Here is a 128,610-nt window from a genome sequence, read left to right as displayed (position 1 = left end):
TCAAATTCAAATCCTTAATGAAAATACGCAAAGCTTTAGAAGCTGCTGACTGTGTATTAGAAATACTGGCTGAGGATCTGTCCAATTGATTGTCAACACACACATTCATGTCTGCGCCCGCTATTAACTTATACTCTCCCAAAGATAGCAATTCATTTGTGAGTCAAGGAAAAAATGCAGGCTCATATACTGAAGGTGCGTAGTTTGATGCAAAACCAGTTTTTTTGCCATTCACTGTAGCATAGCAGTGCGCCAGTCTACCCATTTGATCAGAAATAATCCTATTGATAGACATATCCATGTTGCGTTCCATTAAGATTGAAGCTCCCGTTGTCTTTGATCCATCACTGGAAGCTATAACTATCTTAGAACGACCATTTTGAAATCAAAATGTGTCTATTGGCTTTAAATGCATTTCTTGAATCAAAGCTATGTCCGCCTTTTGCCTACATAAATAATCGAGTACCTTTGCACATTTTATTATTTGTTTATTTAGCAGACGCCTTTATCCAAGGCGACTTACACAGACTAGGGTGTGTGAACTATGCATCAGCTGCAGAGTCACTTACAATTACGTCTCACCCGAAAGACTGAGCACAAGGAGGTGAAGTGACTTGCTCAGGGTCACACAATGAGTCAGTGGCTGAGGTGGGATTTGAACCGGGGACCTCTTGGTTACAAGCCCTTTTCTTTAAACACTGGACCACACAGCCTCCTTAGATCTTGAATTCAAACCTCATACATTAAAAGATACAACAGAGAACTTAGCCATTGTCATAAAAACACATTATGATATAGATAAGAAAGCATTGAGAAATCCACCCAGGAGCACCGTGTCACACTACTTACTTAGGACACTCAGAACCCCCAAAATATATAGTCGCCGACTACGCCACCTGGTGGTAAGCGCCAGGACTAACTAAAAATAAGTTTAAACCTATAATTAACAAAATCAATAACCCACAATAAAAACACAAGTTCGTTAGTGATAGTTGGGATATGGACCAGTAGCAACACCACAGAGAGACAGACAAGGCTTAACTCAGTTAAAACAATATTTATTAAATATTTAGATAAATATTACATAAAAAAATTCAATTAAACAAGAAAAAGCAAACACCCACTGGATGGCTAGGGTGTAAAAGTAGCAACACAATAGGCACCCACTAATTAGCTAGGGTGTAAAGTATCAAAAAAAAAAAAAGAAGAAAAAAAAAAAGATTCCCCCACAATGTTGCCAGCACCAACAACCTCTTCAAGAGGAGGGAAGGAAGGGCGGAGGAGAAGCACACGATGGTCAGTAGCAGCACCCCAATCACTAAGCAGGTAGGTCAGGAATTCTAAATAAATATAAAAACAAAAAGAGAGACAGCAGCAAAACCCCAAACATAAAAACCTTGCCTTCTTCACGGTAACTAATATACAATAATTAAAACAGAGTAAAATACTGGGTTATTTGCTCTAGAATAACTTATGACACACCTACAGAAACACCAAAGAACAGCAACCACAATCCAGCAGCAATAATAAACAAACAGCTATATTGCTATAGTACAGTACCAAGCTAAAACATTTAGTGGTTCACTTTAAAGTAATATATTCCACACCCACAGAACGCCAGAGGACTCCAACCACAATCCAGCAGCAATAATAAAGTAAAACAAACAGCAGCTATATCACTACAGTACAGTATTTACTTTTCTCTTTCTTCCCCACCAGTCACTGTTTCACAAGTTTCAGGCAGGCTCCGATAATACCACAATGCGTTTATAGCACAGCCTACTAACAAAACAAGAAAAACTTCTTGCCAGTATACCCGAAACCAATTGCAGAGCAAGAACAATAGCGGCTGAAAGCGAAACCAACCCCAGTAAACACCGTCAGCTTTGCAACAAAATATCTCCGATCAAGGTAAAAACGTCCAACTCCGCGTCTACCAAACGTCCCTGCTTCAGCTATCCCAAGCAAAACTAAGCTGCGCTCCCGATCTCCGGATACGCTTGCCTTTTATAGTACGTGGTCCTTAACCCAATAAACCACCACTTAAAGAGGTTAATGGCCCTACGCTAAACTACAACACATTGAAATTATTAGTCGCAGGTTGACAACGTCACTGCACCTTCAGCATCACAGCTACAACAGCGATGTGAAAAAACTAAACAAATATTGAATTCTCAATAACAAAACAATCCATCGTGAAAACGTAAATAAAATAAATAAAATAAATCCTACAACGTGATTGTGTATACTACAACTCAAAAGTATAAAAGTGAACAAAAAGGATTCTATAACAACGTGCACATTTACTTTACGATCCCGTAGCCGACTCAGCTGTTGGCTCGCAGCACGTAAAGAAGATAAAACACAGGTATATCTATTTCTTTTGTTACCAAATTACGGTATAGTAGTGGGGTTAGTAGATAAAAAATATAAAACTACAAAAGACAGGGTTGAAACATTCTTTTCTTTAAAACTAATATATGGCAGCTGACAGGGGTACTTATTCCTTTGTGTTCCTACCTCGTGCAACAACCGTACCAAAACAAAGTGCAGGAAAGATTACAGTAAGTTTACAAAAATACAGAAGGTACTTAGAACTCCCAAAAAAACAAGAACAGAGAAAAGATCCCACGATATGTCCCTCTCACAAACCCCCCGCCCCCAGAGCCCGGGGGATCCCCCCTCCCTTAGTTAATACAGGGTTTACAGAGTAAAGAACCCACGATATATCTGAGCATCTTGTTGGCCTTTTTCATAGCTTCCCCACATTGTCTAGATGAAGTCATTTCCGAGTCAATATAAACTAGGTCTTTTTCATAGATTCCTTCTTCAATTTCAGTATCTCCGTGTGACAGGAATGGCTGGGCGTTGACATTGCGGCAGAAGCAGGAAGGGAAACTGACACCAGGGAGTACTGCAGTTAAAGGCGCTTGCACCGTTTTATTTTAAATAATACAAAAATAAATAAAAGGTTTTAACAAAAAAAGACTTGCTCACAGAGCAAAATAAAAGGTTTAAACAGAAACAAAATCACGAACACAAAATATACAGGTGAGGCTGGGCAGTCGCTGTCACTGTTCCTGTATTTTTAAGTTTTGTTTTTCTCTCTTTCTCCGCTCTCTCTATGCTCCTCTCGTACACCCACCACGAGCTGGAGAGCTGCAGGCTTTTTATACCGTGGCCGAGGGGTTGAACTAGCTAACAATTATTCTATTACCACTTGGCCACTATCTGCACAAGTTTTTAAATTACTGTGGATGGGGCTACCCATCCACGCTACTAAACAAATATAATAACAAAACAAACACGGCTACACTGTCACATCTATAAACAACAAAACAATAACAAAATACACAGCGCTTCACCGTCATATAAATACAATAACTAAATCATAATACAAAACAAATACAAAATAACAAAAAACAGGAAACCCTGTTCTAAAAATAAATAAACAAATCAATGTAGAGGGCACCTCGCCCTGTTACACTCCCCATCGGCCACTTCCCCCAAAGTCCTGGAAGAGGGGGAAGCACAGTGTTTTTGGGGGTGGCCATGGTAGAATGTCCTCCACCTCCCACTTCTTTGTGGCTAGCAGCTCCATCTTCCGGGGCTTCAGCCACACTATCTCCTGCCGCGAAAGTGCAGCTGGGGGAGCTGGTCTCCTGACCTCCACCCACCTTCTTCGTGGCCGGCAGTTCCCCTCCGTGGGGCTCCGACCACCCAATTTCCAGCAGCGAAACTGTAGCGGGGGGAGCTGGTCTGACCTATCCCCCCCTTCTTTGTGGCCGACAGCTCCCCTCCGTGGGGCTCTGGCCACAGTGTTTCCTGCCACAAAAATGCGGCTGGGGGAGCTGGTCTCCTGATCTCCCCCCCTTTCGTCATGGCCGGCAGCTCCCCTTCATGGGGCTCCAGCCACAGAGTAGCGACCCCAAAAGAAGCAGAGCCCCCGGCGACCCCAGGCGAAGCAGGACCGTCGACGACCACAGGCGTAGCAGGACCCTCGACAACCCCAGGCGACGGCAGCAGCAGCGGACCCTCGGGAGGCGACGGCAGCAGCAGCGAACCCTCGGGAGGCGACGGCAGCAGCAGCGGACCCTCGGGAGGTGAACTCGGGAGGGGAGCCCCTGGCCATGGAGGCAGCAGCGGGAGCTCCACTTCTCCAATAATAACAGAATCTAAATCATTAATGTAGATTAGGAATAGCAGAGGACATAATACTGATCCCTGTGGTACACCACTGGTTACCTCACTCCATTTTGAGGTTTCTCCTCTAATCAGTACTTTCTGTTTTCTACATGTTAACCACTCCCTAATCCATGTGCATGCATTTCCTTGAATCCCTACTGCGTTCAGTTTGAGAATTAATCTTTTATGCGGGACTTTGTCAAAAGCTTTCTGGAAATCTAAATAAACCATGTCATATGCTTTGCAGTTATCCATTGTCGATGTTGCATCCTCAAAAAAGTCAAGCAAGTTAGTTAGACACGATCTCCCTTTCCGAAAACCATGCTGACTGTCTCCCGGGATATTGTTACCATATAGGTAATTTTCCATTTTGGATCTTATTATAGTTTCCATAAGTTTACATATAATAAAAGTCAGGAAAGCATCCAGTCCTCTCTGGTGAAGCTTAGCTCTGGCCTGTGTTAAGGCCTTCCTCTTGTTAGCTGTAGTCAGGTAATAATCCACAATGAAGTTGCGATTTCCGAGATCCCTGCAGAATAGTTTGGTGATCCAAATAGCAAAGTAAATTAAATATTAGTGTACGTGGTTTGTTAGAGCCATGTGTTGAGCTATTAAACACGCAGTGTGCTCTGTCTGTCTCGATCGGGATCGCTGAAGAAGATGAGGGGAGAGCAAGGCTGGGGATCCACAGAGGTACTGGATGGGATTGCTCCCCTCTTGTCCCTCTGGTAGATTAACAACACGCATGTTGCAGCACCTTGATCGGTCTTCCATATCATTAAGTTTGTCTTGAAATGCCTCCACATGGTCGGCAATGGTTCGTATCCTAAGGGTGTCCATTTCTACACTGCTTTTTTGTGTGCATCGAGGTCTGCTCTCATGGAATGAAGGAGCACACCATTATCCTGCATTGCCTCCCTAACAGGCCTCAAAGCCTTGGCTAGCATGTCCTTCACCATGTCGAGGAAAGTGTCAGCCTGCGCTGCCATGGCTCGCTCGCTCGATCACCGCTGTTATTTCGTCTGGAGGTGAGGATTTTTTTAAGCGTTTCCTTTCAGGAGTTGCTTGGGGGTAAGCTGGGGAACTTTTACGAGACGCCATCAGACCAACGGGGAACGAACAAAACACAGGAACATTTTGTGAAATAACTATGATATAAACAGAATAGCGGGGTATTAGCTGGAGGGTTAATGATAACAGAATAGCGGGGTATTAGCAGGAGGGTTAATAATAACAGAATAGCGGGGTATTAGCTGGAGGGTTAATGATAACAGAATAGCAGGGTATTAGCAGGAGGGTTAATAATAACAGAATTGCAGGGTATTAGCAGGAGGGTTAATGATAACAGAATAGCAGGGTATTAGCAGGAGAGTTAATGATAACAGAATAGCGGGGTATTAGCAGGAGGGTTAATAATAACAGAATAGCGGGGTATTAGCAGGAGGGTTAATAATAACAGAATTGCAGGGTATTAGCAGGAGGGTTAATGATAACAGAATAGCAGGGTATTAGCAGGAGGGTTAATGATATAAACAGAATAGCGGGGTATTAGCAGGAGGGTTAATGATAACAGAATAGTGGGGTATTAGCAGGAGGATTAATGATATAAACAGAATAGCGGGGTATTAGCAGGAGGGTTAATGATAACAGAATAGCGGGGTATTAGCAGGAGGGTTAATGAAGTGCGGTCAACTCGCATGAGTGTCACCGGAAGACCACCTTCTGTTGTACAGTTTTGTATGTACATGATATACAGTATCTCTATTTACACACATTTATTTTTAACTATTTGCTTATTTCATTTTTTACTGTTTTTTGAGGTTGCTCTTTATGTAATATTTCTGTTCAAATGTCCATTTATTTACAATGTTTTGATTGTGTAGATGCTTTATATGACGTTCCTGAATAAACTATGACTGATCAATTGTTTGTCCTTTCATTATAATATTGATGTTGTTTTTAATACGCTGTAAAATTGTCTGGTCATGGTTGTTCTTGGTATGTGTATAAACGCGGTCGTTTTTGTGTTAAAATGCTGATAGCTAACGGAGTGAAAGATTAATAGACTGAAACAGGATATTATTCTCAGAAATTCCCAGCCGAGGACCTGAAGACATTTTAGAAAAATAGATTTTTATTTGTATTTAAAAATATTTCAGAAACATATTGACATATATTTTAACATAAATTGAGATATATTCATTTTTAATTATATTGCAAGATATTTTGAAATCTATTTTGATTGATGTGAAGTATTACCCTGTAATAGACAAGAGGAATAAGAACCTCTCTATATAAATGTAAAATAATGTGTAACATACAGACCATGGGCACTATGTACTAATATTACTTACGCGTTCGTAAATACTGCAAATTCGCAGCCTCCGTCCTTCGTAGAATTTTTGCGTGCAATGTACTAAACAGCTCTGTAACAGGGGGAGACCTGTGCTGACTCTGCTGGCGTATTCTTAGTGCTGCAGGAAGAGGGCAGCACTCATCCAATACCCGCCTGTCAGTCATGGCAGTGACACGGAGAGGTGGGAAAGAGGGTGTGTGGGCTTTTCTTCTCTCTGAGTGGCTGAAGGGCGTGTCTTGGGGGGATTGCTAGCCCTATAAAATAATACTCCACTGTTTCCTCAGATCTGCCCTTTTAAAAGACGTACCGGGAAGTACGGGAGCTCGGGTCGAGAGCTGGGAACAGCCGGGACCGAGAGAAAACCGGGAACAAAAAGAAAATGGAAAGTAAACTTAATATTAGTGGGGAACCCGTGGGCAGACCCCCTGTGTAGTTCTAGGGTAGACTGAGGAGACGGTCAGAGTAGGACGGAGACCCGGGCCGTGCGGCTAGTGACGGCTGGGGTAACGCTGCTGAAGTGCAGCACCTTTTATTTGTAGTTTTGTTACTGTGTTTTATTTTCCTTTTTACTTTCGCCTTTGGTTTTTGAATTATTGTTTGAGCACTTGTAAGTGCGCTCGCACTTGTTCTGTACCGCATCTGGTATTTCCGTGGTTCTGTTTTTATCATCGCTGGTAGGCAGACCATGGTGAACAGCGCCCTCTGCGGGCTAAAAGAAAAAAATACACCTGGCACAATAACACTGGGCACCTGTGCGGTGCTTCAAGTACACCTTCTGTCTCCTGTGTGTCAGTGAATCACCCACCACCCTTCCACAAGCTCATTATAGGAGAGATCTGAATTTACATCTCATTAGAAATAGATTTGCCGAAAGACAAGATTTAGAACTTCCTTCTGTCAAAGATAAATGAGTGGCATAGTGAAGAGACAGAAGCAGTAGCAAATATAATAGGATGGAGTTCTGGCTTCTGAGACTCTGACCTTGATGCAACTGTGGCACCGGCCAAGAAGAAAAGGAAACCACATTTCCACAAAGACAAAACTGACCTGATAGTGAAATAAAAAAATCAAGAAATATTATTTACACTTCACAGGGCCAAAAACATTAAGAAAAGAAACATGGAAAGAAATAACTAACAACATTAATTCACTGGGACACTAAGCGACAAACACTTGATATTACAAAATGGCATGAGGATTATAAAAAAGAAAGCAGCACAAAATTCAAATAAAACAAACAGGACAAACTGAATGTGATGCGTTAAACACACGCAGACCCCGGGCACAGTGAATACAAACAAACACGAAGATCGAAAAGAAAGGGTCCCAAAAACAGAAAGCATGAATAAAACTAAGCTTGTTTCTATGTATGGAAGTTTACCATGGGAAATCTGCACGGTAATTCAGCAGTTTACCATGTTTGTACTCGTCTGTACACTGATTATGCTTCCCTATGCTTTCAGTGCTTTATTTAAGAATATCGCAGACTCTTTTGTTTGAGACGATGTATATTTTAGTTGTGTAAAGGAATAAAGTACAGTAAGTAGGCTTGGCAAGTAAATACTTTTCATGGTAATTCAGTTTTCTATACACTACATAATTAATGAAAAGAAAAGATTTCAGTGTGTGTTTAAAGAACTCTGCAATGATTTGTTTCCGTGCTTCCCTTCTGTTATTAATGTACAGTTTAAAATAAAGCACTTTCAAATATAAAAGAAACCAAAACAACATGTATTTATTAAGTTTCTTTTATATTTGAAGGTGCTTTATTTTAAAGTAACTAAAAGCCCGGAAACGTTTAAACAGGAAGTTTCAGATACAAACAGCTAGTTGAATCTATGCCAGTGAGAGGCATGCATAAAATAACAAACCAAAGTCAGGAAAAAAACAGGAAAAAAATAATACTACATCAAGGATAAGCACAAAACTTCGATACTATCATGAGGTTCACACATTTACATATGAAAGTAGTTTGCAGCCATGAAACTGAGTTACGGGAATGAAAATGACTTTAATACATCGCGGATAAATCTACAAAGCCTCAAAAACCTCTGAAAAGTCAAGATACGAAAGAAAAATGAATGATACATAGAGCCCAGTGAGACTGCCCCAGTATACCCCAGGATTCTGAGAATAACTTTGGACAGACAGACAGCCTCCATATCCTGTACATCCCAGATTAAGGTCTGTTGAAAAGCTATAGAATAAATAAATAAAAACACCTTTAGGGAATAAAACCAGATTTTATTTTTACTTTAAAAAGTCCCTTTCTTCTCAATTGGACACGCGATTCTCTACACATTTGTAACAATGTAGGTGTGACAGACAGACAGACAGCCTTCATATACCTCCCACAGTACCGATCAGTAGCTTGTGCTGAGCTGAGCAGATATAACAGCAGCCAGGTCTGCTCTGTAGAAGTGGAGCAGTGCAGTAAACACACAGACACCCAGGAATCACATGTTAGTTTCACATTGAGCGTGATTGAGGGACACTGCAGCTTTAAGAACCACATTAACTTTTCTGAGAGGGAATGTGGAAAATATCAAAGCAAATATTGAGAAAAACAGAAATAAAGGAAACCCACCTGCAAGCAGAAGGATGAGGAACCCCCTCTCCCCCATCACAGCAGACTCTGCATTAGAAAGAGAAGACTTTCCATTAATCACCTTCATAGAGGGAAAGCTTCAAATAAAAAAAAAACAGCAAAACAATAAAAACAGAACACTCAATCACATTGGAACCTCAATAGAAATGCTGGTATTATTATTAGTTCTATTTGATGACCAATAGGAGGACTATATCAGCTTTCACTCAGCACATGGTGTTCCAGGTGGTCTCCCATCCAAGTACTAACCAAGCCCAACCTTGCTTAGCGTCTGAGCTCAGACAAGATGAGGCTTACTCAAGATGATATGGCTGATGTAACTGCTGATAAAAAAATACTAATTAACATCCCCTAAACAAAAGGGAGGTGCTAACAGAAACACGTCATTAACTAATTGTAACAAATAAACGTTTTTCAAACTGTAAATTAAATGTTAAACTGTAATAATGAACCAAAATAAATGAAACAGAGCACACCACTTAGAGCCCACTGGTCAACAAAAGCTGTCATGTCGCCAGCGGACTCCGCGTTGGTGTACTCTAAAGTAAGCCTTGATTGGACAAGGGCCCTGAACATGTCTCCACAGTCAAATAGACCCTCCCCGATGGTCTTGCACTTCCTGGTCTTGTAAATTGCCACCAATAGGGTTCCTGAAAATAAAAAGGTGGGGGAGAAGTGCAGCCAGAACTGCAGCAGGAGGTTCTTCAGAAAGAGAAAGAACGGCTGCAGCCTGGTGCACAAAAAATAAATATGGAACACAGACTGAGATTGACCGCAGAAAGAGCATGAAGCGTCTGAGTCGGTGAAGTGACGCAGGATCTCTCCTGACGTGAGTGTTCCGTGTAGCACCCTCAATCCTAGCTCCCCGGCTCCTCTAGGGACCACTGGGGAGTACAAGGCCTCCCACTGGGAACTCGCCCTCTGGGGGTTGGAGGGGCTCCTGCCAAGAGGTCTTTTGGCGGGAGACAAGGGGGAGGAAGTGGAGAGTGTGGAGCACCGTCACTTACAGGGGCCTCCTCGACATGAAGCGGAGGGGCGGTTGAGGAGAAATCAGAGATCCTGCTCAGGTTGTTCTCGAGGGGAGGCTGAGGAGGGTCCAGCACCTTTAGTTGGATCAGCAGGGCTGGCTCTCCGGTCCTAAAGACCCCCTCGAGATACCTAACAGAGCCTGTGTGCAATGCTGCGTTGCACTCCTGGATCGCTTGGCGGGCCGTTCTGCTGGTCGCCCGAGCCGCCCTGACAACCAGTGACTCAGGAGTCAGCCACTCCAAGCATTGGCGATCCAGGGGATCAAGAGCCTCAGCACCGAAGGGGACTCCCCCTTGGTCGGAACGGTGTGTCAGCCAACGGTGAACATGCGCCGGGTCTTGAGCAGGTCCTGATAAAAGACCGGCAGCTCGGGGAGATGGAGCCGGTCATAGCCCAGGTCATGCAAATGGCGCATGAGGAGGGAGGCCAGTGCACACCACTGCTGGGCTGGGTCTGCATACAAGTATCTCTGCAGGGTCTGTAGTCAGAAGGTGTGCACCTGGCTCTTGATGCACACCAACCTTTGCCCTACCTCGTCCAGAGGGAGACAAAGAACCCCGACAGGGACCCAATGCTTTCTGGCCCAGAAGAAGTTTGTCAGCTTCCTCTGGACCCTGGCAACAAACTCAGGGGGCGGGCTCAGGGTGGTGAGTCAATGCCACAGCATCGATGCCACCAGCTGCTTGATCACCAAGGAAGGCAATTTTAGAACACCCGACCACAACCTCAGTCTTGCAGCAACCTTGTCCTCCAACTTCACCCAGTTGGCAGCGATCGAGGTCGCTGGGCTCACCTGGACTCCCAGGGACTTGCAGCTGTCCGCGCTCCACTGGAAGTGCTGGAGGGTGATAGGAAGAGAGTCCATCTGCCAGGGACCTACTAAAAGCCCGGAGCATTTGTTTCAGTTGATCCTGGCAGAGGACGCAGCAGAGTAAATGCTCTGGCAGCTCCGCATCCTCTCCAGATCAACTGGATTGAAGGCCACTAGGAGCATGTCGTCGGCATAAGACGTCAAGACTACCCTTGTGTCCGGTTTGCCGAGCACCATCCGCGTGATCCTCCTGTGAAGGAGGCAGAGGAAGAGCTCGATGCACAGCGCATACAGTTGACCGGACAGAGGGCATCCTTGATGTTCTCCTCTCCTGAAAGCGAGGGGTGCAGTCAGGGACCAATTTAGAGAGAAAGAGAGAGGGTAGGGTTCTTGCCTCACCCTGCCCGCAGCCTTGAGGGTGCAGTTGAAGTCACCCCCGAGGACCACACACTCGTCTGCGCTGATGTTTCTCATGTAGGTCAACATCTGGTGAAAGAATTGGACTCTCGCCAGACCCGAGGACGGAGCGTACATGTTCAAGAGGTGAATGATATTGTCTCCGTCCTGGATCTGGTGGTGTAACAAATGGCCTGGCACAACGTCAACCACATTGAGTACCGTGGGAATGAAGGTCACGGAGAAGAGTGTCGCCACCCCACAATATGATTCAGTGAGGTGGCTGAAAGACATTCTCCCCTGACTCCAGAAGCCAGTTGGCTTCAGCCTCTGGAGTCGTGTGGGTTTGCTGCAGGAAGCACACAGAGTAACCTCCTTTTTTCAGGTAGATTACCTGGGCCCTGTGGAAATGGTCCTTGTACCCATTGACGTTCACAGTACCGATGCAATACATGATCTTCTGTCAGGATTTGTTGGTGACACTCACGGGAGATCCTGAGTTTTCCCGAAGTTCACCAACTGGTTGTGTAATTTTTGGGCCCGAATGTGTACGGCTGAGCTCGAAGTTTTGTTGGCGTGGCCAGCCCTGAGGAAGGATCTCACCGAGTTAAAAACCCTCTGAAAATCCCCCCATTTGTCCAGGGCCAACTGTACCTTGTCCCTGCGGTAGATAGTGGCCTCCAGGAACTCAACAAGCTCCACCGCAGGGATGGCCGGAGAAGGCGCGGACAGACTCTCCAAGTCCACACTGCATGTAGACCCAGCGTCCAACTCCCTCTCCCCCTGCTCTCCATCACCACCTCACGATGGTAAAGCACAACGCACTCATGTTATTGTGTGAGCACTTTGCACCTTATTTTGAGCCTCACCGGTCCTCCCTGCGCCCCACCTCCAGGTTTCCTAGTCCTTTTGTTCCAGGGAGTGGGGATGGCCCTACCTTATGTGCTCTCTGGTTTTTCCCCTCCTTCCAGTCCCTCAGTGGTGGGCTGAGGACCGGTTCCCTGGTCCATTTGTTCTACAGGGAGGGGCTTTAACTCGAGGTCATTATCTTCTTGTGCACTCTCCTGTTCTTCCCCTCCCTCTGTCCCCTAAGTAGGGGTCGCTTGCATAGGCTCCACATTGTCAGCTGAGCCCGCACCTGCCTCAGGACGTGTGTCTTTCACCTCCTCCTTGGCAACACAGTGTTCAGGACCCACGTTGTCGCTGGATGGGGGTGGAGCCTGAGGCAGTTGTTCTTTTGGGGGCCCCTCCTGTGCCCCTCCACTGCGGCCAGCCCCTCGGTGGTAGGTTCAGGGCCGGTTTCTGGGACCAATTGTGAATCGGGGAGGGGATACACCTGAAGGGCTGCCTCCCAGGGTCTTCCCCGGCAGCACAAGGGCCAAGGCCTTTGTCGCCAGTAGAGGGGGGAAGCCAAGGCTTTGGGGTATTTTGTTTACAGGGGCCTTTCTTTGACCCCTCAGAAACACCCCCTGCAGCTGGCCCCTTAAAAGGTGGAATCGGGGCTGGTTTTGCTGCACTTGCGTGCAATTGTGGGCAGGTTAGCCTGCACCTTCCTCTTCCCCCTTATGCCACCAGAGACGGTTTCCCCCCGTATCATGATGGGAGGGATTTTGCCTCCGGGGGCACATTGTGCCTGTCCCTTGAGGGGTGAGGTGTTTGGTCTTGCAGGCGGATTTGCTGCCCTGCCTCACAGGGGGTTCTGGCTTGGGAGTCTCCTTTTGAGGGGCTCCCTCTGACCCACCACCCAATGGTGTGTGGTGGGCTTTATCACCCTCTGCTTCCCCAACCCCTCCATGGGATCTATGAGGATGTACACCCCCCAACTGCAAGACCCCTCTCACTCACAGTGTGTGAGGCAGCCGCAAAGATCGACGGTCCGACCACCTTGGCCATGGCTTTCGCTATGGCCTCAATTGAGAGGGTGTCTCTCAGGAGGCACGGCACCCCGTGCCTCCTTGTAATATTTTAAAAGGGGGGTGCAGCTTCCCCTGCAGCCACTTGTGCCCACTGTTTCAGGGGCTATGGAGCCTGTCCGCTCATTTTTATTTATTTATTTATTTATTTATTTATTTATTTATGTATTTATTCACTTTTAATTAAACAAATAACACACAGACACCGATACAGACATACAGACACACCCCTGCCCTGCAAAAAAACACCAGCACAGGGGCACACAAAAACGCAGCACAAAACAAACAGTTTATTTCTTAAAGGAAAAAAATATTACAAAAAACAAAAACAAACCAAACAAAGTTTAAGGTAATTAAAATGAATTAAAAATAAGAAAACAGAGCAGAGCAATGTGCCTGCCCTTCCCCCACTCTGCACAAGGCAGAAGCAGGGGATTGAAACTAAAATATAAAAAAATGAAAAAAGTTGTTATTAAAACTACAAATAAAATTAAAAGAAACAAACAAGTCTTCATAATTAAATTAAAAAAAAATGAAAGTGCTTCAATGAAAATGGCTGCTCTCCTGCACTTGGAAACAGTGCATGTGCAGGCAGAACAAAAGAAAAAAGAAACAAAAAGATTTTTTTTAACAGAAAGATGCCCTACTACTAGAAAAAATAAAAAGTAAAAAGAATTAGAAAATAAAAAAAAAGTTTAAATAATTGTGTAACAGGGCAGGGTCTGTGCTGCTATCTGACACATACATGATCCTGCAGGGGGAGGTCTGTACTGCTATCTGATGCATGCATGATCCTGCAGGGGGAGGTTGAGAGCCCCGTAGGATCTGCCTGTCAATCATGGCAATGACACAGAGAGGTTGGGTGAGAGTTGAACTAAGAATTTGCTTAAATTACATTTTTTAATTGTTTAGTTTATAAATGGCTGGAGAATTCAAGTTCCTTATACAATTTTATATGTAACTTGAAATCTCCAACTGTCTAAAATAATTAAAAAGCTCTGATTAGGCTAATTGTTAGTTCAATTAAGGGTTCAATTAAGTAACAGAGCTCGGTTGGGACAAACCCCAGCAGACACAGGGGTACCTGAGGACCGGAACCACTGCTCTAGATGAATTATCACTTATTGATGTCACTACTGTGCTATTATGCCTTTTATTTTCAAATGGTTCAGGATGCAAATATAGCCTTGCATTTCTTAAATAATGTGCTATGATTTGTGTGTATAGGTCAGTAGTATTGAGGATGCTGTTTGTGAACTGCGGCTTTAATGAAGCTTTCAACACCGTTCTATCCTTGCACAGCTACAGACTGCGCGTGTTCCTGCCAGAAATCAAATCTCCCGTCGAGCGAGCGAGAGAAAGCGAGAGTTGAGACAAGCAGCTTGCAGCGAATGGAAGAATTATTCAGTTTTCTATTTAAAATACTTTAAATGAACTGTGGAAACACTTTCAAAGTCTCACTGTACTAACAATATAATCATCTTCAGAAGCGTAGAATTGTGATTGTCATTCCATCACTACAGAATAGGGAACATGTTTCAAAAATACTGAATAATTGCTCAAATAAAAAAAAATAAAAGATAAGATTAAATGACCTAACTAAATAAAATACTATTCGCTCTGTTATCTGCATAACAATATGATTCCACACTAAGCCAAGCTGTTTGAGACACGGGATCAAGCTTTGTAAAGATCCAGTCACATCATTACTGTGGTAATAATTGTAACATGCTTTTACAAATGACTTTCCTTGTTTTGTTTCTCCTATCATTTAGCGGACTGTCTCGTATGAATTGTTTGAATTGCACATTTATTAGGACATGTCAATACTTTACAATGCTTTAGTATTTCAAATGGCAAATATGATTTTAAAGAGTATGCAGCTCCAGAACACCGCTGCTAAGCTGCTATCATGGAATACACATCAATTATAATGATTTCGTTTCACTATGTTTGCATAAAGACCCAATATTGCACTTTGAAGTATTGAAAACATCTGATTTGAATGTATTCTTGGCAGGTTTGAGTAGGGTAAGCAAGGCTATGCAAAAGCACAGCACAGTCCATCGACCAAATGACTTTTTATGCTGCTACAGATTTAATTGAATATATTTCTACAGTTTATATATTTTTAGAAGAATTCCTGCTCAAATGACTCCCGCATTTAACCAATCAGAACAGACTTAAACAGAGTAGGGCTGTATTAGAAACACATAAGCATCTGCAGTAAAACAATACAGAATAAAAATATTAAAAAGCAATACATCTCAATATAATAATAATAATAATAATAATAATAATAATAATAATAATAATAATAATAATAATAATAATAATAATAATAATAATAATAATAATATTTTTTTTGAGTTTATTTCCTATAGCTATAAAGCTAAACTCCCTCCTTAAAATCTATATTTAAAACCTATTGGGACACTGGACTTTCACAAATACACATGCTGCTGTTTTTAATGGATATTTACTAATCTACATACAGACAAACACATCTAGATCATGTTTTTTGAAAGTCTTACCTTAGACGCAAAGCAGTGCCAAAGTGTTCTCCCTGGTCTGAAACGCGCTGACACTGTGACAGCTCAGTTTAGACATGCTGTGATATACTGAGCATGATGGGTGGAGACAACCAGCACAGCCAGTGACGTCATTCAGTAAGCAGTGATAGTCACGCCCAATTTAAAAAAGGTACACGTTTTATATATATTAAAATATACAGCAGCACCAAGCATGATTAAGACAATTACCCCCACGTTTTAATATATGTGCTTCAATACATATATTAAAACGTGAATTGAATTTAAATCAAGGGAAGTAATGTTAAAACTTTACAATGCATTAGTAAGACCTCATCTAGAATATTCTGTTCAGTTCTGGTCACCTCGTTACAAAAAGGATATTGCTGCTCTAGAAAGAGAGACATTCAAATCTCTCTGATTTGTATCTGCAGTAACAACAGGTGTGTGCTGTAGACAGTGTGAGCAGCTCAGTTAAAGAAATGAAAAAACTAAACCAGAGCAAAGTATATTTCTGGCTTGGTTATACAAACACAGCATGATCGCTGCACTTCATATATTTATACAAACACAGCATGATCTCTGCACTTCATATATTTATACAAACACAGCATGATCGCTGCACTTCATATATTTATACAAACACAGCATGATCGCTGCACTTCATATATTTATACAAACACAGCATGATCGCTGCACTTCATATATTTATACAAACACAGCATGATCGCTGCACTTCATATATTTATACAAACACAGCATGATCGCTGCACTTCATATATTTATACAAACACAGCATGATCGCTGCACTTCATATATTTATACAAACACAGCATGATCACTGCACTTCATATATTTATACAAACACAGCATGATCGCTGCACTTCATATATTTTCTTTACTTTGAAACTTTGCAAATCCATCCACCACCACGCTCCCCCATGCTGACCTGCAGGTGTGAGAGTCACTCGGGGCTTTCTTTCTTTCTTTCTTTCTTTCTTTCTTTCTTTCTTTCTTTCTGTAATCATCCTTTTAGACTTTTAAAAAGCACAAAACAACAATTTAATGGTAATTTAGGACAGTGCTGCCAGAATTAAAATGCGTCCTTCAGGGACTAGACTACTCCTCTAACAAGTACAGGGACAGAAGCATTATCTGTTAACATACTTCCATATTAATACATCCATAACTTCTTATACACCAAATCCTGAGCAACAAAGAATCAATATGAAGCTGGAGAGCTGTAATATTATTATTATTATTAATAATAATAATAATAATAATAATAATAATAATAATAACACATACACACACTTAGACACACACACACACACACACACACACACACACACACACACTCAGACACACACACACACACTGAGACATACACACACACACACTCAGACACACAGACACACTACAACACACACAGTCTGAGTGTGTCTCAGTGTGTGTGTCTCAGTCACTTCAAGTCATACAAAGAGCATTTCAACCTTTCCAATTGTGCCTATTTCCTTGATGCTTGACAAGTTTGGCATAATTGCTTCTCCTAACTTGGACTTTTGTGTTTGATATCACCCCTTTAAACGGCTGTTGCATTTTTCTAACTGGTTTTTTGACATTGACAATGTTTTTGTTATAGATTCTATATACAGTTAATATGTATTGCTAATTGATTTTATATTATTAAACATCATTCTGCTATAAACATCACAACTTTCTCACGTAGCTCGGAGTGACAGGTAAGAATGCGGTTGTTGTTGTTATTGTTTATTATAAGAGTGAGTAAATGTCAAAAAGGAGCTATTCTAACTGTATATTATATAAAACTAATATACTTTCTAAATACCGTTAATGTGGATTGCATGCGGTTATAACTGATTTGATATTATTATTTGTTTGCTTATCCAGGTTGAGTTACCGTTGCAAAGTATTACAATGAGTAATGTGCAAGTTAAGCATATCGTTAAGCATTACAGATAGTGTAGTTTAAGTGCAAGTTCAAAATGTAAATATAGTTACAAGTACGAGCAAATACAATATACTTACAATTAAAGCAAATGCAACCAGTGCAGATACAAAGGAGTGCCTAAGAGGCAAGCGCAAGAACAAAACAAATATATGATGGCTTGCTTTTGTATTTGTTTGATTTATAATCAGTTAATAACCAGAGTGAAGAGAGTTTCTTAATGTACAAGACATGTCATCTCACACAAGGACCACAAAGCAAAACTCAACAGTTCAGGCTAAGCAAACAGCACAATGATATCTTATTTATACAAGAGACAGATTAACAGATTAACTTACACTTTTCTGTTTTTTCCTCTACCAGAAGTCCATCTCCACCACCCCTTCCCCAGGTGTCTACTGGAAAGAAAATCCACACAACATCATTAAGACTGGTTGACCATGATTATTCCGCCATGGTGAACAGATCCTGCATAGATCCACACAGTGTGCTTCATCCAACAACCAAGCAGCACATATCTAGGTATGTGAAACACCTGACAAAGATGAAAAACACCAGCTCATCGCTACAACACCAGTCCTGAAAAGCTCCAGGAGACTCCACTGCTGTGGCATCATTTAACTGAAGGCAGTGCCACTGTACAGGTCCCAGTGGTAACCGTGTCACCTGCAGCTGTCAACCCACCTGCACTGCTGTTAACACCTACTGCTCCATCCACTGCCTTAACACCAGAGTCAATTGAAAAAACCATGCAAGAAATTATGAACAGATGACATCAGAAGCAACAGCAGTTCAAGAAAACCAAAGAAGGGACCATCAGGTGCTTTTACTGCTCTACCAAAGTGTTGAGATGTCACAAAGCAAAGATTAGAGCAGAAAAAGAGGAAGCAGACAGAACCTCAGCCGTCTGGCCAACTGCGTAGGTTCTGCAGATTGGCATTAAAACAGGGACCAAACAGAAAAATACATCTATTGTCCTGCCTGGGTGTTTAACCTTTACAAAGATCAGGGGATGACAGGAAATGACCTGGTCTGAACTCCAGGCATCGAAAAGCAGAGATGGCAAAGAGAAAAGGGAAAATAAAATTGTTTAGACAACATATACAAAATAGTTCTGTAAATACAGTTATTGTTTGGACAACATATACAAAATAGTTCTGTAAATATAGTTGTTGTTTGGACAGCATATGCAAAATAGGACTGTAAATATAGTTGTTGCTTAGACAACATAAAAATTGTACTGTGATGTAATTGTTGCTTGGAAATATCAAAACACTACTGTAGGCTGTTTTTTGGACAACATAAAAACACTACTGTAAATCTAGTTGTTGTTTGGACAACATATCAAAAATAGTACTGCAAGTGTTGCAGGTGTGCTTCAGCACCTTATTATTGATTTATTTGTATTGTTTTTGTTCATGTGTATTATTGCTTATTTTGCTTTAATCACGATATGATTTTGTATATTCACTCTGCACTGTTATTTATAGCACTGCTGTGTCCAGCTGACACCCCTTCCTCTAGAGCTGTTACAGCCTGCTTGAGTCCACACTGCTTCAGGACACTGAGAATCGGGATCCTGGATACTTGTTTTGTTTTAAACTCTTATTATTTTGTTCATTCTTGCTGCTGTTGATATAGCTGTATTACTTATATTGCTATAGCCATTGCTAACATTGCTGCTGTTGATACATCTATCATTTTGAATTCTATTGCTATAGTGACTGTTACCTTTACTGCTATTGAATTAGCTATTACTTTTATTGTTAATTGCATATGCAGGGATGGAAGTAAGACTCATAATGGATAGCAGTTTGGTCCATTTCAGGTTTTACTAACAGCAGGCCCTCGTAGAAACTGTACTGAAGAAGCTGGAAAATAAAAGTCTGCAGGTCACAAAACCCGAAATGGCTCCTACTGCTATACAATGGGAGTCTTATATCAAAATACTGTATTGTAAATATATATTCAGTTTACATTTAAATCTCTTAATGTTACACGTGATTTATTCTTTAACTTTTAATAATAAGCATAATAGTTTAACCAGCATGGTTGTTCCATTATAATTTATTCATTTAAAAGTAAAAGCATGTGCTCACTGACTCACAGATTTACAAAAAAAGTACAAATGGAGATTCTACAGAAGTGACGGGAAAGTTCTTGAATTTGCAGTTTGTTTATTTGAGGTCACACAGAGATAGTGATCAAGTGGGAACTCTTTCAAGTGTTTTCAGAACAAAGGATTCTGGTATTTTTTATTTTACACTTTACAAAAGCAGACTCTGAAAAGTTGTCTTTGCAGACTGATTGTCTACAAAGATTCCATAAACTCACAGGTTTCGTTGGCCAATCATGTAACTAGATACAGGGGCTCTCAAAAGTATTCACCCCCCTTGGACTTTTCCACATTTTATTGTGTTACAACATGAAATCAAAATGGATTTAATTAGGAGTTTTTGTCAATGTCAAAGTGAAAAATAAAATCTACAAATTAATTACAAATATAAAATAGAAAATAATTGATTGCATAAGAATTCACCCCCTATGCTATGACACACATAAATAAGCTCTGGTGCAACCAATTGTCTTTTAGAAGACACATAAGGAGGCTGTGTGGTCCAGTGGTTAAAGAAAAGGGCTTATAAACAGGAGGTCCCCGGTTCAAGTCCCACCTCAGCCACTGACTCATTGTGTGACCCTGAGCAAGTCACTTCACCTCCTTGTGCTCCGTCTTTCAGGTGAGACGTAGTTGTAAGTGACTCTGCAGCTGATGCATAGTTCACACACCCTAGTCTTTGTAAGTCGCCTTGGATAAAGGCGTCTGCTAAATAAACTAATAATAATAATAATAATAATAAGTAGTAGTTGAATGGAGTCCACCTGTGTGCAATTAAGGTGTTTCACATGATTTCAGGTTAAATACACCTGTCTCTGGGGGGTCCCACTGTTGGTTAGTACATTTCCTAACAAAAACTACATCATGAAGACAAAGGAACATTCAAAGCAAATCCGGAATAAGGTTCTTCAAAAGCACCAATCAGGGGTAGGATATAAGAACATTTCCAAGGCATTGAATATCCCCCGGAGCACAGTAAAGTCCATTATTTAGAAATGGAGAGAGTATGGCACAACTGTGAATCTGTCTAGAACAGGCCATCTTCAAAAACTGAGTATCCGGGCGAGAAGGGCACTAGTCAGGGAGGCCACCAAGAGGCCTATGGCAACTCTAAATGAGTTACAGTCTTCCGTGGCTGAGCTGGGAGACACTGTGCATACGGCAACAATAGCCCGGGTGCTTCACAAAACTGGCCTTTATGGGAGAGTGGCAAAAAGAAAGCCATTGTTGAAAAAAACTCACATCAAATCTCAGCTAGAGTTTGCCAGAAGGCATGTGGGAGACTCAGAGACCTAGTGGAAGAAATTCTATGGTCTGATGAGACCAAAATAGAGCTTTTTGGCCTTAACACTAAGCGCTATGTTTGGTGCAAGCCTAACACCGCACACCATCCCGAGAACACCATCCCTACCGTGAAGCATGGTGGTGGCAGCATCATGCTATGGGGATGCTTCTCTGCGTCAGGGCCTGGAAAGCTTGTCAAGATAGAGGGCAAAATGGATGCAGCAAAGTACATAGAAATCCTGGAGGAAAACCTGCTGAAGTCTGCAAGAGACCTGGGACTTGGGAGAAGATTCATCTTCCAGCAGGACAATGACCCCAAACATACAGCCAAAGCCACACTGGAGTGGCTTAAAAACAAAAAGGTCAATGTCCTGGAGTGGCCCAGTCAAAGCCCGGACCTCAATCCAATTGATACTATGTGGAAAGAGTTGAAAATTGCTGTTCACCAAAGGTCCCCATCCAACTTGACGGAGCTTGAGCAATTTTGCAAAGAAGAATGGGCAAAAATTGCAGTGTCCAGATGTGCAAAGCTGGTAGAGACTTATCCAAATAGACTCATGGCTGTAATTGCTGCCAAAGGTGCCTCTACCAAATATTGACTCAAGGGGGTGAATACTTATGCAATCAATTATTTTCTGTTTTGTATTTGTAATTAATTTAGAATTTAGATTTTATTTTTCACTTTGACATTATGGACTTTTTTTGGTGTTGATCAGTGGCAAAAACTCCTAATTAAATCCATTTTGATTCCATGTTGTAACACAATAATTATTATTATTATTATTATTATTATTTATTTCTTAGCAGACGCCCTTATCCAGGGCGACTTACAATCGCAAGCAAATACAAATACATTCAAGTGTTACAATATAAGTCATACAATAAAAACAAGAAATACAATAATTCTCAAGTGTGACAAACCACAATTCAATAATACAGCAGATAATAGTGAAAGTTACATCAGGATATGATTAAATAGTGATAGTTACATCAGGATATGATTAAGTACAAAATACTTCAGATTAAACACTTGGCAGATTAAAATATTCTGAGGTACAGGTTTAAATGCAGTAAAATAGGCGGCAGATAAGAGCAAAGTAAAGCATATTTAAATGAAGGGTGATAGTGTCCCAGGATACAACAGAGGAGTTCTACAGGTGCTGTTTGAAGAGGTGAGTCTTAAGGAGGCGCCGGAATGTGGTCAGGGACTGGGCAGTCCTGACATCTGTAGGAAGGTCGTTCCACCACTGCGGTGTGGAAAATGTGGAAAAGTCCAAGGGGGGTGAATACTTTTAAAAGACACTGTATATAAATAATATGCAATATATGTGTGTATATCTATATATAATGCATTATGTTGTAGCTTTTTATATATTTTGTTTAATACTGTAAATAGCCACCGCCCTGGGAGTGCCTGGCCACGGTCGGCTGTGGAACAGCCTGGACTCGAACAGGGGACGTCCAGGCTATAGAGCGCATTCTGCACTCCACGCAGAGCACCTTTACAGGATACGCCACTCGGGAGCCCTGAACCCTGCAGGTTTCTTTTTAGTGTTTTTTTTTCCGTGATATGTGCTGTTTTAAAACAAAAAAAATTCCGTAATATAACTGGTATGTATGTCAAAGTGCTTGATTTCTCTGGTTTACTTAGATGTTGACCAACATGTGAAATGCCATGACTGGTACATATCCCGTTCCTTAGTTATTGTTTTCCAAGATCACTACATATAAAAAGTAAGGAACGGAAGATGATGATGATGATGATGATGATGATGATGAAGGACACTTTCTACCTTGCTCTGGATATATATATATATATATATATATAGATATAGATATAGATATAGATATATATATATATATATAAATCAACCAAATCGATTAGTGACATGTATTTTCCTGGTTTGCCATTTATTAATTTATGTCCGTTTAAAAATTTAAATACATTTCAACAGCTACCTAGAGGCGCAGCGGGTTGCACGTTCGAACCTCGGGAATTTTTTTTTAAAATTTTTTTTGTACGATATGTGCTGTTTCAAAACATAATAAATAGCTTTGTGTAACTGGTATGGATATCAAAGTGCTTGCGTTCCCTGGTTTATTTGTATTTTTTATATATATTTTTTATAAAAATGTAGTCGTCGCTCCCCTCCCCAACTCGGGAAATGGCGTCTGGAACACACGTCCTCCGAAACGTGCTCCTGCCAAGCCGTCATTTTTCGCACTGCAGATCCACAGCAATGCCACCAGACCTATAGTGCCGGAGGACAACACAGATCTGGTGGCTCCACTACAGAGCCACAGGCGCACTATCGGCCACAGGGGTCGCTTGATGCGCGGTGAGCCGTGGATTCCTCTGCTGAAACCTGACAGCTCCATTTAAACTCGTGTATTTTAATCAATTGTTATCCCACTTTGAGAGAAAAACTGATGAGAGGGTCCGGCTTGAGAACGTACACAACACTTAATAAAGGAAGCTCTCATAAAAATCACACTTACAACACGTCTTTATTGTTACACAAACTATTTTACTGCTGTTGGGAAACTGATGCAGACCCAACCTGAGACCCTGTTTGCATTATGAAATACCCGGTCATTTATCAAACTGACTTTGCAGTTTACGGCTAGACAGCTACAGGGCCTGTGTTAAGAAACCATTTAAAACAATACAGGGCACAGAAAAGGAGCCGATACCATCATACTGGGACAGGTTTATGTGGAGAGAAAGGTACGGCAGGAATTGTCTAGATGCATTTATAAATACTGCATCAGATCACACAGCTGCACAGGGGGTGCAACCCACATCTTAAAAGAAAAAAAAATAAAAGCTGAAAGTTGAAGATATCTTTTAAAAACTATTTCTTTTCAGAATAAGATTTTCAAATTCTGTAGTTTAGGGAGAAGTTTCAGATTTGATTTAAATACTCGTTTTTGAATTGATTTGAATGCTCATTTTGAATTGATTTGAATGCTTATTTTTAATTGATTTGAATACTCATTTTGTAGTGAATGATACCTGATGTTCCAGGGACAGCCTCTTGTGTCTCCACTCCAACACCATCACTATCAATAGCATCTTCCAGTGCTGTCATCAGATCTGGTATCCTTGACTTTATTAGGCTGTAAATCTGGGGCAGAGGTTGTGCAGGCTCTCCAGATGAATGCTGCTGGCATTGCTTTGTAACAGCATTGCGTGGCTCTGCTTTCAGCCTCTTCCACAGATAGTGGTGTAGCGCACAGCACTTACGGAAATCTGTTAAAGAGAATGTAGTTCTGGGATTTAAAATGGCATCAGAACTACATTTCCCAGTGCCTAGTGCTCCTAATGAAGCCAGCAATGACAACCATCTGGGTCAATTGCAATGAACTTGTGGATTCAGTACAGAGCTGCATACTAAGCTGCGGAGCAGCTAATCATAATCTACTTCAACCAAAAGATGGAGGCATTGTTGCTAAAAGTCCCATTTCCAAGTATTGAAAATGCCTGCTCTGTCTTCCATGCCTGATTCTGCAGTTTATAAATCCTCCATCCCTGATTCTAACCTCCATGCAGGCGTGTGAGATTGCTGTTTAAAATCTCACAACCTTGCAATCTAAAACACTACAAATAATAACGACTTCAAACTACAGATCATAAAATATCTAACGAGAGTGCATTTCCCAAAATCATAAATAATAAAAAGTTATAACAAACTTGTAACAGCGGGGAACATTTTACAGGAAAGCGTAGAACTGAAATGGGCTTCAAGTTAAACATGTAAAAGCTATTTTTATAAACCACAGAGCTACAGAATACTCAATGACAAAATATATGCCTGATTGCACATGGATCGCTTGTATGAGCAGACAGCAGTTTAAAAAGCTGCTCCAGTCATGGTATATATAAGAAATGCAGAAACAAGGACATCTACAGTATTTATTACTGGATGTTTAAAATTAAATCCTTGATTGACAAGACACTGAACAACATTTAAAACAGCATTTAATACAGACAGCAAAACATTTTTAATATAGATTTTATTTGGTTTAGTAGTCTCGAAGTCAATCAACAAATTGATATTAAAAACACAGAACCTGCGTTTGTTAATAGATTACCCGAGAGAGAGAGAGAGGGCAGTATTAAAGAAATCATCTCGTTAAGAAGCAATGGTATGCAGACCATTACATTCCTAAAAGCTCTCTGGTGCCCCCTGCTGGAAACAGTACTGCTTACACTGCAAGCTGCCCGCATGATAACTGCAGTACACTGTGCTGTGTCTTGAGGTGCCGCAGATTCACCGTGGTATCGGAGAAGCTTCCACAGAACCCACTGCAAGAGGCTGAGCAACGCATGAGAAAGGAAAGAGAAACGTGCATTCATAATAACACATCTATTTAATATATTACTAATGTGAGGTAACACAATCCGAATGCTCAACAAGACGATGAATACAAGATGTACTCGTTCATATTTGAGTCTGTGAGCTTTTGATCTGAACAGATTGTGATTAGGGGGGACCCTGTTTATCAAGCAGGTTTATTGTTTTGTTTTCAGTAAATATTTCTGTATTTAGTCAAATGCACTCCTGTTGTTTAGGTGTCCCCAAGCGTCTGCAATTCTGAGAATGTTCTCGAGTCCTGTAAGAGCCTGCAACTGACTTCACTTCTCCACACTAAGTGCAGGGAGAGGATTACACACCTGTGTGAATTTTATGGTGTCTTTTAAGGTTTCCAAACAGGCTGAATCTCTTCCCACAAACAGCACAGTGATAAGGTTTCTCTCCTGTGTGAATCTGATGGTGTCTTTTAAGGTCTCTTAAATGGCTGAATCTCTTCCCACAAACATCAAAGTGATGAGGTTTCTCTCCTGTGATAATGCGCTGGTGTGAATGAAGATTTCCTAACTGTGTGAAACTCTTATCACTGGTCTGTATGTGGGAATGTTTCTCTCCTGTGTGAATGCGCTGGTGTCTTTTAAGCAGTGATATATGATTGAAACTCTTCCCACAATCAGCCCAGGAAAACGTAGTCCCTCCTGTGGGATTTCCCTTGTGAGTTTCAGGAACGTCTAATTGACAAGAACTGCTCCCACCTTTAATAGAATGAGGCAAGGTCTTCAAGTTGCCCTGGGTTTCTGAATTGTTAAAACATGCAGAATGTGGTGTCTCTGTACACTCCACAGTAAGTGGGTGTCTGTCTTGTAAAGAAGGGATTTTAACTGAGTGAGTTCTCAATGTCTTCACATACTCTTCTTGGGGTGTTGTTTCTCTGTGTTTCTTGCACTGAGGTTTGCCTCTAGAAGAGTTTTTGCACTGGGGTGATGGAGTGGAGTCGTGTTCTCCTTCATCTACTTTAAAAGCTAAAGAAAGAAAGAGAAGAGAGACAAAGGTTATTGTACAGCATTCTCCCACGTGCACTGTTCTGCAGGGCTTCATGTCATAAACATGACAATAACAACACAGCAATGCTTACTGTGAGACGCACAAGAGTGAAATGTGCTGCTGAGAGCAAACATTACAGTCCCTGGGATAGTTGTAGTGAGATGAGCTTTTAAACATGATATTGTATTTGAATAAAGTGTAAGAAATCAAATAAGACTGATGGGTCATACAATACGGGTTCACTCTCATTGTGGCGATGCTGCTGCATACTGTCCACAGAAATGCTCTACTGAAATGTTTCTTCTGGGGACACTAAGCAACCAGACTGGATGTGACATCACCCAGTGATGGGAAATGTGATCCCTGCAGCTCTGTAAAGCTGTGGGAGCAGCACAACTGCAAACAGTCTATCAGAAATGGGGAAAGGCACAGATCTAACACAGGGGTTTCCAAAGCTGGCCCTTCCACTCCTGCTCTTTGTTCCAACCCTGTTCTGAGTTGTTTAAATGAACCAATTAAAGCTCCATCCAGGCACAGGAGCAGCACTTTATAGAAGTGAACCTGTTCAATGAGGAGTGGAATGGCCTCCAGGAGCGTGATTGGACAGCTCTGATATCACAGCATTCTAAAGAGGCGTGGCAGTGGCTGCACATCTAGCGTGATTGGACAGCGCTGATCTCACAGCATTCTAAAGAGGCGTGGCAGTGGCTGCACATCTAGCGTGATTGGACAGCGCTGCTCTCACAGCATTCTAAAGAGGTGTGGCAGTGGCAGCACAGTTAGCAGGAGCCTCAGGAGCAAGCACAGTGATGTCCTTGTTGACATAGTGGTTGGGCAGCTCCCCTTGGTTAATATATTAATCTCAAGCACACTGCTGGTGTTCAGTACCAGGTTCTGCACGATGAATAGGCAGCTCAATGCTGCTTGTTTTGTAGGATTACCTCCAAATCCCAGATCACATCCAGATGGAGAATCATCACACAGGTTGGATCCCAGCTTATTGTTCTCCTCAAGTGTACAGACATTATTTTCAGTAGGAAGTTCCTCTGCGATGGGGACACATTCCTGTTCTATGAATTCCTCTTTAATAGGAACACATTCCTGTTCAGGGACGTCTTCATCTTTAACACATGGCAGCCCTGTAACCTGTATTAGACTTGCACACCACTCCGGCTCAAAGGACTCCTCTTGTGTGTAAACTGCTTCTATCTTTGGCCCCTCCTGTGCTTCAGATTCAGGGATAGCGTGGCTCTCTATGGGATCTGTGGGAAACAATTGTATAAAATTACAACTCTTACTTACTAGCTAGGTTCCTCTACAAAGCCAGCCCTTTGTCAGAATGACTGAATAGATTCAATTCTTTTAGCCTGTCTGCATACGCCTTTTAAACCCAGGATAATTCTGGTTGTTCTTCATTGCACTCTTTTTAGAGCAGCAGTATCCTTTTTGTAACGCGGTGACCAGAACTGAACAGAATATTCTAGATGTGGTCTTGCTAATGCATTGTAAAGTTTTAACATTACTTCCCTTGATTTAAATTCAACACTTTTCACAATATATCAGAGCATCTTGTTGGCCTTTTTTATAGCTTCCCCACATTGTCTAGATGAAGACATTTCCGAGTCAACATAATGCCAGCGGGTCTAAGAGGAGCTATTTCTCTTATTTTATTGATTTATTTTTAATTAATAGTGTTACTTTACCCTTTTTTAACTCCCAAATTAAAACACATTGTCCCTCGCAGCAGGAAACCGCACAACAGCTGAGGACAACAGAGGCAAGTCTCAGCAGAGTGTCTGAGGAATGTCTTTCTGTGAACTCATACTGTATTGTGATCATGGTTGGTATGGAAACTGTCAACACAGAATACAAGTTTCAATGTGTCAAATACAACGAGCAGACAAGGGGCTGCAGCAGGAGAGCTGCTTAATCTCAAAGCAGCTTCATGGAAACAAGTGATTTACACAATTCTGACTTTTCAAAGTGCAGCAACATTGGAAGCTTACTTGTGCAATGTCATGTGAACTGTAGATATGCATCCAATCACATCCCTTCTAGTATTACAATACATTTGTACTGGTGTGGCTCTCCCTATTGCATGCATCCTCTGCTCTTAAATAGTAACCTGTATTAGTAAGTGTCTGGATTTGAAACAATATGAGCGATCGTTTCCTAATTCTGTTATACTCTGTATTAGTAAGTGTCTGGATTTTAAACAATATGAGCGATCGTTTCCTAATTCTGTTATACTCTGTATTAGTAAGTGTCTGGATTTTAAACAATATGAGAGATCGCTTCCTAATTCTGTTATACCCTGTATTAGTAAGTGTCTGGATTTTAAACAATATGAGAGATCGTTTCCTAATTCTGTTATACCCTGTATTAGTAAGTGTCTGGATTTTAAACAATATGAGAGATCGCTTCCTAATTCTGTTATACTCTGTATTAGTAAGTGTCTGGATTTTAAACAATATGAGAGATCGTTTCCTAATTCTGTTATACTCTGTATTAGTAAGTGTCTGGATTTTAAACAATATGAGCGATCGTTTCCTAATTCTGTTATACTCTGTATTAGTAAGTGTCTGGATTTTAAACAATATGAGAGATCGTTTCCTAATTCTGTTATACTCTGTATTAGTAAGTGTCTGGATTTTAAACAATATGAGCGATCGTTTCCTAATTCTGTTATACTCTGTATTAGTAAGTGTCTGGATTTTAAACAATATGAGCGATCGCTTCCTAATTCTGTTATACTCTGTATTAGTAAGTGTCTGGATTTTAAACAATATGAGCGATCGTTTCCTAATTCTGTTATACTCTGTATTAGTAAGTGTCTGGATTTTAAACAATATGAGCGATCGCTTCCTAATTCTGTTATACTCTGTATTAGTAAGTGCCTGGGTTTTAAACAATATGAGCGATCGTTTCCTAATTCTGTTATACTCTGTATTAGTAAGTGCCTGGGTTTTAAACAATATGAGAGATCGTTTCCTAATTCTGTTATACTCTGTATTAGTAAGTGTCTGGATTTTAAACAATATGAGAGATCGTTTCCTAATTCTGTTATACCCTGTATTAGTAAGTGCCTGGGTTTTAAACAATATGAGCGATCGTTTCCTAATTCTGTTATACCCTGTATTAGTAAGTGTCTGGATTTTAAATAATATGAGAGATCGTTTCCTAATTCTGTTATACTCTGTATTAGTAAGTGTCTGGATTTTAAACAATATGAGCGATCGTTTCCTAATTCTGTTATACTCTGTATTAGTAAGTGTCTGGATTTTAAACAATATGAGAGATCGCTTCCTAATTCTGTTATACTCTGTATTAGTAAGTGTCTGGATTTTAAACAATATGAGAGATCGCTTCCTAATTCTGTTATACTCTGTATTAGTAAGTGTCTGGATTTTAAACAATATGAGAGATCGCTTCCTAATTCTGTTATACTCTGTATTAGTAAGTGTCTGGATTTTAAACAATATGAGAGATCGCTTCCTAATTCTGTTATACTCTGTATTAGTAAGTGTCTGGATTTTAAACAATATGAGAGATCGTTTCCTAATTCTGTTATACTCTGTATTAGTAAGTGTCTGGATTTTAAACAATATGAGCGATCGTTTCCTAATTCTGTTATACCCTGTATTAGTAAGTGTCTGGATTTTAAATAATATGAGAGATCGTTTCCTAATTCTGTTATACTCTGTATTAGTAAGTGTCTGGATTTTAAACAATATGAGCGATCGTTTCCTAATTCTGTTATACTCTGTATTAGTAAGTGTCTGGATTTTAAACAATATGAGAGATCGCTTCCTAATTCTGTTATACCCTGTATTAGTAAGTGTCTGGATTTTAAACAATATGAGAGATCGCTTCCTAATTCTGTTATACTCTGTATTAGTAAGTGTCTGGATTTTAAACAATATGAGAGATCGCTTCCTAATTCTGTTATACTCTGTATTAGTAAGTGTCTGGATTTTAAACAATATGAGAGATCGCTTCCTAATTCTGTTATACTCTGTATTAGTAAGTGTCTGGATTTTAAACAATATGAGAGATCGCTTCCTAATTCTGTTATACTCTGTATTAGTAAGTGTCTGGATTTTAAACAATATGAGAGATCGCTTCCTAATTCTGTTATACTCTGTATTAGTAAGTGTCTGGATTTTAAACAATATGAGCGATCGTTTCCTAATTCTGTTATACTCTGTATTAGTAAGTGTCTGGATTTTAAACAATATGAGAGATCGTTTCCTAATTCTGTTATACTCTGTATTAGTAAGTGTCTGGATTTTAAACAATATGAGAGATCGTTTCCTAATTCTGTTATACTCTGTATTAGTAAGTGTCTGGATTTTAAACAATATGAGCGATCGTTTCCTAATTCTGTTATACCCTGTATTAGTAAGTGTCTGGATTTTAAACAATATGAGAGATCGTTTCCTAATTCTGTTATACCCTGTATTAGTAAGTGTCTGGATTTTAAACAATATGAGAGATCGCTTCCTAATTCTGTTATACTCTGTATTAGTAAGTGTCTGGATTTTAAACAATATGAGAGATCGTTTCCTAATTCTGTTATACTCTGTATTAGTAAGTGTCTGGATTTTAAACAATATGAGCGATCGTTTCCTAATTCTGTTATACTCTGTATTAGTAAGTGTCTGGATTTTAAACAATATGAGAGATCGCTTCCTAATTCTGTTATACTCTGTATTAGTAAGTGTCTGGATTTTAAACAATATGAGAGATCGCTTCCTAATTCTGTTATACTCTGTATTAGTAAGTGTCTGGATTTTAAACAATATGAGCGATCGTTTCCTAATTCTGTTATACTCTGTATTAGTAAGTGTCTGGATTTTAAACAATATGAGAGATCGCTTCCTAATTCTGTTATACTCTGTATTAGTAAGTGTCTGGATTTTAAACAATATGAGAGATCGCTTCCTAATTCTGTTATACCCTGTATTAGTAAGTGTCTGGATTTTAAACAATATGAGAGATCGCTTCCTAATTCTGTTATACCCTGTATTAGTAAGTGTCTGGATTTTAAACAATATGAGAGATCGCTTCCTAATTCTGTTATACCCTGTATTAGTAAGTGTCTGGATTTTAAACAATATGAGAGATCGCTTCCTAATTCTGTTATACCCTGTATTAGTAAGTGTCTGGGTTTGAAACAATATGAGCGATCGTTTCCTAATTCTGTTATACCCTGTATTAGTAAGTGTCTGGATTTTAAACAATATGAGCGTTTGTTTCCTAATTCTGTTTACAATCAGCTGAACAATGTACTTTATTTATTTATTTTATGATTAGAATTTTTCTAACAAACAAACTGCAGCTTCACGCTGTTTTGAGCAAATGATAGATTTTAATAATAGAATAGACACTGTTATAGTATAATATATACTGCACCGCTATCCATTCTTAATAATACACACTGTTATAGTATAATATATACTGCACCACTATCCATTCTTAATAATACACACTGTTATAGTATAATATATACTGCACCACTATCCATTCTTAATAATACACACTGTTATAGTATAATATATACTGCATCACTATCCATTCTTAATAATACACACTGTTATAGTATAATATATACTGCACCGCTATCCATTCTTAATAATACACACTGTTATAGTATAATATATACTGCACCGCTATCCATTCTTAATAATACACACTGTTATAGTATAATATATACTGCACCACTATCCATTCTTAATAATACACACTGTTATAGTATAATATATACTGCATCACTATCCATTCTTAATAATACACACTGTTATAGTATAATATATACTGCACCGCTATCCATTCTTAATAATACACACTGTTATAGTATAATATATACTGCACCGCTATCCATTCTTAATAATACACACTGTTATAGTATAATATATACTGCACCACTATCCATTCTTAATAATACACGCTGTTATAGTATAATATATACTGCACCACTATCCATTCTTAATAATACACACTGTTATAGTATAATATATACTGTACCACTATCCATTCTTAATAATACACACTGTTATAGTATAATATATACTGCACCACTATCCATTCTTAATACACACTGTTATAGTATAATATATACTGCACCACTATCCATTCTTAATAATACACACTGTTATAGTATAATATATACTGCACCACTATCCATTCTTAATAATACACACTGTTATAGTATAATATATACTGCACCACTATCCATTCTTAATACACACTGTTATAGTATAATATATACTGCACCACTATCCATTCTTAATAATACACACTGTTATAGTATAATATATACTGCACCGCTATCCATTCTTAATAATACACACTGTTATAGTATAATATATACTGCACCACTATCCATTCTTAATAATACACACTGTTATAGTATAATATATACTGCACCGCTATCCATTCTTAATAATACACACTGTTATAGTATAATATATACTGCACCACTATCCATTCTTAATAATACACACTGTTATAGTATAATATATACTGTACCACTATCCATTCTTAATAATACACACTGTTATAGTATAATATATACTGCACCACTATCCATTCTTAATACACACTGTTATAGTATAATATATACTGCACCACTATCCATTCTTAATAATACACACTGTTATAGTATAATATATACTGCACCACTATCCATTCTTAATAATACACACTGTTATAGTATAATATATACTGCACCGCTATCCATTCTTAATAATACACACTGTTATAGTATAATATATACTGCACCACTATCCATTCTTAATACACACTGTTATAGTATAATATATACTGCACCACTATCCATTCTTAATAATACACACTGTTATAGTATAATATATACTGCACCACTATCCATTCTTAATAATACACACTGTTATAGTATAATATATACTGCACCACTATCCATTCTTAATAATACACGCTGTTATAGTATAATATATACTAGACCACTATCCATTCTTAATACACACTGTTATAGTATAATATATACTGCACCACTATCTATTCTTAATAATACACGCTGTTATAGTATAATATATACTGCACCACTATCCATTCTTAATAATACACACTGTTATAGTATAATATATACTGCACCACTATCCATTCTTAATAATACACACTGTTATAGTATAATATATACTGCACCACTATCCATTCTTAATACACACTGTTATAGTATAATATATACAGTTACATGAAATAAAAGCGAGTCTAAAACCACGCCGACATCACCTGCACATAACAGCACTACGACATCACCACGAGGGACATGACAGCGACTGCACATAACAGCACTACGACATCACCACGAGGGACATTACAGCGACTGCACATAACAGTACTATGACATCACCACGAGGGACATCACAGCGACTGCACATAACAGTACTATGACATCACCACGAGGGACATTACAGCGACTGCACATAACAGCACTATGACATCACCATGAGGGAATTTACAGCGACTGCACATAACAGTACTACGACATCACCACGAGGGACATTACAGCGACTACACATAACAGTACTATGACATCACCACGAGGGACATCACAGCGACTGCACATAACAGTACTATGACATCACCACGAGGGACATCACAGCGACTGCACATAACAGTACTATGACATCACCACGAGGGACATGACAGCGACTGCACATAACAGCACTATCACATCACGGCGACGAACTACAATTCCCAGAAGACTGTGAAGTTCACAAACGCGTCACTTACCAGGAGCTGGGACACACGACGCAGTCAGAGTGGCTTCACCAGTTTTCTGATTGCAGACGACTATAGTTTTTTTTTTCACTGTTCCCATACAGCTCCATCATAACTAGACTGGTAAATACGAGGAGTAAAACCTCCATTCAATAAAAGCGTGTTTCCACAAGCATTTTTTATGTAGTTGGGCTGCATATTTTTTTCACTTGTTGCAGAATGATATTCAGCACGTGTTTTGATTATATATATAATGTATATGATTACTCCTCCAATGGACATCTGGGATTGGGCTAGGACTATATAAAGAAGGACAGGACAGTCAATCCCATGATGCAGTTCGGTGCTCAATTACAGGTGCCATTTGTGGAGCCCACTCAGCACTGAATACATTGCGATGATGCTGTGGTGCAGCGCCAGGATATACCGGTATTATTTATAATAACAATACAAAATATCGTTAATATAAAGTGTCTGGCTCTTATTTATGCTTGATTATGTCAAGAAACCTTTTGCCAGGGCGAGCGTGAATAAGTTAAAAGCATTGTGAGCGCGCTATTATTTCTAGTACTGCTGTTAATCAGGGTCTGTACACTGTGTCTAATAAAAGGCTCTATTAAAAGACCCTCACAAATACATCACAGAGATATTTACATTCTCAAGCTCTGCAGCATGGTCTGTGACTGTCTCAGCGGGACTCTATACACTTTACCAGAAGGACACTGTGTAAGTCTCTCCAATTACAGACTGCTTAAGACTTACCAATATAGTAGTTTCTTAGTTTCTAGAATACATATTTAAATATGAATTAGACTAGGTTAGATGCACTACGTTCTTATAATCTATAAAATAACACAATGCCTCAAGTAGACTCCTTATAACCAATATTAGGACAGAGCTGTGCTATTAACCGCGCTTATAATAATCAAACACTTTAAAACGCGTCTGAAGAGAGATTCGACCCAAGATCTTTCCAGGATAAGGTGGTTTGAGGTGTTGGATTGACCGAGCAATACCACACAATAAAACCCATCTTACCTTGAAATATGAAAGGCTGTTTAATATCTGCATCTGCAGCGTTTATACACCCTCGCACGGCTTTCAGCTCGCTCTCTGATATTTCCAATCTCAGCTTCAGAGTTTCATTCTCTCTCTCCACTGCAGACATGTCCTCTTGTAATTCAGTGAATTTGCTGCTCACAGCTTCAGTAATCGCGCACACGACGCTGTCTGCAGCCGCTTTCACTGCGAGCTCGACGGTGGAGGCGAGCTCGTCTTGAAACAACCACACGGAGACACTGACGTCCATCTTCACTGGTTTAGTTTGAGACTGCTCTAGCGGAATCCTCTTTGCATTCAGAAACACCGCCTTCGGTTTGTATTTAGTAAGATATATCTGTTTTTATCGTAGCCTTCCCATTCAAATATATGCATCACACACAGACTTTGCAAGCAGTAGCAACCCTTTCTATTCCAGGTACTAAGTCTGAGCACATTCTGCGGAAAACGTGTCCAGATTCAGATCCAGGTCACGCATCCACGGGTTTAAAAGTCTGCAGAGCCGCGCAGCTTCTCAAGAGGTCCTGCGCAGGCGCAGCCGCGGCGCAAAACAAGAGACGAGCGCTGGATGACAAAGAAGTGTGTAGCAAACAGATCCAATCCTCACTCCATGTGCTACTGCCACCTGGTCAGGGGGTGTGAATCACCTTCGAGTCATGACATTAATGATCTTATAAATGATTTGTAATACAAATTAAAATGATTTGACTCTTTTTCCACACAGTTATTATACTTTTCAAATATTCAGATATTTATTCTAAAGGTTTAAACATGTAAAAAAAATAAAATAATGCTAAACTGATTTATGAGTTTCTCTGACATATTATCTGGGCAGCAGTGTGGAGTAGTGGTTAGGACTCTAGACTCTTGACCAGAGGATTATGGGTTCAATCCCAGGTGGGGGACACCGCTGCTGTACCCATGAACAATGTGCTTTACCTAGATTGCTCCAGTAAAAACCCAACTGTATAAATGAGTAATTGTATGTAAAAATAATGTGATATCTTGTAAATTGCCCTGGATAAGAGTGTCTATTAAGACATTAATATTATCTGATTTCATTATTCATTCAATAGATTTAGTTTAAGCCTGCTCTGTCACTCCACTGGGTAGTTATTCATATAATAAAAAGCATTTCATTCAAAGAGCTTTAGTTTTCTAACGCCTCTCAGGTTTTTCTTGTGGAATGGGACGCTTTTTAATCCCAATAAGACACCTCAGGACATCTTTTCAAAGCTTTTACGCCAGTCTTTAATTAACTCCTACTTATTTTAAAGAGGTAAACCACCTGTTCATTTTACAAAACTAGAACCACACAGCTGAGTAATACACTGTATTTCAAGCCCTCTTCAGCACTCTCCGTGTGTTTAGTTTTTCATGTTGTAACATTAACATGATGTCTTGTCCTTTTTTAAATCAATAGCAGTTAATTAAAGGCTGGAGGAAGCGCTTTGATAATGCGTCCCCTCGAGTCTCACAGAGCAGCGCACTCCTTGGCGTGTCTCATTGCTGGTGACTCTTCTGCTGCTGTGGACGCGGCTCTGTTGCCTGGTTTAGTTCGCAGCGCAGTCTGAGGAAGATTCTAAATCTGTGCCGCTGGACAGCAGGGAGGAATACTGTCCTGGATAAAGAATAGGAGACAAGAGTACAGTTTAAGAGAAACTAAATAAAAGCATGGGGTAGAAATAGCAGAGGTTACTGCCTGGAAGTTTACTCGTAAAGAATGACCTTTCTGCGACCCTGTGCTGTATTTACCAAAAACAAGTTCACACGCCCTGAACCTGCAAGACTAGCGAAGAGAAAGCTATGAAACTGCGAGCATGCCTGCGCCATTGTGGATCTGTTTGTGACAACGACGCTCAACTTGAATTAACCTGATATACTTCTAAAAAACATTATCAGGGGTATCGCGTTAGTGTTTGAACATCTCATTCGGAAGAAGAGGACGGGAAATATCAATATAATTACACGAAACACAGATTATATATCTGCGTGAAACTCGCAGCATCGACGCTGCTGCCGCCGGATAGAGAAAGGACTATACCAACTCCGGCATGGGGGAGGGGTTACCTGAATTCAAATTGTATTCACTGGGAAAAATATAGAGCTACAAACAGCTCGATTATGATGTTAAAATTGAAAGTCATATTCATTTTTTATTAAAAGATCCCCGGTATCACGATTCCCTTTGCGGTCCATATTAGATGAATTGTCAGACCGCGCTGATCAGTTTGTATTTTGTGATTGGTATATTCCTCGTCCTGTGGGAGACAGACCCGTTCAGACACTGAGGGAGAGCAGAGAGGAGGTGAGAGAGTCTGCATGGAGCTCTACAATGTGTTTATAAACTACAGAGCGCTGTTATATTGTATTATTTTGAAAGGTCCGGGTTGTAGTGTGGTAGGAGCGCGTTGTTTTATCCGTTCAGACACTGAGGGAGAGCAGAGAGGAGGTGAGAGAGTCTGCATGGAGCTCTACAATGTGTTTATAAACTACAGAGCGCTGTTATATTGTATTATTTTGAAAGGTCCGGGTTGTAGTGTGGTAGGAGCGCGTTGTTTTATCCGTTCAGACACTGAGGGAGAGCAGAGAGGAGGTGAGAGAGTCTGCATGGAGCTCTACAATGTGTTTATAAACTACAGAGCGCTGTTATATTGTATTATTTTGAAAGGTCCGGGTTGTAGTGTGGTAGGAGCGCGTTGTTTTATCCGTTCAGACACTGAGGGAGAGCAGAGAGGAGGTGAGAGAGTCTGCATGGAGCTCTACAATGTGTTTATAAACTACAGAGCGCTGTTATATAGTATTATTTTGAAAGGTCCGGGTTGTAGTGTGGTAGGAGCGCGTTGTTTTATCCGTTCAGACACTGAGGGAGAGCAGAGAGGAGGTGAGAGAGTCTGCATGGAGCTCTACAATGTGTTTATAAACTACAGAGCGCTGTTATATTGTATTATTTTGAAAGGTCCGGGTTGTAGTGTGGTAGGAGCGCGTTGTTTTATCCGTTCAGACACTGAGGGAGAGCAGAGAGGAGGTGAGAGAGTCTGCATGGAGCTCTACAATGTGTTTATAAACTACAGAGCGCTGTTATATTGTATTATTTTGAAAGGTCCGGGTTGTAGTGTGGTAGGAGCGCGTTGTTTTATCCGTTCAGACACTGAGGGAGAGCAGAGAGGAGGTGAGAGAGTCTGCATGGAGCTCTACAATGTGTTTATAAACTACAGAGCGCTGTTATATTGTATTATTTTGAAAGGTCCGGGTTGTAGTGTGGTAGGAGCGCGTTGTTTTACCCGTTCAGACACTGAGGGAGAGCAGAGAGGAGGTGAGAGAGTCTGCATGGAGCTCTACAATGTGTTTATAAACTACACAGCGCTGTTATATTGTATTATTTTGAAAGGTCCGGGTTGTAGTGTGGTAGGAGCGCGTTGTTTTATCCGTTCAGACACTGAGGGAGAGCAGAGAGGAGGTGAGAGAGTCTGCATGGAGCTCTACAATGTGTTTATAAACTACAGAGCGCTGTTATATTGTATTATTTTGAAAGGTCCGGGTTGTAGTGTGGTAGGAGCGCGTTGTTTTATCCGTTCAGACACTGAGGGAGAGCAGAGAGGAGGTGAGAGAGTCTGCATGGAGCTCTACAATGTGTTTATAAACTACAGAGCGCTGTTATATTGTATTATTTTGAAAGGTCCGGGTTGTAGTGTGGTAGGAGCGCGTTGTTTTATCCGTTCAGACACTGAGGGAGAGCAGAGAGGAGGTGAGAGAGTCTGCATGGAGCTCTACAATGTGTTTATAAACTACAGAGCGCTGTTATATTGTATTATTTTGAAAGGTCCGGGTTGTAGTGTGGTAGGAGCGCGTTGTTTTATCCGTTCAGACACTGAGGGGGAGCAGAGAGGAGGTGAGAGAGTCTGCATGGAGCTCTACAATGTGTTTATAAACTACAGAGCGCTGTTATATTGTATTATTTTGAAAGGTCCGGGTTGTAGTGTGGTAGGAGCGCGTTGTTTTATCCGTTCAGACACTGAGGGAGAGCAGAGAGGAGGTGAGAGAGTCTGCATGGAGCTCTACAATGTGTTTATAAACTACAGAGCGCTGTTATATTGTATTATTTTGAAAGGTCCGGGTTGTAGTGTGGTAGGAGCGCGTTGTTTTACCCGTTCAGACACTGAGGGAGAGCAGAGAGGAGGTGAGAGAGTCTGCATGGAGCTCTACAATGTGTTTATAAACTACACAGCGCTGTTATATTGTATTATTTTGAAAGGTCCGGGTTGTAGTGTGGTAGGAGCGCGTTGTTTTATCCGTTCAGACACTGAGGGAGAGCAGAGAGGAGGTGAGAGAGTCTGCATGGAGCTCTACAATGTGTTTATAAACTACAGAGCGCTGTTATATTGTATTATTTTGAAAGGTCCGGGTTGTAGTGTGGTAGGAGCGCGTTGTTTTATCCGTTCAGACACTGAGGGAGAGCAGAGAGGAGGTGAGAGAGTCTGCATGGAGCTCTACAATGTGTTTATAAACTACAGAGCGCTGTTATATTGTATTATTTTGAAAGGTCCGGGTTGTAGTGTGGTAGGAGCGCGTTGTTTTATCCGTTCAGACACTGAGGGAGAGCAGAGAGGAGGTGAGAGAGTCTGCATGGAGCTCTACAATGTGTTTATAAACTACAGAGCGCTGTTATATTGTATTATTTTGAAAGGTCCGGGTTGTAGTGTGGTAGGAGCGCGTTGTTTTATCCGTTCAGACACTGAGGGAGAGCAGAGAGGAGGTGAGAGAGTCTGCATGGAGCTCTACAATGTGTTTATAAACTACAGAGCGCTGTTATATTGTATTATTTTGAAAGGTCCGGGTTGTAGTGTGGTAGGAGCGCGTTGTTTTATCCGTTCAGACACTGAGGGAGAGCAGAGAGGAGGTGAGAGAGTCTGCATGGAGCTCTACAATGTGTTTATAAACTACAGAGCGCTGTTATATTGTATTATTTTGAAAGGTCCGGGTTGTAGTGTGGTAGGAGCGCGTTGTTTTATCCGTTCAGACACTGAGGGAGAGCAGAGAGGAGGTGAGAGAGTCTGCATGGAGCTCTACAATGTGTTTATAAACTACAGAGCGCTGTTATATTGTATTATTTTGAAAGGTCCGGGTTGTAGTGTGGTAGGAGCGCGTTGTTTTATCCGTTCAGACACTGAGGGAGAGCAGAGAGGAGGTGAGAGAGTCTGCATGGAGCTCTACAATGTGTTTATAAACTACAGAGCGCTGTTATATTGTATTATTTTGAAAGGTCCGGGTTGTAGTGTGGTAGGAGCGCGTTGTTTTATCCGTTCAGACACTGAGGGAGAGCAGAGAGGAGGTGAGAGAGTCTGCATGGAGCTCTACAATGTGTTTATAAACTACAGAGCGCTGTTATATTGTATTATTTTGAAAGGTCCGGGTTGTAGTGTGGTAGGAGCGCGTTGTTTTACCCGTTCAGACACTGAGGGAGAGCAGAGAGGAGGTGAGAGAGTCTGCATGGAGCTCTACAATGTGTTTATAAACTACAGAGCGCTGTTATATTGTATTATTTTGAAAGGTCCGGGTTGTAGTGTGGTAGGAGCGCGTTGTTTTATCCGTTCAGACACTGAGGGAGAGCAGAGAGGAGGTGAGAGAGTCTGCATGGAGCTCTACAATGTGTTTATAAACTACAGAGCGCTGTTATATTGTATTATTTTGAAAGGTCCGGGTTGTAGTGTGGTAGGAGCGCGTTGTTTTATCCGTTCAGACACTGAGGGAGAGCAGAGAGGAGGTGAGAGAGTCTGCATGGAGCTCTACAATGTGTTTATAAACTACAGAGCGCTGTTATATTGTATTATTTTGAAAGGTCCGGGTTGTAGTGTGGTAGGAGCGCGTTGTTTTTGTGTGTGTGTGTGTTGTATTTGTGAAGCGGCGTGTTTGTTTTTATTCATATCTCTCAGTTGCAGTCTCCGTGCCGCGGGCTCAGTGCTGCTCGAGTGGCGGGTTTGCAGACAGATTGATCTTGTGTTGAAAACATCTAGCGAGTAAATGCAATCGGGGAAGTTTTTATTTTATTTTTATAAACGAGATCAAATATATTTTCAGTATCAAACAATTATTATTTCACTGAGTGGAGTGCGTGCGTGTGTGTGTACCGTAATGATTGTAAAAGCAGCGCATTCAAAAACGTTAATACAGTGACTATCCCATTTTCACACTTACATGAACACGCATGGAAACCGGCTTTCTGTCCTTCTTAATGTGTTTGAAATCATGTTTAAACATTCTTTCAATGAAGTATATCTGTGTTTCCTTCACTAGTTTTATTCTGCTGGTATCATTTTAAACACTGAGGGAGACCTCAGTTCCAAACTCGTGCTGTGGAGCGTCACACAGGGTTTTTAATATTGCTACCTGAAAGAAACTCGTTTTTATTTTGATGCAGGATATCTGGTACTACACGAGGTTACAATACGGGTTTACAAGCCTTGGTTTCAGATAATGCTGCACTTCCTTGATCACCTGGGGGGTGAAATTGTCCCCTCCTCTTGAACGGCTTCTTTCACAGTATCTTAATCTGTATTCTTGTAATCTCATAGTACAGCATACATCTGTGAAAGTGAACTAAAGCAAATAATACATGTAAAAAAAAAATCTTTGTTCTCCTTGAACTAAACAAACACATTTTCAGATCTGAAGAGCAGAAAGGACACATTCACTGAGGAGACGGTCAGAGCGAGTGACTGGAGCACTAGAGCCGTGCTGCACATCCCACTGACAAGACCTGAAGTAAGCGTCTCTCTCTCTATTCATTCAACTTCAATCAGCTTCATACTGGGTTTATATTGTCTCATTGTAACTGAGTGTGTCAGAGCAGTCACTGTGTTACTGGGCAGGATTGTAATTGTGTGCAATGCTTTGTTTATTATTGTGACATTGTTGCTTAATATTACAGAAAGAAACGTATCTGAAAGGCTAAGAGTTTAGCACAAGAATGTGCTTTACAATACAATTAATCTCTGTTATTTTCACAGATTAAAAAGGGCTGATCACTTGCTTTTAAATTAATTTTTCAGTAGATCTCTTTTCCATGACTCATTTCTGACTGTTTAAGTGAACAGTACTATGCAAGTTATTGCTCTGCACACAGAGGTGCCTCAAATCAATACTATGCAAGTTATTGCTCTGCACACAGAGGTGCCTCAAATCAATACTATGCAAGTTATTGCTCTGCACACAGAGGTGTCCTCAAATCAGTACTATGCAAGTTACTGCTCTACACACAGAGGTGCCTCAAATCAATACTATGCAAGTTATTGCTGTACACAGAGGTGCCTCAAATCAATACTATGCAAGTTATTGCTCTGCACACAGAGGTGCCTCAAATCAATACTATGCAAGTTATTGCTCTGCACACAGAGGTGCCTCAAATCAATACTATGCAAGTTATTGCTCTGCACACAGAGGTGCCTCAAATCAATACTATGCAAGTTATTGCTGTACACAGAGGTGTCCTCAAATCAATACTATGCAAGTTATTGCTCTGCACACAGAGGTGCCTCAAATCAATACTATGCAAGTTATTGCTCTGCACACAGAGGTGCCTCAAATCAATACTATGCAAGTTATTGCTCTGCACACAGCGGTGTCCTCAGATCAATACTATGCAAGTTATTGCTCTGCACACAGAGGTGCCTCAAATCAATACTATGCAAGTTATTGCTCTGCACACAGAGGTGCCTCAAATCAATACTATGCAAGTTATTGCTCTGCACACAGAGGTGCCTCAAATCAATACTATGCAAGTTATTGCTGCACACAGAGGTGCCTCAAATCAATACTATGCAAGTTATTGCTCTGCACACAGAGGTGCCTCAAATCAATACTATGCAAGTTATTGCTGTACACAGAGGTGCCTCAAATCAATACTATGCAAGTTATTGCTCTGCACACAGAGGTGCCTCAAATCAATACTATGCAAGTTATTGCTCTGCACACAGAGGTGCCTCAAATCAATACTATGCAAGTTATTGCTCTGCACACAGAGGTGCCTCAAATCAATACTATGCAAGTTATTGCTGTACACAGAGGTGTCCTCAAATCAATACTATGCAAGTTATTGCTCTGCACACAGAGGTGCCTCAAATCAATACTATGCAAGTTATTGCTCTGCACACAGAGGTGCCTCAAATCAATACTATGGAAGTTATTGCTCTGCACACAGCGGTGTCCTCAGATCAATACTATGCAAGTTATTGCTCTGCACACAGAGGTGCCTCAAATCAATACTATGCAAGTTATTGCTGTACACAGAGGTGCCTCAAATCAATACTATGCAAGTTATTGCTGTACACAGCGGTGCCTCAAATCAATACTATGCAAGTTATTGCTCTGCACACAGCGGTGTCCTCAAATCAATACTATGCAAGTTATTGCTCTGCACACAGCGGTGTCCTCAAATCAATACTATGCAAGTTATTGCTCTGCACACAGAGGTGCCTCAGATCAATACTATGCAAGTTATTGCTCTGCACACAGAGGTGCCTCAAATCAATACTATGCAAGTTATTGCTCTGCACACAGAGGTGCCTCAGATCAATACTATGCAAGTTATTGCTCTGCACACAGAGGTGCCTCAGATCAATACTATGCAAGTTATTGCTCTGCACACAGAGGTGCCTCAAATCAATACTATGCAAGTTATTGCTCTGCACACAGAGGTGCCTCAGATCAATACTATGCAAGTTATTGCTCTGCACACAGAGGTGCCTCAAATCAATACTATGCAAGTTATTGCTCTGCACACAGAGGTGCCTCAAATCAATACTATGCAAGTTATTGCTCTGCACACAGAGGTGCCTCAGATCAATACTATGCAAGTTATTGCTGTACACACAGAGGTGCCTCAAATCAATACTATGCAAGTTATTGCTCTGCACACAGAGGTGTCCTCAAATCAATACTATGCAAGTTATTGCTCTGCACACAGAGGTGCCTCAAATCAGTAATTGCAGTAACATTCTAAACAATTCGCCTTGTTTTTAATAAGTAAAAGCATTATAAGGACAATTCCATGAAAGTGCCACGGCCATGAAAAAAAAAAAGTTGTATTTATCAAAAGCATCTCTCCCTGTATTTGTACTGAAGGGTGTGTGTCAATGCAGGCTGTATTATTATTGTTCTCTTTGTGCCTTTACTTTACAGGCATTTAAAATTACTGTTAAAAAAGCAACATTTTCAGAAGTCTGCCTTCCATACACTGTAGCTATCAATGGTAGATGCATGTTTTAGTCACACATTTGTAAATAAGTCACATTTTGACTCTGGGTATGTAATACCAAGTTGTTATTATTATTGTTATTTAATTCTTAGCAGATGCCCTTATCCAGGGCGACTTACAATTGTTACAAGATATCGCATTATTTTTTTACATACAGTTACCCATTTATACAGTTGGTTTTTACTGGGTTAGCAATCTAGGTAAAGTATCTTGCTCAAGGACACAGCAGCAGTGTCCCCCACCTGGGATTGAACCCATGACCCTCCGGTCAAGAGTCCAGAGCCCTGACCACTACTCCACACTGCTGCCCAGTTACTAATATTACATTTTCTTGGGATGAAGGAAAATATTTTAGTGATTCAAAATAATGGTGTTTAAATTAAACCAAATGTCACAGCCATAACATTTTCTTGGTAAAGTTTCTATAAAAGTTGGATACTACATTATATATTTTGTTCAGACTTTCTCTGCAAAGCTAATTTTTTAAAATGTATGTTCTGGAATAAACATGTTGACCCTTTCTAATAGTAAGTGCCCAGATTAGCGTCATGGACGTGACAGTTCTGGATGTGACTGGTAGTAAACTTGATGAGATTGCAGAGTAATCCCATGTCTTATCATGCACAAGCTAAATATTAATTGAAATCACTGAAGGGCATCAGAGCACATTGTCATGAGACCATATAAACAGATCTCAAGACCAAACAATCACGTCGCTCATCTTAATGGGGATTAAAGTGTTTTCTGTCATCTGCTGGTCTTACATTTTTGTGTTCATGTTAACGCCCCTCCATAGTAAAATGTTAAAATGACAGTTGGTGGCAATGTGCTGAAACACGCACATTTCATTGATTTACTGTAAGATCAACAAAATACACGTACCTTTAAAATGCAGTCTCATCGTGTTAGTTCAGTCACTTCATTCAAAGCACTTGCGTTTCACTTTGCATCGCGTTATTATAACCATTCAGGACGCACTTCAAGAAGCTTTTATTTCTTATTTCTGTTCCAGTTTACATGTTTTTATTTAATAATAGGGGTGCTCTGATAATCGGGAGCCTGTCTGCATGGCACCGATGAGAGGAAATAAACACACACACACTCGTCTATCTGCAGTGTGTGTTATTTTAGCCGGTAATGTACACCCATATACATGATTGAATTTCATCCAGCACAGAATTTAATGTTTGCTCAGGCATGCTTACTAATGATGCAAGAACACCGAGACACTCATTTTCCCAGTGCTGTGTAACGTGTGATCATCCTGCAGTAAATAAGTCTCTAAAGAGCCGTGTTTGGATTTTTAATATCTGAAGACAACAATAGGATAGCGAGTTGTGTGCAGAACAGACTTGATGCTGCATTAAATCCAACGATGGACTGCGAGTAGAATATTATTCTAATGCTTTAAAAAACAATAGATTGAATCCTAAATAACACTGATGGTTTAAAATAATAATAATAATTATAATTATTTGTAATTGTGTGTCTTGCTCAATCTCATTGGTTGCGGGTGTATTCTGTGGCTTTTCGAAGCTGTAATTGATCATTGTGCTGTCTTGTTTAGTAACTAATTCAAGTTTGACTGTATTTTGTAAGCGGTTATTTTCATGACATGTTTTTGATGAAGTGAACAGTTTAAGCTGTGCTGTATTTTGAAGCAGTGTATGCTTACAATAAGAATGTAACGGCCGCTGTTGTAGTTCACATTGCCTAGACTGATTCTTTTCTACTGTACAGTACAGGTAGAGGTTATGATATGCAATGCTAGACAGCAAGTGGCTATACAACTTCATGTCACATTATAATGTTTTTTTCTACAGAATTGTTTTCACTTGTACAAATGCAATGTGTTATTTTTGTGTGACTGTTAGAAAACAAATGTGTAAATTGCTGTCCAGCACACAGTATAATACAGTCAACCCTCTTCATAGCACCATTACAGAGCAATTTAAGCTCAACAGCATTCTTTTTTAAAGTTAAAAAACCCGTTGAATATGTGCAGGCAAACCATTTTTTTAAACAATGTAAAAAAAAAAAAAAAACTTCTGCTGTTTCCTAAACCGATGCTTTAGTTCAAGTCAGCCTTCATTTTTGCAGAACGTGCACGTAAACAAACAAACCCCTTCCAGGACTTTGTTTTTTAACATTTACTGTGGTTTATAAAAGTCACTTATTTTAGACTGCGTCCAGCCTTTATCAGGTTAAACAAATCGACCCGTTCCATCGAGGTAAGCCATTTGTTTTTATCCATTACAATGTCTCTAATTGTCCTTCGATTAACAGTGTGTGCCTCACTTAGGTGAGAAAACATTTGCGATGTCTTGCTGACTTGCTTTCTTATTTTCAGACGCAGACATGCAGATTTGTTTCTTTTGCTCTGGTGTTAAATGTAGGGTCGACTCGCCATGTTGTACTTTCTGTTTTGCTTTGGGAGCGGGAGTGTTGATGACATCGGTATGAACGTTCAGTTAACAACGAATTAGGAAAGCAAGTCAAATGATAACTGCATGACTTTGTTGTTTTAATTGGCCGTGATTATTTCGCTGGCGCTACAATGAGGGAAACTACAATGCTTATATTTGTGTTTGCTTGGCTTGGGAAGTTGGTGGGTGGTGATATAACGGGTACATATAGCAGTGTTTTATATTGTTGACATTTGTTCAAATAGAATAGCTGGAGGTATGCGAGGGGGACGGTATAAAAGGGGGCGGTATAACGTGGCACAGCTGTACTGCGTTAGTCTTTGTATTCATTTTCTGAAGTAAATGCAACATGTAAACAAAACCTCTTCATTTTTGTCATAAATACAACAAGTTAGGCCAAATAAAGTGTAGTTCGGGTTACGCTGGAAGAAAAAATCGGGTGGGTAGGTACATTTTTATTTTCTTTATTTCCAGACTAAGCAGTGAGCTGGTAAACGTGGCCAGTGCTGGTTTCCAGTACATTAATAACCCTGCTGTACTTTCATCAGTTACACTGTCATCTCGCTTCATTCTCCCATCAGTTAATAACCCTGCTGTACTTTCATTAGTTACACTGTCATCTCACTTCATTCTCCCATCAGTTAATAACCCTGCTGTACTTTCATTAGTTACACTGTCATTTCGCTTCATTCTCCCATCAGTTAATAACCCTGCTGTACTTTCATTAGTTACACGGTCATCTCACTTCATTCTCCCATCAGTTAATAACCCTGCTGTACTTTCATCAGTTACACTGTCATCTCCCTTCATTCTCCCATCAGTTAATAACCCTGCTGTACTTTCATCAGTTACACTGTCATCTCGCTTCATTCTCCCATCAGTTAATAACCCTGCTGTACTTTCATCAGTTACACTGTCATCTCGCTTCATTCTCCCATCAGTTAATAACCCTGCTGTACTTTCATCAGTTACACTGTCATCTCGCTTCATTCTCCCATCAGTTAATAACCCTGCTGTACTTTCATCAGTTACACTGTCATCTCACTTCATTCTCCCATCAGTTAATAACCCTGCTGTACTTTCATTAGTTACACTGTCATCTCACTTCATTCTTCCATCAGTTAATAACCCTGCTGTACTTTCATCAGTTACACTGTCATCTCGCTTCATTCTCCCATCAGTTAATAACCCTGCTGTACTTTCATCAGTTACACTGTCATCTCGCTTCATTCTCCCATCAGTTAATAACCCTGCTGTACTTTCATCAGTTACACGGTCATCTCACCTCATTCCCCCATCAGTTAATAACCCTGCTGTACTTTCATCAGTTACACTGTCATCTCGCTTCATTCTCCCATCAGTTAATAACCCTGCTGTACTTTAATTAGTTACACGGTCATCTCACTTCATTCTCCCATCAGTTAATAACCCTGCTGTACTTTCATTAGTTACACGGTCATCTCACTTCATTCTCCCATCAGTTAATAACCCTGCTGTACTTTCATTAGTTACACTGTCATTTCGCTTCATTCTCCCATCAGTTAATAACCCTGCTGTACTTTCATCAGTTACACTGTCATCTCGCTTCATTCTCCCATCAGTTAATAACCCTGCTGTACTTTCATTAGTTACACGGTCATCTCACTTCATTCTCCCATCAGTTAATAACCCTGCTGTACTTTCATTAGTTACACGGTCATCTCACCTCATTCCCCCATCAGTTAATAACCCTGCTGTACTTTCATCAGTTACACTGGCATCTCACTTCATTCTCCCATCAGTTAATAACCCTGCTGTACTTTCATCAGTTACACTGTCATCTCGCTTCATTCTCCCATCAGTTAATAACCCTGCTGTACTTTCATTAGTTACACGGTCATCTCACTTCATTCTCCCATCAGTTAATAACCCTGCTGTACTTTCATTAGTTACACGGTCATCTCACTTCATTCTCCCATCAGTTAATAACCCTGCTGTACTTTCATTAGTTACACTGTCATTTCGCTTCATTCTCCCATCAGTTAATAACCCTGCTGTACTTTCATCAGTTACACTGTCATCTCGCTTCATTCTCCCATCAGTTAATAACCCTGCTGTACTTTCATTAGTTACACGGTCATCTCACCTCATTCCCCCATCAGTTAATAACCCTGCTGTACTTTCATCAGTTACACTGGCATCTCACTTCATTCTCCCATCAGTTAATAACCCTGCTGTACTTTCATCAGTTACACTGTCATCTCGCTTCATTCTCCCATCAGTTAATAACCCTGCTGTACTTTCATTAGTTACACGGTCATCTCACTTCATTCTCCCATCAGTTAATAACCCTGCTGTACTTTCATTAGTTACACGGTCATCTCACTTCATTCTCCCATCAGTTAATAACCCTGCTGTACTTTCATTAGTTACACTGTCATTTCGCTTCATTCTCCCATCAGTTAATAACCCTGCTGTACTTTCATCAGTTACACTGTCATCTCGCTTCATTCTCCCATCAGTTAATAACCCTGCTGTACTTTCATTAGTTACACGGTCATCTCACCTCATTCCCCCATCAGTTAATAACCCTGCTGTACTTTCATCAGTTACACTGGCATCTCACTTCATTCTCCCATCAGTTAATAACCCTGCTGTACTTTCATCAGTTACACTGTCATCTCGCTTCATTCTCCCATCAGTTAATAACCCTGCTGTGCTTTCATCAGTTACACTGTCATCTCACTTCATTCTCCCATCAGTTAATAACCCTGCTGTACTTTCATCAGTTACACTGTCATCTCACTTCATTCTCCCATCAGTTAATAACCCTGCTGTACTTTCATCAGTTACACTGTCATCTCACTTCATTCTCCCATCAGTTAATAACCCTGCTGTACTTTCATTAGTTACACTGTCATCTCACTTCATTCTTCCATCAGTTAATAACCCTGCTGTACTTTCATCAGTTACACTGTCATCTCACTTCATTCTCCCATGAGTTAATAACCCTGCTGTACTTTCATCAGTTACACTGTCATCTCGCTTCATTCTCCCATCAGTTAATAACCCTGCTGTACTTTCATCAGTTACACTGTCATCTCCCTTCATTCTCCCATCAGTTAATAACCCTGCTGTACTTTCATCAGTTACACGGTCATCTCACTTCATTCTCCCATCAGTTAATAACCCTGCTGTACTTTCATCAGTTACACTGTCATCTCACTTCATTCTCCCATGAGTTAATAACCCTGCTGTACTTTCATCAGTTACACTGTCATCTCGCTTCATTCTCCCATCAGTTAATAACCCTGCTGTACTTTCATCAGTTACACTGTCATCTCCCTTCATTCTCCCATCAGTTAATAACCCTGCTGTACTTTCATCAGTTACACTGTCATCTCGCTTCATTCTCCCATCAGTTAATAACCCTGCTGTACTTTCATCAGTTACACTGTCATCTCCCTTCATTCTCCCATCAGTTAATAACCCTGCTGTACTTTCATCAGTTACACTGTCATCTCGCTTCATTCTCCCATCAGTTAATAACCCTGCTGTACTTTCATCAGTTACACTGTCATCTCGCTTCATTCTCCCATCAGTTAATAACCCTGCTGTACTTTCATCAGTTACACTGTCATCTCGCTTCATTCTCCCATCAGTTAATAACCCTGCTGTACTTTCATCAGTTACACTGTCATCTCACTTCATTCTCCCATCAGTTAATAACCCTGCTGTACTTTCATTAGTTACACTGTCATCTCACTTCATTCTTCCATCAGTTAATAACCCTGCTGTACTTTCATCAGTTACACTGTCATCTCGCTTCATTCTCCCATCAGTTAATAACCCTGCTGTACTTTCATCAGTTACACTGTCATCTCGCTTCATTCTCCCATCAGTTAATAACCCTGCTGTACTTTCATCAGTTACACGGTCATCTCACCTCATTCCCCCATCAGTTAATAACCCTGCTGTACTTTCATCAGTTACACTGTCATCTCGCTTCATTCTCCCATCAGTTAATAACCCTGCTGTACTTTCATTAGTTACACGGTCATCTCACTTCATTCTCCCATCAGTTAATAACCCTGCTGTACTTTCATTAGTTACACGGTCATCTCACTTCATTCTCCCATCAGTTAATAACCCTGCTGTACTTTCATTAGTTACACTGTCATTTCGCTTCATTCTCCCATCAGTTAATAACCCTGCTGTACTTTCATCAGTTACACTGTCATCTCGCTTCATTCTCCCATCAGTTAATAACCCTGCTGTACTTTCATTAGTTACACGGTCATCTCACCTCATTCCCCCATCAGTTAATAACCCTGCTGTACTTTCATCAGTTACACTGTCATCTCACTTCATTCTCCCATGAGTTAATAACCCTGCTGTACTTTCATCAGTTACACTGTCATCTCGCTTCATTCTCCCATCAGTTAATAACCCTGCTGTACTTTCATCAGTTACACTGTCATCTCCCTTCATTCTCCCATCAGTTAATAACCCTGCTGTACTTTCATCAGTTACACGGTCATCTCACTTCATTCTCCCATCAGTTAATAACCCTGCTGTACTTTCATCAGTTACACTGTCATCTCACTTCATTCTCCCATGAGTTAATAACCCTGCTGTACTTTCATCAGTTACACTGTCATCTCGCTTCATTCTCCCATCAGTTAATAACCCTGCTGTACTTTCATCAGTTACACTGTCATCTCCCTTCATTCTCCCATCAGTTAATAACCCTGCTGTACTTTCATCAGTTACACTGTCATCTCGCTTCATTCTCCCATCAGTTAATAACCCTGCTGTACTTTCATCAGTTACACTGTCATCTCCCTTCATTCTCCCATCAGTTAATAACCCTGCTGTACTTTCATCAGTTACACTGTCATCTCACTTCATTCTTCCATCAGTTAATAACCCTGCTGTGCTTTCATCAGTTACACTGTCATCTCGCTTCATTCTCCCATCAGTTAATAACCCTGCTGTACTTTCATCAGTTACACTGTCATCTCACTTCATTCTCCCATCAGTTAATAACCCTGCTGTACTTTCATCAGTTACACTGTCATCTCACTTCATTCTCCCATCAGTTAATAACCCTGCTGTACTTTCATTAGTTACACTGTCATCTCACTTCATTCTTCCATCAGTTAATAACCCTGCTGTACTTTCATCAGTTACACTGTCATCTCGCTTCATTCTCCCATCAGTTAATAACCCTGCTGTACTTTCATCAGTTACACTGTCATCTCCCTTCATTCTCCCATCAGTTAATAACCCTGCTGTACTTTCATCAGTTACACGGTCATCTCACTTCATTCTCCCATCAGTTAATAACCCTGCTGTACTTTCATCAGTTACACTGTCATCTCACTTCATTCTCCCATGAGTTAATAACCCTGCTGTACTTTCATCAGTTACACTGTCATCTCGCTTCATTCTCCCATCAGTTAATAACCCTGCTGTACTTTCATCAGTTACACTGTCATCTCCCTTCATTCTCCCATCAGTTAATAACCCTGCTGTACTTTCATCAGTTACACTGTCATCTCGCTTCATTCTCCCATCAGTTAATAACCCTGCTGTACTTTCATCAGTTACACTGTCATCTCCCTTCATTCTCCCATCAGTTAATAACCCTGCTGTACTTTCATCAGTTACACTGTCATCTCACTTCATTCTTCCATCAGTTAATAACCCTGCTGTGCTTTCATCAGTTACACTGTCATCTCGCTTCATTCTCCCATCAGTTAATAACCCTGCTGTACTTTCATCAGTTACACTGTCATCTCACTTCATTCTCCCATCAGTTAATAACCCTGCTGTACTTTCATCAGTTACACTGTCATCTCACTTCATTCTCCCATCAGTTAATAACCCTGCTGTACTTTCATTAGTTACACTGTCATCTCACTTCATTCTTCCATCAGTTAATAACCCTGCTGTACTTTCATCAGTTACACTGTCATCTCACTTCATTCTCCCATGAGTTAATAACCCTGCTGTACTTTCATCAGTTACACTGTCATCTCGCTTCATTCTCCCATCAGTTAATAACCCTGCTGTACTTTCATCAGTTACACTGTCATCTCCCTTCATTCTCCCATCAGTTAATAACCCTGCTGTACTTTCATCAGTTACACGGTCATCTCACTTCATTCTCCCATCAGTTAATAACCCTGCTGTACTTTCATCAGTTACACGGTCATCTCACTTCATTCTCCCATCAGTTAATAACCCTGCTGTACTTTCATCAGTTACACTGTCATCTCACTTCATTCTCCCATCAGTTAATAACCCTGCTGTACTTTCATCAGTTACACTGTCATCTCACTTCATTCTCCCATCAGTTAATAACCCTGCTGTACTTTCATCAGTTACACTGTCATCTCACTTCATTCTCCCATCAGTTAATAACCCTGCTGTACTTTCATCAGTTACACTGTCATCTCACTTCATTCTCCCATCATCTCCCCTTTCTCCACCTCACAGCTGGCTCAGTCTCATTTTGAGGGTGCATCTTCATTGATAAACTTTCCACCTGCCATGTTTTATGCTATAGGCAGGTAGCTGTAAGGAGTGAAACCACTGGGACTAAAATATAGCAGCACCATTATTGCTCGGGGTGCACCGATAATCGGTAGCCTATCAGCATGACACCAATAAAAAGAAAAAAACACAGTGGGCACAGTGTATGTATACCGATATTCATGATTGAATTTCTTCCAGCACAGAATTTAATGTTTGCTCAGACACAGTTACTAACGACGCAAGAACATTGAGACAGTAATGTTCCCAGTGCTGTGTAACATGTGATCATCCGAAATATGTTTCAAAAGAGCGATGTTTGGATTTTTTTCTTTAAGATCTGAAGACAACAATAGCGAGTTGTGTGCAGAACAGACCTGATGCTATAAAATCCAACGATGATCTGCGAGTAGAATATTATTCTGATGCTTTAAAAAAATAACATCCTAAATAACATTGAAGGTTAATAATAATAATAATAATAATAATAATAATAATAATAATAATAATAATAATAATAAAAATAATAATAATAAATATTGCACAATGTCTAGACTATGTTTCTTTTCTACTGTACAGTACAGGTAGAGGTTATGATACGCAATGCTAGACAGCAAGTGGCTATACAAGTTCATGTCACATTCTAGATGTTTTTTTTCTACAGAATTGTTTTCACTTGTACAAATGCAAAGTGTTATTTTTGTGTGACTGTTGTAAAACAAATGTATAAATTGCTGTCCAGCACACAGTATAATACTTCGTTATTCTTTGTGTTCATTTTCTGAAGTAAATGCAACACGTAAACAATACCTGTTCGTTTTAACATTCATAATTGTAAAACAGTTTCAATTTGGCCCTGGGTCTTGTTCTAGTAGTTTACAATAGCTTACATGCACTGTCTATTATTATCTGTATCGGCCGATATGGGCAGAGAACCATCGACTATCAGCATCAGACAAGAAAATCTTTATCGGTGCACCCCGAATTACTGCAGCACTTCATGACTGTCAGCACATTACTTTATACTCTGAATTACTGCAGCACTTCATGACTGTCAGCACATTACTTTATACTCTGAATTACTGCAGCACTTCATGACTGTCAGCACATTACTTTATACTCTGAATTACTGCAGCACTTCATGACTGTCAGCACATTACTTTATACTCTGAATTACTGCAGCACTTCATGACTGTCAGTACATTACTTTATACTCTGAATTGCTGCAGCACTTCATGACTGTCACTACATTACTTTATACTCTGAATTACTGCAGCACTTCATGACTGTCAGTACATTACTTTATACTCTGAATTACTGCAGCACTTCATCACTGTCACTACATTACTTTATACTCTGAATTACTGCAGCACTTCATGACTGTCAGTACATTACTTTATACTCTGAATTACTGCAGCACTTCATGACTGTCAGCACATTACTTTATACTCTGAATTACTGCAGCACTTCATGACTGTCACTACATTACTTTATACTCTGCTGACAGTGATGAAGTGCTGCAGTAATTCAGAGTATAAAGTAATGTGCTGACAGTGATGAAGTGCTGCAGTAATTCACATTACTTTATACTCTGAATTACTGCAGCACTTCATGACTGTCAGCACATTACTTTATACTCTGAATTACTGCAGCACTTCATGACTGTCAGCACATTACTTTATACTCTGAATTACTGCTGCACTTCATGACTGTCAGTACATTACTTTATACTCTGAATTACTGCAGCACTTCATGACTGTCACTACATTACTTTATACTCTGAATTACTGCAGCACTTCATGACTGTCAGTACATTACTTTATACTCTGAATTACTGCAGCACTTCATGACTGTCACTACATTACTTTATACTCTGAATTACTGCAGCACTTCATGACTGTCAGCACATTACTTTATACTCTGAATTACTGCAGCACTTCATGACTGTCACTACATTACTTTATACTCTGAATTACTACAGAACTTCATGACTGTCAGCACATTACTTTATACTCTGAATTACTGCAGCACTTCATGACTGTCACTACATTACTTTATACTCTGAATTACTGCAGCACTTCATGACTGTCACTACATTACTTTATACTCTGAATTACTGCAGCACTTCATCACTGTCACTACATTACTTTATACTCTGAATTACTGCAGCACTTCATGACAGCACATTACTTTATACTCTGAATTACTGCAGCACTTCATGACTGTCGGCACATTACTTTATACTCTGAATTACTGCAGCACTTCATGACTGTCAGCACATTACTTTATACTCTGAATTTTTTGTCATAAAACGTCTGCTGCAAATAAAGTTATTTTTGTTGTAGAGGGAAAAAAGAAAAGAGACGAGTGTTCCGGCCCTTTGTTTATATTATTATTTGTATTATTATTGTTTGCGGTGCGGACGAAAAGCAGCCGCCATTATTTGATTTTAAAACCTCGTAGGGATGCGTGACTGATCAGCTACTGATTATTTAACTAGCTGACAGTCCCGCATCCTTACTAAACTCGTGCAGACTGTGGCCGAGGGGTAATAAGATAATTAACAGCTAGTTAACCCCTCGGCCAGAATATAAAAGCCTCCAGCTTTCCTTGTTTGGAGTGGTGTAGAACGAGTGAGGAGTTAGGAGGTAAAAGAGAATTCAAAGTAAACAATTGCTATAAGTTCTGGCTCAAAACCAGCACGATACTTGTTTGTTTGGCCAACGTGCCCCTTTGTTTTGTTTAAGTCTTTTATTTCCTATTGTTTAATAAATGAACTGAACGCTGTAGCGTTTCAGTGTTGCCCCGCCAGTACCTGTTTGTTTTGGTTTTGTGTTTCTGGTCTGAAGTCATGCACTGCAAGCCATCTTGTTCACAGTCTCCTATTTAAAATAACACATCTGCAATCATTTCAGTTTTGAATGCAGAAAATATCTATAAACAGATGTGGCAATGAATTAACAAAGTGAAGTGAAACAAGTCAGAGTTTTAGCTTTAAAACTCCTACATAAGTTGAGTGTTTTTGTGCATTTTCAAATTAACACTAGAACCGCCGAGATTTCTGACTAGTTACAACATCGCAGCGGGTCATTAAAACAGCTTCGATATGAAAATGAAAAACAATCAGATACAACTTCATATTTTTATTTATGAACACCATATATAACATTTGCACAGCAAAAACACTGTATAGCACATATACATAAATATGAAAAACTATAATAAACATTACACAATAAACTACTGTGTAAACAGGTGTAGAAAGCTGTATGCACATACAAAATTATAAAAAATAAATAACTAGTTCTAAAAATAAAACAAAAATATAACATAACAAGCGACATGAATGTGCTTTGAGGGAAACAGAGTTCAAAGGCACATCTATTACAGCTGTCGAATTAGTACAATCCACACAGAAAACACACTTTTCATCTTTACCAGTGCATGTGCCACAGACTGCCTGTTCACAACGGGCGCAGGCTTCCAGTGTTTTGTTTCTGTTGCATTTAGCAGCCTGGCATTGTCTTTTCCTTCGTGTGCCAGTGGGCGCAACACTGGCTGAAGGTTGAGGGGCATTTGCAAGCCAGATTGCACTTCTCTGATCAAAATGTTTCTGCTGCAGCTCCAGGGCTAGCTGCAGAATGAAGTTCCTCCAGGAGATTGTGTTCCCGGTGCAGTCCTTGTACAAAACAAAAGCCAGGTCCAAAACATTATAAAAAAAACAGCCACAGGTCACCTGCGAGAACCACCTTTGATAGAATACTGCCGTGCCATTTGATCAAGTACATCCAGAGAGCTTAGAATAATAATAATAATATATGGTGTGTAGAATGACTTTCATCAGTGTTTCAAGCACTCAGCAGGATTATAATAGGCGGTTGTATTGCAATGTTTTACTGTTCTGTATTTAATATGCATCTTTTTGTAAATGGCCCCAACATTTAATCTCAACCTTGTGGAATAAGCCATTACAAAGAAACATTTCAAGAATAATGTCTACACATAAGATTGTTAGTGATATGAGCGAGTTTCTGAAAATTTGCTCAGTGATTTCATTTCCTGCAAAGGGTGAAAGTGCTATTTTAATGATATTTCTATACGTTTCAGTAGTTTGACATGTACAAAAGCAGCTGACAGCACTTGCATCATTATATAATAATTTGATTGTTAGGGAACTTGTAAATAAATGACCTTCCTGCTTGAAAAATCATACTGTTAGTTGGATAGGAAAATGTTTATTTGCATGTAAATCATTTTATTATGTGAAGATTGGAACTAAGTTTTAGGCTACCAATAATCAGGATAATAATTAGAATTATTGGAAAATGGAAAATGCTGCCAATCTGTCTGCTGAATAAAGAAAAGGAGACTCTCACTCTCTAAACTAGGAGAGTTATCCTTGCCTGTTATTGAGAAATATTATTTGTCTGCAAGGCTATATTCGGTGCAATACTGGATTTTCAAAAATTTTAATGCCGGATGTACCCACATGAAACCATTTGGAAAACTCTGACTATTCACATCTCCTACCTAGTCCCCAAAACAGCTGCTATAAATCATTCATATGTGAACGATGATGTCATGGTGACGGTAGATGCCCATTTTAAGGAGTTTTAAACAACCATTGGTTGCTTACCAAATGACTGACATCTCCAAAGGCTCCAACAACCAATCAGGGATAGTTTTATATACTTTCAAAACAAAAGCAGTTGGACAGAAAGCTAGATGAGTTTGTTTATTTATTTTTTCTCTGTCGGGAGATTCGGCGATCACAAGTACAAGCTTACCAGAAAACAAAATATTCATAGGATAAACATCACAGATGACCGTCCAATCAAAATGCATTTCACTGAAGCCCCAGCCCAAGAGAAATACATTTTATTATGAGGTGCAGCATTTCAGTGTCTTAGGTTTCGGTTTAGATGACTGGTATATACCATTATTTTAAAGTGCAGCATTACTGGAGAGCAGACTAAATTGCTTTACAGTACCAAGAATGCTTACCGACTGTGGCAAAGTGGTTTGCAGTGTACAGGTGCAGGAGTGATGTGGTGTGTAATTATCAGACAGAGATTTGTAATCCAGTTGGAAGTAATTTATTTTTAACAATCCAGGTCTGGTGACCAAATAATGATCCCTGGCAATACACAGCAATGTGTAGAGCATGGGGTAAATAATAACGGGTTTGCAGTCTCAAATAAAACACACAAGTATCCCTCCTACAATATAAATACACGGTCACCAGTCCTGGGTGCGTGCTGTAGTGCTCGTGGTGGGTTGTACAGGTTTATCAGTGACAATAGTGCAGTGCTGTTCCAGGTTTTGTGCTGGCCCTTGGCAACAGCTCTGGAATGTGTTAGCCATCTATTAATACAACAACCAACAATTATAGGCAAAACAAAACACTCACGATAAGTTATCACGATACTGCACAGGTCCTTCCAGGTTATTTTCTCGTAACCAAAGCGAAGGAACAGATTGCGATTCTCCGTCCCCATTTATGCCGTCACACATGACCCCTTGGTAAACGAGTGCAGCTGCCCCTCCAATCTGCGACTGCCACTTTTCCCTTCCAGGTCAATGAGTTAATTAACCGGGGTTCCACCCCCTTTCTAGCTGGCCGACTTCCGTTGAACCCTGGGAAAGAACTGTCGGGCCAGCCCGTCCAAGGTACAACTCTGTTCTCGCTACTTATCGCACTGACAGGTCAGGAGGGAGATTTACCACCAAGAATCACTGTGTTTCTGCAACACCGACCCAAAAGAAAACTTTAATTTTTATTACAGAAAGTGTTGATGAGTTGACAGATCTATCTGATGTTGACTTCTTCACATTACGCAGCCATCAAACAATTTGGTGTAAAATGATCCTGATACACAAGTTGAAAGTTACGTTCTGTCAGTCAGACCTCAAACAGGTAGAATGTTCACCGCAGCGGAAGGGTTAAAAGCAGCAAGAGATGGTGCCTCCCTTCCAAATCGAGGCAGATCATTCCACATCTTTGGGGCTCTGAAGCTGAACGCTCTGCCACCTGCCTGCTTTCTCTGTGTGCATGGAATACTTGTCATGGTTAAGAAAATACATGGGAGTTACTGTTTACATTTCCATGTGAGACGAGTTGTCAGACTGATGTGTAAATAAAGACAATAACACCTGTTTCTTGAAACGTCTGGTTTGCACATTTTCAATGCTCCGCTCCATTTCTGATGGCAAAATGAAATCTTAATTGGCACGGAACGATCACCTTGAAGTAGAAACACACAAGTGACACAAATGTGTCACTTGCTGTGTTTCTGTTGATTTGCTGTTGATTTAAACACTTCCGCCCTCTGTGTTCTGGGAGGGGAAATGTCTTCACACAAGGGGTCGATATGATGTCATCCGGCACGCACTGCAGTTCAGGGGCTATGTACGCACGCATGAGGCCAAAGCCAGCCTAGGTCTGTGCTCAAGTGTAAATGGGCTCAAATGATAGGACTTTTTGAATCTGATAGAGCCTAAGCCAGTCCAGGTCCGAGTTGTAAGTGTAAACACACTGATAGAGAACAGATCGTAATGCTTCATTTCATTTTCTGTTTTCAGGACTGCCTTATCTTGGTGAAAGCCAAGGAACAAAGATGGAGTCCGTTTACATTAAACAGGAGGAGGTTCAGGAATTGGTACCTGTCAGCATTAAACAGGAGATGCCTGAACTGGAGCCTGTCCACATGAAAGAAGAGACTGAACTGGAGCCTGTCCACATTAAACAAGAGACTGAACTGGAGCCTGTCCACATTAAAGAAGAAGAGACTGAACTGGAGCCTGTCCACATTAAAGAAGAGACTGTACTGGAGCCTGTCCACATTAAAGAAGAAGAGACTGAACTGAAGCCTGTCCACATTAAAGAAGAAGAGACTGAACTGGAGCCTGTCCACATTAAACAAGAGACTGAACTGGAGCCTGTCCACATTAAACAAGAGACTGTACTGGAGCCTGTCCACATTAAAGAAGAAGAGACTGAACTGAAGCCTGTCCACATTAAAGAAGAAGAGACTGTACTGGAGCCTGTCCACATTAAAGAAGAAGAGACTGAACTGAAGCCTGTCCACATTAAAGAAGAAGAGACTGAACTGGAGCCTGTCCACATTAAACAAGAGACTGAACTGGAGCCTGTCCACATTAAAGAAGAAGATACTGAACTGAAGCCTGTCCACATTAAAGAGGAAGAGACTGATCTGGAGCCTGTCCACATTGAAGAGTCTATTGACTTGTTGTTTAAGGATACAGAAAAAATGTCCCGGCCAAAGATATCACATCAGTGTAATGAATGTGTGAAGAGCTTCAGCCGGCCAAGAAGCCTAAAAACACACCAGCGAATTCACACTGGAGAGAAGCCATATCACTGTACTGAATGTGGGGAGAGCTTCAATGCGTCAGGAAGCCTAAAAAAACACCAGCGACTTCACACTGGAGAGAAGCCATATCAATGTACTGAATGTGGAAAGAGCTTCCGTAAGTTAGGAGCCCTAAAAAATCACCAGCTAATTCACACTGGAGAGAAGCCACACCACTGTACTGAATGTGGAAAGAGCTTCCGTGAGTTAGGAGCCCTAAAAAAACACAAGCTAATTCACACTGGAGAGAAGCCGCACCACTGTACTGAATGTGGAAAGAGCTTCCGTAAGTTAGGAGCCCTAAAAAATCACCAGCTAATTCACACTGGAGAGAAGCCACACCACTGTACTGAATGTGGAAAGAGCTTCCGTGAGTTAGGAAGCCTAAAAAGACACCAGCGAATTCACACTGGAGAGAAGCCATATCAATGTACTGAATGTGGGGAGAGCTTCAGTGAGTCAGGAAACCTGAATAGACACCAACACATTCACACTGGAGAGAAGCCGTATCACTGTGTTCAATGTGGGAAAAGCTTCACTGACAAAGGAACACTAAACAAACACCAGCGAATTCACACTGGAGAGAAGCCATATCACTGTACGGAATGTGGAAAGAGCTTCAATGCGTCAGGAGACCTAAAAAGACACCATCGATTTCACACTGGAGAGAAGCCATATCACTGTTCTGAATGTGAGAAAAGCTTCACTGACAAAGGAAAACTAAAAAAACACCAGCGAATTCACACTGGAGAGAAGCCGTATCACTGTGTTGAATGTGGGGAGAGCTTTAGGCAGTCAGGAACACTAAAAACACACCAGCAAATTCACACTGGAGCCAGCCTCCCTCCCTCCCAGTCCCTCACCTCTCCACCCTGCTTGTTTGAGTGTGTGGAGAGCTGACTGATTCCTTGTCTCTCTCTCACCCTGCAGTAAATGAAGGGGGTCCCCAGGAGTGAGAGCCAGCCTGAATCCAGAGACACTGAGAAAGGGAGCGTGTCAAACTGAAGGAGACAGACCCATTCTTTCAGAATGAACTGCATTGGAAATGAATCTCACTCATCATGCTGTGAGGATTCATGCCAAGCTTGTTTCTGTGAACACATTAAACAAAGATGCCAAAAACACATCCTATTTTTAAAATACCATTACTGTACCAAAAGTAGAAGAAACTAAAACTAAGAATATGTTCCTGGGTGTGGCAGCAGTGTGTGTTTCATCTCACTAGAATGGCCTCTAAGCTATTGCACCAGTGCAAGCACAAGCTGAAACAACCTTTTTTTTATTTGATGTGGTGCAAACTTTTCCCTGCTTTGCTGAGTGTTTAAAGCGCACATAAGGACCTTTTTATTTGATTGTGTTGCATGTTCCCATGTGTTGCTACAACTGTTTACGTAAGGTGTGTGTATTCTTTAATTTTTTTTTTACATTTTGACCACTTTTTTAAACTTTTAAATTGCATTCACTGTCTCAAGATGGCTTCCCATGTACCCGCATGGACCTCTCAGAACTTTCCCATCATCCTCCTGCTCACATGTAACACAATAAAATAAAAAGGTCCTTCTGTACCCTTTAAGTACCAAGAACCTCCCAGCTTGTTGTATACTGGAGCCCTATCATTTTAGTAGAGCTGTATAAATATACTGTAAAACATAAGTTTGCAAGCAAACAATTCACAAAATGTGCATTTACTCAAATCTGCAAAACCTACATGCTGCAACATTACCATTATTACTACATTCATCGTTTATATAGTTTGAGTAACTTATCTAAACAATCTGCAGAATGAAGCTGCCTCAGACTGTTTGACAGTAACAGAGCTGGTGCTTTTGTGGAATCAACATTAGCTGTTTATTCCTTTGGGCAAAATATGGCTTGTTTGCTTGTATTTGGTATCAGTATGCTATCATTAAATTGACAATACAGTACATCCAAAGGCAGGCTTAGTTATTTTTAAAGGATGTCATTGAAATTGAGTTTGATTTCCTGTACGTTTTCCAGTATCTGTGTATATAAAGGGCACATTATTATGTTTCCATTACCTCTGTATGTAAAAGGTTTGTCATTGTTTAAACTGTCAATGATTCCTGAGATACAGATCTGCAGTGGAACTGAACAAACACAAGGGAGACATTGAAAAAGGGGAAGATGCTGCTGCTTGTGGTGAATATTCCCTGAATATGATATTAATACATGAAAGTGTATTATAAATGTAACTGGACAGATTAATGAAATCTCTGTCTCTTGAAGAAAAAGGGCTCCTTTCCTGCAGACACACTGAACTGTGTGACCCCTGAACTAGGTGAGCAGGGCTGGGTGGCATCTGGACTGGATTAGGCTGAAAGGACAGTTGAATTCTGTACAGATAATTCACAGCGGCAACAACAAGCGGTTTGACATGAGGAAGACATAAAGCATCGCTGTCCTAGCGGAAAAGGACATTAAAACATCAAAGGACTGAGTGTTGAGAGGCAGTATCCACAAAGGACCTCATGTGGAGAGCTGCTTAGCAGAGAGAAAGACTATAAATATTCAAGCAAAACTAAACATGTTGTGCTCCACTTTGACTGCTAAACTAATTGCTGTCACTCTGCTATACCAAGCTGCAACTCCGGGACTCTGACTGAGAACACGACCCAAAAAGGGAAGGCAAGCTAGTAAACGACCAAATGCAAAGAGCCTGAGGCCTGGCTGGAGGACTGCCGTAAAACTTAGAGACTTTCATCAGACAAACAAGTCTGAGTCTGCTGTACCTAAGCCAGTATAGTTCCAGTTGCATTTTTCTCTCATGAAACTAAATTAATTAATTGTAACACATTCACATACAATTGAACTGTTAATTGTTTAGTTTGCACACCTTGCATGTGAAACTTGAAGTAATTAGAAGTAATCTACCTCATAGCTGTATGAAGAATTTATTTTAAAGTAAGCTTGCTATATGGTTAAACAATTTCCTATTAGTAAGCTTTAGTGTGATCTGTTGTAAGATTGTCTGAACCATTTCAGTTTAGGCTGTGTGTGTGTGTGTGTGTGAGAGTGTACAGTGTCATATTTCACTGGCCCTGCTAGCTGCTTTAACACAGGCTGAGAGCTTTGACTTTATGACTGTTATGCTTAGAAAACTAAGATTGACTTTCTGACTTTTGTGATTTCTGTTTAATATTTATGCTCTGAATACAATACTACTATTGATGAAACATTCCTTGTGTCTAGAGTGTGTATGTGGGTTCATAGTAAATCCTCAATCGTGTAAAACATCAATTAAATATTTTTTATAAGATAACTAATCAATCTAGATAAAACTCTAAACTCTCAATTATAAAATGGAGGACCACCAGATTAAGACCCTGTCATGGCCAGCCTAATCTCCAGACCTGAACCCCATTGAAAACCTCTGGAATGTGATCAAGAGGAAGATGGATGGTCACAAGCCATCAAACAAAGCCGAGCTGCTTGAATTTTTGCGCCAGGAGTGGCGTAAAGTCACCCAACATCAATGTGAAAGACGCATGAAAGCTGTGCTTGAAAATCAGGGTTATTCCACCAAATATTGATTTCTGAACTCTTCCTAAGTTAAAACATTAGTATTGTGTTGTTTAAAAATGAATATGAATTTATTTTCTTTGCATTATTCAAGGTCTGACAACACTGGATCTTTTTTGTTATTTTGACCAGTTGTCATTTTCTGCAAATAAATGCTCTAAATGACAATATTTTTATTTGGAATTTGGGAGAAATGTTGTCAGTAGTTTATAGAATAAAACAAAAATGTTCATTTTACCCAAACACATACCTATAAATAGTAAAACCAGAGAAACTGATAATTTTGCAGTGGTCTCTTAATTTTTTCCAGAGCTGTAATTATATATATATAATATATATATATATATATTTCCCTTGTCATGCACGGTCTGCACTGTGATGGTTAATATAAAACATGGCTGCCCTTGTGTTGCTGTTTTAACTGGTGTTGAGGTAAATCCCACTACAGGGTGCTTCATGTGGACAGCCTTTGGAAACACATTTAGAAGCACACTGCTGGAGTTTGATTACTATAATATGCATTTTTAAAGGAATGAGGGTGAAATGATGCAAACAGTAACATGAAACAATAATAATCCTTGTTTGTTAACTTTAGTTTGTAGTTGTATTGGAACCCAAGGGCTGAAGCTGAAATGTATAGAAGGGGTTCAGACTGATACAAATGAACAAGGAAATGTCACTTACACTAACAAGGACCATATTAGAAATGGAAACATAATTACACCACAGAAATCTAACAGCGGTATTATTAATGTACAATAATAAACTGGATTGCTGGACTGCACTGGATTAAAAAAATAATAGGATCCTTTCTGCCATCTACTGGTCACCTTTATTAACTGTGATCCAAATCTAAAATCCATCACAGACTAGCAGCTCTGCACACACTAGAATCAACCATCACAGACTAGCAGCTCTGCACACACTAGAATCAACCATCACAGACTAGCAGCTTGGCCTTTCTAACTTCCTTTTTGACTTGTGTTTGCAGTTCCAAATAGGAGGAGTGGCAGAGGAAAGTGTAAGGTACTGAACGCAGGCAATACATTTCTCCCCCCTTCCTTTCTATATTGTGTGGTGCCTGCCTTGGTTGGAGTGGATCTGTGTGTATTTAGAAAATACATCAGTCATGATTAAGACATTCTCTCTTCCATCACTGTAAAGTCTACAGCTGGAATGTCACCAGATGGCCCATAAAGCTGTACGGCTTTTGAAAGAGTCCACCGCTCACAGTTTTTACACCACTGCTCTACTGTCGGGGTCATACCCGGCCAATCGCATCGGCGATGCACCAAACTCCTGGTGCGTTCTGCCCCCTGGTGGCCATGGTCATCATGGAGACTTGTGAGTACTTCTTGATGGAGTGCTGCAGGCAAAAGAAGCTGATGAAGCGCCTTTCCTCCATCAGCAACGATAGAGTACGCCATCTTTTACCAAGATCCTATCCCACTGACGGAATAACTCCAGTACCTCCCCTGACAATTTTTCTCTCTCATCATGATCTGGGTGCTTCCTTTGCTTCCAGAAATTCAAGAAGGGTCCTATAACTGGATCGGAGGCCTGCAACAAAACAAGACTGCTCCTCGGACGCACTGGGAGTGCCACGATGGCCTCCTGCGCTGCTACCCCCTGCCCAGCATCCCTGGTCTGATCCCCTTGAATGTGCTGCTGCAGTTCCATAGGGACACCCGTCACAGGAACAACATCCTCCACAAAGCAAGGTGCATGTTCAACATATTGTCTTGAGAAAGCATTGGCGTTCCCAACAACCGCATTCTGCATGGTCCTAGTGTCCCACCTGCTACTATTGGTTAATTGTGGGCTCTAGTTTTTTATTTAACATCACTGAGTCCCTTGTCCCTGTGGATTGCAACCACAATGTAGAAACATATAGAGAATGGATGGGAATGGTCAATAAACATCACTGCTGTTTCTCTTAAAGCGTGTTTATTTATTTATTTATAATACTGGACCCTGTCTTAATACTGTATTACATTCTGAATACGAATATAGCTGAATTATTAATTGTAGATAATACTTAGAATACCAGATACATATTTAGCATTAAAAAGCAATCCATGTGATTTCTTTACCAGTCCTTCATTATTTTGTGTATCAGCCTCCACACAAAGCTGAGCGCAGTGCGGTATACTGTAATGATGCTCCAGTCAGTCTGCCCGGACTGCACCTGAACCATCTTAAAAACACGAAGCCTCCAATAAGCTCATTTGTAAAAGTTAGTAAAGAATGGCGCTATATAATCTAAGGAAGCTGAATGTGAACTCCTAGCTGGAGCAACGAGAGAGGGAGAGAGGGGGCGGGGCAGAGAAGGAGGGGGAGACGCTGCTAGGCAACCGGCTCCTGAACATTCCACTCCGCTGAGCAGAGACCGTTAGGATTTAAAAATGAGAAAGTTCCGAGCGGCGTCAGGCGCTTCGTTTAATTAACACACCGTTGCTGGCATACATTTTAATTTTGAAGATAACCATATTTTAAATACTCAAATAGCTCTGTATTAAAAATACTTCAGGTCAAGACCGTTTTCCAACAAATAAAAGAAGGTGCGTATTTATAAGAAGTATATTTGTTATGATATTAAAACTAAACGAATGTGCTACAGTTTGGTGTATCATTTATTTGTTTATAAAATGTTGCAGTGTTTCTTTTTTTAATATTAATATTTTATTGTTTTCACAAAATAACATCCATACATTATCAGTTCATCTGCTAGTGTAATCAAATCTCAATATTACTCGTCAGTAATTCATACATAGATAGACACGCTGTGGTAACTTCAAGAAGTTAAAATGGAAGGCTGGATTACAAATAAATAAATAAATAAATACATTAATAACGACATGAAACAAAAATACGTTTTGGTAGCTCATAGGTATTTAAATTACAAAATGCGACCCGTTTTAGAAATGGATTTATATACTAACTGCCGTATTAATGTAAAATGATATTTCAGAGTGTTTGAGGTGCAGACTCGCACAGTGATTTGTAAAATCCAGTAGTGTTGGAGCGGTCCGTGTGTTTGTGTTTCGTGTTGTGTATTCGCTCTTGTCTCCCCTGTCTGGGTGCTGTTATTACCGCTGTATTGTGTTCCTCCCCTCGTCTGTATTCCCTGTAGCTGCGGGTTCGCTCTGTCTCTGTGGCTGTGCGAGCTGTCCTGCACGCAGGGTGCGCCCTGCTCCCTGTCATTGGCTGTTAGTTGTGTGTGCCCATTGGTCCTGGTGTGCGGCTGGGGACCAATGGGATAGCTGTTCGCTCCGGCACTCGATTAGCATAAAGGGGCGGAGCTGAGTTATAAAAGGGGGCGTTGCAGTTTTATGGTTGTTGTTCCAGGGTAAGCAGCGAAGCGTGTGGGGCAGTGATCTGTAGCGTGTTGAGAGATGGCAGTTTAAATAAAGCTTTGAACCTGAAAGCAGCGTGTTGTCTCCTTCTCTTCCGCCTACTTCGTGAAACGCTACAATGTGTTAAGAAACTATAATGCCACATTACTTACCACTCGGGGGAAACAGAAATGATTCATTTGGAAATAATTCGTTGTGAGATTATTTGGATAAATACTCAGAATTATAGATGTGTGGACTTTTGATTAAAATATACCCACATGTATTTTTGTTTCATGTCGTAATTTTTTTTATTTATGTATTTATTTAAACGTTAACTGGCGCTTTCATTTGAACCTCTTGCTGGTGCCACGGCTTGTCTCTGTATCTATTCACTGATATTTGAGATTGTGTTTAGTACACACTAGCAGCTGAGCTGATAATCTTATTGGTTATTTTGTGTAAACAATAACACGTTATACTGTATTACAAAAAAAAAAAGACTGAGGAGGAGGCAGTGTGGTTCAGTGGTTAAAATCCCTTGTAACTAGAAGGTCACGGGTTCACATCCCACCACTGCCGCTGCCTGACTCGCTGTGTGACCCTGAGCAAGTCACTGAACCTGCTTGTGCTCCATCCTGTGGATGAGATGTTAAATCAATGTCCTATTGGAAGTGACAGTTCACAGACAACCTCTTAAAGCGCTTTGTGATGGTGGTCCACTATGAAAGGTGCTATATAAAGACATTATTATTATTATTTTTAAAGTATACTGAGCCGTGCAGGTGATTTCATAGGTTGTCATGGCAGCACCGTTCATCACGGGAGTGGTTATCCGGGACAAACGCTTCCTTCGCTGGGTCGGAGAAACGCTGGAGTTCCGCTGGCTTCTCAATAAGGATCCCGAGGTATCCAACCTGAATATCTAAATCAATACAGTGACAACAAAGGAGTGTGACATCTAACCCTAATGACTACATTAATTATTATTATTATTATTATTATTATTATTATTATTATTAAACCTATTGCTAATTAAGCAGTAATACACGACAGGGTGTGTGTGTGTGTTATCATGAGGTAATATAACATTGCCTTGGGTGCATTGTGAGGCACTAGATGAAGTGGAGTCCTTCAACCGCCCAGGAAGTGGTGATATATCTCATGATAACACACAGACCCTGGCGTGTATTATTCCTATTATTAAATTGGTCTGTGAGTGTGTTATTGTTGGTAAATGAAGAAGACTTTAAACTTTATTTTAATATTTGTTATGTGTCTCCCCTTCCACTGAGAGAAGTAGTTCCACAGTAACTAACATTGTTAGATTAACAATTAAACATTGATTTCAAACCGTTTTGTATAATATTTTCTTTTTCGGGGACTTCGATAATAGTTTCTTGTTTAGTCTTTGTAGATATTGAACTGGATCATTGTTTCAACGTGTATGTCTGGGTTTTGTCCAGTAGATGATGCCGCTGCTGCTGTTGTGACGTTTTGTTTAAATCAATGTCAATGTTCTTTTCAGTTAGCCAGTCACGGAAAACTTTCATAGCCCATTCTGTCTGGTGCTTGGTGTTTCCCTCAGTTGTATTCGTTTCTAGGTTGTCTAAATCTGCTTCATTTACCTCAGTATGGCGAGATGTTGACATTTTCTTTTGTAGTTAATCTCAGGGATTGCTGTCATGCTGACTGACTCGAGTGGTGTTGTAGTTAATCTCAGGGATTGCTGTCATGCTGACTCACTCGAGTGGTGTTGTAGTTAATCTCAGGGATTGCTGTCATGCTGACTGACTCGAGTGGTGTTGTAGTTAATCTCAGGGATTGCTGTCATGCTGACTGACTCGAGTGGTGTTGTAGTTAATCTCAGGGATTGCTATCATGCTGACTCGAGTGGTGTTGTAGTTAATCTCAGGGATTGCTGTCATGCTGACTCGAGTGGTGTTGTAGTTAATCTCAGGGATTGCTGTCATGCTAACTGACTCGAGTGGTGTTGTAGTTAATCTCAGGGATTGCTGTCATGCTGACTGACTCGAGTGGTGTTGTAGTTAATCTCAGGGATTGCTGTCATGCTGACTGACTCGAGTGGTGTTGTAGTTAATCTCAGGGATTGCTGTCATGCTGACTGACTCGAGTGGTGTTGTAGTTAATCTCAGGGATTGCTGTCATGCTGACTCGAGTGGTGTTGTAGTTAATCTCAGGGATTGCTGTCTTGCTGACTGACTCGAGTGGTGTTGTAGTTAATCTCAGGGATTGCTGTCCTGCTGACTGACTCGAGTGGTGTTGTAGTTAATCTCAGGGATTGCTATCATGCTGACTCGAGTGGTGTTGTAGTTAATCTCATGGATTGCTGTCATGCTGACTCGAGTGGTTTTGTAGTTAATCTCAGGGATTGCTGTCATGCTGACTCACTCGAGTGGTGTTGTAGTTAATCTCATGGATTGCTGTCATGCTGACTGACTCGAGTGGTGTTGTAGTTAATCTCATGGATTGCTGTCATGCTGACTCACTCGAGTGGTGTTGTAGTTAATCTCAGGGATTGCTGTCATGCTGGCTCGAGTGGTGTTGTAGTTAATCTCAGGGATTGCTGTCATGCTGACTCGAGTGGTGTTGTAGTTAATCTCAGGGATTGCTGTCATGCTGACTCGAGTGGTGTTGTGGTTAATCTCAGGGATTGCTGTCATGCTGACTGACTCGAGTGGTGTTGTAGTTAATCACAGGGATTGCTGTCATGCTGACTCGAGTGGTGTTGTAGTTAATCTCAGGGATTGCTGTCATGCTGACTCGAGTGGTTTTGTAGTTAATCTCAGGGATTACTGTCATGCTGACTCGAGTGGTGTTGTAGTTAATCTCAGGGATTGCTGTCATGCTGACTCGAGTGGTGTTGTAGTTAATCTCAGGGATTGCTGTCATGCTGACTCGAGTGGTTTTGTAGTTAATCTCAGGGATTGCTGTCATGCTGACTCGAGTGGTGTTCTAGTTAATATCAGGGATTGCTGTCATGCTGACTCGAGTGGTGTTGTAGTTAATCTCAGGGATTGCTGTCATGCTGACTGACTCGAGTGGTGTTGTAGTTAATCTCAGGGATTGCTGTCATGCTGACTCGAGTGGTGTTGTAGTTAATCTCAGGGATTGCTGTCTTGCTGACTCGAGTGGTGTTGTAGTTAATCTCAGGGATTGCTGTCATGCTGACTCGAGTGGTGTTGTAGTTAATCTCAGGGATTGCTGTCATGCTGACTGACTCGAGTGGTGTTGTAGTTAATCTCAGGGATTGCTGTCATGCTGACTCGAGTGGTGTTGTAGTTAATCTCAGGGATTGCTGTCTTGCTGACTCGAGTGGTGTTGTAGTTAATCTCAGGGATTGCTGTCATGCTGACTCGAGTGGTGTTGTAGTTAATCTCAGGGAATGCTGTCATGCTGACTGACTCGAGTGGTGTTGTAGTTAATCTCAGGGATTGCTGTCATGCTGACTCGAGTGGTGTTGTAGTTAATCTCAGGGATTGCTGTCATGCTGACTTGAGTGTTTTTGTAGTTAATCTCAGGGATTGCTGTCATGCTGACTCGAGTGGTGTTGTAGTTAATCTCAGGGATTGCTGTCATGCTGACTCGAGTGGTGTTGTAGTTAATCTCAGGGATTGCTGTCATGCTGACTCGAGTGGTGTTGTAGTTAATCTCAGGGATTGCTGTCATGCTGACTGACTAGAGTGGTGTTGTAGTTAATCACAGGGATTGCTGTCATGCTGACTCGAGTGGTGTTGTAGTTAATCTCAGGGATTGCTGTCATGCTGACTCGAGTGGTGTTGTAGTTAATCTCAGGGATTGCTGTCATGCTGACTCGAGTGGTGTTGTAGTTAATCTCAGGGATTGCTGTCATGATGACTCGAGTGGTGTTGTAGTTAATCTCAGGGATTGCTGTCATGCTAACTGACTCGAGTGGTGTTGTAGTTAATCTCAGGAATTGCTGTCATGCTGACTCGAGTGGTGTTGTAGTTAATCTCAGGGATTGCTGTCATGCTGACTCGAGTGGTGTTGTAGTTAATCTCAGGGATTGCTGTCATGCTGACTGACTCGAGTGGTGTTGTAGTTAATCTCAGGGATTGCTGTCATGCTGACTCGAGTGGTGTTGTAGTTAATCTCAGGGATTGCTGTCATGCTGAATCGAGTGGTGTTGTAGTTAATCTCAGGATTGCTGTCATGCTGATTTGAGTGGTTTTGTAGTTAATCTCAGGGATTGCTGTCATGCTGACTCGAGTGGTGTTGTAGTTAATCTCAGGGATTGCTGTCATGCTGACTCGAGTGGTGTTGTAGTTAATCTCAGGGATTGCTGTCATGGTGACTCGAGTGGTGTTGTAGTTAATCTCAGGGATTGCTGTCTTGCTGACTGACTCGAGTGGTGTTGTAGTTAATCTCAGGGATTGCTGTCATGCTGACTCGAGTGGTGTTGTAGTTAATCTCAGGGATTGCTATCATGCTGACTCGAGTGGTGTTGTAGTTAATCTCAGGGATTGCTGTCATGCTGACTGACTCGAGTGGTGTTGTAGTTAATCTCAGGGATTGCTGTCATGCTGACTGACTCGAGTGGTGTTGTAGTTAATCTCAGTTATTGCTGTCATGCTGACTCGAGTGGTGTTGTAGTTAATCTCAGGGATTGCTATCATGCTGACTCGAGTGGTGTTGTAGTTAATCTCAGGGATTGCTGTCATGCTGACTGACTCGAGTGGTGTTGTAGTTAATCTCAGGGATTGCTGTCATGCTGATTTGAGTGGTGTTGTAGTTAATCTCAGGGATTGCTATCATGCTGACTCGAGTGGTGTTGTAGTTAATCTCAGGGATTGCTGTCATGCTGACTGACTCGAGTGGTGTTGTAGTTAATCTCAGGGATTGCTGTCATGCTGGCTCGAGTTGTGTTGTAGTTAGTCTCAGGGATTGCTGTCATGCTGACTCGAGTGGTGTTGTAGTTAATCTCAGGGATTGCTGTCATGCTGACTCGAGTGGTGTTGTAGTTAATCTCAGGGATTGCTGTCATGCTGACTCGAGTGGTGTTGTAGTTAATCTCAGGGATTGCTGTCATGCTGACTCGAGTGGTGTTGTAGTTAATCTCAGGGATTGCTGTCATGCTGACTGACTCGAGTGGTGTTGTAGCTAATCTCATGGATTGCTGTCATGCTGACTGACTCCAGTGGTGTTGTAGTTAATCTCAGGGGTTGCTGTCATGCTGACTCGAGTGGTGTTGTAGTTAATCTCCGGGATTGCTGTCATGCTGACTCGAGTGGTGTTGTAGTTAATCTCCGGGATTGCTGTCATGCTGATTGACTCGAGTGGTGTTGTAGTTAATCTCCGGGATTGCTGTCATGCTGACTCGAGTGGTGTTGTAGTTAATCTCAGGGATTGCTGTCATGCTGACTGACTCGAGTGGTTTTGTTTACCCAGGCGTACAGTTGCAGTTGGTGTATTGATTTTATTTACTGTGATGAGGCCGCTTCACAGAAAGAAGTTCCGCACTGTTGTTTTATCCCCAGATATCTAATGGCTGGGGAGAATCGATTATTTTCGCCAGTTGTTTCTACCCATTTAATAATATATGTTAAAGAATGAACAGGGGTAGAGCCAGATAGAAGAGCCTGAAAAGAGCATCACTGCTGTGCTTGTGCTGACAGACACAAGTCATCTTGACATTGGAGAGGGGAAGTACGTGCAGGGACAGTTAAACAAAGGCCATCCCGACATTGAAACTTCCTCATTATGCAAAGGCCCTGATACTAAAATAAACGTTCAGTTTATATTTCTACACTTTTATTTTGGTGCTCATGAAGCTGCTGGGTTGGCAACACTGGAGGTTTTTAATCCAGAGCTGGGATAGCATGAACTCTACCACTGGAACCAAGTCTCTCTGCAGAGCAGACCCCCTCATCTAAAGATGATTGAGAGCATGTTTGGTATCAAGCAGCTCAGCTCCCCTTTTCAGAATTCTCTCTTGTCAGTTTAACAGGGGGTGCAGGGCTGCATTCCAGTATTCAGGCTCAATTTAAACCCTGCCTGCCTTCACTTCCTCTCACTAACCACAGACACGTATTTCCTTCTCAGAAATGAATGCAGAGCAGAGCTGACTGCTTCCCAGCAAAAAAGGAGAAGTGTGTCCTGTTTTTGAGTTGATAAAAAAAAAAGTTACATATGACACTAGTGTTTTGGACAGTATTGTAGTGTTTTTATATGAATTACACAATTACAATTGTAATTAATTCAGGTCTGTATGACACTATAGTGTTTCTGGACAGCACTGTAGTATTTTTCTATGGGTAGCAGGGTGAAACCTGGCCTCCACTGGTAAAAGGCATGAGAAGTTTGTGAATATCTGTCTGTCTGCACCACTGAGCCCCTAAGAGACATGCACTGAAAGGAGGAAGTATATTTGCCAGGCTTTTGCTTTTGCAGTTTCTATATTAGTCACAGGTTATATAAAAAGAAAACAAAACCTAATAACAAGGCTCTTCAAAACTGCAGTTTTTTTGTACTGATATCAGAAGTTGTGTGCCACCCAAAACCTTTTAAGGGTAAGTAAGTAGACATTGTTCTGTTTTATTGAGGGAATTCGTAGATATTAACTAAAGAAAATGTTTTACATAGGATTGCTTTTGAACCTCCCCCAATAGGGAACAACCACAGGCCGTATTGTAAGAACACAGAGAGCAGTCATGTGACTTCTCCTTAATGAGATTGTTCTGCTAGTTTTATTCTGTTAGAATTGCTTACCTCCTTTACTGTAAAGCAGCCCTTGGATAACTGAATGCACTGTATTATTGTCTTACTCTGTTACAAACAATGTGTGGGCCTGCCTGAGACCAGGACTGTTTACAGCTCTGCAGTGTGTTCAGTGTGTCTCTCTTTCCTATGCTGCATTCGATTATAATGAGGATTGCAGGTTTCTCTTATATATAAGCACAGTTGGCTGGACATTATTCCTGATATCACTGTCTTTGTGTGTCTAATCAGTTGTGTGGATGATCAGTACAGAAAATGGAAAATAAATCTGCAGACGTGGAAACAGGTAAGAATGAAAGAAAAGTATTTTGATATCCAATAATAAATGATACCAGTTGACTAAAAGTAATGACACTTCTTAGTACAGTAGACAAATGTTTTAATACAAGGGCCTTTTCAGTGTCTGTCTGACTAGACATCTATCTGCTAGACTTCAGTATACGTATAAGCCCTTTTTCGCTCGCTTTAAATCAACTCTCAAGACGCACCTGTTCTCTCTTGCTATCTATGCTCTTTAAGCCTGATATCTGCTATTAGTTGCTGTGTTGCTGCTACTATTTCATGTATTATGCACTTTCCACTGTATTTAAAGTATTATACATTACTTTTTTAACTGTATATCATGTATTATGCATTTCTCTGTATTTAAAGTATTATGGATTTTCATGTTGTTACTGCATCTTGTAAAGTGCTTTGTGATGGTGGTCCACTATGAAAGGCACTATAAAAAATAAAGATTGATTGATTGATATTGTAAATGTATAGGTCTCCCATATGAGAATGCACTAAACAGACAGTGAGGAATGCTATTATAGTGTAAAAATAAACACCATTGTGGAACACTGCAGTTATCCAAATCTTAAAAAAAAAAAAAAACAACACTGCTTGTGATTAGCAAAAGAACTTTCTTGCAAGTTCCCTTTTTTTGTAGGTTTTTTGGTTTGTGTTTGACTGTGATAGAAGCTAGTTTCTCCTGCCTTCACACTGTAGATTCACTCTCCCTGTGCAGCAGGTATCAGGACATCACCACCATATTAACCACTGGCTCTCACTTCACTACAGTAAAACCTCCACACTGTAGATTCACTCTCCCTGTGCAGCAGGTATCAGGACATCACCACCATATTAACCACTGGCTCTCACTTCACTACAGTAAAACATCCACACTGTAGATTCACTCTCCCTGTGCAGCAGGTATCAGGACATCACCAGCCATCACCACCATATTAACCTCTGGCTCTCACTTCACTACAGTAAAACCTTCACACTGTAGATTCACTCTCCCTGTGCAGCAGGTATCAGGACATCACCAGCCATCACCACCATATTAACCACTGGCTCTCACTTCACTACAGTGAAACCTCCACACTGTAGATTCACTCTCCCTGTGCAGCAGGTATCAGGACATCACCACCATATTAACCACTGGCTCTCACTTCACTACAGTAAAACCTTCACACTGTAGATTCACTCTCCCTGTGCAGCAGGTATCAGGACATCACCACCATATTAACCACTGGCTCTCACTTCACTACAGTAAAACCTTCACACTGTAGATTCACTCTCCTTGTGCAGAAGGTATCAGGACATCACCACCATATTAACCACTGGCTCTCACTTCACTACAGTAAAACCTCCACGCTGTAGATTCACGCTCCCTGTGCAGCAGGTATCAGGACATCACCAGCCATCACCACCATATTAACCACTGGCTCCTTTTCACAGTTCAGTATTCATTCACAGATACATGATGCAGTTTGGTCTCTGAGTTAAAGCTGATAGGAATGTTGATACAGTAATTCCACCCCCTAAACTATTCTGACAGGGCATGTGTGCTGAAACTATCTAGACAGATACATCGGCTTGGAGTGATTGTTCCACAGCGACTGATCTGGGGTCAGTTTACCTGAAACACATGACAGTAACACTGATATTTACAATTCTGAACTCCATAAACCTGCAATCTGAAACACACGACAGTAACACTGATATTTACAATTCTGAACTCCACAAACCTGCAATCTGAAACACACGACAGTAACACTGATATTTAAAATTCTGAACTCCACAAACCTGCAATCTGAAACGCACGACAGTAACACTGATATTTACAATTCTGAACTCCACAAACCTGCAATCTGAAACGCACGACAGTAACACTGATATTTACAATTCTGAACTCCACAAACCTGCAATCTGAAACACACGACAGTAACACTGATATTTACAATTCTGAACTCCACAAACCTGCAATCTGAAACACACGACAGTAACACTGATATTTACAATTCTGAACTCCACAAACCTGCAATCTGAAACACACGACAGTAACACTGATATTTACAATTCTGAACTCCACAAACCTGCAATCTGAAACACACGACAGTAACACTGATATTTACAATTCTGAACTCCACAAACCTGCAATCTGAAACACACGACAGTAACACTGATATTTACAATTCTGAACTCCACAAACCTGCAATCTGAAACGCACGACAGTAACACTGATATTTACAATTCTGAACTCCACAAACCTGCAATCTGAAACACACGACAGTAACACTGATATTTACAATTCTGAACTCCACAAACCTGCAATCTGAAACACACGACAGTAACACTGATATTTACAATTCTGAACTCCACAAACCTGCAATCTGAAACACACGACAGTAACACTGATATTTACAATTCTGAACTCCACAAACCTGCAATCTGAAACACACGACAGTAACACTGATATTTACAATTCTGAACTCCACAAACCTGCAATCTGAAATGCACGACAGTAACACTGATATTTACAATTCTGAACTCCACAAACCTGCAATCTGAAACGCATGACAGTAACACTGATATTTACAATTCTGAACTCCACAAACCTGCAATATGAACACACGACAGTAACACTGATATTTACAATTCTGAACTCCACAAACCTGCAATCTGAAGGGATTCAAATATAAATCAACTCAGTTTCTATGCATTATCTAAAGAAGTTCAATTCCAGTTTTATATACATATATACTTGTTTCTATTGAAATGTATTACTGTGCTTGTGATGCCATGTTCTAGATAGTTAATGATGCAACACTCTACTATTCCTTTCTATTTAAACCTATATTTGAAAGCGCGTATCAGACAGGGGATATGAACCTGCTGCTTCAGGGGAGCGGGCACACCGCTGGCTACGAGCACGTCCTCAGTGAACAATCAACCCGAGGGACCTCTGCCCTGTCAAATAGCAACATTGAATAACAAGAGTCACTATAATCCCCACTGTGTCCCCAGCCTGTGTCATATACAATGTGTGATTGATAGAGAATCGTCCATATTAATGTACTAAGTGGAATATTTAAAATATTTGGTCATGTTTTTTTTTTGTTTGTTTGTTGTTGAATTTAAGTCATTCTTAGACTTAAGTTTATGCTATTAAGTTTTAAAAGTTATTGATATAATATTACATTTGAAGTGCTTATTTAAACTATAATAAAGTTATCACTAAGTATTTGTTTGACCTCCTAAAGAGCTGAAGATGAAGACTCAAACAAGCCCTGCCCTTGTTTAACACATTCTATCTTGATTATCTGCATCTAAAATGAAGAGCAGATCTGGATGCATGTAGAGATCAACATGCTTCATGAATATGTGATGGAAAATAACCACTTGTTTTAAGCACAGCTCAATATTTCACAAGCACCTGAGAAATGAACATGCCTGATGAATACAGCCCTGTTTCTAATATGAATGTTACACTGTCTCTACCTACATCACTGCATCTCTCTTCTCTCTCTGACAATCCCTCACTCCCTCCCTTTCTCTTTTCTATCTCTGACAATCCCTCCCTCCCTTTCTCTGTTCTCTCTCTGACAGCCCCTCCCTTTCTCTCCTCTATCATACCCTCTCTGTCTCCACAGTTACAGGTGCATCAGGAATCCTCAGTCCCTCACTCCCTCTCTGTCTCCACAGTTACAGGTGCATCAGGAATCCTCAGTCCCTCACTCCCTCTCTGTCTCCACAGTTACAGGTGCATCTGGAATCCTCAGTCTCTCACTCCCTCACTGTCTCCACAGTTACAGGTGCATCAGGAATCCTCAGTCCCTCACTCCCTCTCTGTCTCCACAGTTACAGGTGCATCAGGAATCCTCACTCCTCGCTCCCTCTCTGTCTCCACAGTTACAGGTGCATCAGGAATCCTCAGTCTCTCACTCCCTCTCTGTCTCCACAGTTTCAGGTGCATCAGGAATCCTCACTCCCTCACTCCCTCTCTGTCTCCACAGTTACAGGTGCATCAGGAATCCTCAGTCCCTCACTACCTCTCTGTCTCCACAGTTACAGGTGCATCAGGAATCCTCAGTCCCTCACTCCCTCTCTGTCTCCACAGTTACAGGTGCATCAGGAATCCTCAGTCCCTCACTCCCTCTCTGTCTCCACAGTTACAGCTGCATCAGGAATCCTCAGTCCCTCACTCCCTCTCTGTCTCCACAGTTACAGGTGCATCAGGAATCCTCAGTGTTTCTCAGAGTTTTGGAAGTTTCGGCCGTGACTATAAGAGTATTATCCCTGCACGTGATGCCAAGTCCATGAGTTGGAATAGACCTAATCTCAGCAACCCTAAGGTATGGTGACACTGATCATTAGAAAAGATTCTAGTTTTCCATGGTAAAAAAGTCTATGATTTAAACATTTTAAAATCCACAATACACGCAAGAATCCACATATCATTTGTATTCAGACACGGGCAGACTGCTGTTTCAGAGAAAGCTTAGGGCTGTATTCATAAAGTGTTTACCAGGCATTTAAGTTTAGACAGTGAAATCATACGAACATAAGAAATTCAAGAACGAGAAAAGGCCATTTGGCACACCTATGCTCGGTCACTTTGGTGCCAGTGTGGTTCGTTAGCGCTCAGAAGAGGAAAAACAAAAAAAAAAAAAACGAACCACGTTAGCAGGGGAAATGAAACCTCTGGGAATCCGTGGCTAGACAGACTAAAGGTCTTATTGTGGTCACAAAGAGGGTTATACAGTATTGTTCATGACAGCATCCAGTCTGTTCTTGAAGGATCCGATAGTCTCTGCTTCAACAACTCTGTCCAGCAGCCTGTTCCAATGGTTCACCACCCTTTCTGTGAAAAAGCTCCTTCTCCCGTCGGTTCTGAATATGCTCTTCTTCAGCTTCCACCTGTGGTCCCTGGTTCTGTTCTCTGTGATCTGTGAAAAATATTCTCAGCAGTTACTTTGTTAAACCCCTTGACCATTTTAAATACCTCTATTAAGTCGCCTCTGGCTCTCCTTTCTAGGCTATATAGATTCAGCTCTTTCAGTCTATCTTCATATGACATACCCTTCAGTCCTGGAATTAATCGTGTTGCTCTCCTCTGTACTCTCTCCAATGCCTCAATGTCTTTTTTATGATAAGGGGACCAGAGCTGTCCACAGTATTCTAGGTGTGTATTCTGTGTGAGATGAGGAGCAGCTGTGTGAGGTCAGGGGCAGCTGTGTGAGGTCAGGAGCAGCTGTGTGAGGTCAGGAGCAGCTGTGTGAGATGAGGAGCAGCTGTGTGAGGTCAGGAGCAGCTGTGTGAAATGAGGAGCAGCTGTGTGAGGTGAGGAGCAGCTGTGTGAGGTGAGGAGCAGCTGTGTTAGATGAGGAGCAGCTGTGTGAGATGAGGAGCAGCTGTGTGAGGTGAGGAGCAGCTGTGTGAGATGAGGAGCAGCTGTGTGAGGTCAGGAGCAGCTGTTTGAGATCTCTGGAACAAAGTAAAACTAAACCAGAATGCTGTTCTGTGAATTTCTATCTAAATTGTATTTTTCTGCGTACAATAGAGTTAAATGCCCATTCGATGCTGAACCAGATTACAGCTCCCCATGAAACTCATTTTATGATTGATAATAGTCTGGTCCCAGGTGAATGTTAAAATCAGACTTTTAATGAACTGTATGCACTTGTTTTCATATTATAGTAACTCAATGAAAGAACTTTTCTTTTGCAGATTCCTGGTTTGCTGAGGAGAGTTTTCAAGGTAGAGAATGGGGGGGGGGGGGGGGGTATTGTTAAATGATGGATGAATAAGACAGGGGGAAAGAAAAGGGGAGATTGTGAGTGAAAGAGAATTGGGAAAGAGAGAGAGATGAGAAGGGTGGATGTAGTTAAGTGTCATGATGTATATCATCAATTAAGAGTTTCTTCTTTAAAGGATATTCATGCTGTTATTAACCTACTGTACCATAGGTCACCCTTTATGTGTAATTTCAGTACCAGAAGGAAAACACCAAAGACATATATAAGTAAAACCAATGATTTATTTAGAAAGACAAAGGTTTTTATAGTGTTTGAAATTATTCTTTTTATAGCATCATTCATCAAGTTATGCAACAAGTTGGATACAATTGTAACTGTTTCTTTTTGTATGTAGTGTGAATCTTTAAAAGTAAAGACCACTTCTAATAAAATCTAATCAAGACTCAGTGCAACATGTCAAATACAAAACAAGCAAAGTGAATATCAAATCAATTCAAACTAATTGACACACAAAATAAAATTGCTATCGTAAATTAAAACCATGACAAATCTAATAAAAAACTGAAAAACAAGGAACATAATGGATGTAAAGAACTGACCACCTTGTTCACATACATGCAGATTTATTGTACTGCTCTTTCTCCTTTCAAATATATAAAACCTTGTAGAAAACAAGCATTCTACAATGTAGCTAAAACTCAGCAGCTTAATGTTTAAAAAGTAATGAAACAGAATCAAGTATCCTCAGATAATACCGTAACCTAATCCAAGCACAAGGTAGCTACTCTGTGTGCACAACACTTCTCCACGTATAATACCGTATGATTAAAATGAGCACTAAGAGAAAATAAACAATGGTGAGTCTGTGATTTAATAAACAACACAAGAACAAGAATGAGCTAATCTACTCACCCCCACGAGCACAGCAATATATCCAGAAGTCCCGTGTGTTTCTGCTTCCCTGCACTTTAAACCAAAACATACTCATAAATATATAAACAAGTTCTCAAACCAAGCAATAAAATAGAACACACTCGCTACTCACCACCAGCAATGCTGCAGCCTTCTGGATAAACCTGAGTCCCATGTGTCTCTGCTTTCCCTGCACACCAGCAATGCTGCAGCCTTCTGTATCAATCTGAGTCCCATGTGTCTCTGCTTTCCCTGCACACCAGCAATGCTGCAGCCTTCTGGATCAATCTGAGTCCCATGTGTCTCTGCTTTCCCTGCACACCAGCAATGCTGCAGCCTTCTGGATCAATCCGAGTCCCATGTGTCTCTGCTTTCCCTGCACACCAGCAATGCTGCAGCCTTCTGTAATCACCTATGCCTTTATACAGGGGTTTTCACTAACCCATCTGTGTTAGCCCTTTCCTAGTTTGACTGAATGGACAACTTGTATTAGCCATGCCACACTACAGTAGTTTTATATATGAATCTATTTTAGTAATATGAATGTAACCGATATTAACATCTGTCACTGAAGGAATACACTTAAATTGTAGCCGCTACGCCACTCCCAAAATATTAATAGGGAGAAAAGGAAAATCCTAATTAAGTTTTTCTATTGGGCAAGGACTTAGTTTAGTTTAATAGCAGCATCACTTCCCAAACACAGAACCCAGAAGCCAAGTAAATGTATACAAAGTGTATTAACACAAAGGCAATTCCAGTTAAAAACAATTTAAAATGTAGCAGCAATTGTCTAGAGTTAGCAGCAATAAATGCAATGTAGAATATGGTTTTAATATAGCAGCAATGATATTAATGTATAAAAATGATTTCAAACAGCAGTAATCACAATGTCACAGCAATAGCTACATATCGCAACAATAGTCAAATTACAATTAAAAGGGCCAGCCCTTAGTAACAGTGTGATAACACGGCAAAACAAAAATCAATATCGAAAATAGTGCTTAACACAATCCATACATTCAAGTGAAAAAATAAAGAAAGAAACAGCAAAACGAGTCTCAAATACAACTCGTCCCAACAGGGAAATAACAACACAAAGCAAAATACATAAAGTGCACTTCTAGTAAAGTAATTAACTGCTATCAAGCTCTGGTACTTTAGACTGTAGACTATCATGACTACCTGTGGTCTGGTAATCAAATGCACAAACAACAATCGCCTTAAAATTACTAGTAAAACACACACATCATTGTGGTTGCAACAACCATAACAATAGTTAAAAGATAAACAAAAGCACAAACACAATACACCTTCCCCAATACGGAGCGTGGAGGCTAGAGTTGTTAGTAATAATTTGAATTTTGTACTAATCTCTACAGAATGCTTCAGCTGTAGATCTCAAGATCACCAATAACACAACCGGCAAAAACAGAGAGAACGTCTCAATGCAATCACATGGAAGCGAGTTTTCAAACACTCACGACAACACCACCCAATAATCCTAGCGTCTCCTGTTGCCTCTACACTCCGTTCACACAAAAAACTCTGTTCGAATAATGGTTGATTTGGTTTAAATATGTTTGGTACAAAGGGGAGACAATTAACAAGCTGCCGGTATGTTCTCAATTGGCACTTGTGTTCTTAAAGGCATAGCGTGCATTTACATTAAATAGGTTCTACATCTCTTCCCCGCTTAATTAGCCAAGTCCCATTGGCTACAAATTGAGACTTTCACGCCCCCTACTATCTATTCCATATATCGCCTGGGGGGTACTCCCCTAGTGGTCCGATCTGATCTTCGCGGCTCCAGTTGGGAATCTTCTACTCTTACTTCTGGAACAGCAACCACCTCCTCTATGCCTGGTCTGTCTTGTACCTCCTGTCTTACCAAGAGACCTGCAGAGGGAACAAATCCTATCCAAGACAGATTAAAACCTACAGGTTCAGGGTTAGATGGGCCCTGGGCCACTACTGGATTAGGCCTAAGAGGGAGAGGACATGAGCGGAGATGGTTTCGGTGTAAGACTTTTTCTGGACCTGTACCTTGTTCTGGCTTCAGTATATATATGGGATTGTTAGGGTTAGGTTGGCCCACAATTACATAAGAGATATCATCCCAAAAATCAGCCAACTTACCCCGGCGCTTCGTTCCCTGCCTTCGTGCTAGAACTCTCCAACCATCAATGGGGCTTCTTGGGCAGTCTTGTCATACCCCCTCTTCTGCTTCTGCACAGCTTCAGACATCTGCTTCCCCGCTTTTTCATGGGCATACCTCAACTTCTGTTGATGTTGTTGCACCCATCCCTCATAGGAACAGGGTGCCACTGGTTGCAAGATCCCCAACAGCAGGTCCATGGGTAAGCGGGCATGACGACCAAACATCAGATAGAATGGGGTATAGTTGGTGGAAGCATGAATAGTGTTATTTTACATATGTACCAATTCCAATATATTCTGGCCAACGTTGTTTCTTTTCCCCCTCTAAGGTGCCTAATAGATTTAACAATGTACATGTGAGATTAAGAGTGTCAAAGGGGTTAGAGACACAGAACGACCAGGAACTACAATTCCCAACAACGGGGCACACACACCTTGCATGACGGGTAACAGCGGTAGCTTTAAAAAGCTGCGGGAATCAGCTAGAGAGGAGAGTGAGAACAGGTGCACACACGAGCCGTGGGAAGGGAGAGTACCTAACCAAGACGAAAGTGGGCAGCTGCATTGGGAGCGAGATTGGGACATTAACCAGTGGTAACCCAGAGGAATACAATTTTAGCACTTGTTTCTAAAATGGTACAGCGTAGTGGGGCATTACATTGAAGCAACCTTTCGGACTACCATTGTCACCAGTCGGAGACAACCATTGTTTCTACAGCGGGACAGTGCACGGTGGTTTTACCTTGAAAACAACACGGCAGACTACAGGCTTCCCTGCATCGGAGCAACACAGAGAACACGGATTGCTGTAGAGTGAGTACGCTGTGTTTTACCATTGATATGCTGGGAGCTACTGAAGTACGGGACTGGTGTGTATTCAAACAGAGTGCTTAAAGACTGTATCAAAAGCCCACGAACTGGGCAAGTGATTAACCCAGGAGAACTGTGTCTGGCTGGAAGTGTTGAACGGTGTAAAAATACGCAGGGACACAGAAAGGGTGATTTAAACGAAACACAACTTTATTGTATGTCCGGGGAACAGTGGAACCTGCAACAAAAGAGAGGCAAGAGTTAGAGAACGCTCATTGCTCACTGTTTATCACCTGTATTAATTCTATTCTACACAGCAGTGTTATTACTTACCTTTACGAAAGGTTGGCCGGTGTTGGGGCCGCACTCTACCGCAAACAGACCTCCGGGGCCGTCGGGAGTACAAACCTGTGAGTAGGACGGGGACTATCACAATTCCACAGCGCCATCTGGTGGATGTCCGCGACAACCTGGAAAAGAGAAAGAAACCACAATACCAAGCCAACACCAAAGAAACTTGGATACAACAAGCCATTACTTACCTGAGGGTCTCGCTCCACAAAGAAAGTCCTGGACTGTGTTTATTTGAGTTTGGTTATTATTTGTCTTGATAACTGATAATTGGAACTTCTGTGTGTTCATTTGTGGAATATAAGAGGAAAAGAAAAATCATTAAAACAGAAATCTCCTTGGACCTGGGTCTCTGTCACGTTCTTCTGCACCAAAACAGGCACTACTTGCACATCTCATACTTACGTGGGCTATACCAGTTCACAGTACGATTAAAACGTTCACAACTGCCATTACCAGCAGGATGATAAGGAGTGGTATGGCTTTTCTTTATACTGTACAACTACTGCAGACTCAAAATTTGCTCCCTGGTCAGAATGAAAACGCTGGGGGGCTCCAAAAGGTTGAATTAAATATTTCCACAATGCTTGGGCGGTAACCACTGCAGTTTGATGCCTCGTAGGGATAGCCCAAGCGAATTTAGTAAAGTGATCAGTGATGACCAAGACATTCTGATATCCACCAATAGAACAGTCTAATTTTAGAAAGTCCATGGCTACCAATTCCAAAGGAGCAGAGGTCTTAATGCAAACCAAGGGGGCTTTTGTCGAATGTTCTGGAGCTTTTCTCAAAAAGCAGCAAGGGCATTGAGCACACCAGTTCTGCACATCTGTGGCCAGACGAACCCAATAAAAATGGCTGCGGATTAAGGAAAGCGTCTTATCAACGCCAAAATGCCCTGCACGGTCATAATACCATTCCCAGACCGCTTGCTTTTGGTGGGAGGGTAGCAACAATTGGTTTCTCAGCTCTTGGTCACCCAATTCTCTCACCTCTCTCCAAAGCACACCTTCCTTCACTTTCAACTGGCCCCACTGGCGCAACACCTCTAGGACAGGCCTTTCTTCTTGTTGGCGCTCTTGGGCATCATGCGGGCTCCCCCTTCGTACAAAATAAAGCACCCGACGTAAAACAGGATCCTCACCTTATTCAATACTCCACTGGTCCATCGTCCAGGCTGGGAGAGTAGAAGTTCCAACTTTATTCACATCGGCTTCCTCTATGGGTACTCTCTCCTCCCAACTTCTCAACGAGCCTCTCCCATGGGTACAACACGTCTGGACATCTGTAATAGAAACAGAATAAAATGCAGGAACTTCCACCTCTTCACGGTCCTTTAGATCTTCCAGACCCACTGGAATCCGTGACAAAGCATCTGCATTACTATTAATTCTTCCTGGCCTATACTTTGTCAAAGTTATAGCTAGCCAGACGAGCTGCCCAGCGTTGCTCCACTCCTCCCAGTTTGGCAGTCTGCAAATGAACAAGCGGGTTATTGTCAATGTACACCGTGAACTTTGACCCCATCAAATATTCACTAAATTTCTCTGTAATTTCCCATTTAAGTGCAAGAAGCTCTAACTTGAACGAACTATAGTTCACATCGTTCTTTTCAGCTGGGTGCAGGCTCCGACTTGCGTATGCAGTAACTCATTCTTGACCCTCTTGTTTCTTGGACAGAACTGCACCTAAGCCCCAGTTACTTGCATCTGTGTAGAGAAGAAAAGGAAGGTTAAAATCAGCAAAGGCCAACACAGGAGTAGTGGTTTGCACCTCTTTCAATCTTTGGAAAGCAGTCTCGCAATCCTCCGTCCATTCTTGCAACCGCTGTCCTTTTGGTTTTGTAGATGCACCCACTAGGAGCCCATGAAGTGGTGCTGCTACTTTAGCAAAACCTTGTACAAACCGTCTGTAATATCCAATAAAGCCCAGTAACAAAGTAAGAACGTAAATAGTGTTTTCACTCACCGTGTTTGTTCGTCTGTCTGTTTAAGTGTTTAGTACGTTTTGTTTGTCTATTTTATTTGGCGCAAGTGCCGTGTCCCGTGTTTTTGTCTGTTCCAACCTTTTATTTTCTGTTCTGTTATTAAATGCTGAGCGCGGTCACGCGCTCAGCTTAACCAAAACCCCAAATCTCTGTCTGTGTATTTCCTGCATCTGGTCTGACGCCACCCACTCCGGCCGTCTTTGTGACAATCACAGACAGCTCTGATCTTCTCTGGATCTGGAGCAACACCCTCGGTCGACACTATATGTCCCAAGTACTTAACCTGTGTTCTCAGCAAGGAGCATTTTTCAGGTTTTAGTTTTAGTCCAAATTGGGCCAGCCTAGAAAACACAAAGTCCAGATCTGTTAAATGGGTAATAAAATCTGCTGAATAAACAATAATGTCATCCAAATAAATCAACAAGCACTCGGTACGCCAATCACCCAGGCAACATTCCATTAAACGTTGAAAGGTTGCAGGAGCATTACATAATCCGAATGGCATCCGTTCAAATTCGTATAACCCCATTGGCATAGTAAAAGCAGTTTTCTCCCGGTCTTTAGGGTCCACTTTAGGGTCCACTTTTCTAACAAGAATAGGCGCTGCCCATGGACGATAACTTTTTCGAACCACTCCCTCGTCCAACATTCCCTCTAGCAATGCTGTTACTTCTAAATACATATTAGGTGGTATTTGCCTGTATCGCTCCCATACAGGTGCCGCATTATTAGTGTCAATTTGGTGTCTAACAGCTCTGGTACACCCATAGTCCCCCTCCTCTCTGGAGAAGACTGCCTGATGACGTTCCAACAGCTCTTCTAGTTGGGTATGCTGATCAGATGTCAGGTCTACTCCAGTCAAATCCACCTGCGTTGGCATGGCCGGGCCCGCATCGTGTTCCAGGGGGACCTGTTGTAAAGACACTTCGACCACCCTCTCCCCCGCAGAAACAACCTTCACATCATTCTCAGCAAAAACACTTCCAGGCTGTACAACAAATGCTTCCCCCAGCTTTTGATATTTCCTTAGATATACGGGGGCGTTTCCAGGATTACATATGCACACCGGTACTTTACCATGATTTACAATGGCGACAGTTCGGGCTACACACACTGTCTCTTGTTCTTGAAGAGGCTCTATGATACCTTCGTAATTCTGACCGCTCAGACCAGTTCTAGCCCTGCCATACACTACTACCTCACTTCTGCCTGGTATTTTCAGAGGATATTTATTGAAGGCGCGGACATACCCAACTCGGCCTTCAAGATTAGCAAAGCGAGCTTTTCGTTCACAGAGGGTCACTGCTTGGTTCCAGGCCTCACAATTATAAGTGTCAGTATCTGGAGAATTATTCTTGACCTGACTCCCCTGAAACAGTGCTTTCCAACAGTCACGGATAATGTTCATACCCAATAACCCGGGTGTCTTTGACAAGCAATGATCTTCCACCACAATTACTCCACACTGTGGCATCTGAACTCCCCCAACGGAGATCTGTAAGTGGACATAAGCAAGGTAAGGGATAATTAAACCATTGGCAGCACGGAGGGTCAACCATGAATTGGCATCTTGTAGCCGCGCTCAATGTTGGCCAAAGTGTTGCACAAATTCACTCTCTCTAATCATAGTTACTTGGGAACCAGTGTCTATCAAACAAGGTATTTTTACCCCTTCCATTTCTACTTCCACCATTGGTCGATCACCCAACATATTAAGGATCTTATCAGGCCCAAAACTAGTGTTACCCGCCATCTGGCCCACGATAGCAGGAGATTTTAGTTTAAAGCCGGCCTCTGGAACTCCGGTTGCTCCCATTCCTGCACCTTCGTTCCACATGACCAGGCTGCTGGCAGCGGTGGCAGACTGGACAGCCATCAATGAACTGGTCAGTATTCCTGGGACCTGGAGAGTACCGGCCCTCTCTCTGCACTGGCTGGGATCTCCTGGCTTCCAAAGCTGGGGAAGGCAAAGGTGGTAACTGCAACACTTGTGGCCCCAATGGATGTACAGCTGGGCCCCAGCGCTGCAACTCTGTGCGCAACTCTCCTAAAAGGTGGCAAGACAGTTGCTGCATCCATTTTTATTTTTGTGAAGGGATAGTGAATGCAAAATCTAAATTTAAAACAAAGTCCTTATTTATAACTGCCCAATCCTGCCGCACATACTCCAAAAGATGTAACCGATATTAACATCTATCACTGAAGGAATACATTTAAATTGTAGCCGCTACGCCACTCCCCAATATTAATAGGGAGAAAAGGAATCTTAATTAAGTTTCTTTTCTATTGGGCAAGGACTTAGTTTAGTTTAATAGCAGCATCACTTCCCAAACACAGAACCCAGAAGCCAAGTAAATTTATACAAAGTGTATTAACACAAAGGCAATTCCAGTTAAAAACAATTTAAAATGTAGCAGCAATTGTCTAGAGTTAGCAGCAATAAATGCAATGTAGAATATGGTTTTAATATAGCAGCAATGATATTAATGTATAAAAATGATTTCAAACAGCAGTAATCACAATGTCACAGCAATAGCTACATATCGCAACAATAGTCAAATTACAATTAAAAGGGCCAGCCCTTAGTAACAGTGTGATAACACGGCAAAACAAAAATCAATATCGAAAATAGTGCTTAACACAATCCATACATTCAAGTGAAAAAATAAAGAAAGAAACAGCAAAACGAGTCTCAAATACAACTCGTCCCAACAGGGAAATAACACAAAGCAAAATACATAAAGTGCACTTCTAGTAAAGTAATTAACTGCTATCAAGCTCTGGTACTTTAGACTGTAGACTATCATGACTACCTGTGGTCTGGTAATCAAATGCACAAACAACAATCGCCTTAAAATTACTAGTAAAACACACACATCATTGTGGTTGCAACAACCATAACAATAGTTAAAAGATAAACAAAAGCACAAACACAATACACCTTCCCCAATACAGAGCGTGGAGGCTAGAGTTGTTAGTAATAATTTGAATTTTGTACTAATCTCTACAGAATGCTTCAGCTGTAGATCTCAAGATCACCAATAACACAACCGGCAAAAACAGAGAGAACGTCTCAATGCAATCACACGGAAGCGAGTTTTCAAACACTCACGACAACACCACCCAATAATCCTAGCGTCTCCTGTTGCCTCTACACTCCGTTCACACAAAAAACTCTGTTTGAATAATGGTTGATTTGGTTTAAATATGTTTGGTACAAAGGGGAGACAATTAACAAGCTGCCGGTATGTTCTCAATTGGCACTTGTGCTCTTAAAAGCATAGCGTGCATTTACATTAAATAGGTTCTACATGAATGTGAGCATCTACCTTAGAATAGTGAAGATCTGAACCCATCCTGAAGGTTTGTAATTATTCACTCATTCCACAGGGGTCTGATAGAAAGTCCAGACATCAAGAGGTTGGTGAATGGAGCCTGGAAGTGTGTCGACACTCCATCATGGAGCTGGCAAAGGAGATGAACAGAGTCTTGAAGGTACAGAGAGGGAGGGGAGAGAGGGAAGGAGGGATAGAAGAGTGAGCAGTATTGGTTATTACAGAGAGGTGGAGAGGGTGTTGAAAAGGCAAGTCCTGAGGTTACAGGAGAGGAGAGAGGCAGAGGGGGAAGAAAGGGGCTAAAGTGGGGTGTCAGCATGTCATCGTGTCAGATAAAGCAAAAAGCTTAGGAATCTTGAAGGTACGGAGGGAGGGGTGTGTGTGTAGGGGGTGAGGGGATTGGTATTTAATGTAGCCAACAAAGACGTTCATGTATAGAATACGGAACAGAGTAGAAACATCATTGACAGCAACAATTAGGTGTAGTCCAAGTTTAATTGAATTCCCTTTTTAAATGGAATTAAGCAATAAAGAACACTGGCGTGTGATTTGAGGATTGTGAAAAGGATTGTGGGAAGAGACCGCAGGCTATTCATCATTTAAACCCCAGCAACACAAAAAACACACACGGCTCATCTTTGTACCTCTACTGAGAGCGTCTAGCAGTTCAATTCAAACCCACAGAGGCACCGATTCTAATAAACAAATGTAGTGTCCATCTGCATTCTATATGCCTAATATTCCTGACTACAGTACTACCAGTTTAACCTCGAGAGTCAGTGAGTATCTGTGTCTTAAATGAGTTACTGCTGTTTGAAATGCCAAAGAGTTCTATCTTAGCTTGAATTGTGGGATGCCGTTCCGTGCCATCTCTCCTGTAGGTGAAACCAGAAAACACATGAGATTATTATGCAGAGCTAACAAAGGAGTTAAACAGTGTCTTGAAGGTATAGAAAGAGGGAGGGTGAGGGGAGTGTGTGTGTGTGTTTGAAGGGGTGAGGGGAGTGTGTGTGTGTGTTTAAAGGGGTGAGGGGAGTGTGTGTGTGTGTTTGAAGGGGTGAGGGGAGTGTGTGTGTGTGTTTGAAGGGGTGAGGGGAGTGTGTGTGTGTGTTTGAAGGGGTGAGGGGAGTGTGTGTGTGTGTGTTTGAAGGGGTGAGGGGAGTGTGTGTTTGAAGGGGTGAGGGGAGTGTGTGTGTGTTTGAAGGGGTGAGGGGTGTGTGTGTGTGTTTGAAGGGGTGAGGGGAGTGTGTGTGTGTTTGAAGGGGTAAGGGGAGTGTGTGTGTGTTTGAAGGGGTAAGGGGTGTGTGTGTGTTTGAAGGGGTGAGGGGAGTGTGTGTGTGTGTTTGAAGGGGTAAGGGGAGCGTGTGTGTGTTTGAAGGGGTGAGGGGAGTGTGTGTGTGTGTGTTTGAAGGGGTGAGGGGAGTGTGTGTGTTTGAAGGGAAGAGGGGTGTGTGTGTCTTTGAAGGGGTGAGGGGTGTGTGTTTGAAGGGGTGAGGGGAGTGTGTGTGTTTGAAGGGGTGAGGGGAGTGTGTGTGTGTGTGTGTTTGAAGGGGTGAGGGGAGTGTGTGTGTTTGAAGGGGTGAGGGGAGTGTGTGTTTGAAGGGGTGAGGGGAGTGTGTGTGTGTTTGAAGGGGTGAGGGGAGTGTGTGTGTGTGTTTGAAGGGGTGAGGGGAGTGTGTGTGTTTGAAGGGGTGAGGGGTGTGTGTGTGTGTGTTTGAAGGGGTGAGGGGAGTGTGTGTGTGTTTGAAGGGGTGAGGGGAGTGTGTGTGTGTGTTTGAAGGGGTGAGGGGAGTGTGTGTGTTTGAAGGGGTGAGGGGTGTGTGTGTATGTGTGTGTGTGTTTGAAGGGGTGAGGGGAGTGTGTGTGAGTGTTTGAAGGAGAGAGGGGAGTGTGTTTGAAGGGGTGAGGGGAGTGTGTGTGTTTGAAGGGGTGAGGGGTGTGTGTGTGTTTGAAGGGGTGAGGGGAGTGTGTGTGTGTTTGAAGGGGTGAGGGGAGTGTGTGTGTGTGTTTGAAGGGGTGAGGGGAGTGTGTGTGTGTTTGAAGGGGTGAGGGGAGTGTGTGTGTGTGTGTGTGTTTGAAGGGGTGAGGGGAGTGTGTGTGTGTTTGAAGGGGTGAGGGGAGTGTGTGTGTGTGTTTGAAGGGGTGAGGGGAGTGTGTGTGTTTGAAGGGGTGAGGGGTGTGTGTGTGTGTTTGAAGGGGTGAGGGGAGTGTGTGTGTGTTTGAAGGGGTGAGGGGAGTGTGTGTGTGTTTGAAGGGGTGAGGGGAGTGTGTGTGTGTGTGTTTGAAGGGGTGAGGGGAGTGTGTGTGTTTGAAGGGGTGAGGGGTGTGTGTGTATGTGTGTGTGTGTTTGAAGGGGTGAGGGGAGTGTGTGTGTGTGTTTGAAGGAGAGAGGGGAGTGTGTTTGAAGGGGTGAGGGGAGTGTGTGTGTTTGAAGGGGTGAGGGGTGTGTGTGTGTGTGTTTGAAGGGGTGAGGGGAGTGTGTGTGTGTTTGAAGGGGTGAGGGGAGTGTGTGTGTGTGTTTGAAGGGGTGAGGGGAGTGTGTGTGTGTTTGAAGGGGTGAGGGGTGTGTGTGTGTGTGTGTGTTTGAAGGGGTGAGGGGAGTGTGTGTGTGTGTTTGAAGGGGTGAGGGGAGTGTGTGTGTGTTTGAAGGGGTGAGGGGAGTGTGTGTGTGTGTTTGAAGGGGTGAGGGGAGTGTGTGTGTTTGAAGGGGTGAGGGGTGTGTGTGTGTGTTTGAAGGGGTGAGGGGAGTGTGTGTGTGTGTTTGAAGGGGTGAGGGGAGTGTGTGTGTGTTTGAAGGGGTGAGGGGAGTGTGTGTGTGTGTTTGAAGGGGTGAGGGGAGTGTGTGTGTTTGAAGGGGTGAGGAGTGTGTGTGTGTGTGTGTGTGTGTGTTTGAAGGGGTGAGGGGAGTGTGTGTGTTTGGGGTTGACTTTCCTTCATTTACCTAACGAAGGAGTTAAACGTTGTCTTGAAGATACAGAGAGGCAGCTTTGACAGCAACAGTTAGGTGCAGTTTAGGAGTTTCTTTGTTGTTTCATTCCTGTTCAATTTCAATTAAAATCTGCGGTTTCTGCAGTGCTTGTGGTTAAATTCCCTATTTCAATGATTTTTTATTGATTGATTTCAGAACTCTGCCATACCTACCCCTGTGTCCAGTGAGGATACGTGCAGCCTGGAAGAGTGTCGCTGCTTCATCATGAAATGGACTGACGATTTGGACAAGCTGGTCCAGGTAAAGAGAGACACAGAGAATGAAGCTCGAAGTGGAGACAGAGTGCAGTGAGAGCTGAGAATCAGGTTCACAGACAGGGTGCAGTGAGAGCTGAGAATCAGGTTCACAGGCAGTGAGAGCTGAGAATCAGGTTCAAAGGCAGGGTGCAGTGAGAGCTGAGAATCAGGTTCACAGGCAGGGTGCAGTGAGAGCTGAGAATCAGGTTCACAGGTAGGGTGCAGTGAGAGCTGAGAATCAGGTTCAAAGACAGGGTGCAGTGAGAGCTGAGAATCAGGTTCAAAGACAGAGTGCAGTGAGAGCTGAGAATCAGGTTCACAGGCAGGGTGCAGTGAGAGCTGAGAATCAGGTTCACAGGCAGTGAGAGCTGAGAATCAGGTTCAAAGGCTGGGTGCAGTGAGAGCTGAGAATCAGGTTCACAGGCAGAGTGCAGTGAGAGCTGAGAATCAGGTTCACAGGCAGGGTGCAGTGAGAGCTGAGAATCAGGTTCACAGGCAGTGAGAGCTGAGAATCAGGTTCAAAGGCTGGGTGCAGTGAGAGCTGAGAATCAGGTTCACAGGCAGAGTGCAGTGAGAGCTGAGAATCAGGTTCACAGGCAGGGTGCAGTGAGAGCTGAGAATCAGGTTCACAGACAGGGTGCAGTGAGAGCTGAGAATCAGGTTCACAGGCAGTGAGAGCTGAGAATCAGGTTCACAGGCAGGGTGTAGTGAGAGCTGAGAATCAGGTTCACAGGGAGGGTGCAGTGAGAGCTGAGAATCAGGTTCACAGGCAGGGTGAGCTGAGAATCAGGTTCACAGGCAGGGTGCAGTGAGAGCTGAGAATCAGGTTCACAGGCAGGGTGCAGTGAGAGCTGAGAATCAGGTTCACAGGTAGGGTGCAGTGAGAGCTGAGAATCAGGTTCAAAGACAGAGTGCAGTGAGAGCTGAGAATCAGGTTCACAGGCAGGGTGCAGTGAGAGCTGAGAATCAGGTTCACAGGGAGGGTGCAGTGAGAGCTGAGAATCAGGTTCACAGGCAGGGTGCAGTGAGAGCCGAGAATCAGGTTCACAGACGGTGCAGTGAGAGCTGAGAATCAGGTTCACAGGCAGTGAGAGCTGAGAATCAGGTTCACAGGCAGGGTGCAGTGAGAGCTGAGAATCAGGTTCACAGGCAGGGTGCAGTGAGAGCTGAGAATCAGGTTCACAGTCAGGGTGTAGTGAGAGCTGAGAATCAGGTTCACAGGCAGGGTGCAGTGAGAGCTGAGAATCAGGTTCACAGGCAGGGTGCAGTGAGAGCTGAGAATCAGGTTCACAGGGAGGGTGCAGTGAGAGCTGAGAATCAGGTTCACAGGCAGGGTGCAGTGAGAGCTGAGAATCAGGTTCACAGGCACGGTGCAGAAGTAATACTCTTAAGGTCACACTTTGCAGAGTAATTTAGCAGTTTCCCATATTATTACATAGTGCTGCATGAAGGGATTTAATTATTCAGATGAAGCTCATCACTGGTGAGGCTCATTGGTTTTGATTGGGCTGATTGACCATTCCACGTGAAACAACTGAAGAAGATACTTTGAAGAAATTGTGAAGACACATTGTGAAGACACAACTTTGAAGACCCTTTGCACAGTAATTGTGTGGATTTCATGTTCTAAGAAAGCAGCACAAACCCAAGCAGCTGTTTCTTCACTCGTTTCACTGTGATGGTAAATCAGCTCAATCAACACCAGTGACCCTCACCTGATTGTAAGCAGCTTGATCCGAATAATACTTCTACCATGTGTTGTATTTGCTGTAATTTCCCATGCTTGCATGTGCCTTCACCATCTCATACAAAAGTAAACCTTTATAAGGGGCGTGATGAGGATGCAGACTGATGACCAAATGAATCAGTCAGTGAGCTACGTATTGCAAGTGTTATCCCCTCTGTTCTGCTGGCTGATTTCACAGAGAAGGGAAGCTGCTGCCCTGAGAACACTGATATACTGTTCTGTTCATAGACACCAAAGCAAAGCCAGAGTGCTGGGCAGGTTGAGCAAAGAAAAGGAGCAGAGCTGAGAAACAAAGAGGATCTACCAGGACCAGAGGGGGAGGAGCTGAGTGAGGGGGGGGGGCAGAACCAGGGGGAGGAGCTGGAACAAGAGGAGGAGCAAAGACTGAAGGACGGTCATGACATCATCATGGGGTGGGCAAGAGAGCTGAAGACAGTGCCAGAGGTAAGATTAACACATTTCAACAGCTAGGTCTGAACATACTGTCCATGAGTGCATCTCAAAAGAGGTTACTGTATCTCATTCCTACACACCCACACTGCTAGTGATCTATTCTGAACATACTGTCCATGAGTGCATCTCAAAAGAGGTTCCTGTATCTCATTCCTCCACACCCACACTGCTAGTGATCTGTTCTGAACATACTGTCCATGAGAGCATCTCAAAAGAGGTTCCTGTATCTCATTCCTACACACCCACACTGCTAGTGATCTGTTCTGAACAGGATATCTTTTTATTTTTCATTCATGAGTTAATCACTGCTATAATGAAAGTACATGCAGTCATTTGCTAATACAATGGGGATAGATTAATTTAGTAAATCTCGCCTCTAATATCAGGTTGTTTTTCACAGTGAGGCTCCATTTAGATTGGTATGCGATGTTGCCAGGGAGATAGCAGAGTGCTCTACTGTTTTGAATTCACAGCCATGGCAGGGATGTATGATACTGACATGCTTGTGTGATTCATTTCAAAACATTGCCCAAACCCTTCTCTAGAGTTCCTCACACACTGTGGTCTGGAGTGAACACCCCTTATCCTCTAATCTCTATTGTCTTTAACCAGAACTCTGTCTCAGCGGGGGAGGCTGTGGAACAGGGTCTTGCAGAGCTGGTGAAGGAGTGGAAACGAGGCAAGCTGAGGAACATCTTACCCATCATGGAGTTCATCATGTGGGCCCTGATCAAGAAGAAGACAGACAAGGTGAGAGCAGCGAGATAAACCCACAGCAGAACTCAGCTATATACTTGTACATGTGCTTTGTGTCACAGTGGAGCACACAGGGATAGGGAGATGCTCATTTCTATTCATTAGCAGACAAGCAATCATTTTATTAAACTGCACTTAATAATACTTTGCCCTGTGTTAATATCTGTGCTATTTGACAAATACGTCAACTACTACAAGTCTCTGTCAAATGGCACATATATATTAACACAGGGTAAAGTATAATGAAGTATAATTAATTGATAAAGAAGACACTCAGACAGTCACATATATTAACACAGGACAACGTATAATGAATTGACAGCTGGTACACATTTAGTTGTTTCTCTCTTGACTGTATTGTCGTTGTTTTTTAGGGAATGCTGAAATCTCAGAATATTGGTGAGTACGGCAAACCTGCAACATGTTATAATTCATCTCTGACCGTCCAAGCACAAATATTAAAATATTTAAACAAAAATAAACACTTGCTCGCAGAGCAGAAATAAAAAGGTTAAACAGAAACAAATCACGAACACAAAATAAATAACAAAACCCAGGTCAGGCTGAGCAAATGCCTTCACTGTTCCTGGAGTTTTAAGTTTCGTTTTGTTTCTCTCCTCTCGTTCTCTCCTCTCGCTCCAAACACCCACACCGAGCTAGAGAGCTGCAGGCTTTTTATAACAGGTGACCATCTCCCGATTAGCAACAAATTAAATCACTTAATTAATTCGGGAGATGGGCACCTTCTGCACGAGTTTTAATTATGTTGTGGATGGGGCTAAACAAAACAAACCGGCTACGCCGTCAAAATACAAACAATAACAAAACATACGGCGCTCGCCGTCATATAAATACAATAAAACAAATCATAAAACAAAACAAATACAAAATACACTGCATTCTAAAAATAAACAAAACAATGTACAGGGCTGCTCGCCCTGTTGCACGTTCATATAAGTTATAGCAATACCTGGAAGATGTTTGGACCTTGCTGTGCTGTTTCACTTGAAATAACTTTCAGGACTTTTTTTGGCAGTTTTACTGTCCAAAAGCTTGGTGGTGTTTTCATTTTTGGCTTCACTCTGTATTTCTATGAGTGTATCTATCATTATTACTCAAAGCTTGGTGTTATTGTTTCATTTTTGGCTGCAGTCCCTGAATTAGCGCCTTCATTCTTTCCAGTCAGGTAGCACCATGATAAACTTCAATAGATGCACCTATTATTCTCAATGAAGAGTTTCCCTGAGCTCACTTTTCCACACGTAGCTGCTCAGGCTGCTAGGAAACGGTCTGCCTGGTTCAAGTGCAGCCGTGTCACTTGGGATGAATGAACTCAATGGCCCGTCGGTTTAGACATGTTTTTTTGTATTTTATACACTATTAAATCGTTTTTTATTTCTGTAAATGCTACTGCAAGGGTAATTGTAAACAGAACATGAATTACCAAGACCAGTCAGAACCAGTGTGCAGTTGTCATCTCTTGCCCTTTTCTAAACCAGAAGCCTGGTCTCTCTGAACTATCATTCTGGCACTGTGTGCTGTTGTTTTATTAATTCATTCAGGTTTTTATGTTACTGTAATAATCGAAAAAAAAGACTTACAAACACAGCTGAATTATTAAAATAATAAAAAAGCGTCTCTAAAAGAAATAAAACAGCATTTCACCTTTCTTTTTTTAATAAAGGCGTATTGTTGTTGTTGTTGTTGTTGTTATTAGTTTTAATAACTGTTTGATTTGCTGTGTGTAGACTAGACATTATTTTTATATTTTATTTTGTCTGTATTTATCCTTTTATTCTCGACTGTGGTCAGGACCACCCATCTTGAGAAGGCATCTCTTGATAAATAATTAGCAATGTTTATAATAATCATGATTCTCAGTATTGATATCCTCACTAGTCATTTTAGAACAGCGCTAGCCTGAGTGTCGTTCTCCTCCAATGACAAGGAGGCAGTATTTGAGTGACAGGTCACTTCTTCTGAGGGGAGCAGGTTCATCTTGATTCCTGCTGTCTTTTGAACACAAGTCGATGTTATTTCAAGTTGCACTTTAACGGGTGGAATTGTATTAACGGGATGGAAATTGAAAATCCATGAAGGATTCACTCAGGGAACCCAACAAGGAGACGGGTCTCTCCGAAATGAGAATCACAAAACACAGCATGGGAACTTTCACAAGCAAAACACAGCATGGGAACTTTCACAAGCAAAACACAGCATGGGAACTTTCACAAGCAAAACACAGCATGGGAACTTTCACAAGCAAAACACAGCATGGGAACTTTCACAAACAAAACACAGCATGGGAACTTTCACAAGCAAAACACAGCATGGGAACTTTCACAAGCAAAACACAGCATGGGAACTTTCACAAGCAAAACACAGCATGGGAACTTTCACAAGCAAAACACAGCATGGGAACTTTCATAAGCAAAACACAGCATGGGAACTTTCACAAACAAAACACAGCATGGGAACTTTCACAAGCAAAACACAGCATGGGAACTTTCACAAGCAAAACACAGCATGGGAACTTTCACAAGCAAAACACAGCATGGGAACTTTCACAAGCAAAACACAGCATGGGAACTTTTACAGGGAAGGTAGCATTGTTAATAATTGAAAACGAATGCTTGAACAACAGTATGAAGTTTAGACTGTGATACTGGATCTTTTAAAGAGATTCATCTGTACTTCCAGCTGGAATATTGATTCAATTCTTTGCCGACTCTGTCTTTATCTCTTCACACAGGTGCTGGGAGATGCATCCCTGATTCAGGTATTTATCACTGTTGCAGTTTTGTTGATTTTCAGGTGTTGCATTCTACTGTTAAGAATATTTCATCGATTTTTCTTTCATTTTTTCTAGCCTGGCAGTGGATTCACAAGGCATCAGGTACTCTTTAAGTTTACTATGTGTTGCTGAAGTCTGATATTTCTGATTGATTTTTGGTATAACCGTTTTTTCTAGTACAGAGGGACAGCCCACTGTCAACAACTGATTTAATTTGGTCGTTGACAGTGGGCATCTCCTCTCTGCTCTACAGTTTTTTTAAAGCCATGTTTTCCCCTCTCTCTCTTTTCTTCCCATCCTCCCTCTCCCTCTCTTACACCCTTCCCCTTTTCACTACCGCCTCCTCCTCCTCCTCCTCTTCTCTCCTTTTCTCCCTCATCTCTTCCCCTTCCTTCTGTTTTACTGTCCTCCCTCTCTGCTCTCTTCCCCTGCCACGCCTCTCCCCCTCTCTATTCACCTCCTCTTTTCTCTCTTCTCCTCTCCCCCTCTCTCTTCACCTCTCCCCTCTTCCCCTGCCTCTCCTCTCCCCCTCTCTCTTCACCTCTCTCCTCTCTTCCCCTGCCTCTCCTCTCCCCCTCTCTTCACCTCTCTCCTCTCTTCCCCTGCCTCTCCTCTCCCCCTCTCTCTTCACCTCTCCCCTCTTACCCTGCCTCTCCTCTCCCCCTCTCTCTTCACCTCTCCCCTCTCTTCCCTTGCCTCTCCTCTCCCCCTCTCTCTTCACCTCTCCCCTCTCTTCCCTTGCCTCTCCTCTCCCCCTCTCTCTTCACCTCTCCCCCTCTCTTCTCTCTTCTCCTCTCCCCCACTCTCTTCACCTCTCCCCTCTCTTCCCCTGCCTCCTCTCCCCCTCTCTCTTCACCTCTCTCCTCTCTTCCCCTGACTCCTCTCCTCCTCTCTCTTCACCTCTCCCTGTCTCTTCCCCTGCCTCCTCTCCACCTCTCTGTTCACCTCTCCCATCTCTTCCCCTGCCTCTCCTCTCCCCCTCTCTCTTCACCTCTCTCCTCTCTTCCCCTGCCTCTCCTCTCCCCCTCTCTCTTAACCTCTCTCCTCTCTTCCCCTGCCTCTCCTCTCCCCCTCTCTCTTCACCTCTCCCCTCTCTTCCGCTGTCTCTCCTCTCCCCCTCTCTCTCTTCACCTCTCCTCTCTCTTAAAGATGCTCATGTAGTTCATTGGAAGTGGTTTGAGGTTCAAGCCCCAAGTCTTTTGTTTGTACTCCGGATGTTTCTCTAAACATCAGCTTTGTCATTTAAGAATAGGGGTTAGTCTGTGGCTTTGCTGAATAATGGTTCAGATTCAATTGAAATCTATTCTGGAAATCCCTCTTTCTCTCCTCCCTCTCTCTCTCTTTCCCCTCTATCCTCTCCTTTTCCTCACATGGGTGCTCGTCCCAGGTGGCAGGTATATATTAGATATAGAACCGATATCCAATTGTGATGAAACTTGGTACGGGCATTCTGTAGAAAAATTACTAAGAGTATCATAACTTGGAGCCTGTGCAATCTCTCCCTCATCCCCTAACCCCATCTCTCTTTAACCTCCCATCTCCCAGCCCCTCTCTTTCTCCCTTTCCCCTCCTCTACTAACCCCCTCTTTCTCTCTCCCTCTCTCCCAGGTGTCAGGTATATACTATGTGTTACACTTTTACATACATCTAGGTAACCACTTATCTGATTGGTGTTTCAGAATTTGGATCTGGTATCCCCTCTTTTTCTCCCTATCCCTTTCTGCCTAACTTTCTTACAGTATTCCCCCTTTACCTCTCCCTCTCTGCCTCCCCCTCCCTCTCCCTCCCTCTCTCCCCCTCTCTCTCTCTCTCTCTCTCTCTCTCTCTCTCTCTCTCTCTCTCTCTCTCTCTCTCTCTTTCTTTACACTCTGGGATCTGTCAGTGATCTCCGGGTAACTCAGCTTATTATCACTGATCATAATTAAATCCCAGTCTTCATATTTCACTTTAGGCCGGAGGGTTCCAATTCACTAAAAAGTCCCGCCCTGCCAGCGCTATCATTGGCTGCTTCAAGATTTATTAAAACAAAATGGAGAGTGATAGGTGGAATCACTCCAGTTCATAACATCAATCATTTCTTTAATGGACACTTGAAGCATCCAATGATAGCAGGGATCTCGGTTTAGCTGTCCACTCAGAGAAGAGGGGTGTAGTTGCGGGGAGTGGCATTGTGAAAGCTCACTGACGCTTCACTTCCCAGACTGAGCGCGGATGAGAGGAGGAGTCGATGCTTGAGAGCCGTTACATTTAAACATGAGTTTAAAAAATACATTTACTTCAGCATTCTACTGAAAATAACATGTTGTTCCCTCAGTTATATCCTTCTATAGATACTGTTGTGCTGTCAAGCTAACGTGTTTAACAGCACTGATACAGTGAAGAAGTGTTTTGTTTCTTGCTTTTGAATCCCCAGGGCTGGAATGTGGTGGTAGGATATTGAAATAAACAGACTGTGAGATGATTTGTTAAATTGTAATAACCAGCAATCCGGACTCCTAGTTAAACATTCAGATACTCTAGTTGTTGTCTCTGACACTGCCATTAACCCTTTAAGGACGTGATGGTGTAACACGATCATACTGAAGTGTCATTCTGGGCCCGTGATCGGGTAAACACGATTAAAACACACTTCGTTTCTTTCACTTGCTGGGACACCATACTGTGCAGTACAGCTTGTTAACGCATGTCGTTGGATAGGGGAGGGGTTGAACTTCACTGCCTGATTGGTTGTTTATTCGTGTGATGTCACTGAGACGGGCATTTCATTTGTAAAGGGCGGAGACATTTCATAGCAACACGCAGAGACAAAACATGACACAGGAACTTGTTTACAGCAAAGAAAATAACCGGGAAAAACTATAAATTCAATATATTTGACTTATACTTATATTAGAACATTTATTCTGTCTCGTGTTTTAATACAATGTGCCTATAGAAAGTCTACACCCCCTTGAACTTTTTTCACATTTTGTCGTGTCAGTGCCTCAGAGTTTCATGCATTTAAATGAGGATTTTTTCCCACTTATCTACACACCATACTCCACACTGTTAAGGGGAAAAAAGTTTTTATTGAGAAAAAAATTATATATTGAAAATACAAAACTGAAAGATCATAATTGGATAAGTCTCCACCCCCCTGAGTTAATACTTGGTGGAAGCAATTACAGCTGTGAGTCCGTTGGGATAAGTCTCTACCAACTTTGCACACCTAGATTTGGCAATATTTGACCATTCTTCTTTACAAAACTGTTCAAGCTCTGTCAAGTTCCTTGGGGAGCGTTGATGGACAGCAATCTTCAAGTCATGCCACAAATTTTCGATTGGATTTAGATCGGGCCTCTGACTGGGCCACTCAAGGACATTTACCTTTTTGTTCCTTAGCCACTCCAGTGTAGCTTTGGCTGTGTGCTTTGGGTCATTGTCATGCTGAAAGGTGAACTTCCGTCCCAGTTTCAGCTTTCTTGCAGAGAGCAGCAGGTTTTCCTCAAGGACTTCTCTGTACTTTGCTCCATTCATTTTCCCTTCTATCCTGACAAGTGCCCCAGACCCTGCCGATGAGAAACATCCTCATAACATGATGTTGCCACCACCATGCTTCACAGTAGGGATGGTGTTCTTTGGGTGATGCGCTGTGTTGGGTTTGCGCCAAACATAACGCTTTCCATTCAGGCCAAAAAGTTCCATTTTAGTTTCGTCAGACCACAAAACTTTTTGCCACATGGCTACAGAATCTCCTGAATGTTTTTTTGCATACTTCAAACGGGATTCAAGGTGGGCTTTCTTGAGCTTCCTTCTTGCCACCCTACCATACAGGCCAGATTTGTGGAGTGCTTGGGATATTGTTGTCACATGCACACTTTGACCAGTCTTGGCCATAAAAGCCTGTAGCTCTTGCAAAGTTGCCATTGGCCTCTTGGTAGCCTCTCTGATCAGTCTCCTTGCTCGGTCATCCAGTTTGGAGGGACGGCCTGATCTATGCAGGGTCTTGGTGGTGCCATACACCTTCCACTTCTTAATAACCATCTTGACCATGCTCCAAAGGATATTCAACGCCTTTGATATTTTTTTATAGCCATCCCCTGATCTGTGCCTTTCAACAACTTTGTCCCGGAGTTCTTTTGAAAGCTTCTTGGTGCTCATGGTTGAGTCTTTGCTTTAAAATGCACTACCCAGCACAGGGAACCTACAGGAACTGCTGAATTTATCCTGAAATCATGTGAATCACTGCAATTTAACACAGGTGGAGGCCACTTAACTTGGTGTGTGATTTTGAAGGTGATTGGTTACACCTGAGCTAATTTAGGATTGCTATTACAAGGGGGGTGGACACTTATCGAACCAAGCTATTTCAGTATTTATTTTTAATTCATTTTCTACAAATTTCCAGAACATTTTTTTCACTTGGAAGTTGTGGGGTAGGATGTGTAGATAAATAATAAAAAAAAATGTATGCATTGTAATTCCAGGCTATAAGGCAACAAAAGGTGAAAATTTTGAAAGTGTAGACTTTCTATAGGCACTGTATATGTTTTTACAACATTTCTAAATATCAAACGAGTGGATATAAGGGTTCATGTTTCAGGAATTACATTTATTTATTATTTTTTCCTTATTGCTGATAATAATGGAGTGAAGAACTATTATTTTATTTATACATATTTATTTTGAGTAAATAATCGAGAGTAGTGTCCATTATTATTATTTATTTCTTAGCAGACGCCCTTATCCAGGGGACTTATAATTGTTACAAGATATCACATTATTTGTACATACAATTACCCATTTATACAGTTGGGTTTTTACTGGAGCAATCTAGGTAAAGTACCTTGCTCAAGGGTACAGCAGCAGTGTCCCTTACCAGGGATTGAACCCACGACCCTCTGGTCAAGAGTCCAGAGCTCCCTAACCACTACTCCACACTGCTCTCATTATTGCTTCTAAAGACCCTGAGGATAAACGTGTATTCTGTCAATGCAATCACTCAAGTGAAACAGTGTCTTGTAATTTGCCCAAACATCAATATTTTTCAACAAAACTTTCAGGAAGTATTGTAAGGTCCCTCGGGTCATAGAATAAGACATTTTTATACATGTATCTCTAAGCAGAATACATGATAAAAATGATAGAAAAATACTTAACGTTAAAAAAAGAAAAGAAATGAAATATCGTTTTGAATAAAAAGTGAAAAGCTTGTCTGGTTTCTGAAGTGCTTTATAATGCTCCCCAGAGTGTGCAGAAAAAAAGAACAGTTCCAAGACGCTACCGTAAAAAATAGATGTTTAGTGAATTTTTATAAGAAGAGAGTCAAATACTGCTAAAAAAGGGTTAACCACATTATAAATGATTGGTCCTTAAAGGGTTAACCACATTATAAATGCTTGGTCCTTAAAGAGTTAAGCAGTGCTGCTTGTGAGCGTGGGCTTCCACAGTTTAAAAACCAAATATCGATCCCGCCTGTCAGCCTCAGTCTGCCCTGATCCACATTCATGTGTGTAAGATGACACTGAAACCTTTGATCCTGAACCCAGCATCCTTGACAAGGGTGCAAATCACTTAAAATTATCAAACCCGCCCTAATCGAGCCCCCTCACAACTTCACACACGACACGACCCTTCTCTCCTGTGTGTGTGGAGGAGTGGGGGGGGTGTGTGTCATGTGACTAGTCCTTCCTCTCCTCCCCTCTCCTCTCCCTCCCTCCATCATACCCTCCTCTCTCTCCTCTCCCCTGTCCTTTTTCTCCTCTTCCATCTCTCTCCTCTCCCATCCCCATACCCTCCTCTATCTCTCCCTCCCTCTCTCCTCTCCCTCCCACCATCATACCCTCCTTTCTATCTCCTCTCTCCCTTTCCCTCTCTCTCTCCCTGTACCTCCTTCACCTTTACTCTCCCTCCCTACCTACCGTCCCTCTTCACTGTCCCCCTCACCTCTCTGTCCTCTCCCTCTCTCCATCATACTCTCCTCTCCCTCTCTCCTCCCCTCCCTCTCTACTCTCTCATCTGCCCCTCTCTCCCCTCCCTCCCTCTCCCATCTCTCCCTCTCTCCCTCCCTCTCCTTTATTGGCATGACAGACATCGGCAGTATTGCCAAAGCAATTACATTACATATCATATGAACAATAGATTTACAACAACAATAACAACAAAACTAATACTACTACTACTACTAATAATAATACTACTAATAATAATAATAATAATGACCGCTGGTATATAGACTGTAACTCAGAGTAGTGTTATAGAAGTAACGCCCCTGTGCAGAGTGTTCACTGTGTGTCCCTCAGGCTGTGACAGGCGCACACATACTGGGCAGCCAGTGGGGCTGTGTGTCCCGTTCCCAGGAGGACTGACAGTTTATCTTGGTCAGTCAATTGTGGGAAGTGTGGGAGGGAAATAGTCATTTTTTTAAGGAATTTGTCCTTTGTTTGGGAGTATTTCTCACAGTGTAGGAGAAAGTGCATCTCTGTGTCAACCTCTCCTGTCTCACAGTGACCACAGAGCCTGTTCTCTCTGGATAGCCAGGTCTGCCTGTGTCAGCCTTTTTCAATGGCCAGGCTGTGGTCACTGAGCCTGTACTTGGTCAGGATCTGCCTCTGCTTTGTATCTCTGACAGTGAAGAGATCCCCTCCAGAGTAAAGTCTCTTTTTAGGGCTCGATAGCAATCCAGTTTATTTGGGGTTTTTGTTTCTTTGTCCCAATGTTCCAGATAGGAGTTTTTGATTTGTGTTACAGTTCGGTTGACTCTGATTGGCAGTGCTGTAGCAGAGCTGTCCTGAAGCTGGTTAGTGTTAGTGTGGGTTAGTGTAGTGAGCTTCAGGACCAGCTGGCTGAGGAGACTCTTTTCTGGGCTGAGCTCTTGGATTAGAAGGGCCTTGTACTGGAGGGAGTCTGGCTCACTTCTGTTTAGATGCATCCAGAATTGTAGTGCTCTTTTTTGCATGCTGGTGAGCAGTGGGTAGCAGCCTGATTCAGCCCTGCATGCATGGTTTGGTGTTTTCTGCTCTACCTGTAATATGTTTTTGCAGAATTCAGCATGCAGGGTTTCTACTGGATGTTTATCCCATTTTATATAATCTTGTTCACTGACTGGACTCCATACCTCACTTCCATATAGCACAATGGGATGGATAACTCTTGTCAGATTGTGACAGGTAGATTTATTTTATAAAGCCTCCTTTTGATGGTATAAAAAGCTCTGCAGGCTTTTTCTTTTAGTGCATTCACTGCCAGGTTAAAGCTCCCTGACGCACTGATGGTCAGGTCTAGGTATGTATATTGTGTGGTGTGTTCTAGGGTGGTGTTGTGTAGAGTGAAGTGGGACCTGCTTCTTTGAGATCTGGCCTTTTTAAGATCATAATTCTGGTCTTACTCATGTTTACTGTCAGGACCCAGGTCTGACAGTACTGCTCTAGCAGTGACAGGCTCTGCTGTAGACCCTGCTCTGTGGCGACAGCAGGACCAGGTCATCTGTGTAGAGCAGGAATTGAATTTGTTTGTCGTGTAGAGTGAGGCCAGGGGCTGCAGACTGCTCCAACACCGCTGCTAATTCACTGATGTAAATATTGAACAGTGTTGGACTCACACTGCAGCCCTGTCTCACTCCACGACCCTGTGTGAAGAATTCTGTTCTTTTGTTGCCAATTTTTATTCCACACTTGTTTTCTGAGTACATTGACTTCATTATGTTGTAAATTTTACCCCCTACACCACGTTGTAGAATTTTATAATTTAAACCTTCATGCCAAATGGAATCAGATGCTTTTTTAAAGTCTGTAAAACAAGAGAAAATGTTTCCTTTATTTTTTTGTTGTACATGTTTGTTGATTAGGGTGTGGAGGGTGTAAATATGGTCATTGGTAATTTGGTAGAAATCCAATCTGACTTTTACTCAAGACACTGTTTTCGGTAAGGAAGGCCAGTATTCTGGTATTGATGATACTGCAGAATACCTTCCCCAGGTTGCTGCTCACACACATGCCTCGGTAGTTGTTGGGGTCGAGTTTGTCTCCACTTTTGTAAACTGGGGATATAAGCCCTTGGTTCCAGATGTCAGGGAAGCAGCCTTCCTGTAGTACCAGGTTGAATAATTTAAGCAGGGCCTCCTGCAGCTCAGGGTTGCTGTGTTTGAGCATCTCGGTACTGATGCTGTCGGGGCCACAAGCTTTCCTGGGTTTGAGTCCCTGGAGCTTCTCTGCTAGCTCCTGCAGGGAGATTGGGAAGTCCAGTGGATTCTGGTTGTCTTTAATAGAGAGTTCTAATGATTTAAGTTTTTCCTGAATTAAATTTTGCTCTGTTGTAAAATCCTCTTGTAGGGTTTCTTTGTAAAGATCTTCATTTTGTATTGTCAGTTCTTGTTTCTGTGTGGAGTTCATATTGTTCCACGTTCCCAGAACTGATTTTGGTTAATAGATTCCTCAGTGTCTGTGAGGGTTGTGTTCATGTGTTTCTCTTTGTTCTGTTTCAGGGTGTGTTTGTGTTGCTTTAGGGTCTCGCAGTACCTGAGGTGTAAATCTGGGTTGTGTCGCTGATGATGTTTTTGATTTGATTCTTGTCTTAGTTTTTTCCTTATTGTTTCACATTCATCATCAAACCATTTTTCTTTGGGTTTGTGCTTCTGATTGTTTTTCACTTGTTCATTTTTTTTTAGATTTGCCTTGCTTGCTGTTTTTTTCTAATATTTCATTCATGTGTTTAACTGCCAGATTTACTCCTCTCACATTAGGCTGGCACGGTGTGATTTGGAAGGTGTCAGTAAGGTTAGTGATTTCAGGAGAGCCAGTTGCTTTATCGAATTCATCTGTGCTGTTTGGAGCCCATTTATAAGTATGGTTTGGATGGTACAGCTTGCATGGCTGATTTAGTGTGTTACTGGGCTGTCCTGTTCTTTGTAGGAACACAGTAATTTGACTGTGGTCTGACAGAGGTGTTTGTGGCCTGACAGTGAATGCATTAATAAAGGAGGGGTCCAGGTCAGTGATGGTGTAATCAACTACGCTAGTCCCAAGAGCTGAGCAGTATGTGAATCTACCTAAAGAGTCCCCTCTGATCCTGCCATTAATGATGTACAGACCCCAGGCTTGGCAAAAATGCACTAACTGCCTCCCATTTGTGTTCACAATACAATCAGGGTTGTTTCTGTGGATTGAGGTAGGTGTGAGGTACAGAGGGGTTTGTCCAAATACATGGCTGTTACCTTGTGTGCTTCTACAGTCAGGCTCTGCTCCTGTTCTGGTGTTGAAATCCCCACAGAGCAGCACATTTCCCTGGGCCTGGAAATGGCTGATCTCTGTGTGGAGGTTATGAAAATATTCCTCATTGTAGTTTGGGGATTCAGAGGGAGGGGTGTAGGCTGCACACAGGTAAACGTCAGTTTCACCTTGGACTGCGTTTTTGTTTATTTTGAGTCGTGTGTGTGTCTGTGTGACAGGGTGTTACTCGTGTCACGTGTGTGGGTAGCCGCTGTTCAAGCAATACAGAGAGACACTGGGGAGGTGTAGTTGAAACGCCGGCACAGGCGCGCAGGATTTATAAATAATAAACAGAAAGTAAATAAAGGTGGTCATGTGACGTTACCAGCTATGGTAACACACAGAGGACACATACAGCAAGCTGTACAAAAATACAAAATAAAACACAAAAATTACAAATAAAAGGTGCCCCAGAGGGCGAGCGCTAGCCTTATAAACGAGGCGTCCCGCTCCAGGAACCGGCTACACTACGTAACTCTCGCTATACATCACATGGGATCACTATCCCCTAACTAACCTACTCATGAGCCGGTATTCATACAACGACTCGTGCTGCTTCATACGGCCTTGGCTGGGCATTGCCTTCATAAGCTCCGCTTGCAGTCTCAGGGTTGCGTAGCGGTCGTTCCTGCAGAACGGACCCTCTCCTCCCGAGTATATGCCGCTCCCCTCTGGCATGGCGTTACAGTCGCCCCGAACCATCTCCCGCGGATGCTTTTGAACTGACGGACACTCGGTCAAGACCCGCCCACCTGCTGATTGAGGTCCAGCACAGCCAATCACTTGCTGCCCTTCCCCTCAACCAAGCCTAGCAGGCAGCAAGTCTCAATCGAGCGCCCGTCCGTAAACAATAATTCAATCATACTAATCAACTCCAAAACGACAAACAATAAACTCATTTCCCCATACAAATTATACCAACTCTAATTTAGACACGTGCAGGGCAATAACTCTGCTACAGTCTGACCTTGTTTAATTGAGCCGATGGATTGGGCGAGCTCCCCTCTGTGCCACACTAGTATTCCCCCCGAGTCCCTGCCGTGTGTGACTGTGCTGTGTTTCAGGGAGGGCACTATGATCTCCCTGTAGCCTGAGGGACAGTGAGTGGCACATCTGCACGGCACCACGTCTCTAATAGGATCATAATATCAATATTATTTACACTGAGAACAAACTCAGGGTCTGTGCTCTTCAGCCTGAAGACCGAGGAGTACAGACCCTGGATGTTCAGCAGCTGATTGAAAGAGATCTCATCTTCTCATTTTGTTTTTTAAATTTCTATTATTTATAATAAAAAAATGCAAATTACAACATTAAGTAAATATGTAGATGTGTCTGGGCAGTGATACTGTGTCTGATACACACACACACACACACACACACACACACACACACACACACACACATTGTTTTTCTTCATATTCATATCACATTCGTTTCTGGTATTTTCCCAGGTAAACTAGGGTTTCCTGTGTCCTACCCGAGTGCTGTGGGTCCCTCAGTCCAGCAGTCTTGAGCAGAGGATGTTGAGGAGCTGTTTTATCTCACCCAGCTCAGTGGTGGCAGGGGGTGCTGGCTGAGCGAGGGCTCCAGCGTAGCTGAGCTGGTGCTGCGGCTGGTTGGTGTGCGGAGGGGCTCTGGGTCTGGCTGGTCCTGGCTGGGCTGTGCTGCTCTGGGTTGCAATGGCTCAGGCAGTGTTGGGCCGTGCTGTGCGGGTGAGGGGTGTGTTGGCCCCTCACAGGTGTGTGTCCTGTGGCTCCAGGGGGTCTCCTCACTGGTGTGTGCTCTGTGGCTCCAGGGGGCTCCTCACTGGTGTGTGTCCTGTGGCTCCAGGGGGTCTCCTCACTGGTGTGTGTCCTGTGGCTCCAGGGGGTCTCCTCACTGGTTGTGTGCTGCGCTGTGCTGGGGGGGAGGGGGGCTGGCTGGGCTGCGGCCCATGGCTGTATCCTTGAGGGATTTATCAAAGACCCGGACGCCTTCCTGGTTGAGGTGCACTCTGTGATACAGCTGCCAGGGGCTCAATGTGGGGGGGGGGGGGGAGGGGGTGTGCCAGGTGGACGCTGGGCATCAGTGCACAGCCCCGGATGATCTCAGCGTTGATATTAATGGTGATGTGTGGGGGGGGGGGGTCTGCTCTGTGGAAATGACAACTCTGGAGTCTGAACTCCTGCGTGGAGAAAAATAAAAATAATAAAACAGGATTAAAAAAAATAAAAGATCATAACAATAAAAGCGTCAGACCGCAAAAAAAGTGAATCTGATGTCTTAATGGACGCAGTTCTTGGTCACAGACCTGCAGCGACCGGCGCCGATGTGTTGAATTCAGAGACTTGTCTTCTGGAAAGTATTTCTCCTTTAAATTGTTTAACGCTGACAGGGATCATTTCAAACAGAGACAAATCAAACCTTACAGTGTGTGAACTGCAAGGTCTGCTGCTGCTTCATGAATTGAGTTCCATGTATTTATCAGCAACGCTTTATATTGCGTGACATAAATTAATATTAAATAGATATGCGATAGATATTAAATGAATGTTAAATTAATATTTAATAAATGTGCACTAGCTGGTTTCTTGCTAAATGTTACCCAAATATCGATTGAAAATGTAATGGCACGTCACGTCCATTTATATTACGTTTTGTTACCGTTGAAAATATGTAATAATTTCCCCTTATTGAAAATACAGTTAATCTGACTTGAATGTCAATGGAAAGTAACAAGGAATAATTGAACGTAAATTTAATATGCAATTCAACATTCATTTAATATCAGTTTAATATTAATTTATGCCACGCAATATAAAGCATTATCATTTTTTCTAATGAATAAAGTGATCAGTAATCGCGCAGATTATTTTGTGGTTACTTTATAAACCAGCCCTTAACAGAAAAATAAAAATAAGCTCCATATAATGGAAATGTGAAAGTATCTGAAAATCACATTCAATTCGGTCATTTAAAAAAAAAAAAAATCCCATCTATTAACATTGCATGTATAAAAACAAGCTGTAAAGAAAAATCTCTTTAATGTTTCGTTTAGATTTTGTTTTTAATAGGTCTGCTTTAAATCTATTTCTCTGACGTGTTTACAGACATTTTTTAAATACTATCTGTAACTTTTTAAAGTTATTATTAGTCGTAGTTAATGTAACTTTAATAATATGAAATGAAATTATTCGGTTTGTATTTGCAGTCAGCAGCATGTGAAACACAAACCCATATTTGTGTATTCCTGTGAAATCTTTTGGTACTTTATCGTTTGGGACAGTCCGACCTCGGGATCCATTCTCAAAACAAATCCACAGCACTCCTCTGTGCGCGCGTGTCCGCGGAATCTGACGTCACGTTCCACAGTGCAGCTGATTCTTTGAAGAGCAGTGTGAACACACCCGCGCAGGGGGGGCTCGGCTTGGGTCCGGCTCGGCTCGGCTCGGCTCGGCTCGGGTGTGCTAGTCTGAAAGGCTATTAGATGGAGGAGAGTGACATTTGTTTGATTATGATTATGACACCCGCGCCGCGCCGTGCTCTTCAGGTCTCTCACGACTCATTACGTTCACTGCGGTTTCCATGACAACAGAACACTGCTACAGTTCAAAATTCGAAAAACTGCTACAATTCCAACTGCAATTCCAAACTGCAACTTGAGTTTAGCCTGTCCATTTAAGAGACTTTACTGTACGAGGCGATCTTGGGGTTTAGTTCATATTTATATCTAGTAAATATTATTTCAAGATTCATTTTAATTGAGGTAAGAGGCTCACCTTCTGCCTTTCTTTCTTTCTTTCTTTCTTTTTTTCTTTCTTTCTATCTTTCTTTCTTTCTTTCTTTCATTCCTCTTTTCTCTTTTATATTATTTTATAATAATAATAATAATAATAATAATAATAATAATAATAATAATAATAATGTCTCCTCTCTGCTCCACAGTTGATGTGTCTCTGGACCCTGATACAGCACACCCCCAGCTCATCCTGTCTGCGGAGGGGAAACGAGTGAGAGTGGGAGAGACACGGCAGCGTCTCCCTCACAATCCAGAGAGATTTGAAGTCTGGCCCTGTGTGCTGGGCAGGGAGAGCTTCACCTCGGAGAGACGCTACTGGCAGGTGCAGGTGGGGGGGAATACATGGTGGAGATTAGGAGTCAGCAGAGAATCTGCCCTGAGGAAGGGGGTGTTCAGCACGACCCCCCAGCAGGGTTACTGGACTGTGGAGTGGTGGAGGAGTGGAGATGGGTTCACTGCTCACACTGCCCCCCAGACTCCCCTCCCCCTGAGCCTGAAGCCCCAGAAGCTGGGGGTGTATCTGGATTATGAGGAAGGGCAGCTCTCCTTTTACAATGTGGAGACCAGATCTCACATCTACACTTTCACTGACATGGAGTTCAATCCCAATGAGAAACTCTATCCATTCTTCTGGACTGAGGACTGGGATACAGCCCTTGTGCTGGAGTCCCCTGACCCTGTCAGCGCTGCAGATTAAACACACATTGCTGTCTGAACCAGGAAACTATTCAAACAGCTCAGACAATCTCCTCTTCACTTTCACTGACACTCTCTCTGCACTTTTCTGGGCTGATGAGAAGAAATCCTCTCTCTTCCACCCTCTTACCCTGAGACCCTCCTCTTTATTTCTCTACACCCCCTTTCCTACTCTCCCTTCCTGTCTGCCTCTCTCTTTTCCCTCCACCTCTCCATCTCCAGATCCCTCTTTCTCTCCTCTTCTGCTCTCCTCTCTGCTTCCCCTATGGCTCTCCTCTCTCTTTATCTTTCCCGGCCCGCTGATGTTAATCCCATCTCTTTCCCACTCTCCCTCTCTCCACCCTGCCCTCTCTACTCTCCCTCTCTCCACTGTCCCTTTCCCACTCTCCCTCTCTCCACCCTGCCCTCTCTACTCTCCCTCTCTCCACTGTCCCTTTCCCACTCTCCCTCTCTCCACCCTGCCTTCTCTACTCTCCCTCTCTCCACTGTCCCTTTCCCACTCTCCCTCTCTCCACCCTGCCTTCTCTCCTCTCCTTCTCTCCTCCATCCTCTCTACTCCCTCTCACCCCCCTGCCTTCTCTACTCTCCCTCTCTCCTCCATCCTCTCTACTCTCCCTCTCTCCACCCTGCCCTCTCTACTCTCCCTCTCTCCACTGTCCCTTTCCCACTCTCCCTCTCTCCACCCTGCCCTCTCTACTCTCCCTCTCTCCACTGTCCCTTTCCCACTCTCCCTCTCCACCCTGCCTTCTCTACTCTCCCTCTCTCCACTGTCCCTTTCCCACTCTCCCTCTCTCCACCCTGCCTTCTCTCCTCTCCTTCTCTCCTCCATCCTCTCTACTCCCTCTCACCCCCCTGCCTTCTCTACTCTCCCTCTCTCCTCCATCCTCTCTACTCTTCCTCTCTCCACCCTGCCCTATCTACTCTCACTCTCTCCACCCTGCCTTCTCTCCTCTCCTTCTCTCCTCCATCCTCTCTACTCTCCCTCTCTCCAGCCTGCCTTCTCTACTCTCCCTCTCTCCTCCATCCTCTCTACTCTCACTCTCTCCACACTGCCTTCTCTACTCTCCCTCTCTCCTCCATCCTCTCTACCCTCCCTCTCTCCTCCCTGCCCTCTCTCCTCTCCCTCTCTCCTCCATGCCTTCTCTACTCTCCCTCTCTCCTCCATCCTCTCCTCTCCCTCTCTCCTCCCTGCCTTCTCTACTCTCCCTCTCTCCTCCATCCTCTCTACTCTCCCTCTCTCCACCCTGCCCTCTCTACTCTCCCTCTCCCTCTCTTCTCCCTCTCCCTCTCTCCTATCCCTCTCTCCTCCCTTTCCCCTCTCCCTCTCTCCTCCCTGCTCTGTCCTCTCCCTCTCTCCACCCTCTCCCTCTCTCCTCTCTCCTCCCTCTCCCTCTCTCCTTCCTCTCTCCTCCCTCTCTCCTCCATGCCCTCTAGTCTCCCCTCTCTACTCTCCCTCTCTCCTCCCTGCCCTCTACTCTCCCTCTCTCCTCCATGCCTTCTCTACTCTCCCTCTCTCCACCCTGCCTTCTCTACTCTCCCTCTCTCCTCCATCCTCTACTCTCCCTCTCTCCTCCATGCCTTCTCTACTCTCCCTCTCTCCACCCTGCCTTCTCTACTCTCCCTCTCTCCTCCATCCTCTCCTCTCCCTCTCCTCCCTGCCCTCTCCTCTCCCCTCTCTACTCTCCCTCTCTCCTCCATCCTCTCCTCTCCCTCTCTCCTCCCTGCCCTCTCCTCTCCCCTCTCTCCTCCATCCTCTCCTCTCCCTCTCTCCTCCCTGCCCTCTCCTCTCCCCACTCTACTCTTCCTCTCTCCTCCCTGTCCCACTCTCCCTCTCCTCCCTCTCTCCACCCTGCTCTTTCCTCTCTTCACCCTGCCCTCTCTACTCTCTCCCTCTCTCCCCCTGCCTTCTCTCCCTCACTCTTCCCTCTCCCTCTCTCCTCCTTCTCCCTGCCCTCCTCTCTCTCTCTCCTCCCTCTCCCTCTATTCTCTACTCTTTTTAATGTGATATTTTGTAACAGCTGTAAGTCTCCCTGGATAAGGGTGTCTGATAATAAATAAATAATGATAAAAGATGTTCTAGACAATAGATGAATGCATTATTTTCCATGTAATCAGTATTTACACTGAAGCTGAGATGTTCCCTGAATATTATTCATTGCTAAACTCAGTGAACTGATTTCTGCTATTTTGATATGAATCTTCTGTTCTGTTTTTGTAGCGCATCTATTTTCTATCTTTCTTGATAAAATGTATTAAAGATATAATGGTGTTGTGTGATTTACTGCTCAATTGTTTACCTCGGCAATCTTGAACCCGTAAAAAGAAAGACATTCATGACAGCAGAGTGCTGATTAAATGAGACCATTACACATATGAATGAATTGTATCCTTAAACTGGACATTTTAATTGTGATTCTTCACACATAACTCTCAACAATAACAAGCCTGTTGGGTCCATGAGCAGATTCTTCACAGAGACAGCTGGGGCTGTACTACAGATCCACACCGCTGAGGAGAGAGGGGAGGGGGAGAGGGAGGGAGGGGGAGACAGCTGGGGCTGCACTACAGATCCACACTGCTGGTGAGAGAGGGGAGGGGAGAGGGAGGGGGAGACAACTGGGGCTGTACTACAGATCCACACTGCTGGGGAGAGAGGGGAGGGGGAGAGGGAGGGAGGGGGAGACAGCTGGGGCTGTACTACAGATCCACACCGCTGAGGAGAGAGGGAAGGGGGAGAGGGAGGGAGGGGGAGACAGCTGGGGATGTACTACAGATCCACACCGCTGAGGAGAGAGGGGAGGGGGAGAGGGAGGGAGGGGGAGACAGCTGGGGCTGTACTACAGATCCACACCGCTGAGGAGGGAGGGAGGGGGAGAGGGAGGGAGGGGGAGACAGCTGGGGCTGTACTACAGATCCACACCGCTGAGGAGAGAGGGGAGGGAGGGGGAGACAGGGGGAGACAGCTGGGGATGTACTACAGATCCACACCGCTGAGGAGAGAGGGGAGGGGGAGAGGGAGGGAGGGGGAGACAGCTGGGGCTGCACTACAGATCCACACCGCTGGGGAGAGAGGGGAAGGGGAGACAGCTGGGGCTGTACTACAGATCCACACCGCTGGGGAGAGAGGGGAGGAAGAGAGGGAGGGAGGGGGAGACAGCTGGGGCTGCACTACAGATCCACACCGCTGAGGAGAGAGGGTAGGGGGAGTGGGAGGGAGGGGGAGACAGCTGGGGCTGCACTACAGATCCACACCGCTGGGAAGAGAGGGGAGGGGGAGACAGCTGGGGCTGTACTACAGATCCACACCGCTGGGGAGAGAGGGGAGGAAGAGAGGGAGGGAGGGGGAGACAGCTGGGGCTGTACTACAGATCCACACCGCTGGTGAGAGAGGGGAGGAAGAGAGGGAGGGAGGGGGAGACAGCTGGGGCTGTACTACAGATCCACACCGCTGGTGAGAGAGGGGAGGAAGAGAGGGAGGGAGGGGGAGACAGCTGGGGCTGTACTACAGATACACACCGCTGGTAAGAGGGGATTTTTTACTATGTCTAAGATTCCCTGTTTAATAGTAATGGATGATGCCTCTACTTTGTTTGAAACTCAGAGTGGGGATCTACGGAGAATTGCAAGCCCTGTACACACTCCAGTTAGTTTACATATTCCCACCCTCACCCCCCCTTATTTTTTTTGTAACAGCCATCCTTCTTTGCATAGAAGTCTATATCGCTGCCCTTTCAACTGAACCCTAACCCTAAACTTGTAGCCCCAGTCCCCTCGGACAGGTCCAGTCTCCCCTGCAATAATACATGAGAACATCCTGCAAGCATTACACACATTCACAAGCATTATACATGCAGAATTCACATAGAAATAGGACACACACACACGCATGTGGGGGGAGGGGGCACACACATCCATGTAGGGGGTAGAGGACACACACATGTAGGCAGGGCTGGATTTAAGGGGGGGGGGACCGGGACATTTGTCCAGGGCCCTGAGCTGCCGAGGGGGCCCGCAGCCTGGTTAAAATAAATACATAAATAAAAATTGCTATTTAACAGTTTAAAATCCAATCCACTTGCCCTGTGATCGCACTAGGAGGACGGAGAGAGAGAGATAGAGAAAATGGAAAAAACTTAGCGGTGCAGCGAAACGAATAAAACAAAAGAAAAGCAAGCTAGTGAAAAAAACATGCTGGAAAACATTGAGACTATCACATTACGGGTTTAAATCCTATAAAAATGAAGTAACGACAGCAACTAATGAACCTGAAGAACTGGTCAAAGAGAGTTTAGGCGGCGCTGCTGTTCCAGATAACGGGGCTGAAGAATTAGAAAGTAGAACAGAACAAGGAGTCGGAGCCCGTCTGCCCACATCAGTGATCAACGATCAAGATAAACTTCAATCTGCCTTTCACTTTAACACACAGACTTGAGGAATAACATTCTGGAGAGATTCAACAGAACGAGTGGAACAGGTCTTTGCTAAATCGATGTTAATAATGTGACTACGCCACCTTGTGTTTATGGAGGACAAGGACCTCGAGTGGTTGGTTCCCACGCAAACTCTTTTATCCGGGAGAAACCAAGCAATCATACACCAAAAATAATCTTTACACGTTTTTATTAGTAATAATTATTTTAAAAAATCTCAAACACATTGACAATAATGTAAACCATATGACAATGCCACCTTCACTTCACAGTCTATAACAATTAGTATATATAGGGATGATACAATAAAACAAACTCTAAATCTATCAGTTTCTTGTAGTGAAGTTAATTAAACTAGTTACCACAGATTATATTATTGCAGTTTATATAAAATACTTGGATCTATCAGTTTCTTAGTCTCTCCGCGTTCCAGCTCCAGTCTGCAGCGCGGAATCTCCTTCACAAGTCCGGCTCTCCCTCTCACAATATTCCTCCGCATTTATAAAGGCAGGAGATGATTGGCAGGGCGGGGAGATCAAGCAGCGAGCCGCTGGCAAGCAGAGCCGTGGAACGGGACACGCGGTTGCTAAGCAACAGGGGCGGGGGGGGCGTGCATTGGGCAGACAGTCCTTCAGCCAATCCGAGTTTCGCTCGTATAGTTCCATAGAGGAAAGAGAGAAAGTAGTTTAGGGGGGTCCAGTGAAGCAAATACATCAAACCACACTCGAGATGAGAAATAATAATAAAGAGGTGAACAACAAAACACACATTTATATAAATAAATCAACACACACACACACACACAATACACATTTATCAAATAATAATATGAGAAACACAATCCACACGTGAATAATAATAATAATAATAATAATAATAATAATAATAATAATAATAATAATAATAATAATAACAATAATAATAATAATAATAAGACCCTACTACAATCGCACAGTTTCGTTTTTCAAAGCTGGTAAAGGATTTCCTCGTGATTCAGGGCAGTACACGTGTTATTAGAGTGACTGTATCCTGCTTACAGCGCATCCACTCAAACAACACGGGGGTAAAAAAAAACACATACATTTTAACACGTAGTCACGTGATCATTTCATTTCTCGTAATTACGTGTTACTTTGTCACGCATTTACGTGATGATTTTTAAACACGTAGTTCCGTGATGGTTCTCTATATACGTTATTTATTTATTTAAATTTTTTTAATTATTTGTTTATGTAAGGTATCAATGCGCTTCCTTAATATCTGTAATTACAGAACCGCTTCTGAATTAACTGCGCTGAACCGGGCAGCTGTGAAAGGGAGACTTTAACGGTGCGTTCACGGAGATCATTATGCGCAGATTCTGTGCAGAATCTGACCAGTTCATAGAAGATCATTGGATAAACTGGTCAGATTCTGCACAGAACGATCTCCGTGGACGCACCCTGAGTCTGTCTTTATTCACTTCAGTGCGCAAGCGCAGCTTTAAAAAGAGAGAGCGACGCTGGGAAATGCAGTCTTTCTTTATTCTCTTCAGTGCGCAGGCGCAGCTTTTAAAAGAGAGAGGGACGCTGGGAAATGCAGTCTTTATTCACTTCAGTGCGCAGGCGCAGCTGTGAGCAGGGGGTGTAGTGATATATAAATATAGTCCTGTAGGTCTAAAGCTGTGTTCATGAATATATCACCACTTCCTGTGCGGCTGAAGGACTCCACTTCATCTAGAGCCTCACAACGCACCCAAGGCGTGGTGATATTACCTCATGATAACACACACACACACCCTGTCCTACGACATGAAACAAACATACATGTGGCTATGTTTTAATACAAAATCTATGCATCCATAATTCTGATTATTTATCTAAATAATCTCACAGCTAATTCTTTACAAATGAATCGTTTCTACATTTCTCGGAGTGCTAAGTAGTGTGGCGTTATAGTTTAACATATGAATTATCAGTGCTATTTGAGTATTTAAAATATGTTTATCTTCAAAATTAAAATGTCAGCAACGGTGTGTTAATTAAACGAAGCGCCTGACGCCGCTCGGAACTTTGGCATTTTTAAATCCTAACGGTCTCTGCTCAGCGGAGTGGAATGTTCAGGAGCCGGTTGCCTAGCAGCGTCTCCGCCTCCTTCTCTGCCCCGCCCCCTCTCTCCTTCTCACGTGTTAAAACCCCAGCCCCTCACAGACAATTTCCGCCTGGGGGGCTGTGCCCTTAAATAAATCACAATATCTTCCAAAGTATAGACAGCACAGGCATGGTTCAGGGCTTGAATTCAAGGTAACCCCTTGGGCATCAAGACTAAAACCTCAGGTGTGATAAAAGTCTTACTCAGTACCACACTGGAAGGAGATATCCAGAAAAAATACATAAAAAAACAACAAACGCTTTTCATTTTTTTATGTTCTACAGTCATTTTTTCAACTGATTTTTTTCCAGTGCTTCACCAACATGTCTACTATACTGGGTAAAAATTTGGAACTGTTTGAACAAAGGGATCAAATTCTACAGGAGTTTTTACAAAGCTAAGCCCAAGGGTCCCCAAACCTCTCCAAAAATAAACATTGTGTAAATCTTTGTCAATTGATACACTAAGTTCTAAAGGGATGTTATCTTCTGTCACCTCACATGCTATCCATTGCCACATGCATTTGCCTTTGAAAGGCTTTTTTTCCCCTTATCTCATTCAAGAGGAGGGCGTGTTTGTTTGCACATCGATTACTCTGTGATGGATTGGGCTACAAACAAAGTAAAGGCATGAATGGAAAGCTTGTGACCTCCCCTACAACGTGATCAGGGAGACTTCACCGTCATCAAGGTTGTAAGACCAGAGCAGCAAAACGCAAGCTAGTCGATTGCTTTTGTTTTGAATGCATGGGGGTAATAGACACATTGTGAATGGGATATCTCAGCGGTGAAATGACGGATTCGAAAAATTCCTTCGCTGTTTGACGGTAGGAAAACAACGATTTTGATATCGAGTCAGCTTTTTTTCTCTTTTGCTTTTGTAATAATATTAAAAATGAGTTATGAAATATAATATTTACGTGCAGTTCTGTGTTCCGCCCGCGGGACTAGAGGGCGCAAGAGGTATTTAGACCCACCAATGTTGAGATCAAATAAACCCCATCGTTTTTATTACAAGTATCGAGGCTAGAACTGAATGGTATTTCAGGAGTTTTACAGACACAGGTAAAGACCCCCGCCCTTTTAAATCGTAAGTCTCACTTTCATTTCAAAGCAGAAGCGACTCCTCTTTATTAATGTCAATGCAGTCACGCACAGCGATTGTAATAAAGTGAGTCCAGCATAAAATACTTTACTGTTCATTATACAGTAGCTTTAAGATTAGTGGCTTGTTAGTTGTTTAACAGAGAAGAAAAAAAAGTCAATTTTACTATTAACGCGTTGAGAGCGGACCCCCTTCCGACCCGGACCCGCTACTACAGGACCCAACCCGCTTTAATAAGACCTGCAACCCGACCCGAACCCCCAAGTGTTTGTCCTTACCTACTACCTGCGCCGACTGGCTCTCTCACGCTCTCACATTCACACACAGATATCTCTACCATTGTCCACGGATTGAGTTCACACAATAAACTATACAGTGTGGTAGCTTTCTCTCGTGATCTGCATATATTTTAACATTGTAACATATTAACTATCGCTACTTACTTTGCTAAACTTATACCTTAAGGTAATGTCGACCCAGGGGACTTTTTTGACTTGAAAAAAGAAACAAGGACCAGGGTCACAAATGGAGATTAGATAAAGGGGCATTCAGAACAGAAAATAGGAGGCACTTTTTTACACAGAGAATTGTGAGGGTCTGGAACCAACTCCCCAGTAATGTTGTTGAAGCTGACACCCTGGGATCCTTCAAGAAGCTGCTTGATGAGATTCTGGGATCAATAAGCTACTAACAACCAAACGAGCAAGATGGGCTGAATGGGGCCTCTTCTCGTTTGTAAACTTTCTTATGTTCTTAAAATACCTGTATATTCCTTTTGTGCCACCAGTTGAAAGGGAGCTACCGGTAGCGGAGCCAGCGGGGGTCGGAAGGAGGGAGGGAGGGAGGAGGGGGGAGGGAGGGGGGAGGGGCCCAGAAAATTAAGGTTGGTGGGCCCCTCTGGACTGCCCGAACACACACTTATTAAAATGCACCTCCACACACACGCTTCAATACTGTAGCCGTCGCATGCTTAACTCTATAACTGGCACGGGACGATCTAATCGGCCCAACTGCTCACTTTGTTTTTACCGCTCTTATTCGGCTATTAAAAATAATGGATTGCTTTTAAAACTACACTACCCAGAAGCCCAGTGATGACGCTTGTATGTTCCGTTTTTGTATCTTTATCTGGCCATTGGATAAAGAGAAATCAGGCGGTTTTGTGGGTGTTTCAGTTGTCGTTGCGCTGCTGGTCTGTCTCTTCAGCGGCGCTGCTTGCTTGTTTGCTGTAGGAGAGGAGTGATTTGAAAAAGCAGCTCGCTGTTTTGTGAGAGTTCTGTTGTGTGGAATAATTTTTTAGCTGTATACACAGAAAAGTCAAAAGTACCTGAAAAAACTAGTCAACCTCGTGATTAAAAAAAAAAATACAAAAAAAAAAACTTAATTTAATGTATGTATTAATTAGTTATTATCGCAAATCCGTTACGTCTTCACCCCTCAACACAAGGAAACGACACAGTGGTTGAGCTGAAACCTTACTTTAGTTTTATAATTTATTATTTCTAATTTATCATTCATGGCCGTAAATCCTTAATAATACTATTCGCCCCTTCAACACGTTTTTTTTTTTTTTTTTTAAATTGGTCAATAAAAGCAAAAACATCCTTCAAAACAAAATAAAAAAATATTAGCGGTAAAATGCAGCTACATAAACCCTGACATTAGTGTGTGTGCGTGCGTGCGTGCGAGTGAGTGTGTGTGTGCGTGCGTGCGTGCGTGTGTGTATATATATAGTTGTTATTTGTAGTTTTACTGTTGTTCAGTAATAGCATTTTATTATTATTTGTTCTATTTTTTTTTTATCTCACTAAAATTAAAAAATACATTTGTACGTTTTTGCTTAAGATCTCGCGTTTTATTTTTTGCTTGCCAATCATATTTAGTATCAAATCCTAATTTTAATTAAATAGAGCCTTCTGGTATAATGGTGGCATAATTCATTGCAATGTGTGCACTGCAGGGAGGCTGACTTCAAGACAAAGACTTTCTTTGTGTAAACTGTTCCATACTCTTTGAATACATGTATGCTTTGTATTGCCATATGTCACGGTTTAATGTTTTCTTTCCATTTTTCAGATTTTGTTGGATTAGCTGACAGGCTTTGATTTATAACTGATTTAAAAAAAATACTGTGGAAAGGAAACTGAATTCACGTTTACACTGGAAATGCTTTAGTTCATGTTTATTTGTTAGTGTTCTTTCTGATTAAAATGAATATTAGAAACGAGGACGTTTCTTAACACAGCAGAGGAATTATGTAGCCGTCTAAAACTGTACTGAATAAATAAGGATTCCCCTGGCTATTTGTGGTCTTATGCTGCCATCTAGTGGAGGAATAGGGTTATGTATTATGTGGTGAGGAGATGCGGAAGCTGTGTGTTATGTGACCCCGCGAAAAAGAATAAAATGAGTTTCTCCATTGTTGAGTTCACCTCGCAAGCCTGGCTGCCTTTATTTTTGTTTTATTCTGTCAGTAAGTTTATTCATTCGCTCGAACGCTACAATAACAATGAACACAAAAATATTAAAAAGCAATACATCTCAACAATAATAATAATAATAATAATAATAATAATAATAATAATAATAATAATAATAATAATAATAATAATACAGCTCTCTTGCTTCATATTGATTCTTTGTCACCCAGGATTTGGTGTATAAGAAGTTATGGATGTATTAATGTGGAAGTATGTTAACAGATAATGCTTCTGGCCCTGTACTTGTTAGAGGAGTAGTCTAGTCCCTGAGGGACACATTTTAATTCTGCCAGTACTGTCCTTAGTTACCATTAAATTGCTATTTTCTGCTTTTTAAAAGTCTAAAGGATGACTACAATAAGTTAGAAAGAAAAGAGCCCTGAGTGACTCTCACACCTGAAAGAACACTGTGTCCAGCACAGAGAGCCCAGAGTGACTCTCACACCTGAAAGAACACTGTGTCCAGCACAGAGAGCCCCGATTGACTCTCACACCTGAAAGAACACTGTGTCCAGCACAGAGAGCCCTGAGTGACTCTCACACCTGAAAGAACACTGTGTCCAGCACAGAGAGCCCCGAGTGACTCTCACACCTGAAAGCACACTGTGTCCTGCACAGAGAGCCCCGAGTGACTCTCACACCTGAAAGAACACTGTGTCCAGCACAGAGAGCCCCGAGTGACTCTCACACCTGAAAGAACACTGTGTCCAGCACAGAGAGCCCCGAGTGACTCTCACACCTGAAAGAACACTGTGTCCAGCACAGAGAGCCCCGAGTAACTCTCACACCTGAAAGAACACTGTGTCCAGCACAGAGAGCCCCGAGTGACTCTCACACCTGAAAGAACACTGTGTCCAGCACAGAGAGCCCCCAGTGACTCTCACACCTGAAAGAACACTGTGTCCAGCACAGAGAGCCCCGAGTGACTCTCACACCTGAAAGAACACTGTGTCCAGCACAGAGAGCCCCGAGTGACTCTCACACCTGAAAGAACACTGTGTCCAGCACAGAGAGCCCTGAGTGACTCTCACACCTGAAAGTACACTGTGTCCAGCACAGAGAGCCCCGAGTGACTCTCACACCTGAAAGTACACTGTGTCCAGCACAGAGAGCCCCGAGTGACTCTCACACCTGAAAGAACACTGTGTCCAGCACAGAGAGCCCCGAGTGACTCTCACACCTGAAAGAACACTGTGTCCAGCACAGAGAGCCCCGAGTGACTCTCACACCTGCAGACTAGCATGGGGGAGTGGGGTGCTGGATGGAGTTGCAAAGTTTCAAAGTTAAGAAAATATATGAAGTGCAGCGATCATGCTGTGTTTGTATAAATATATGCAGTGCAGCGATCATGCTGTGTTTGTATAAATATATGCAGTGCTGCGATCATGCTGTGTTTGTATAAATATATGAAGTGCAGCGATCATGCTGTGTTCGTATAAATATATGCAGTGCAGCGATCATGCTGTGTTTGTATAAATATATGCAGTGCAGTGATCATGCTGTGTTTGTATAAATATATGCAGTGCAGCGATCATGCTGTGTTTGTATAAATATATGCAGTGCAGCGATCATGCTGTGTTTGTATAAATATATGAAGTGCAGCGATCATGCTGTGTTTGTATAAATATATGAAGTGCAGCGATCATGCTGTGTTAGTATAAATATATGAAGTGCAGCGATCATGCTGTGTTAGTATAAATATATGAAGTGCAGCGATCATGCTGTGTTTGTATAAATATATGAAGTGCAGCGATCATGCTGTGTTTGTATAAATATATGAAGTGCAGCGATCATGCTGTGTTTGTATAAATATATGAAGTGCAGCGATCATGCTGTGTTAGTATAAATATATGCAGTGCAGCGATCATGCTGTGTTTGTATAAATATATGAAGTGCAGCGATCATGCTGTGTTTGTATAAATATATGAAGTGCAGCGATCATGCTGTGTTTGTATAAATATATGCAGTGCAGCGATCATGCTGTGTTTGTATAAATATATGCAGTGCAGTGATCATGCTGTGTTTGTATAAATATATGCAGTGCAGCGATCATGCTGTGTTTGTATAAATATATGAAGTGCAGTGATCATGCTGTGTTTGTATAAATATATGCAGTGCAGTGATCATGCTGTGTTTGTATAAATATATGAAGTGCAGCGATCATGCTGTGTTTGTATAAATATATGAAGTGCAGCGATCATGCTGTGTTTGTATAAATATATGCAGTGCAGCGATCATGCTGTGTTTGTATAAATATATGAAGTGCAGCGATCATGCTGTGTTTGTATAAATATATGAAGTGCAGCGATCATGCTGTGTTTGTATAAATATATGAAGTGCAGCGATCATGCTGTGTTTGTATAAATATATGCAGTGCAGCGATCATGCTGTGTTTGTATAAATATATGCAGTGCAGCGATCATGCTGTGTTTGTATAAATATATGAAGTGCAGCGATCATGCTGTGTTTGTATAAATATATGAAGTGCAGCGATCATGCTGTGTTTGTATAAATATATGCAGTGCAGCGATCATGCTGTGTTTGTATAAATATATGAAGTGCAGTGATCATGCTGTGTTTGTATAAATATATGAAGTGCAGCGATCGTGCTGTGTTTGTATAAATATATGCAGTGCAGCGATCATGCTGTGTTTGTATAAATATATGCAGTGCAGCGATCATGCTGTGTTTGTATAAATATATGAAGTGCAGTGATCATGCTGTGTTTGTATAAATATATGCAGTGCAGCGATCATGCTGTGTTTGTATAAATATATGAAGTGCAGCGATCATGCTGTGTTTGTATAAATATATGCAGTGCAGAGATCATGCTGTGTTTGTATAAATATATGAAGTGCAGTGATCATGCTGTGTTTGTATAAATATATGCAGTGCAGCGATCATGCTGTGTTTGTATAAATATATTAAGTGCAGTGATCATGCTGTGTTTGTATAACCAAGCCGCAAATATACTTTGCTGTGGTTTTGTTTTTTCATTTCTTTAACTCAGCTGCTCACATTGCAGTAGTTAAAACATCTGATTTGATTAGCAGGGCTGCAGCGCACACCTGTTGTTACTGCAGATACATATCAGAGAGATTTGAATGTCTCCATGGCAACAGGGTTCCAGTACAGGTCATGTGTTGAGAAAGTTGGTTTCTACAGAATTAGCAAGACTGATACTGGGCACAAATAGGTCCAAACCGAGCATTTAACCCATCAAAAGAGACTTAAACAGAAAAGGGCTGTGTGACAAACGAGGGAGCGCGTGCCACAAGCAGGGCCGTCTTCACTTCTTTCTGTGTATAAAGGAACAGCACTCTGACAGGGTGAGGAGCCCTGCCCATGAAAAGGGGGCAGGGCAAAGCCATGCTGTTTAAATGTGCTGTGTTTCATTGTTTCATTTAAAATGTATTGTTTATTATTTTAAGAAAACGTGTGTTTATTTCAGCACGGGGCACCCCCGCCCCTGTGTATTTTGTATGTATATTTATTTATAGGATGGCAAAGCTGTATGTTTGTTATTGTTTAGCAGCGTGGATGGGAAGCCCCATCCACACAAAAACCTCGTGCAGACGGTGACAATCTCCCGAGTTAATTAATTGATTAATTGTTGCTAATCAGGAGATGGTCACCTGTATAAAAGCCTGCAGCTGTCTGTCTGTGTGCGTGCGTGCGTCAGTGTCTGTGCGTCAGTGTCTGTGTGTCAGTGTGTGTGTGCGTGCGTGTGTGTGTGCGTCAGTGCGTGTGCGTCAGTGTGTGTGTCAGTGTGTGTGTGCATGTGTCTGTGTGCGTGCGTCAGTGTGTGTGTGTCAGTGTGTGTGCGTGCGTGCGTGCGTTTGTGTGTGTGCATGTGTGTGTGCATGTCAGTGTGTGTGTGTGTCAGTGTGTGTGTGTGTGTGTGTCAGTGTGTGTGTGTGTGTGCGTGTGTGTGTGTCAGTGTGTGCGCGTGTGTGTGTGTCAGTGTGTGCGCACGTGTGTGTGTGTGTGTCAGTGTGTGTGTTTGTGTCAGTCCTTGTGCCTGTCTGTGTGTGTGTGTCAGTGTATGTGTGCATGTCAGTGTGCATGTGTGTGTCAGTGTGTGTGTGTGTGTGTGTCAGTGTGTGCGTGTGTGTGTCAGTGTGTGTGTGTGTGTGTGTGTGTGTGTGTGTCAGTGTGTGTGTGTGAGAGTCAGTGTGTGTGTGTGTGTGTGTCAGTGTGTGTGTGTGTGTGTGTCAGTGTGTGTGTGTGTCTCAGTGTGTGTGTGTGTGTGTCTCAGTGTGTGTGTGTGTGTTTGTGTGTGTGTATGTGTGTGTCAGTGTGTGCGCGCGTGTGTGTCAGTGTATGCGTGTGTGTGTGTCAGTGTGTCTCAGTATGTGCGTGTGTGTGTGTCTCAGTGTGTGTGTCTCAGTGTGTGTGTCAGTGTGTGTGCGCGTGTGTGTGTGTGTCTCAGTGTGTGTGTGTGTCTCAGTGTGTGTTTCAGTGTGTGCGCGCCTGTGTTTGTGTGTGTCAGTGTGTGCGCGTGTGTGTGTGTCAGTGTGTGCGCGCGTGTGTGTGTGTGTCAATGTCAGTGTGTGCGCGCGCGCGTGTGTGTGTGTCTCAGTGTGTCTCAGTGTGTGCGCGTGTGTGTGTGTGTGTGTCAGTGTGTGCGTGTGAGTGTGTGTGTGTGTGTGTCAGTGTGTGCGCGCGTGTGTGTGTGTCAGTGTGTGCGTGTGAGTGTGTGTGTGTGTGTGTCTCAGTGTGTGTGTGTGTGCGTGTGTGTCTCAGTGTGTCTCAGTGTGTGTGTGTGTGTGCGCGCGCGTGTGTGTGTGTCAGTGTGTGCGCGTGTGTGTGTGAGCGAGAGAGAGACGGCAGAAGGAAAGCAAAACGAAAGTAAAAACAACTGTTGCGAGTGCTGGAAGCTCCAGCCCCGTGTTTGTTTAGTTAAGATTACTTTGTGTTGGTGACCTGTTTTTTTTATTATTTATACTCTGTGAACATTGTTTTTGTTACAACCTTTTATTTTGTTTTTGTGTTTAAATAAACACGGCGCCGCAGTACTGCCTCGTCTGTTTGTGTTCCTGCATCTGGCCTGATGTCACCACAGAGCCATCCGTGTGACGTTACAGGTGGATCAAACCCTGCCTCTTCACTTTGAACCAGATCCCTGACAGCCTCTCTCTAATGGAGCTTTGGATTCTCTTTGTATAGGATGTGGCTGTTCCCAATTAGCACCCGTTATTCCAGTTGGGAGCAGCCACATTCTCACATGTTTTTATCAGGGACAGGAATTAACCCCGTCCCTGCCAACCACCACCAAAGCACATACAAACACGGACAGTATTTACAGGCAGGGCTCGTTCTGCCACAGGCAGTATGAGGAAAAATATATGCAGTAAAACAATAATAACAAAAAAACAACATTAAAAACCAATACATAATAATAATAATAATAATAATAATAATAATAATAATAATAATAATAATAATAATAATAATAATAATAATAATACAGCTCTCTTGCTTCATATTGATTCTTTGTCACCCAGGATTTGGTGTGTAAGAAGTTATGGATGTATTAATATGGAAGTATGTTAACAGATAATGCTTCTGTCCCTGTACTTGTTAGAGGAGTAGTCTAGTC

General features: G+C 42.1%; 3 protein-coding genes across 3 annotated transcripts; 2 read left to right on the top strand and 1 right to left on the bottom strand.

Annotated features, from left to right (window-relative positions):
• Window positions 1-25,018: 25,018 nt before the first annotated feature.
• LOC131722750 (zinc finger protein 16-like) lies at window positions 25,019-36,010 on the bottom strand. Its single transcript, XM_059015820.1, has 3 exons — window positions 35,361-36,010; window positions 27,500-27,820; window positions 25,019-26,536 (listed from the first exon to the last, which is right to left on the bottom strand). Exons 1-3 carry the CDS (start codon window positions 35,629-35,631, stop codon window positions 25,869-25,871), a joined length of 1,260 nt encoding a protein of 419 aa, XP_058871803.1. The 5' UTR covers window positions 35,632-36,010; the 3' UTR covers window positions 25,019-25,868.
• A 724-nt stretch (window positions 36,011-36,734) lies between these two features.
• On the top strand, window positions 36,735-64,551 carry LOC131722738 (gastrula zinc finger protein XlCGF57.1-like). Its single transcript, XM_059015773.1, has 3 exons — window positions 36,735-37,689; window positions 42,046-42,143; window positions 60,162-64,551. The coding sequence occupies exon 3, from the start codon at window positions 60,197-60,199 to the stop codon at window positions 61,850-61,852; it is 1,656 nt and encodes a 551-aa protein (XP_058871756.1). The 5' UTR covers window positions 36,735-37,689; window positions 42,046-42,143; window positions 60,162-60,196; the 3' UTR covers window positions 61,853-64,551.
• A 9,723-nt stretch (window positions 64,552-74,274) lies between these two features.
• On the top strand, window positions 74,275-113,180 carry LOC117965860 (E3 ubiquitin-protein ligase TRIM39-like). The gene is made up of 12 exons (XM_059015735.1): window positions 74,275-74,378; window positions 74,818-74,872; window positions 79,078-79,208; window positions 80,584-80,613; window positions 90,223-90,327; window positions 93,292-93,396; window positions 95,368-95,583; window positions 96,205-96,342; window positions 96,723-96,747; window positions 99,101-99,127; window positions 99,218-99,244; window positions 112,315-113,180. Exons 2-12 carry the CDS (start codon window positions 74,842-74,844, stop codon window positions 112,863-112,865), a joined length of 1,386 nt encoding a protein of 461 aa, XP_058871718.1. The 5' UTR covers window positions 74,275-74,378; window positions 74,818-74,841; the 3' UTR covers window positions 112,866-113,180.
• Window positions 113,181-128,610: the final 15,430 nt, after the last annotated feature.

This window comes from Acipenser ruthenus, chromosome 51, assembly GCF_902713425.1.
Source record: "Acipenser ruthenus chromosome 51, fAciRut3.2 maternal haplotype, whole genome shotgun sequence".
Classification (NCBI taxonomy): domain Eukaryota; kingdom Metazoa; phylum Chordata; class Actinopteri; order Acipenseriformes; family Acipenseridae; genus Acipenser; species Acipenser ruthenus.
This window is presented reverse-complemented; position numbering and strand designations above follow the sequence as displayed.

Excerpts from the sequence above, each read along its gene's own strand:
- LOC131722750 (XM_059015820.1), bottom strand. The coding sequence starts at position 35,631 with ATGGACGTCAGTGTCTCCGTGTGGTTGTTTCAAGACGAGCTCGCCTCC. Across the intron at positions 27,821-35,360 it reads ACAGCCTTTCATATTTCAAG|ATCCCATAGAGAGCCACGCT; the intron begins GTAAGATGGGTT and ends TGTTTCCCACAG. Across the intron at positions 26,537-27,499 it reads ATGTGATCTGGGATTTGGAG|CTTTTAAAGTAGATGAAGGA; the intron begins GTAATCCTACAA and ends TTCTTTCTTTAG.
- LOC131722738 (XM_059015773.1), top strand. The coding sequence starts at position 60,197 with ATGGAGTCCGTTTACATTAAACAGGAGGAGGTTCAGGAATTGGTACCT.
- LOC117965860 (XM_059015735.1), top strand. The coding sequence starts at position 74,842 with ATGGAAAATAAATCTGCAGACGTGGAAACAG. Across the intron at positions 80,614-90,222 it reads TGCTGAGGAGAGTTTTCAAG|GGGTCTGATAGAAAGTCCAG; the intron begins GTAGAGAATGGG and ends CTCATTCCACAG. Across the intron at positions 96,343-96,722 it reads TCAAGAAGAAGACAGACAAG|GGAATGCTGAAATCTCAGAA; the intron begins GTGAGAGCAGCG and ends GTTGTTTTTTAG.